Genomic DNA, 144,179 nt, shown 5'->3' with positions numbered 1-144,179 from the left:
TCAGTCTGACCACAGGCAATTGTGGGGACCCACCTGTTGTCTAGGTTGGAGGAAATAAGCGAAATTAATCCAAGTCTTCCTTTTCCAAGAGTGGAATTTATTACCCTGGACTTTTCCTTGAGCCATTCTTGGGTGAAGAGATGAGCCCGTGAATGAGGAGGAGGGAGAAGGAAGGAGCATTCAGAGAGAGGGGTGAATGTCAGCTAGCGATTCCCCCGCCTGACCTGTCCACCATGTCTATTTCTCTCATCCGTCTTCAGCAAGGTCTTCTTCCTTCTGAGCTTTGTCTGCAGATCTGAGAGAAAAAAAGGCCATTTAAGAACTTAAAATATAAGCTCACTTGGGGTGGAGAAGGCCCGGTTCTCCTCTGATTTAAAAACGAAAATAATGATGAGTGGGCTCGCTCGCTCTCTCTCTCTCTCTCTGTCTCTCTCCAGTTGGTGAGAATTGGTTTCTAGATTCCATCCAGACATACAGAATAGGTTGGATGGATTCTACGTTTTTACTGGAGTAGAGCAAGGTGCCTATGGAATCCCTGCTTTGGTTCTTTCTTTCTTTCTTTTTTTTTTTTTTAAATTATAGGAATAAAGCAGCAAGTTACAGCAATAAATGGGTGCTGTCCTAGAGAATTACTAGGATGGGCAAATGGATCTTGGATCTCTTGCCTAGGAGCAGTGTATGCCTTTATTTTATTTTAGAAAAAGATGACACAATTTCAGGTTTCTGTAGAAGGAGGGTAGAATTAAGGTCTGGATTTTTTCTGGATTCCCTCAAAGGAGATGGCTGAGTTTGGTTTTTAGATAGTGTGTTTCAGATGTACCTGTTTTCATCTATGGTGGTGGTTGGAGAAGCCCTGTGTATCTTCTGAATTTCTGTTGAGGAGCTAGGGTTGACTTCGGAGCCTCAAAGCCAAATATGTCTTTTGCTCCTCGAAATGTGGTTTGTGAGTCTGTCAGTATTACACTGTCAGTCACTAAGTATTTATTGATCAGTTGCTCAGCTTTGGGGCCAGATAAGACAGGATCCCTGACAAATGCTGTCTGGTTGGGGAATGAAGGCACATCTTTGATATATTAGGAAACTTTTTATTTCAAATCACAGAAAACCCAATCCTAACTGACTAAAATTAAAAAGATAAATTGTTGGTTCAAATAAATGAAAACATCCAGGGGTGGGATGTATATCAGGTAGTTACTGATGAATAGTAAATCACCTCAACAGGGTAGTTTAAAACAACTGTTCATTTAGATCAAAATCTGCAAGTTTGCAATTGAAACTGGGCTCAGCCGATGGTTCTTATGGTCTCAACTGGGCTCCCTCATTCATCCACAGTCAGTTGTGGATCAGCGAGGCAGCTCTGCTGCTGGTGTTAGCTGGCTGTTGGCGGGGCTGCCTAGGTTCTCCTCCACATTGTCTCTCATCCTCTAGGAGGCTGGCCCAGGCTTTCCTGCATGGGGGTGGGATTCTGAGAGACAGTGAAAGTACACACCATCACTTCCACTGCATTGCCTTGACCAAAGCAAGATACAAGACCAGTTCATGTTCAAGGGGTAGAAAATAGATTCCATCTCTTAATGTTCTCAATGGGAGAATCTGCAAAGTCACATTACAAAGGGTTTGGACACAGGAAAAGTGTGAAAACTTGTCTACATTTTTTCCCAAGTGATGTCTTTAAGGCTGGCTTTAGGCAAGGCTGTATTTGGGGCTTGAGCAATGTCATCCTTCTACTCTGTTGACTTCAGCCTCAGACTCCTCATGTTGCCACAATGGCTGCAGCAGTCCAGCTCCCACATTCAAGTCTAGTGGGAAAGGAGAGCCCATCTGATCAGTTTCCCAGAAAGCCTCATTGGCTCTAACTGGCTCATTTGCTTATAATTAAACCAATCTCTGTGGCCAGGGGGATGTAGTACATTAATGGGTCTGAGCATGTCACATGTTCCACCCTTGCGCTGGGAAAGGGGCACCACTGAAATGATAAAGCTTTACGTATGACAGCAAAGGAACCTCTCTAGTGAATATGGGTAGCTCTTGCCGGAAGTGGTAATGGATACCGCTGGCGATAGTCATAGTGGTGAATGACACCAGACACCCATAACATACTCATAAGAGAACTCGACACATTTGTTGCAACTTCATTTGCTGGTTATGTAGGATAAAACAATAGGTTAGGGGAAGAGCTATGAATTCAGATTTGAATCCAGATCTTTAGATACCAGATCCTGCATTGTGGCCTGAATTATTTTTCTCAACACAAAGCATAATTCTACATGATATGAGGAATATATGGTCCTGCCTGGAGGGGCTTTTACTTTGTAATAGAAATATCACCCTGATTGATGGCAGCTCTGGCTTTTTGCGATCATCTTCTGTGTGTTGTGGGATCAATACACTTTCAAATACTTGCCCATTCACCAAAGCATTATCTCCCCAAACTTCTTTGTCCCTGCTTATATTTGTCAACTTTACAATCCTTTTATTACCAGCAAAAGCTTTGGGAAGCTACAAATAAAAGCAGGGATTATAAAAGGATTCTTATTAAAGCATGCTTTCTTTGAGGCACAGAGTACAATGCCCTCCGTTCTCCCCTTGTGAAAAGCTGTGTTTTCTTGTTTAATTAGAATAGACCTCCATTCCATTAGAAGAGGACAAGTAGGGCAGCGGGATTGAGACTGCAGGCCTCATGGAAAAAAAGGTTTATTTATTTCAGAGCGTATTGCAACTTTGTGAAATATTCTATCATGTTTGGGAATGGATGAAAACGTGAACTACCATGTCCCTGCCACATAGTGATTGGTTATAGTTTCCTCTTTGTTGTTGTTTTCATTGTTGTTGTTGTTGTTGTTACTTTGCAATTAAAGCCTGTGTTGGAGAAATGCAAAGCCAAGTGCATCAATTAGGGTCCTAGCAAGAAACAGATGGCACACTCAATTTGGATAATTCGCGGGGAGCTTAGTAAAGGGACTTTTTGCAAAGATGTGAGCATGATTAAAGGAAATCACAAAAGAGAGTGTTATACCCCAGAGTTAGCAACCGTGGGGAACTGTCTCACTTAGAGCTGGGATTGGCAAACTGTGGTCCATTGGCCCAATCTGGCCCGATACCCATTTATGAAAATAAAGTTTTATTGAAACACAGACAAGCCGATTTGTTCACACACCATCTATGACTGCCTTCACATTTCAAAGGCAGATTGAATAGTGGCTGGTAAGGATGATGGCAATCAATTAGCCCAAAGAAACTGTATTAAAACTAGGATCCAAGGAAGAAAGTTGCTGGCTCATTTATCCAAAAACTTATTTTACCATCCAGAAGTAGGAAATTCATCCCAGGTCTGAGTTATAAATAGACAGGGTGAACCCTGTCCTTCTCCATAACACATATCACAATTATTATTAAGGGATGACTCTATGAGTATTTATTTAAAGCGTGTTTCCCCACCATCAGCTCTACAGTTCCTTGGTCTATCCCTAGCACCCAGCCCGATGCTTGGCACATATTAGTTGTTCAAGAAATATCTACTGAATAAGCTAATTTAATAGGGAATATTTGAAAGTTTTTGCTCTTAAAATATAGGACAGTATGTCTGTGGGATGCAGGAGAAATGGGCAAATGACAAACAGGAAAAATAGATGCGTGGAAATCCTTTCATCAGAAGCAATTGGGACAAAAAGGTAGGGTTGAAATTAGGAATGGTTAAAAATGATACATACATTTTTTTTTTTTTGGAAACAGGATCTCACTCTGTTGCCTGGGCTACAGTCCAGTGACGTCATCATATCTCACAGCAACCTCAAACTCCTGGGCTCAAGTGATCCTCCTGCCTCAGCTTCCCCAGTAGCTGGGCCTGCAGGTGCACACCACCACATCTAGTTAATTTAATTTTATTTTTTTTTAGAGACGGGGTCTTGATGTGCTACTCAGGCTAGTCTTGAACTCCTAGCCTCAAGTGATCCTCCTATCTCAGCCTCCCACAAAACATATACATCATTTTATGTAAGATTTAACGCTTTTTAAAAAAAATATGGTTTCATTACACTGCTAAGACTTCTAGATTACCTTTCTTGTGTATGTGATAGTCACAATGCATTATTTACAAGTTTCAATTTCTTTAAAATAGACTGTGAAAGCTTAGGAAACTAAGAATATTCTGAGGGCAGTTTCCATTATAGATCTTCACAATTTTTCTCAATTTTTTACATATTTGCCAACGCTCTTTTTAGTGATTTCCCTTTGTCAAATTTTTCCAAAGCATTCTCTCTAGTTTTCACAGAAACATCTCTGTTTCCTTTCTCACTCACATTACATTAATTTACATAATTATAATAACCAACACAGTGGAAATAACCAGGCTTGAGATTGGATCTAAGGGACTCTTAGTAAACAGCATTCACCTGATCAGAGAGCAGGATCCAGGAAGCTGGAAAGCAGCCTACCTGCCTAGAGCCTTCAGCCTACTGGGAGCATCAGAAATGTGTTTTATAAGAAAAAGGGGCAGCTTTGGTTAATTTGGTGAATTAGTCGAATGGAGGTTATTTATGAGAGATTCTTCTGTATGCAAAATATCATTCAATACTTTTGAGGTCATATTACAAAAGCCAATCCCTTAATCACTGACTTTTGCCTTTCTATCCTGCAAACAACCCGAAACAATCATAACAAAGGCAAACTAAAACTGGACAGTAGAGCTCCTTGCAGTTGACTTCAGTGAGGGTCATCATTTTTGACTTTGGTGGTTACCCAACAAAAATCCAATGCAGTCACCTGCTGGTGACTGCATGTATCTGTTTTCCCTTGTCCTGATTTTTTACACAATAATTTGGATTCCTCCCAAGTCGTGGGGAAAGGGAAGCATATGTATAAAGCCAGGTGCATCAATTTGGGGCTTGAGTTGGACTGAAGGGCAGGGAAATGGGGCTCCAGTTCTTTCTCGGAGGAAGTGTTCTGTGTGTCAAGAAATGATTAGTCACCAGGAGATTTGTGCTCCAAACTAGCCCTGCCACTTAAAACCTTTGGGACCTGCGGCAGGACACTTATACTTCTATGCCTTTATTAAGTTAACTGTAAAGTAAGTGATAATTTACAAATATGCAACAAATAATAGCCATTTCCTACCTCCCTCATAGGAATGCTGTGAGTCTCAAGTGAAAAAAGAATGCAGTGTACAAGTGTGAAATATTTCCCTTTCCTCCTTCTTCCAGATTAGCCTCTGCACGAGTCAGGATAGGCTCAGGTATGCTGCAGTAACAAGCAACCTCAACCTTCAGTGGCTCAAAATAGCACAAAGGTTTATTTTTTTCTCGTTCATATCATGTCTGTCAGTAGGTTGGCAGGAGGTCTCTGCTCAGCACACACACTCATTTTGGGATACAGGATGATGGCGCTGCCACCCTCTGGAATATTGCGAATTGCCGTGGCAGAGAGAAGAGAGAAAGCTCTATATAGTGTCGATAAACAATGAAATAATTGACCTGAAAATGAAACATGAAACTTCTGCTGGCAATTCATTGGCCAAAGCTATTCACATGGCCTCTGTCTACTTCTAAGGAGGGCAGAAAGTATAATTCTCCACATGCCTTGAACAATAAGAACTGGAGATGTTTGGTGAATAGCACTAATGACAACCACACCACCCTTTTACCTCATCATGTTTTCCTTCTTTTTTCCTTTCTTTTTGTAGAGGAAATATAGTAAAGTGAAGGGTAATCTTTGAAGCCAAGCAAAGTCTCATTTCTGTTAGTTACCAGCTGCGTGAGTGACTCTGGGCATGTCACTTAAACCCATTGTCAGTCACCTTACCTAAAAAAGGGTTTTACTGTGAAGATTAAATGAAGCAATACATGGAATATCTCTAATAACATCGTAGAAACTTAACAAACGTCTGTTTCCTTCCTCAGTTCATCAGTTTCTCCTCTCTCCTTTCCCTCCATTTTTCAAATTCTCCTGGAAGGAAAGGCTAAAGGTTTTTGGGTCAAGTGTGGAATGCAGAAGACAAACCATTTCTACTTTTAACTATATCCTCTACCTCCAGCCTTGTCCTCAGACGATATGCAAATAGAGCCAGAGGGAACCCTGGTCACCTGAGATCATTTCACAGTCACCTCAAGGTGTTGCAAGTTGCAAGGATATGCCTAGCCAAGCAGTTGCTATGAGAGTGCTGGGAAAGCATCTACCTAGGAGACTGGTCTGTCGTATCCAATAGTTCCAGCGCTTCTCAAACTCCAGGGTGCACAAGAATCACCGGGGGATCTTGTAAAATGCAGATTCTGATTCTGTTGGTCTAGGCTGGGACCCAAGATCCTAACAAGCTTCCAGTAGATGCCAACGCTGTTGGTCCCCAGATCACACTGTGAGTAGCAAGGATCTAGGGGACAGAAATGAGAATTTAGGGGCTATAAACGTAAATTAGAAACCTGAATCTGCTACTTGTGCAAAGCAAGGTGTGGACAAAACACTTCTCTACTTGAAAACCCCGTTTCTTCATCTGTAAAGCAGGCAAGCACGCAGTGGTGTTGTGAGGCTTAAATGAGATCATACATGTGGAAAGCTTTGTCAACTGGAAAGCACTGTGAAGTGTTAGCTATTCTTAGCATCTCTTCAGGCTTTAAAGCACTGGGCTCTTTCTAAACCAGAAGTGACTGTGTCCTGTCCCTGCTTTGCACTGCCTTGCACACCAGATGTTGGAGGACGCCCCTCCCCCACATGCTGTGGCCAGCACATCTCACTTCCAGAGAGAGTTACCTTGTGCAACTGACCAGTGTCAGGGACATGTAGGAGAGGAATGCTCAGTCTAGGCATATACATGCACATGAGGGCAGGGAGCACGACGGAAAGGTGGGGGGGTGGCCCCGAGGCTAAGGAAATTTGGTATAAATGGTGGCCGCGAAGGCATCTTAACCAAATAGAACCTGTTAAACCAGGCCACGAGCAATGAGACCCTACTTTTTCTTATGGGATGCGGTGATAAAGAAATTACATAGTTATTTGAGAGGAACATAAATAAAGATTAATAGGTTAATGAGTTATTTTCCTTTCATTACTACACTATTGTACTTTATTATAATTGCTTTGCACTCATTTAATTAAATTTGAACTGGGGCCAACACAAGATAATTTGTTTTCCCTGTACTGAACAATGAGTATGCAGATTGGATGTACTGAAGCAGTAATCAGCCCTCTGTTTGCAACACTTTTCTACTCTGAGTAGACATTATAATTGATAATTTGATTGTTGCAGCACTCTGTGCAATATATTTTAAAGCAACATTAACATAATGGAAATTATGTTGTGAGTTTAATCTCGGCCTTTCACTGAGAGGCTATCTGGCTCCTCAGTGTAGACCAGCCATGGTCTGACAATAGCAGGTCTTTCCTTCCTTCCTTCCTTCCTTCCTTCCTTCCTTCCTTCCTTCCTTCCTTCCTTCCTTCCTTCCTTCCTTCTTTCTTTCTTTCTCTATCTCTCTCTCTATCTCTCTCTTTCTTTTCTCTCTTTCTCTTTCTTTCTCTGTCTCTCTCTGCCTCTCTCCCTCCCTCCTTTCTTCTTTCTTCCCCTTTTCTTTCCCTTCCTTTCTGTTCCTTCTTCCCTCACTTGCACCCTTTCTTCTCTTTTCCCCATTCCTCCTTCCCTTCCTTTCTTCCCTCCATCCATTCATAACTACATTCCCTTTCTTATCTGTTCTCTAGCACCACTAAAGAAAGAAAAGGGTTGAAAGAGGAAGTGTCCACAGTAACCACTCCCAGCTGCGTTTCCTAATTTTGAGACCTGGTCCCATCTGGGATGTTGGGAAAATGCAAACAAAAAGCTTTCCTGCAAACAATCAAATGAAACGTGATCCAAGGTGGTCAGCATGGCAGTTGGCACCACACCTTGTGCTGCTGGTAAACCCAATGGATCGATTCACAAGGTGGTCACGTGCCCGTTGAGGGCATTTCTGCAAATTTTAGCAGATGAGGAAAAAGTCACTGGTGTTTCCTTTGTGTAAAGTCAATTCTTCCTTGGAGCTACAAAGACTTTTGTGAAAAGATGTGGCCTTTATTCTTATGAATACATTCTGGGAACTAATTGTCTTTGGCCCAAATGTTTCCTGCCCCACAATGGAAACCAGCAGTGACATTCTGTTTAATAATCCCTGGCCAGAGATCTTGGGCACAGGTGAGGAAAGTTTGTGCCCAGGTGACTTCTGTTGAATTTTCATAACTCTGTAAATATTTGTTTCTGTGTTTGTTTTGGGAAGAAAAACACCTGTGAGTGGTTGGAAATGACTGTTTGTTTTGGAAGAGCTGAAGGGGGGGGGGGTTCTGACTGTTCTTTGTTCTCCAGTAGACTGTCCAAGCTCTGAATTTGTTGCGAAAATCCAATTTCTTTGAAGAAAAGCCTATTCTTTAATCTCTTTCCTCTTTCTAAGGCCTGGGCACCCGAACTCCAGTCAAACTATCTGTCAGTGTAGAGGAAAAATGCACAACAAAAAGCATATTTTTTGCAGGAGGCAATATTTTGGAGAAGGCAAATTTGTCTCTGTAGCGTATTAGTTGTGTTCAGTGAACACTTGGATGTCACAGCTTGGCTCTGAGTGTCCTTTTTTCTTTTCTCTTTTTACATTTTTATTTTTCATAGAAAATTAGGCTAGAACTTATTCACACACCAGTTACCCAGTTCAGAAGCAGCACGTCTAAGTTTTACTTTTTAGTTCACTGTTTTCTTATTTATTTAGAAGACAGGGTGTTTTAGTCTTTCTGATGAGGTTGACTTCCCTCAACTGTGTCTACTGTTCTAATTATTATTATTTTGTACAAAAACAGGGTCCAGAGAGTTAAGCATTTTTACATTTTACTCTCTGGCAAAAAAAAAGAAAGAAAACTTCAATTTGTCTAGATGTAGTGTGCTTCTTCTTGTTCACAGATGCTGTGTTTAAATTAAGAAGCCCACAGCTGGGATGTGGTCACAGCCTGGAGACACAACTCCAGCTTCTTGCATCAGCCCATCCATGGCTCCGGGCCTCCGGGGACAGTGCTAAGGAAGCCTGCTTCAAACAAGGACCTGAGGGTGGATGAGAGGAGCACAGGTATCAGGCATTTAGACTTACAGTGGTTTCCCAATGGGGGAAACCAAGGCGGAGAAAGGGCCTCTCTCCCTGTGATCCCAACCACGGATTCCTGGCGCTTGCAGCCTGACCAGGCATCATAGCACTTTGGGACACCATAGCACCATAGCCCAGCTTGGCACTTCAGTTTCTGTCATAATTTGCTTCCCCCCCAAAGCAGATCCTAAGACAAGGATTTAAGTACAAGTAACTTATTTGAAGAAATACCAGGAAAAGCATGAAGGATTGGGACAAGGCAGGAAGACAGTCAGTAAATGGTGCATTATCAAGGCAGCAACGGGGCAACTGGGGCTCTAGTCATGCTGGAGAACTCCAGGAGCCAGCGTAGAACACACCCCCAGAATTAGCTCACGTTGCACAAGGGAGCTGGGGTATTTAAATCATTGGTTGAGGGCTGCTCCTGGTGGGGCATCAATTCTCTGGGATTTCTGCCCTGCTGAACACGTGGGCAGAACAGGCTCTGGACGCCAGGGAGGGCTCTCAGGTGAGATGCAGAGACACCAGCAATTGCAAGATGGGTCTCTACAACGCACATGAGCTAGGACGCTGAGACAATATGGGTGGGCATTGGCAGCCTCTACTACGGCTTCCCTGTGAAAAATCTCACGTGCATCTGTTCAATCTCTTTTCCTAGACTGCAAGCTCCGTAAGGGCAGGGCTGAGCTCAAGTACCAGTCTGTGTTCCCTGGTGCCCAACCGGATAATGATATTTATCACCAATCAGCATTCATCCTGTCCTAGACGTTGTGCTAAGCGCATTGTAGGAGTTATCTCTGTCAACCTTCACAACAGCCCTGTGAGATCGGCACTATGACAACTTCCATTTTACAGAGGAGGAAAGAAGCACAGAGAGTTATATAACTTGCTGATGTGGAAGAGATATTCCAACCCAGGCAGCCTGGAGCCCACCTGGGGGGCACTGTGCTAGACCATCTCTCACAGCTTCTGGTTAGACTGTGAGTCTGGAAGCTCTCGAGACCACCACCACCTCTGCTAGAGCTGCCCTTTGTCGAATACTTCTCATGTGCCTCGCCTTGGGTTAAGCGCTTTACACTCATTATTTTCTTTTAATTTTCTCATTGAGGCTGAAATGTATACATTGTTATCTCCATTTTAGAGCTAAAGACAGCGGGGTTCAGAGAGATTAGCCCACACAGCTTGTGAGTGGCTCTGTCCAAACCTGGACTCCTCCCTGACACCAGACGCCAAAGCCATGACTTCAAGATGCTGCGTTTTCTACCTGGGCCTTTGCAGCAGGGAGCAGGTGGTGCTGAAGGAAGTTGAGAAAGCTGCGTCTCCTGACTCACCCCAGAGACAGCAGGTGGGTCAAGGGTCAGTCTCGAAACGTGAGTCATTAAGGACATTAGGACTCCCCCTCAACATCCTATCACAAACCTGGCGCTATCAAATAAGGTGGTTGCTGTTTTTCTTTCTTTTTTTTTTTTAATAACCTTTGATAATATCCAAAGGGCTTTACAATCTACTTCCCCTTCATCTGGCGTAGTGGCCGGAATACCAGAATGGAGCCAGCCCTGCCAGGCTTTCAGAGGCCACGCCTCCAACTCTCTTTTGAAAACCCTTTGCTCCGCACCTCTGTTCCATGAATAGGGCAACAGCCAAACCCAGGGTGCACTGTCATTATTGGGGGGGCTTGAGTAGGCAGGAGGAAGGGGTACCCACCTATGTTCCTCTGGCAGGCATGCTAGGCACTCAGTAGGTAGTACCAGTTGGGGATTTTGCTTTCTCTTTCCTTCACTACTTCCTTCTCCCCCTTTTTTTTTTTTCTCTTCTTCCATTTCCTTTCTAGAAAAGGAAGCCTGGTGTGGTAGAACAAGCACTGCCCAGGAAATCAGGAGACCTCGTTGTAGTTAGCAAAGAATAATGCATGCTGTATTCAGTCTAGATGGTCCCAGCTCTGCGCTCACGTTGCTGACTAGCCAAGCAGCCTTCTGCTCTCTGGGCTTCCTCTCCCAATCTGTAACACAGGGCAGATGCACTAGAGTATGGTTTTCAGCCCTCTCAAAAAGACAATAGAACTTGTTCTATGCAGTGTTTACAATTATTTTTGAGCCTGTATTTTTTAAATGGTAAATTTTATATTGAAAAAAAATCAAGATCACTGGCATTCCTTGAAAAGACTCATACTCCTTCATGGCACCTGTGTATAGGTGCTGAGCTCTGGCTTCTTCTTCCATGTGAGGCATGCGTTCCCCAGCTGGTGCCCACACTTGTTTTGTCTTACACTCACCTTGCTTTGGGGTATGTAAGAGGCTGGGGAAAGTTATAACCCCTAAGAGACCTTAGAAGCTCCTGAAAATGCATGTGGATAGGCAATTTACATGTCTGTGTGTTTACTGTGTGAGCAAAATGGAAAATATCACAACAGAAAAGGACAGCAATAACCTGGGATTGACCTTGGATGATGGCAGAAAGGATGTGTCCTGTGCGTGCAATGTCAAAGTGCTATCTTAATTGGGATCTCACAGGACCCTCCAACCTGGAGAGGCACAGCTACCAAGTTCTGCTTTCCTCACTGCAGGATGAGGAACCTGCAGTGCAGAGAGGTGAAGTGACTTGCCCAAAGTCACAAAGCTGCTGGTTGACTAAGCCCAACTTCAAACTCAGATTTGTTCATGTCTGGCCAGGTGCTTTCTCTCCTCTCCACCTAGATTTAAAGATTACTTTATGTTTCCCCATCACCTTATCCATTTGGCTCCTCTGACAACTTGGTCAGGTGTGTAGGGAAGCTGCCCCTAAACACAGTTCAACACATGAGGAAACTGAAGCAGTGAAGTCACAGATTTAAAAGTGGGGCAATATTGAGGAAAGATATCACAGATGACACAAACAAATGCAAAAATGTACCATTCTCATGGATTGGTAGAATCAACATTGTTAAAATGTCTACACTGCCCAAAATGATTTACAGAGTCAATGCAATCCCCATTAAAATACCAGTGTCATTATTTCACAGATCTAAACAAAATAATTCTATGATTTGTTTGGAACCAGAAAAGAGCCTGAATAGCCAAAGCAATCCTAAGCAAAAAGAACAAAGCTGGAGGCATCACATTACCAGATTCAAACTATACTACAAGGCTATAATAACCAAAACAGCATGCTATTGGCACAAAAATAGAGACATAGACCAATGGAACAGAACAGAGAACCCAGATATAAAACCATCCACATAACAGCCAACTGATCTTTGACAAAGCAGACAATAATATACACTGGGGAAAAGAAGCCCCGTTCAATAAATGGTGCTGGAAAAATTGGATAGCCACATACAGAAGAATGAAACAGAATCCATATCTCTCACTGCTCACAAAAAGTAATCCAAGATGGATAAAGGACTTAAATGTAAGGCATGAAACCATAAGAATTCTAGAAGAAAATGTTGGAAAAACTCTTCTAGACATTGGCCTAGGCAAACAATTTATGAAGACCCCAATGGTAATCACAGCAACAACAAAAATAAATAAATGGGACTTGATTAAATTAAAAGGCTTCTGCACAGCTAAGGAAATAATCAACAGAGCAAACAGACAACCTACAGAATGGGAGAAAATATTCACAAGTCATACCTCCAATAAAGGGCTAATAACCAGAATCTATTCAAGCAAATCAGCAAGGAAAAAACAAACAAACCCATTAAAAAGTGGGCAAAAGACACGAACACAAAATTTTCAAAAGAAGAAAGACAAATGGTCAATAAACATATGAAAAAATACTCAACATCACTAATTACTAGGGAAATGCAAATTAAAACCACAATGAAATATCACCATACCCCAGTTAAAATGGCTTTTATCAAAAAGTCCAAAAACAATAGATGCTGGTGTGGATGCAGAGAAAAAGGAGCACTTATACAATCTTGGTGGGAATGCAAATTAGTACAACCTCTATGAAAAACAATATGGAGATTCCTCAAAGAGCTAAAAGTAGACCTATCATCTGATCCAGAAATCCCACTACTGGGTATTTACCCAAAGAAAAAGCAGTTATTTTATCAAAAAGACACCTGCACTTGTATGTTTATCACAGCGCAAATTTACAATTGCAAAGATGTGGCATCAACCCAAGTGCCCACCAATTCATGAGTGAATTAACAAAATGTGGCATATATATACTATGGAATACTACTCAGCCATGAACAAGGATAAATTAAGACCTTTTGCAACAACTTCGATGGAACTGGAGACCACTATCCTAAGTGAAGTATCTAAAGAATGGAAAAACAAACACCACATGTACTCATTATTAAACTGGAACTAACCAATGAACACACATGTGCACAGAGAGAAGTAAAACTCAGTGGACATCAAGGCGGGGGTGGGGATGGGGCGGCGAAAAGGGGAGGGGCAAAAACCTACCTAACAGCTACAATGAACACTATCTGGGTGATGGACACACTTGTAACGCTGACTCAGGCATAACAAGATTGATACATGTAACCAAAGACATCTGTACCCCCATAATATTTTGAAATTAAAAAAAATGGAACAAGTAGTTTTCTCTGTGGCATAATTTGAGAGATAATTGGAGGGATGTGCCTCATTCTCTCTTTCTCAAGACTGGATGGGGTGGGACTCTAACACACTCCCTTACCTCCTTTTATTAAGGAAGAAAGAGGGAGAAGAAAAGGAGGATCAAAGAGAACATCCATCTTGTTCACTTTGCAAATTTGAAAACATCAGTCCTGGATTCTTTTCTTTTTTTATTATGAAAACAAAACAAAAAAAGATCTAACCATATTTTAGCCTTGCAACATGCAATGTGGATTTCTCAGTTATTCTTACCAAAATACATAAAAGGCAGAGTGGAATGATGAATTCTCCTTCCCAAGTTAGGATACTGAAGTCAACAGGGGAACTAACAAGACCAATTTCACTCAGTGGCTTAGGAATTGTGCTGAGAGTGAACCCTAGATCGCTTGAGATGTCAGTGCAAGCCAAGCTAAATCTCTCAGAAGAAGTGTTGCTTTGGTTTTGGGGGCACCTACCATGTGCCAGGTATCTGCTGAATGCTTTCTACACAAAATCTCATACGTCGATGAAATATTTCTAGGATGGCATATCGTAGTCTCCATTTTACCACTGAGGAAGCTGAGGTGTGACAAAGATGCCCAGAATCCTTCTCCAGCTCATCCCACAAGCCTGGGTTTGACTTCAGAGTCCACAGCCCACATTCCCTCTACCACACTGATTGATTCTACAACAGAAAAAAAAAAAAAAGTCTATAATCCCTTCCAGCCAATAATCCTATGAGTCAGGGTGTTTCCTTAATCCATTTATTTTCAGTGGATCCCTGCCCCCGCCCTCCCTGCTCCTGGGTGCTTGGGGGTTTCCTACAATTCCTCTGGGATTGTCTGAAGGTCAGGTAATATAATATATTACATATTTAGACCATTTTGCCATCCAAGAATCTTCAACAGTACAAAAGAAAAGACAAAAGCCTACGTCTTAGTCAATTGCATACTGGAATCAGTTCTCTGTTCTCCATGAGCTTACGGCTGTCACTTTTAATGTCTCTTTGGAAGGGTGTGAAGCTGGTTTAAACTAAGTAACGAACATTCAGGAAGTGAAAAGCCCATACCACACCCTTGATGTGGAGTACTAAGGAGAGAGTAAACATTAACCAGAAGGCAAATAAGGAAACATCAGAGAGGTCGTGCATGGAACAAAAAGCAAGTCAAGCTGGATAACAGTAGCTAAGCTGATGGACTTGGAAATCAGCCAATGCCTGGGTTCAAATCCCTTCTCTGCTACTTATTAGCGGCATGGTATTAGGCAAATTATTTAATCTTTCTTGACCTTAATTTTCTCTGTAAGTCTGGGATCATAATATATTCCCCCGAGTCTTGTTGTATAGATTAAATGATATTAATATGATGTATAGAACATGTTTAGGAGAACTACTGGCATTACTATGGGCTTAATCAATGATAGCTCTTATGATTAAACTACAATTGACCTATTTGGGGGGCTCTTCTCTTAAATTTCTTTGCTATGCTCACGTTTCAAGAGAAGGTCAGATAAGGGCTTTGATTATATTATTATTTTTAAACTTCTAGAATATGTTCTGTGGCTACTATAGATTCAGGCTAAATCACCTACAATGTGACTCTGTCAGCCTTAATAATAAGAATGGTTCCTTTATGGCAAGTTGGTGAAACAATGCAATCGCTGAAGTGACATGTACACTGGACTCTACTCATGGAGGAAAGAAGGTAGGTAGGAAACCAACAGGTTTTCAGAAATATATGCAAAATGGGCTTTAGGGAATGCCAACCTTTGATAACACAAATCCCCCTGTCCTGGGTAGGGGCATCCCAGTCAACCAATGTCCCACAGAAATGGAAACCGAGAGAAGTTGAAAAACAACAGCCACGAGTCTTAGGGAAAATAAGCTCCTGGTTCCTAAGAGGCAGGATGAAAGCTGACACCAGTCCTTCCTGAAAAGAGAAAATGAGGGTATCTGATAGACAGCGCTCGGTATCTGTGATGAATGCTGTGATTCTGGCCAGGTACAAAAGTCTACTGTGCCATGTGGGATACCTTATTATGAAAAGGATATTGTGCCATTAGCAAGGACCAGCACAATGCAGCCAAAGTGATGGGGGGGGGGGCACAAAGATCTGTGGCTATTTGAAAAGGGAAGTGAAAGCAGACTGGTATTCTCCAGGGAAAGGGGAGATGCCGAGGGGGATTCACTGGTGACATAGCATTCTGAAGCAAAAATGGAAGATAAAAGTGAGAAAGGTTACTTGAGTTCATCGGTCCTTCTTTCTCCCTGCCCACCTCTGCTTCCCCAATCAAGGCAGGGCAGTCCAAAAGAATTATATGTTAACAAGGATTTATAAGGTATGGGCATTGGTTAAAAGACTAAAAATTTACCTGCGGACCAAATAGAGGAAAGAGAGAAAGAGAATGATACATTATGTAATTTAAAAAAGGAGTGCCTACAGGAACCATTCTGATGATTTTGGAACAGCATCAAATAATTGCAGAAAAAGGAAAAGGAAACCAAGAAATACCCAGCAATTGATACGCTCCAGAGCTGGCTTTAGAGTCAAACATGCTGGTTCGACCCTCACCCATTATCTATGCGACTTTGTCAAGTCCCTTAACTACTCGAGCCTCAGGAGCAATGCAAGCCCCCACCTCATCACCTGTCGGTGAAGATTAAAAAAGATAATGTATATGAAATGTCTAGAATTGGGCCTGCCATGGAAGGGACACCCGCAAGTGGTAACAATTACTATCAATATTGGTCCACATATCCCTGAGAGAGGGTTCATATTTTACATGTGGGGAAACCAAGGCACCAAGGCTCAGAGAGGTTAAGGAATTTGCCCAAGGTCACACAATCAGTAAATGTTGAAACTGGTATTTGATCCCTGGCTTGTCTGACACGTTCACTCCCCACCTTGCCTCAGGAGAGGTGATAAAAGGAAAGAGAAAATCCTACGTACTACCTGTGCTTAATTTATACTTCCTTCGTAGATATACATTTTTCTAGGAACCTAAATCATCAGCATATGTTTAGACGATTTCTTACCCATGAGGGCTCTGCAGTAAAAACCTGACGTATTTGGAGATGCTGGGGAAGTGAACATCCTCAAAGGACAGAACCAGTGGGGCGTGAAAACTGTATGCGTTATAATGGGGTAAAAACAGCTCAAGCAATGGCTTGGAGAGGGAGGCTTCAGCAATTCAGAAGTGACTGTAGAGCACCTCTGAAGACTCTGTGTGCATGGACGGGTCTCTGCCTCAGCGAGCTTGCTGTCCCGTAGGGGTGTCTATTAATACTTACATACGTTGCTTTTCTTATTCACCATGCAAGGGATGTTGTGGCTGTTCCCTCGTTTTTCTTGCTTAAAGTCCAGAGCTTGCATTTTGTTCAGAACAATCTGGCTCTAACAATGGCTCACGCCTGGAACCCATTCTTCTTTGCCACTAAAAGGTCACGAATGGGCATGTGGCCCAGTTCTAGCCAATGACATGTGAGGAAATGTCTACAGGAAGAGAGATGTGTGAGAATAACATTGCTCCCATGCCTGCTTTGTTCCTGCTTCATATGCCGGCATGAGGATGTGCTGCTTGGAGCCATGCAACCATATTGCAACCACGAGGAAAGTCATTGCTGGTACAATGAAAATGGTAGATCAGGAAGAAAGAGCCTAGGTTCTGACATCATTGAACTGCCATGGCAACTCTGGAACCACTTACTTCCATGCACCTTGCTATGTGAGTTATTGCTTTATTGTTTAAACCACTATTACTTGGAGCTTCTGTGACCAGACCAATAACATGAGACTGTCTTGAGATGGGACCTGGGCATATATGTTTTAAGAATTCTCAAGTCATCCTAATAGGATTAGGGTTGAGGACCACTTTTCTATACCATGAAAATCCTAAATACTATGGGAAATCCTAAGACTATTCAGAAGAAGAGGAGAGACTTCTTTTGGGATGGTGTGTCAGTGAAAACATCTTGGAGAAGGTAGCATTTGGTTTGTGCAGAGTGGGATGGGGTCTGGGCCTTAGAGGATAAGGAGAATAGTATATGAGGAAGTGAAGCCCTGAAAAGCAGAGGTTGTATGTGGCGAAGGGCAAGTAGCTCAATTTGGCACACAGGGTGGGAATGGTCAGAGGTGAGGCTGGAAAGATGTTTTGGGGCTGAACTGGGTGTTGGGTGATGCTAAGGACTTGTGCCCGACACTGAGCTAGTGGCTGTAGGCAATGCCAGAGAAGTTTGAGACCCAGCCTGTACCATGGAAATGCTCCCAAAGCAACTGGGAAGACAATAAATACAGAAACTCTCAGGGACACAAAGAAGCCATATATAATTAGGCTCCTCAAGGGATGGCACAGAGAGAAAAAGCCTCTGGATGTCAGAGTCAGGAGAGAAAAGTGTGGGCTAGAGCAGGATTGTGGAATTGTGGGATGTTAGAGCAGGAAAGATACTGACCAGCTCAGTGTCTAACTTCCCAAATGATACTGGAATTCCATCTCAGATGCTCTTGGGAGAGGAGCCACTGGACTCTGTCTAACCCCTTCTGGGACAAGGATTTCACTAGTTTGCATTCATTCTTGGACAGTTCCAATGATCAATCAGTTTTTTTATTACATTATATCAAAATCTATATTTCTATAACTTTAGATCACTGACCCTAGTTTTGCCCTATTAGTCTGGAGTGGAGTAAATTGAATTATTGGTTCCACTACTCCGTAATAGAAATACATGCAATTCCTTCCCCATACTCTGTAATAGGAATACATTCAGTTCCCTTCCTATGGCCTGATAGTGGGTGAAGTCGACTTCCTTGCCCCTTAGCTTTGGGACAGCTTGATTTGGGTAATGGGTGTTGGCAGGTGTGATACCAGCGTAGGGTTTTAATGTGTGCACCTCTGGTGCTTCTTCCACCGCCATAAGGAAAGTATTCCCCGGAATGTTTACTGATTCCTAAAGGAAAAGAAACACATAGAGCAGACCTGAACCCCAATCATGGCCTGGAGCCAGCCCAGCCAAGCCCACAGCAGATCAGACAAACTCCAGCTCACCTGCAGATGCACAAGAGATAAATAGATGTTGTTACAAGCCAATGCAATACGCATGTGACAATAGCTGACTCAAACACAGAGCAAAAATAATAGGTTTACTCCCTTATACACCTGAATGCTCGTCAAATAGATGGAGGTCACTATTATTCCTGTAAAATATTATCATTTTGTTCTCATTTATCCTTGGTACTGATAACCAGTCCTTGTGTGACATGCATTCTAAATCCCTCTTGTATATAATTGTTTACTCTTTCGCCCAAAACTGAGCACACAGTACTCCAGATGTAGTATGCCCCTCACAGAATCTATTAGGATCATCACTGCCCTTCAACTGAGAATAAGACTTTTATTACTGCAAGCTAAAATTGCTTTGAAAAAATAAGCTCTTTCATTGTTGGATCCTATTGTGCTTTGGGTTAATTAAAACACCCAGATCTTTTCCAACTCAGTTACTGTCAGTCCAGCTCCCCCTAACCCTGTACTGACACAATTGACTTTTTGGATGTTAAATACAGATTCTATTACTCTTAAATTGTATATGGTTGGTTCTGACCTAGCAACCTTGCCTGTCAATACAGTTTGAACTCTGATTCTGACATCAAACATACCAACTATTCCTTCCCTATGTATGACATCCCCAAATTTGGTGAGTATTCCTGCTATGTCTTCTTCCAAATCATGGAAGAAAGAATACTGAACCCAACAGGGGTAAAGGTAAGCATTTTGTGGCGTGTCTGTAGAGACCCGAGTACAACTGGTTGAACTCAGCCAACTGTACAGTCATTCGTTGTGTGTTTTGGCTTGTTGTCTACAAGAATATTGTCCATGACATGGACAGAAGCCTTGCTTAGATCAGCATTTATCGGTAAAGTATCTTTATAGAAAAAGATAATTAGTTGGTACAATATGATCTACTCCTGGAGATCTTGGGTCTTAGTAATTGACTCTTTTCTATCTGCTTGTCAATATTGTTTAAGTCTCTACCATATAATTGTCAGGAAGCAATATTGAAATAATATCTCTAGTTTTACAGAATCTACCTTTAAAAATACGTATGGAACTTTTCATTGATGAACTGCAAGGTACTCTAAGATGGTGTGAGTTATCAGGGCACTGCACTTGGACTTGACGCGGTCTCGGGGGTGGTCTCCTGGGCCAGTTTCCGTTTATGCACCACCAGAGACCATCCTGGGCTCGCGCTCCATTGGGGGGCCCTGGCCTGGGCGTGTGCTCCTCCCGCTGTTATGAATCCGGTCACTACAGCTCCTGCTGGTGCTGCAGGTGGAAGGGCTCGCTGCGGCAGCACCCAGGCTCTCCTCACTCCTGCATTATGTGCTACCCACCTCCTGCCCTGGAACTTTCCTGTTGCCACTAAGGTACAAAACACCATGATGCGTACCCACCAGGCACCTTCATGGGTACAACACAGAAATGCAGAGGAGCCGAAGTCCTTGGAAGTCCTTCCTCCTCCCAGAGGCGTGATGTGGAGATGGAGTAGTTTCTTGTGGTCTCCAGGAAGACATCTAGTAAGACTAAGAAATCAACTCTTCAGAAAATAATGCATTTCCCTGTACCGCTCTCCCTCCCTCCCTGCCTCTAAGCACATATGGCAGTGCCCTGCCCGCATCTGTCTGGTCAGCACTCACTTCCTCTACACACCAGCGACTTCCTGCCACCACACTGTCCCTGGTATCTCAGTCTGCATGTGGGGCAGACTGGAAATGTAGAAGAATTGGTTTCCCTGGGAGCAGAGGATACATTTCTCAGATTCCTTCCACCGTGGGTGGAAAAACTCTGAAGCATGTTCTACACTGTCTCCCAGTGGTCTGTCCCAGTGGGACCGACCCCAGCTGCCCACAAGGGTAACTCACTGACACTCCCTTTATTGACTTCCTTCCTTCTGTCCGCTTTTCCCACCTCCGTTCTCGTGCTTCCCACTTCCCAAATAAATTTATTAAAATCCTTGACTTTGGATCTGCTTCTTAGAGAACCCAACCTCAGGCACCAGGAAACCAGAGACCTTTTCCAACATAAGAAGCCCTTCCCTGCCACCATCTCCCCTTCTGGTGGGGTGGTCGACAAGGGTCTACATTAACCAGATGGGTTTTTAATCTTTCCTATATTCTTGTATTTTACCCTGAGTAAAGTTTAGTTAAAAACCTAAATCATCAAGTCCAATATAATAGTGTGTTACCATAGTGTCGTAGCTAGTTGTCTGCAGCATTATGTTAGCAGAACTCATTTTGGTTTTTGTTTTGGTTTTGTTAAAATGTTATTTCTATGATTTGAATAAGTAATACATGCAAACAAGGTAAAAAAGATGTACAAAAGGATATATAGTGAGTCTCTCGCCTCTTATTTAAGGCTGCTAGTCTGTTAGTAATTTCTTTGGTATCTTTCCAGAAATATTTAATGCACTTACAGTTACACATACATACACACGCACACATGCACACACGCTTATCTTCCCTTTTTTATTAAATGATAGAATCCCGTACTATACCCTACGGACTCTTCTGAATGTTGCTTTCTCATGTGACAGTCAATCTTGGTGATTTTTTTCATGTCAGTAAATATAGATTTGCCTTCTTCTTCTAATAGCTGTGCAGTTCTGTGTTGTATGAATCGATTTCGTACCGATGGTTATTTAGGTAATCTCACTTCTTCAACAATCTAAATGCTAACGTAATCTAAAACCTTAAAACAACTGTTCTATTTACTTGCAATCTGCAGCCTGAACTGGGCTCTGCTGGGCAGTTCTACTGGTCTTGCTGGTGGTTACTATTGTGGATGAGTGCAGTTGGCAGGTTGATTCGGGGGCGAGGCCCAGCTGGGACACTGGGGGGCTGGGTCTTGCTCTCTCTCGTCCCAGGGTCTCTTTCTCTGTGAGTTCTCCCTGGGCTCTGTGTGGCCTCTCCAGCAGGGTAGCTGAACTTCCTACACAGTAGCTCAGGGCTCTGGAAGCCGCTGAGCCTTCCTTGTGCTCAGTCCAGAAATTCATCCTCACCTCTGCCGCGTTCCATGGGTTGAGTCCGGTCATAGTCCCAGAGGAGATTCAATGGGAAGGAACTTTGCAAGGGTGTGGACATAGGACAATGAGATTCATTTTGGGGGGAGGGCGGTCGTCAATCTAAGAGACTAGTCACAGGATCAGGGCTCCCAACAGAAGTACATTTCCTTTTATTAGATTTATTTGTGGCATTTTGTTTGAAAAGATAATTACACTTTCTAATAATGATGAAAATCACTAATTTACATTATGGAGTTATAAGAGGATTTAGAGAGATCATCTAATCCTTCTCCGTCATGAGGGATCTGAAAATTTGAAAGGTTAATGGTCAAAAGAATTATAACAGTCCCCTAACTTACAGTCCTGGGGTCAGCACGCATCTTGAATTTTTGTTCTCCTTCTTACTCTGTCCTGATTTCCACTGATTTCCCATCTGAGAGCTTCAACCCATTCAGTTGCTGGCTAAACAAACATTTATTGAGCACCTGCTATGTTCCAGGCACTGTTCCAGAAGGTCATTATTCCAGGGATTTAGTGATTCTAGCCTCACATACAATAGCAGTGTGCTGGAGCCAGCTCGCGCCATCTCACGAGATCTGATTATGATTATTCATCTCTTTCCAACTCCAACTTCAGTGACAGCATATTGGGGGTTTGAAATTGGTCATGGTGAGAGTATTTACATCACAATAATCAGCAAACACTACAAATCTGGACTTCTTTTTCCTCCCCAAGGAGTGGGTTGTTAAACATTTACCATCACACCCTGGACTTCATCTTATATCCCATTCTCGTTCGGGCTGAGATGGGTTCCTGTACACAGTTCATCCTGACCTGTAGGTCTCTGACTTTCCATTTATTTATTCATTCCTTCAGTAAATATTTATTGATCAGCTCCCATGTTGTTTATGCCGTGTCTAAAGTCGGGTGGCCTCTACTCTGTTCCAGCTAATTATTTTCAGGCAGGCGTGGGGGCTACACTGGCTAGAGCTTATTTTTTTAAGAGAAGCTAGTAATTCAGATTTTTATGTAGAATTGCCCAGTTTTCAAATATGAACAACAAATTCAAAGCATTTTAAACTACTGCCTGGGCCAAAATAAACACATCTTTAAGTTCCATTTGGCATGGAGGCCACCAGTTTGTGACTTCTGTTCTACCCTAAGAGAAGCGTATGCCACCAAGGCCCTAGCCCCTCCACTCCTCCATTCCCACCAGTCTTGCTGCAGTTGAACCACCAGAAATCCAGGCACACACATGGTACTCCACCCTCCACCCTCCTACCCACCTCTATCAGGGTACATTTTAGATGTGTGTTTAAAACAACGTCCTCTGGTTGAGGGCCTTGTAGAACTCCCCAGTAATGCCCACTTCTCAGTCCCGCATTCCTCTCTCTCCTATACTCTCTCCACTAAGCTGAGCAGGATGTCATTTAGTTTCCCCAATGTCTCAAACTGCCTTCTGCCACAGGGCCTTTGTACATGCTGTTCTCTCTTCCTGGAACATGGAACTTTCCCCTTATTTTTTTATTTATTTTTTTTTGAGACAGAGTCTCACTTTGTTGCCCAGGCTAGAGTGAGTGCCGTGGAGTCAGCCTAGCTCACAGCAACCTCAAACTCCTGGGCTTAAGCGATCCTCCTGCCTCAGCCTCCCAGGTAGCTGGGACTACAGGCATGCGCCACCATGCCCGGCTAATTTTTTTTTCTATATATATTTTTAGTTGTCCAGATAATCTATTTCTATTTTTAGTAGAGATGGGGTCTCACTCAGGCTGGTCTCGAATTCCTGACCTCGAGCGATCCACCCACCTCGGCCTCCCAGAGGGCTAGGATTACAGGCGTGAGCCACCGCGCCTGGCCAGAACTTTCCCCTTATTAATATAACGTGGAGGTTATTTTCTCAGAGAGTCTCCATTCTTCTACACCAGATCAATCCATCTAATTTGGGCTCTGCTATTACTGTGTTTTGCTTTTTGGTGGCATTGTGATGGCCATGAACATGTCCTTCTTGGATCTCTTACTGAGGAGTTTGTCGTGGACGGACAGCCCTGGCTGTACTCTGAGTCCAACATCACATCACTGCTGAGGCCACACTTCCCAGGGGCTGCCCCAGCCCATGGCTGAGCACAGCAGGAATAGTGAGGCAGGGCCATCCTGGAGAAAGTCAGACTCTTCTGATGGGGAACTTTGGCCTTGGCAGAATTTGCTGAGAACGACACCATGATCTAAGACTACCCACCTGTCCTTCCTTCCCTCTTGCCTTCACAGAACTGCCTCCCCATCTGACGGCTCTCCTGGCCTTCTCCAGCCCCCCACCCCACCATCTCACTCACAGGCATTTTCCCAGCAAATCTCTTGCATGTTTGGTCTCTCTTGACAGGCTTGTTGGAAGATCCAAACCAACACAAGTATCTATTATGGTGGTAAATTTATATTTATATGTGTGATTATTTTTTTTTTAACTGACTAATTTCTATTCCTTGCTCTAATTTCTCAGTGCAAACCTTTCAAAAATTTTTTTCATAAAAAATCTCATAAAACATTTAGTTTTACATACATATCCACAGTCATATATGTGCAATTATTTGATGATTGATAATCTCCCAAACTAGACTATGAGAGCAAAGACCAGATTAGGAATACATTTGTTTTTGGCTTACATTAAATCCCAGGACCTCCCCCAGGGCCCGGCACACAGTGAGTACTCCTGAACGCTTGCTCTCTTAACAGTGAATGAAACAATTACAAATACGGGGCATTATAAAAAGTGGAAGGCAGGGTCAAATGCAATGTGTGTTTGTCCTAACTATAGCCTTTAGAGTTATTTTTCAACTTGGGAAACCGAAATTGGGGAGTGTCCCCTGCAGAATAAGCTCAATAAACATAAGATAAATTCGGTCAGTCCAAGTAGTCCTGTAGTAACTTAGGGACTTAGAATTGGATCACATTTCGGCATACTGATAGGAGGAAACTCTGGTTTCTCCTTCCCTAAGCCGTAATAGTTTGGTCATGGAAAACACTCTAAGAAGTCAATCCAAATACTGCCCAAGAATGGTGACTTCAGAAGCTGTAGGCAACGAAAGCAGTTGACAAAGGAGTTTTGAGACCTGATTTGCTTTAAATCTACAGCGGCTTTGCTCCAGATCTTGGGCAAGTCACTTTGCCTCTTCTGGGTTTGATATTCCCATCCGTACCCTGAGAGGGGTGGCCTGGGGACTCTGAGGCACTTCTGGCTTGGACATCCCCGAAATGGAGAGAGAGGTCAGGGGATGAGTGACCTGTTTCTTGTCCCGTGCTATAAGCCCACTGCCTACCTCGGCACCTGCATTGAGGGGGCACTCGATGAATCTTGCTTGAATGAATGAATGAAACCTGAATGCAGGGTCCCTCCTCTTTCGCCTGGGTACACACTGTTTCGGGGCCCCAACCTGTGCTAGCAGGAAAGGCAGGAAGCAGCTGTTTACCTTTGGGTGATCTGCCTGTGCAAACAGCCATTTACCCAGGTGTCAAGAGGAGCAACTGAGAGAGAACACACATTTATTCCCTTCCTCACGGTAATGATCCAGAAATCCCAGCTTGTCTCTCTGCATTTTTCCGGGCACTGCCAGAGCCGGAGCCTGATCTTTTTCTAACCCAGCCTGGGACTGACCATGAACCCCACTCTCACTCTCCCACTCCGACCCTAAGTCACCCCTCTCTAGTCATCCTTCAGGACAAGAATCAGTATCTGAAGTTACCTTATTACTGAATGTTTTTGCCTGCTCGTTACCTGTATTCTTCCCCTAGAATATAAACGCCTTGAGGCTAAATTGTCTTGTTCGAGACACTCTCCCTGCACCTGGAGGGAGCGTGTCTGGTACTTGGTGGGGCCACTCAATAAATGGACATTGACTAATGGACAAGTGAGTTCTGCTCCAGACCTGGTATAGTGCAGTTGCCAACCTGAAGGGGTGCCTGAAATTCCCACCGCGAAAGTCACCTCTTTGGGTTAAGTCAGAATTCTTCACTCAACCATGGCATACCACTTTTAGTTTTCGTTATAGCTCCTACTCTTACTCACTTAATATAGTTCCTTAATTCATCTCTCCTCTTTCACTTAAATAAATTTATTTAAGATGCAAATTGCATGTCATGACTATAAATGGAAAGCAATGTCGCTTTCCATAAATAGAAAGTAACCGTGAAAATAAATACAATGATCACAAACTTCAGGGCCAAGGGGACAGAGGATGGAACTTTATTTCAATGTACGTTTTCCTATGTAATACTAGGCATTTTATTTTATGTATTTACATACATTATTTTGATGCCGGGTCCATACTTCACCAGACTTCCAAAGGAGCTCACAGCATTGTCCTTAAGAATCCTGGAGGAGCGATACCGAGAAACTATCTGCCAATGGTGCAAGCTTGAGGCCTGTTCTTTCTTTGTTAAAAATGAAAATCAAATAGTGTTAGGGTAGCGTAAAAGACATGTTAGCACCAAGCTGAGACAATCTCTATGACATAATAGGAAGGACTGAAAGGGAATAGAAAAGAGAATGACTTTCTCCATGTAATTTAGGGTCTGTGGACTCCATTAAATCATTTCGGGTACCTTGGGTTAAGGTAGAGTCTTCAGAAATCCCAATTATATTGCCCATACACTATTTAGGGATACATTGCAAATATACTAGTACCACTATTTTAAATTAATTTATCAGCTTATATCACTAAATATTTGTTGAGAGACTATTATGTACAAAGCTTGTATGTTAAGCCCACGTACTAAGTATTCCTTGAATAATGCAAGTGGAGAAGGCTATGTAATCATGGTTGTTTTATAGTAACTCCAATATCTGGGTACCCTTTAGGTATGCTCCACCATCTATTTCTTCCATCATGTGTTCTTGTCTCCTGAAATGACTGGTTGTTTGAAATTAGATGCCAGATATGTATCACAAATTAAGATAATTTGAGATTCTGGGTAATTTTATCTTCTAACAAATATTTGCTTTTATTCTTAGTAAACCGTTAAGGTAAAGGCAGATCACCTAATCCAATGAGGGATTCAGTTTATTCAAAGCTGGACTTCATTCCTTGTGAAGGTCGGTCTACTTCTGGTTCACCTTACTTCTAGGGTACAGCCCTTTGTGAATGTCAGCTAAAAACCTGGGATGCTTACCATGGACCCTTTTCCTTATTGGGTTCTGAATTCTCACTTTCCCCCTCAGTGTGGTAAGACTGCCAGGAGGAATGCTCAGCTTCTCTGCTGTGGGCCACAGCTTATAAATCAGATACAGGCCTTGAAGGGGAAGGGGGACTGAATGTCAAGCTCACCTCTTAGCACATGCCTTTTCTCAAGGAGCTCAGTCCCTCAAGTCCTTGCTGTCTTGGTAGCTTTCTGATGCCTTCAAACCAAATCAATCAAATATTTTGTCTGGCTTTTCTAATTGTCCTTGAGTGATGGATTATCTGCAACAAACAAGTCTATCATTACAACCTGTGGGTCATATTGTTACATGGGAAAAGCAAGTTACAAAAGAATATGCATAGCATGATCCTAGATTCATTAAAATAAAAATATTGATAATTTGTTAGAATATGCACAGGAACATAATCTGCAAGAGTCACCTAACCATGTACATTGGTTACCCATTATGCAATATTACATTTTCCACACTGCATATTTTTTTGTAATGTTTAGACTTCAGTTTTCAATAAGGATACATTTTATACGTAAGAGGAAAATAATAAGGTTATTTCCAAGAAATTAAAGAAATAAAAATGGCACAATAAAATAGTTGGAAAGTAAGATTTTCTTTGGTAGTTTCCTAATTTGGGAAAGCCAAGCTTATAGACGATCCAGCTATATAGGATTAGACTCATGCTGTTTATTACAGTAGCTTCCCCTTGCTAAGCTACAGTAGGAAGGGGCCTCTTGGTTCAGGGATTTTCCAGGTTGGTGAATTACCTGTAAGGATTCAAAATTACTTATTGGATCTTTTAATCTATTTGATCTGCAAATAAAAGAGAAACTAAAATTATACACATCTCTCAACTCTAGGAAAACATTTACTTAGCCAAACTAACTTTAGCATGCAACTAATTAAAAAGGACTTTCTTCTTGAAAAGAGAGACACATATCCATAGAGTGCTATAATTTATATAAAGGGCTCAATTTGAAAACTCCATTCCATCATTTCCCAAGTGAATACTGAAGTCCAAATTTGGGAGTTAATACTTACCTGAACTGATTTTCATATTATTGATTCCACCCTTTAGAATGGTTTCTAGCCATTTAAGATGATTTTGAGTCTGAATTTTGTCTCCAACTATCTTAACTAATGCTTTGGTCATTTTGTCGACTAAGAGTTCAGTAGGTATGTCTTCTATGTCCTGTTCTAAGATATTTATGAAAATATTGGGAAAATTTTAAAAAATATAAATCAAGTGCAGAATAAAGGGAGACTTTACTAAAGACTTCTCTCCAGGTTGTCAGTAATCAATGAACACCTTTGTGCATGATTAGTCAGTCCACTTCAAATCCACTGCGGTATAATCTTATCCACATTTCCCTATTCCACTAGAGCCACCACATATGTTATTCACATTCAAATCTTCTTGGTGAACTAACTTAGCCATAGACCATAAGAGCCAGTTGTTGTGGACCTCCTGCCCCATCCCCTGGCCATAGTGGATAGGCCCAAGGGTGAACACATGAACGCAAAGTGGGCCAATCAGATTCTCTATCTCTGGAATTTGTCAAAGAGGCACAGAGCATGAGTCTGTTAGCTGTTGAGAGCAACAGTCATGGGACTGAGGGGCTGAGGCCACCATTGTGGGGCACTCATGTGGGCCTTTTACAAGCAGAAGAATGGGGACTGGTTTATGGGGACTGATTTGTAAGAAGAAAGGAAAAAAACCAAAGCATATGTGCTTCGAGAAATATTAATAGAAATTTGAGAGATCTGACGTTATAACCTACACTTTGATTCTGTGAGGTTTTCCTGTAGTTTTAAAATAAACTCCCCCTTTGGCCTGAGCAAGTGTTTTGGGCTGAACCGTGTCCCCTCGAAATCCCTATGTTGAAGGCCTAAACCCCACTATCTCAGAATGTGACTGTATCTGGAGATAGGGCCTTTAAAGAGGTGATTAAGTTAAAATGAGGCTCTTAGGGTGGGCCCTAATCCAATCCAACTGGTGTCTTCGTAAGAGGAGAAAATTAGGACGCACAGAGGGACGCCGGAGACACCTGTGCACAGAGGGACGACCATGTGAAGACGCAGCAGGACAGCAGCTTCTGCAAGCCAGGAAGAGAGGCCAAAGGGGAAACCAGACCTGCCAACACCCTAATCTGGGTCTTCCAGCCTCCAGAGCTGTGAGAAAATGAATTGCCAGTCCGTGGTATTTTGCTGTGGCTGCCCTAGCAGACTAATACAGCAAGTTCAAGTGGGTTTCACTGCTGTCGCTCACACGTGGTAGAAAACTTGGAATCAACTGGATCAAAATATAAGAATATATATTATTTCACATAGCTAGAAATCAGGACAAGAAGAGCTCCGGGTTGGTTAATCAGTGACTCATGACATCGTGGAGGATCTACGTTCTCATGCTTCTGCTGTACCATTCTCATCTTAGCACGTCAGCTTTGACCACAGGCTAGATCCCTTTACGTCGGCAAGCCGGCTGCAACATTTCAGGACATGACATTGCCCTGAATAATGTAATATAAGAAACTACTATATTTTCTTTAGTGCTTCTTTTTAAAAGCAAGAGAATCCTTCTTAGAAGCCCTCCTGAACTCGTTTGCATTCGTCTTGTTGACCAGAAATGCATCATAGCCAACAACTACACTAATCACTGGCAATGAAAATAAGGCCATCATGGAAATCCACCCTGGGTGTGTAGGGTTTCAAGGGCAAGGGCAGGATCTAAATAAAATGGAGGTAGGGTTAGGAACAAAGAAGGGGGAATGAATTTGGAGTAGGTAACCAACAGTGTCTCCCAGTTCCTTTCACCAGTGCTCTCTAGACAGCAATTTCATGTACAAGATTATCATGGGAGATTTTGGCAAATGTATTACTGAAATAGTGACACCTTTAATACCCCTCTTCTGATATATCAGTTTAGTTAATACACATCGACAAAAGCACACACAAAATAAGTTTGGATTTTCATATTTTCATAACCCTGCATAATTTAAACTTTTTGTATGCTTTCTGTCATTCACTGCAATAACAATTTTACAGAATGAGAAACTGAGCCTCAGAGACTTGAAATGATTTGCACAAGAACATACAATGTTTGCTCCTAGTGAAAAAATGACTAGGGGGCATATGGCAGTAAGTGGTGATAGATTAGAGTAGATTAGAGAGATAAAGTGGTAAAATCAGAGGAATCTAGGTAAGATTATAAGGACCTTGAATATCAGAGGAAGGAGTTTAAAATCGATTAAATATATAGTAACATCTTAAACTGAAGAGTGATCTAAGGGAGTATCCCCAGAAGATTCATCAACAAGTGGTTTCTAAAAACAGTTCGTAAGTGGTTTAACAAAATAGCATACAGAGGCCAGACTCAATTTAAGAATCGCTCATTTTCCTTCAACCAAAATTTATTGAGCCTATAATAAATAGGTGGGAGGTCCTGTGTTGAGCAGTAGGGATAAGGTAGCGAGCAAGACAGATATGGCCACTTTCCTTATATCAAGCAAAGGCAGAAGGAGCTGTATTAATCAGGATAGGCTGGGCTATCCTGCTATAACAAATAAACACTGATATCTTGTAGCTCGAGATCACTGAGACATACTTTTGTCCATGTGAATTCTGAGACATGAATGGTTATCTTCCATCTTGTGCCTGTGCCTTCTAACCTCGACCTACCACAGTAGGTTGAGAGAGATATGGAGGATGCATGTCAATTCTTACTTGTCTCAGCCTGGAAGTGACACGTGTCACTTCTGCTTACAGTCCACTGGCCCAAACTGGTCACATGGCCCCTCATCTAACAGCAAGGAAGGTCGGGGAATACATGGCAGGGAGCACATGAATATTCGGTAAGTGGTAACTGTCTCTGCCATAAGGGTTTATAATAAATATCTGAGATAAAGATCTGCTTCTTCTTTATTCACTTACAAAGTTATATGTGTAAGGAGTGGTTATATAAACATCGCTTTAATGACAACTTCTGCTTGAGGAGAAAAAGCTTTCAGACTGTGTGTATAAGGAGAAGATAAAGAATAACAAGTCAATACTAAAGAAAGGTGACATTTTACTTTCTTTGCCCTACAGTGATGCAGTAGAAAGAAAAGACCTCAATTTGCATCACAGTTCTCCTACGTGCTACTCTTGTGTCCTTAAGCAAGTCATTCAACCTCTGCGAGCCTGCTTCTTCAACTTAAAAAAAAAAAGAATAATACTTATCTACACCAGAGAGATGTCATGAGGATTAAAAGTTAAATATATATATGCACATGTCTATGTGGCACCACAACTGGCACACAGTATAAGCTAATTAAATGTTAAACGAGTCTGCTGTCTATGGGTCAAAACAAACTGGAGATCAGAACTCCCAGGCGTGTTTCTTATGCCACCTTTCATGCAGGTGCTTGCATCAAATCTAACTCAGCTCCCCGGCTTTCAAAACTCCATTTCACTTCTTATCCTGTCTCCTCCCCCTACAACTAACTTCCCCACATCGTATCTCCCCAAGCTCTTCCCTTCAACACTCACTCACTGCTCCTGCTAGACAATTTTACTTGCTGTCGGAAAATTTTGATAGGTCTCTGAAAAACTCTTCCCATGTCACTGATTGCGTTAAATATTGGGGGCCCCTCGCTACCAGGCCAGTCCCTCCAGTCCCCCATCAGCATCAGGCTTGGCCATCTGGTTTTCTTTGACCGGTCAAAAGTGAATGGAAATGATGTGAGCAGAAGCTTTGAGAGCCATGGCACGTTTCCACCATCTCTCTTTTTGCTCTGCACAAGACCAACATGCTCTAAATAGAACCTTCCCTTTCAACTTTAGTCCTGAAATGAAGATGTGCAAAAGAGCAGCGGCTTATTGGTGGAGGACAGGAATGAGGCTGAGAAATAGTCTTCTGCACTGGTAACCCACTAAAATATTAGAGGTTACTTGTTACTGAAGCATAATCTATCCAAGAGATGGCTGAGACAACCCCAAATCCCTACTGCACATGCACCCTCTTCTCTTTAAGTAACTGTGTTCAAAACCTCCCTTCCCTAGCACATTTTTTCAACCCTCTTGCCTTCCCCAAATGGTATCTACTTTCAAATGCCTTCTCTCTGAAGCTTCCTCTGATTATCCTGATCGTAAATGATCTCCCTTCGCTAAGCAACACCCCATCACATTATCTGTAGAGATATCTGTAAATAAATGTTTGTTGACTACATTAGCAAAAGAATGCTTCTCCTATGGCACTGATTATAATATTTCATTATTATAATACTTCCCCTATGCCTTATAATATTTAGTGTGGACAGGAATCATGCTTTTTCCATCTCTGGAAACTTAGTACCATACACTTAGGCACATTAAACATTTGCTGAAAAATAAATGATATAACTTTTGGCTCTGGGTAAGATAGAGTAGTTACACTCTACCCTTTCTCTCTTTCTCTCTCTCTCTCTCTCTGGCACTGAGTGCAGCCATATAACTGGTACTTAAAGCACACAGTGGGAATTCAGGTGGTGATGGCTCCAGATTAAGAGAGCTCAGTCTTTCAGTAAAACAATAGCTGACATGTAGCTTTGGACTGCAGAATGGGTTTCTTTAGACCAATGAAATGCAAGAACTTCCTTAAGCTCCTTCTTCTGGGTCTGAGAATTGGCCAGTTCCATAAACGTTAACCAGAAAGGTGGCTCTTCAATGGCTACAATTTTATTGTTGTTATTGTTGCTGTAGGTATGTGAGATCCCAACCAGGGCTTCTAGTGATCTCTCCAGATTTATGACTGCAGTGTCCCTGATAAAGGACGGGGAGAAGCATGTGGTGAAATACCCCTTTGGGATCAGAAATAAAAGGGAAGGTGAGGAGGGATGGTCTATAATGCCCAGGGTGGTGTTTGTATGACAATCTGCATGCCTTAAGAAATTCTTACTTTATTTTACAGTGAAGAAGATATTTTGAGGAAGAGTAGAGAGTCCTCCTTCATAAAAAGTTATTTCCTCTTGAGGAAAAATAAGACAGTTAAAGATATGGTAGCACTGGGCAGACGGGCCAATAAACAAGGAACTTGGATGAAAAGTACCAAATGTGGATTTTAACTGAAGGTCTAGAAGAATCCAGGACACTCATGACATTTGTTGTGGGTGAATGACGGAGGGGACCCACAGGGGAGAAAGAGGCAATAGGTAGTAGCAGAGGCCAGTCTTAGAATCAGTCATTCAAGTTATGGGCGCGTCATTTGTAACAGCCATTCTGCCTCAAGATGTTCCAACCACGCACTAGTTCTGGAGTCTTTGGAACTCCACCGTGATCTTCATTTCCTGCCTGGCCGGGGCTTCTGCAGTGTGTTAAGCAATAGAAGGGAAAACAGTGGTGCTATTTCATTGCACAATTCTAGGGGGCACCACGCACACTACGTTTACGTAACAGAAGGAAGTTGTGTCCTCCTTTCTCACCAGTAGCCTTGATGGGGAGGAAACACCATGTTTTCCCTGAACTCCTTACAAAGATCACCTTTCTGATTGATTTCTATTATATATTTAACCATTCTTCAATTCTCAGAGCACTAGTTCAAAATTTTAAAATATTTCCCTTTTCTTCCACATGTTGTTGAAGGACAGACGGAGCAGAGAAAGCTAAATGCTTTTACCTGCTCCTCTTAAAAAAAGAAAATCTCTTGTGCCAACTAGCCTCACATTTTTAACCATGCCGTTAAAAAAGTGCAAATCCTCTAATCTAACTTGTAAAACATTTAATATTTTGGACATGCAGCTTTAATGACCATCCAGAAGTCACAGCGGCTGGATAATGGAAGCTGCTGGACTATTGTGCATTGGCCACAAAGCCATGAGGTGGGTCTTTCTCTGGGGTCAGGAGGTCAAGCTCCACAGCATTAATTTTGCTGAGTTTCTTTGTTATAAATAACAAACAAGGTCATTTATTTTCATTTTCTTGTTTCTAATTGCATGCATCTTCTCCCGAGGATGAACTCCATAAACAGGTGGCTGGAATGCTGGGGAGAAAACTTGAAACTCTTCCAGAAAAAGAGGGCATGTCCCACTCTGGTGAAACAGTTTGATGAGTTAGAGATTTAGTCACTGCAGGATATGCACCTGCACTATTACTTGAAAAGCAAACACTCATCTGTTTGGCACGCACAGATCTATGTAAATGAGGGGAGATTATTTTGCTGCTAGTCCTTGGCTGTTCTGTGATCAAATGCAATTGTTTCCCATTTCTTAAGAAACAGAATCTTTATTAGACTCAGTTCTTTTCTCAGTTATTTTTACAATTTTATTGTTCTATGGTTATTAAAAATAACATGCCATATAAATTAAGCCTAGAAACACGGATGTTTATCAAAGAAAGGATGTCATGAGAGATATTTATGTGCAATGGTATACGGATCTGTCATGGAAGGGTTTAATTAATATCTGCCTAGTGATTTTTTTTCTCCTTACTGCCCCTATAGCTGTCCCTCGGTGAAGAATAAAATATGGACTGACCCCAACCCATTTGTTAAAAAAGTACTGGGTCTTCAGCTTTCATTGTTCAGCCAGTGGGCTTTGTGGGCAACACGGTGGGGCCCTCCTGCTGTAAACTGCCTGGGCTTCCTGATTTTCACTCCTGTATAAACCCCCTCCCCCATCACTACCTTTGTCTCTTTGGGGAAAAAAAAAATCTTTTTTCACTTGAGCAAAATAAAAACTACCCAGTATTTGTTTCTGGAGTGTAATTATAAACTTCATTGTACATTCTTCCTGGCTTTGATGCTTATCTTGAAGAGTTCAGTGAAAATAAATTGTTTTTATGAAAGCAGAGAAACCATTTGATAAACACACTGTCTCTGAAAATTGTTCCTGCAAAAGAGGTCATTCTTTCACTTTAAAAGAAATAGAATATATTTCAGAAAACAGGCAGGACAACAGTTTAAGATTTCTGTGAATACAAGACTTTTTTTTTTTTTTAAGGCAGGGTGTAAATACACTGAAAATTGCACACCTCCTGATTGCGTTGAGTGTATTGGTTTCTAAAATAGCTTTATTGAAGAGTTACTTAGGTCACAAGCAAATACTTGCTGCATTTTGTATTTCTGGGAATGAATTCTCAGCTTAGTACTTTTTTGCTACTAGGGTTTTGGGGGTTACCGTTCCATAATTACTATATATATCTGTCAGAAGCTATGGGTGTATCTACTCTTAGTAAAAGTAATAGTCAACTGGGAAAATGGTTAGTTTTGAAGAGCTCTTCTTGTGTCTGGTAGTACAGAGACCAATATGACCAAAATTGGTTGTAGTAATATGAGAAGCAACCTAATGTACATAACTGAATATATATTTATTATCATGGAGGAAAAATTTGCTTATTTTTCTCCCCATTTGGCCATGTTTCTGTATTTTTTGACCAAAGTAAAAATATCAAAATAGCTCACATTTTCAGACCAGAAATTGTTTGGATTTATTGAAAACTGAAACTAACAATGACTACACTTGGGGATTTTTTTCACACTGTAATTCCTGTATGGAACTCTCTCCTGGTGATTGGTTTTAGATCATGCACTGGAGACTGGTAATGAGGGCCCCACGGTCACAATTTTTCCTCTATATCATGTGTAGGGTCATTTTTGTGAGAACCTTGGTAGGTTTTGTATGGGAAGTGTTGATTCTCTGGAATTCTTTTAAATTTCATGAAGATGGTTAAATACATATTAAGAATCCAGGCTGGAGAGGAATGCTATGCCTTATGACATGAAGCCAAATTCAGATATGTTTTACCAATATAATACATTAGTTGTTACTATGGGAATAGATGAGAAGAAACCTGAGTAGCTCTGGCCTTGTTAATTTCCATTTGGAGCTACTGTTAATTCGTCTACATTACAAATTGCAAACAAGGATCACAATATTTGGATAGGAGTTTTCATCACCTAAACCCAAGAGAATTAAACTGTATATATTGTTTAACAGTATCATCATCTCATCTGGGCAAGCGGAACATAGAGGGGTTAAATTACTTTTACAGATTCCTAAAAGTAGGGGTTACAGTAAGATTTTTGGTTATAAAACTCAGCAGGTTTAATGCCGTCCTCAGGGAGACTTTCTTGCATAATTTGGATCCAGATAAAGTAGAGAAAGTTTTCAGAGTTCCATCAAGATATAGTTTTTCCACAATGTAAAGTTTGTGTACTTCCCCCCCCGTTGTTTAGAGATTCTTGGATGACAACAGCTATTCAATTAGAAACATCAAGGTAATAAGACAGTTTTGACCCAAATCACCTAAAAACTTTAAAGCAGTTTTCTTATTCTCAGATGTTGTATTTTGGCAGCACAACTGATTCCTGTGCTTCCCTTCGAAATTGATAACAGTTAGCTCTGTTCCACATAAATTCAAAGCATATTTAAGATATGTTCTTGGAAAAGTTTCTTCAAATTCAAGGCTAATGTAGTATAAAGAAAACCTTTGTCTACGGCATTTCAGAAACAAGACTGCAGACAGACTGAAAAAGGTGACAGCCCTAAGATAACAAATAGCATGACAGTTAAAATTGCGTTCACTTTTCAAAAGCATCATTCTAAAGTTTTAAATGGATGGGCTTCAAATCCACTGAAACTCTTAAAATTAGATGGTATTTGAAATGCAATGGAGAGTTTAATCAGATCCATTGTATTAATAAATGAAACAACACACAATCCTAGTTTTAATGTATACAAAGGGCCTAAAACAGCAGTGTAAAAGGCTCGCCCCTTCCCCCCTTCCCCCAAGGTAGATTGTTCTCCACATCAGAGGTCCTGGATACACTCTTCTGCAATCCTACCTTAATCAGGTTCTCTGCAAATAATATCCCACTATTCAAACATTGTCTTCTTCCCCTTCCCCCTCCCTCTCTTCTTTCCTTTCTTCCTTCCCATTTTCCTTCTAAACTTCCTTTCTTAAATGAATATTTATTTATTGCAAACAAACTATGTACCAGGCATGGTCCAAGGTCCTTGGGACACAGCAGTGATCTGGCAGTGTGCACTGCACCCTCCTTTGAGCTGCCTTCTACAAATGCCATGGAGGCATGGAGTCTGGCGTCCTCACTGTATGTGAATTTGTTTTTCAGATTGCTTCTCTCAAAAGCAGCAGTGGCTGTGGCATAACAGGATAGCCAGGTGACTGAATGGTTCGGGCAGGGCATGTGTACATTTGTGCATGAGAGTGCACTGTGTGTGTGTGTGTGTGTGTGTGTGAAGAGTCCAATTCATAGTCCTCTTTGGGGACTTCCATGTGTCATGGTAGGATCCCCTTTCTCATTCAGTGTCTAAAATAGTGTCTGGCACATAGTAGGTATTCAAAAAATAACTGCTGGATGCATGGAGACAGGGCAAAATCAAGTCTGCAGCCTTCCCAAATGACCTGTTTCTGTCCCAGCGATTTTCTCATTCTAAATGTCCCAACATACCCATCTTCAGTCTCAGCATCAGGTTTCTTCTAACTCCTCTCCCCCCGCATTAAAATCTAAACTCATAACGTTTCCTTAGCTTACATCCTAAAACAAAATAATAAAATGCAGACTGATGAATATGGTTCCCCACTCAAAGGCATTTGCATCCTAACAGGGAAGGGAACTTTAAAGGGAAAGACTTTTCCAAAACAACCGCTAAGAGGTGGTGTGGAATGTGACTGGGCATTCCTAACTCTTGAGAGCCTGGGGGCGCGGGTGGGGGGGTAGGGTAAGGTCCTTACTTGAGTTTCGGGCTCCGCAGCCCAGGGCTTGATGGAACGCATCGGCCCACGTGCAATCCCACCCTCGCAGCTAGCGGTGTCTCCACTGGGAAGCGTATTTGTATTCCTGATCCTCGAGGTCTGATTACAACTTCAGGTTTAGTCTCTAACTTTGATTATACTTTTCTTCATCCTCTGTAATCAAGCTCAGATTGCTCCAGATGCACGACGGAACGAGCAGAAGGTGAGGAGTGTGAGCGTGCAACGAAAAACTCGGCTTCCCAGCCGTTTGGCTCCTTGTAAGAGCTATCTGGAAAGAAAAAAAAATTCTCTTTTGGTACCCCAGATCAGCAGGCTGCTCCTCTCCCGAGGCCAGATCCTGCACCATAAGCCATTGTTAAATACTAATAGTGAAACTTAAAAGATGTTCTCTTGCGAGACAACAGGTGGCCACTGCAACCTCTAGCTCTGATTGGTGGAAAGGCCACAGGCGCCCAGTGGCCCCGAGAAAGGGCCTCCACTTCTGCGTTTCAAGAACTTACTCAATGGGGTGTTGTCCTGATAATATCTCAGCTCACTGCCAATTTGTGCAACCCGCTGGGCCATTAGGGAGCGCCGCTGGGTTGTCAATGTTAAATGGAGACGGGGGAGAGGAGACCAAAGCTTTTTCGGGAGGGGGGATCGGAGTCAATCCAGGGACAATGTGAGCAGTTGTTCCTTTCCTGAAAACACACCGCTCTCTCGTGCAGGCTCCTGACACGAGTTTTTGCTAGGGGAAGCGCAAATACACAAACTCTCACCTAATTGAAGTTTTTTTTTTTTTTTTTTCCTGCTTGCTTCCAGAAAGATAATAATGAGGGAAGGTAGACACACAGGTGTCACAAGCCTGAGTGTCTACTTTGGGGAACAGAAGAAATGAGAAGAAACTCATGTAATGCTTCTCTGAAAAAGTTCAGGCCCCGGGCCAGCCACGTGTGTCCAGGGGACGATGCTGTTAGCGAGTGTCCTGTGAAATATTTCAAAATTTCTGCCTGCCTGTTGAAGTAGCTCGCAGATCACTAACCGGGGGACGAGGCAGGTCTCACCGCCTCTCCATAACGTTTCCATCCAGGATAAAGCCCCTTCCCTTCGCCAAGGCTGAAGGCCAAACTCTCAAATTAACTCAGGGCAATAAAGCCGATGCGAAAAAAAATAAATAAAAAATGGAGCTCAAAGAAAGAGAAAGAAATAAAGAGGGGGTGGGCGAGTGCAGAGTGAGGAAGTTAATCACCCAGAACCTTTTAGGAAAATAGGGACATTTTCTCTGCGACAGCAGCGAATGATCCGCCTAGATCCAGTTACTCAAACGCCTTTCGAATGTAAACAAGAGCAAAGAAAATAGGAAGAGGACCGACACGAGGCTTAACCTGGGAAGCTTCGAGTCCGCCTACCTGGGAAAGGTCAGGCCCCAACACCCCTTCTGGAAAATACCACAGGTGTACAGGGGGCCCCGGCTCCCGGCTACGGGGAAACGCTGGAGCAGGTTAGCTGCTGGGTGAGGTGTGTCCGCGCAGGGACCATTCGAGGGGCAAGGCGGGGAGGGGAGCGGGGCCCGGGGCCAGGCACCCACGCGGGAGGAGCGGGGACGGGGAGAGGGAGGGACGGGACAGGGGCGCGGAGGGACCGCGCGGCGCGGGGATGCCCGGCCGAGGGAGGCGGCGGTCGGGAAGGAGGCGGGTGGGACCCCCGGGGCACAGGGCCGCTCCGGCGGAGGAAAAGAGGGGAGCGAGGAGCTCTCCGAGGCGGCGGGGACAAAGAGGACCGGAGAGGGAAGGGGGGGCGCGGTGGGCAGCAGAGGGGCCCGGAGAGGGGCCGGCGAGGCCCGGGCGAGGCGCGGCGTGAGCCCGAGGGCCCGCGCGGGGCAGGGGCCGGGCCGGGGCGGGGCCGGCGCGCCCGGGGGCGGTCCGGGCCGAGGAGCGCACCGGCGGGGCGGGCGGCGCGCCAGCTGCCCGCGGTGGGAGGGGCGGAGCGGCGGCGGCGCGGGGAGGGGACCCGCGGCGGAGGCAGGAGGGGGAGAAGGCGGGGAGGGGCCGGGCCCCTTGTCTCCGCGGCTCCTCTCCTCAGTCCGCCCGGGGAGGAGGAGGAGGAGCGGGGCCAGCCGCCGCCGCCGCCGCCGTCCCAGCCTCGCCCAGCGCACCTGAGCTCGCCGCGCCGCCCCGGGCCCCCGCGCCGCGCCCCGCGCCCCCGCCGCCCGGCCCGCGCGCAGCGCTGCCTCGGTGCCCCGGCGGGGCGCGTCCCCCGGGCCGCCTCCCGCTCTCCCGCGGCTCGCGTGGCCGCGCCTTTGTGTGCGGCGGCCGCGGCTCCCGGGCTCTTGGGCTCCGGTCGCGGCGCCCCTCCAGCCGCGAGTCCCGCGCGCGTGCCGCCCCCGGGCGCCCCCAGCTGGGCGCCCCCGACGGTGGATCTAGCGGCTTCGAAGAGGCGGGCCCCGGCCCCGGCGAACCCCAGCCCCGGCCCCCGGCCCCGGGCCCGGCTCCGGCATGGATGTGAGGTTCTACCCCGCGGCGGCCGGGGACCCCGCCGGCCTGGACTTCGCGCAGTGCCTGGGCTACTACGGCTACAGCAAGGTGACCGGGCCGGGCCGGGCCGGGGCCGGGGGGCGGCGGGCACGGGCCACCTTCCCATCCCGGGCGCGCCCCGCGCTACTGCTCACCGCCCGCTGCACTTTTCTTTCGCCTCTTTCCTCCCTATCCACTCCTTTCCCTTTGCGCCTCCGCCTCTGTCCAACTCTGCCGGTCTGCTCTTTCTGCTCCCATCCCACTCCCCTTTTTGTCCCTCTACCGGCGCTCTCCTCTGTCCCTCCGCCTCTACCCCCACCTCCCCGCCAGACTCTCCTTTGCTGCCCCAAAGAAGCGGAGAGCAGTCCGAGGACTGAAAGAAGGGGCTCGCGTGATTCTTTGTTGCTGTTATTAGTAAACACAATCGCAGCCCCCCTAACTGGGGGGGAAGTAGGGGTCCCTGATCTCTTGGTCCGATGATCTCGCCCCCTCCCCCCAAGTCCATTATCTCCTCCACCCACTCGAGGGCTGTCCTCGAGGCCACTTGGGGAAGGAAAGGCACAAACTTTTGAGCATGCCTTGGACGGGGGCGGGGGGGACCCGCGAAGTGTTGGGACCCCCGCAGGTGGCCCTTGCTGCCCTCTCTCTAGGGCGCTTTGGAGCACGGAACCGAGGTGCCCGACCCTCCTGGGTTAGTGCAAGTAGCTTCTCATCTATCATTTTTTTTTTTTTTTGCGGGGGGGGTAAGTTTTGCATTTCGGGGAGATCGGGGTTGGAGACCTCCACACCACACCCTGGGGTCACCCAACCTTCCCCTCCTCCCCCTGTGCCAACTTCGAGGCTGAGCGTTTCAGGTGGCCGAAGGTGGATCTCAGAAGGGCAGCCGGCGGTGCTGCAGCCGGTGCCGGGGCACGCGGACTCCGGTTCCCTGTCCTTCCCGGAGCCCCCAGGGCCGAATCGGGCGAAAACGTCACCCGGAGGGCGATATGCAGAGAAAGCCCCGCTTTGGATGGCCTCTGCCTTTTGAATGTGGTTTTCTTTCCCCTTCCCCCTGCTCCTCCCTCCTCCCCCACCCTTCTCTTTCAATTCGTAGTTTGTTTATGATTGCTTGGATAACAGGAGGAAATAAGGAGCCTGCTGAAAGAAAGGTGCTATATAAAACTAATGAATACATAACAGGAAGAGGAGGAATTGTATCTATAGTGGGGAACAGTTTGCTGCGCCCCGTGGCTGCTGGAGGCTCGTGTTCCTTTCTATTTGTTTATACTCCGCTCCCAACTCCAGTGCTGAAGTTTGTAAAAGACCATTAGGGTCTCTCCTCCTTCTGTGCCATCATCACCCAGCTTCGCGTCTGGCACAGAGGGGCCTCCTAGCAAGTATAGAAGGAAGGGACTTTATTCAGCGTGTTTTAACCTTTTGGTAGTGGGGAGCGTTCATGCTCTCAGAATTCCAAGAGTGATACCTTAAGCATTTAAAGAGAAGCAAGGAAAGGCCGATCGCTGTAGCCAGAGTTAAGGAACAGTTTGTGTGCTGTGATTCTGGATTCACTCAGGTTATTAAATGCTTTAAAAAGTCCCCCACGTATGCTCAGTCAGGGACTTAGGCAGCCTAATTATGTAGTGTTTCTGAGAAGCCACCTAATTGTTCCAGTGGGGTATTATTTATCTCCTTACAACTTAGCCCATGTATGCAAGCCTTGTGTAGACTGGGCATGCTCTTATTTTTGGAAGCTATTACCTTGCCTAATGTAGCTACTTCTTTCTCTGATTTAAGATCAGCAACACTCGAATGACACCAAAATAGAACCCTATTGTAGGAATTCAGTCACTGCAATGCGTGGCAAATCTCTGTTCACTGAGATCCCAAGGGTACTTCAAGGGACCAGAGGAAATTGTGGGTGTTTTGTGTATGTCTCTTTATTTTCTGAGAAAGGCTATTTTGAGTCAATGTAAACTCAGAACACTTATTTTCAGGGAGGGTATATAAGGCTTGAAAGGAGATATTATTTATTGAGATGCTTGTTCAACTGCAGGAGTGTGAATGCAACTTGGTTTGCTGTCCTATTTTCTTGATGCAACTATTTGCCTGATATAACTTGCTTTCTTAGTAATTTATCGATCTGATCATCATAAGTGCTGTGTGTACCCAACTTATGAAAGTTAGATACAGTGCTTCATATTGGTAGGAATCAAATTGTACTTATTCTAAGGGATGTTTGCATTTATTTCCCTGCAGGTGAAAATATAACAGTCTTTAAACTGAGCCACAGTGCTGTTTTCCTACTCTTATTAATTCTGGAGTGAAAAGCCCAATTTTATTTCCTGTAGTTTTTATTTATAAAGAGAATGTAGTAGAAGAGGAAGAATTAATTTTATGGGTATAAAACAGCAAGTGCTAATTAAAGGTTTATAGCATTTTGTTTCACAGCTAACTTGTGTGTCTGAGGTGGTGCTGTTCAGTATAGGTTTATACTGAAAATGTAAAAACTAGCATACAAAGACATGCCTTTATTTTATTTGAAGGTACCTAAATTATTAATCTCTTACGACATAACTTTTGATGATAATATATTATCTTTCTGGATGGGAAATGATGGATTTCAAAGAAAGTATGTTTCTGCCCTTTCTTGTTTTAATGACCATCTGGGAAACTTTAGAAGAAACACAAGAACTCTTGGCTCCAGGCTTAAGAAGTGAAAAGTTAGCGCTTATCTTTAAATTTATTTACAAACCGTGAATAATAGGGTTTCATTCATTTCTCTCTTTAACAAATGACCAGAGTCCTTTGTATAAATTATATGCATGTGTATTATCTTTACATTCCGTGAGTATATGGATCCTTTTCAAATGTCAGCGCTCATGAAAGTGTACTGTGTCTATGGAGAATGGATGAAAGACTTTTGAGGGTTCAAAAGTCATTGCAAGTAGGAGAATAACTTCAAATAAAATATAGCCAGGATCATTAAAATCAGTTAATAATTCATGAACCAGCCACTGATGTATGAACTTAAAGTTATCTCTATTTTCTAAGGGCTAATTTCCATTTTAATTTCAAGTGGAAAATCTGTTTGAACGTTTCTTTTTCTGATGTGGCTAACAAATTAAACTAAAACCTCTATATTAAAAAAATAAAAAGTCCTTATGTTACTCAAGTGAATTGGTGACTCCTTTGACAATATTTCTGGAATTTTTCTTTTCCTGGGTTCAATTTGTCTTTTCACTAGTAAGAAAGTAATATGCAGAATATCAATTAGCATATATATGTTAAGTATTTCTAATCCAAAATCTAAAATGCTCCACAATCCAAAACTTATTGAGCGCTGATGTGACCCTCAAAGGAAATGCTCATTGGAGCATTTTGGATTTGGGATTCTTGGAGTAGGGATGCTGAGCCGGTAAGTATAATGCAAATATTCCAAAGTCCAAAAAACCCGAAATCTGCAACACTTCTGGTCCCAAGCATTTCAGATAAGGGTTACTCAATCTGTAGTTGTCAGAAGTCTGCCACCCCAAAATGAGATACTGTATTTAAAGTGGGCATAAGTGAGATAAAATCATACAATGAGTTAATAATGAACTTGGATTAAACTCTAGTTACTAGCTTTTTCTGCATATTTTTAGGGATTTTCTTTTCCTTTCAAAATATGGCAATTGACTTCTTATCCTTACTAGACTAGTCCTATGTTGTTTTTATTCTATCAGTCCCAAACTTGGCTTTCTAATTATTATGTGTGTTACTTATTGATCACTCTGCTTAATTAAGACATTCCATGTTAGTGCTTTGACTCAGCCTCATTGGGTCTCTCTCTTGGCTAGCTTGAAGGTTGAGAGAAACTGAAAGGTAATTTGTCATTTGTCTGTCTTCTAAGGGACCGTGGTTCAAACTGAGAACACATTAAGAGGGTAATTTGATTAAAACTCTTCTTGGGTTGATACTTTGCACTAGCATGAAAACTAATTTCTGGGGTATGGCATGTGGGAGTGTTGAATTTTGAGAGCTAATTGAGAGATTTCCATAACCTTTTTTGATAGGTCTTCAAGCAAGATACTGAGTGAGGTTGAACTGTGAAAAAGCAATAAGGTTTTTCTAAGAACTGGGATCATAAACTCAAATGTGTATAGGGTCAGCTAGTTAACCTATGTGAAAATAGGGTTTGTGGCCAAGTAGAGAACATACCCCATTTAAAGGGGTAGCCTTGTTCAACATTAGTAGGTTATTGGCATGTTGACATTTGGGCTCAATTATTTCCACATTTTGCAGTTATTTTATCAAGAGAATGACAATCTGGACTTTTAGGTAAAATATAAATTCTTAGTGTTGGCAACAGATTAACAAATAATTAAAATTGTTATGTGGGACCCTCAAAACATGCTTGTGTGCTGCTGCTTCCTAATTTTTGTCTTAGACAAATTCATATGTAGGTGAGGATTCAAAAATAATTTTTTAATAAGTCACTTATGGTTTATTTTAAACCATGTGGACAATTCTACTTCCATATCCAACTGTGTGGACAGTTAAACAGAGTAGAGCAGAAGTAGGTAGCAATATTTGTGACAGCCATAAAGAAGACTGGACTTAGGGCAGGATGGTTGGTTTCGGGTTGGTACTTGGGGCCTTCTTAGAGCCTTGGCAGGCCCTGAGCACTATTGATCTGGGCTCCCCTTTGCATCCTAGCAAACATTAAAATGCATCCACATCCTGCATTTAAGATAATATGGTATGGTACCATATCCGAGTTGATGTGGATCCGTTGACTTATGTTTACGTTTTGTAGACATTTAGTTTAGCATGTGTTAGTTATAATCTTGTAGTTTTTCGATATTGTGTGGCCAGTTCATTTTTTCTTCTCACATTTTAAACATTTTTGTAGGCCCTTGAGAAGCTTGCAGTTCTAGGTGTCTGGTCTATGGATGAAACAGTCCTGCTGCCACTGACTAGAGGTCTACAAACTCCCCATTTGGCCACTCCAGACAATAGAATGTGGATGAAGATCTTGTGTTCAGTAGAGACTAGCATCGAGCTAGCCAAAGAAAATTAATTTTAGTCATTTTAGATGAGTCAACTAATGGACGTGGTCTCAATGTTCAGGTATATGTCAATCGGCCAAGAACTGTCTACTTCAGGTCACCAACTCAGCTGGGTACTGACTCCACTTGAGGACTTGTTTTGCTTAATTAGCATAGCATTTAATAAAAACCCCAATTGGTTGTCTGTATCTAAAAATCTTTGCATATAAATCTGGATTTGAGCTTTTCTTTAGAAGTAATCTTCAGTTTGGTGACACTGAATCTGTGTCCTTGTGTGGCAGCATCTGCCAGGTGCCCTTTCAGATGGGCGTGTGCCCCCCAGTGCATCATGGTGTCCCCATCCCCTGTTCTCTTCCTTGCCCTTCCTGCTGCTCTCAGATGCTGAGAGGCTTCAATTTTGAAAACTTTGGTTAAGAAGAGATGAAGTTAAAGGAGCAAGAAATGATGCTCAAACCCAGTGATATGAGGTTACTGTCACTGGAGAAATTATAGACCAAGTGCACCTCGTGATATGTAGAGTAGTAGTTGAGGTGGAAAAAAGTAATTTGTGATCATTTTGTTGAGCAGTGTTTTTCAAACTTTAACATGACAAGAATCACCTGAAGAGCTTGTTATAACATAGGCTTTTGGACTTTAGCCCTAGAGATTCTGATTATAGGTCTGGGGTGGGGCTCCCAGATGTGAGGTTGTGGATCTGCAGACCACACACAGACAGAGAAGCCTGGTGCACAGGGCCTTCTTTGGCAAGGTAAAGATTCTGCTCTTTCTGAGTTTATCCGTTAGAGTGCTTTGGGCTGCAGGTACAATAGAAAACTCGACAAACAGTGGCATAAACCATGAAGACAGTTGCTTACTTACAAAGATGTGTTTAAGTAGGCAGTCTCAAGTTATTTTAGATGGTTCAGTCATATCTGCAAGGACACTTCTTTGATGTTCTTTTTATTCTGCCATCCTTGGAGTTTTAGCAGTCTCCTCATGGTCTCAAGTTGGCTGCTGTAGCCCTGGGCATCACATCCTCATATGATATCAGGCAAAAAAGGAAACAAGGTAGTGGTGTTGGTGGGAGTGGTAGCAAAAGAGCACTTTCTTCTCTTGTACATCTCTTATCCAGAAGGAAACGCTCTTCCCCTAGACTCTTGCTTTCATCTTATTAATCAGAAATGGGTTGTGTGCCTACCATAGACCATTCATTGGTAAAGAGGAAGGAGATTACTGTGATTGGCATAGACCCATCCCATGTCATCTCCTGGGGGTGGGCATTGCCACATAAGCATAATTAGTGTTATGCTTTGTTAGCGAGGAAGACGGCTATTGGAAAGACAACCAAGAGTGTCCGCTACTGAGTGCGTTTAAGAATTTTGAGTGGGCCAGTTGTCTGGTTGGAATTGTACTTTGTGAAGATGGATCTGACCTTTTGACTAGTTAGTACAGGGCCCAGCTGGAGGTGGGGAGACCAGGTAGGATGCCATCACCCCATCGAGGTAAGGTAGGAGAAGGATTTGAACCAAGGAGATGTGAATTTGGATGCAAAAGAGAGGAAGGCACTCAACAGAGCATCTCAACTTGGGAAGGGAAGTAGAGGAGGCAGAAATGACTCAGGGTGTTTGAATTTGGAGCTTGGACGGGATGAATGGTGAGAACTTGAGTGGAAGCAAGAGAGGTCAGAGGAGAAGCTGGTTTTGAAGGAAAGATAAAGCTGATTTAGGATATTTTGGTGGAATATTCCCACAGAGACATGGGCTGGGACTCAAGAGGTAGTTCAGGGCTGATAAAGCCAGGTTGAAATCTTCCTGTTGGCAGTGCAGAGATGGAAATGGATTTGAGTCCTTCAAGAGTGAGGAGGCAGGAGATGCAGGGCACATCCTTGGTCCTGAGGGTTGGTAGGTGTTGCTAATTCAATTTCCCAGTTAGTGAGGCAGTAATTGAGGAAGTCCTGTGGAACTCAGAGAATTTGGAAATCCTACTGCACCATTAAAAAAATGAAATAAAAAAGAGTATATGTTTATGTATGTGTTTGCATGATACATCCTTTCTATCTTGATAGTTGTTTGGAAAGAGACATTCTTAAATGGTTGTTATTAAGTGGGAATTATGCAAAATTTGCAATAACATAATTTAAAACTGTATCGGCCATTTGTGAATGAAAAATGTGTTTTTTTTTCTTTTTGTAAGAGGTCCAATTTCAAATTGCATTTTGTGAGATGTTAATGATGTCATAAGTATCTCAGAGAATCTGTTTTGAGTGTGGTTAATAAGGAAGGACAGGATTTTTGCTAAGTATGCTTATAAATTCAAATATATTTTTAAAGTGGATTTAGTGCTCAAAAAGAAAACCCTGTTTAAAATATAAGGAGTAGAGGCTTTTATTCAAGGTCCGCATGAGCTTCTGACAGGTTTTATCTTCTCCCTTTGAGGTAGATCATTTTATTTTCTTTGTTTCCTAGGTTTGTATCCTTAATCTCTTCCTCAGGGAGGCCATGTTCTCTTAAATATGTTCCATAAAACACATCAGCCACTGGAAAATGGCCCTTCTTCTATGATTAACATTCTAGCTTTAATACTAATTTAATTTTGCTTTGTTTATAAAAGAATAATCTAAATGTCTTGATAATCCATAAGTTAAACAAATTGGCCAATATCAAGATACATTTAGATTTTACACTAAATACATATTTGAATGATACAGATTCATTCTTTCTTTTGGAGAAGCTAGATTTTAAGCTGGGCTTTTCTGTTCCAAATGTGGCAAGTTTCATGTAGCCTTATTTATATTGACTAAATTGTTTATGCAGAAGAATTATCTTAAAGATGATGATGAGTGAATTTTTAAATTTAATTTACTTTAAATTGATGTAGTATAAGTAACTGTACCATATCGTGAGATATTTTTCCAGCAGTTTCTACAGCTAATTTGTTAAGAGCAAGGGATTTACAGTAGAATAATAAAAATTCTACAGTTTCTTTTAAAAATCTCCTAGGTATAGGAAGTAGAAGTTTAAAACGCTGACCTGACTAGAAAACTTATATGAAATATGTATGATTGGTTAGAAGTTGATCTTCTTGAAAAAAAGGATGAATAAAATCTAGAAATATTGGATAGTTAAAAATCATACTCAGATCCGTTTTGCTGCTCCTTGGTGTCGACTTCTTTAATGAGAAATTCAACCTTTATTATTTGGCTTATTTAAAAAATTCTAATAAAAACATTTAATGGGGAAGTGGTTAAAACTATATTAGTAAAAATGCTTTTGGCTGCAAGTAAGAAAAAGATGTCAGTCAAACTGAGTTAAATAGAAAAGGGATTGTATAATAAGTTTTGTTTCAGGCATGGCTGGATCCAGAGTCTCAAGGGATGTTGTTAAGGCCTCCTTACATTAGGTCTGCTTTCATCTGTTTGGCTTCTTTATCAGCCAGGCTATGCTCAGTCATGGGAAGATGTCCAACAGCAACTCCAGGTCATATCTTCATAGCTCAGCTTCCCCAAGAGGGAGAGATGCTTTTTTGCTTGTTTCAGCGGCTTCTCTGGATCAAGTCTCAGTGGGTAGACTTGGGGCCTGTGCCCAGGCCCAGAGTCACGTAGCCATCTCAGGAGTGGAAGCTGGATACTGCCATCCCCCTGGAAGCCACATGGGCTAAGAATAGGGAGTGGTGGTTCCTCTGACGAAAAGCAAATTGGTGATGTCACCATAAGGAATGGGGGTGGTAGGCGTGGCATAGGAAAAATGTGCATTTAAACTGCTAACTGAAGTAAAGCTTGATGATTTTGAAGATTTCTAAGGATTTCCATTATGCATGTTATTATTATTCTTTGTAGAAACCAGAGTTAGCCTGTGCTTATTTAATACAGATATTATAATTATTGTTTGTATTAGGAATGCGTGTCTTGTCCGAGGCTAAGATTACATGTGGTCTGCCTTCAAAGAAACCTGTAGATTGGCTGGGGAGCAGGTATGTATAACTGTGTTCATGAGATATATGTGTGTGTATCAATATGCGTATATAGACTGAAAACAGTGATGGTGTAGGAAAAAGTGTTCCGCAGGTAGATCGGATGAGGAAGGTGGTCAGGGAGGGATGGTATGATGAGGAAAAAGAGCTCACAGGCGCTCTCAGGCTCAGAATGGACAAGTAGGAAAAAATGGGATTTTAGAGAGAAGAGAGAGTGAGAGGGAATTCCAGGCAGGGTTTGCTCTGTGAGCATAGCTCTGGAGTGAAGGTCCCATTCGAGGCCTGCGTAGGATGGTCCCATGGGGCAATCTATGGAGATGAGTTTTACCTTCCTGTGATGGGAGATGTGGTTGGTTGAGAACACATTGTGGAGGTACTAGAATGTCTGGTGAAAGATCTGAGGTTTTATTTAGTAGGTACCATTAAAGTTTATGTGTGTACCCATGTGTGTGTTGGTACATTTGCATGTATATGTGTATATGTGTTTACATACGTGTGTGTGCGTGTGTAGGTAGAGGATGATATTTGAAGAGGGCACTAATGAGAAGATATTTTCAAGACAGTGTCTGAGAAGGTTTGAGGGAGAGATTAGAGAGGCATGAGAGAGAGCGAGCCCCTGAAGGACGGGTGATGGGGTGGGCAGTGGGGTTGGATGGAGACTGTGGATAAAGGGGAGATGGCCTTTCAACAAAGGCTTGGTAACTGTGTTCTTTGAAATGATAGGGAAGAAAGAGAATGGCTGAAGATTTCCATATATAGTGTATATATATTTATTTTAGTAGACAAGATGGTAGGGAAGGAAGGGAAGGGAAAAGAGAGAGAGAGAGAGATGAGGATATGAATGGGTGTGGGAATTGACTGACAAGCCCAAGATCTGTCCCTGCCTATTTTTCCTACTTCATTTCTTCCCCCTACTCCCCTCCACCCTGATGTCGTGTGTCACCAGCCTTCATCCCATCTGTTTGCACTTGCTGTTCCCTCTGTCTGGAACCCTCTCCCCAAAGATCTTCGCTTGGCTGGCCTCTTCTTAGCATTCAAGTCTGAGCCCAAGTGTCACCTTCAAGCATGGCCTGACCATTTAAAAATATCTTAATATCTAAAATATCCTTTGTCCCATCCCTCCAGTTACTATCTCCCTACTCTCATAATTTTATTCATAGCATGTATCCCCATTTGAAATTTTTACTTATTCATTTATTCTTACGTTCCTTGTTTATCTCTTTCCACTGGAATGTAAACTCCCTGAGGGTAGGGGAGTGTCTGCTTTGATGGGCACTGTAGATCTAGACAAGGGCTTGGCACATAAAATAAAAAAAGGAGTGAACTGGAAATGAATAAAAATACTGTTGAGCAGAAGATCTGGTGGTCGTTTAATCTGTGGATAAACTCTGGACACTCCTAGGAACTGGGAGCGAAGTGGCAAAAAGTCACTCGTGTTTTCAGGGAACTGGCGTGCAGGTGTAATGATCTCTGTTAGTTGTTTTTAAGTTTCAATTTCATTTGGAATTTTCTTTATTAGTATTTCAAGCATTGGTGGCAGGAAAGGAACAGTGGATGTGAAAATGATGGGTGGTGGATCTTGCCAGGAATGGAAGAAGTACAGGGGCTGAGAGAAGCAAGTGTAGGAGATACTGAAGTGATTGATCTGAATCCAAGAATTGAGGCTGGAGAACAAAGGGGGTTAGGACGGTCAAGGAAGGGGAGGCCACGATGCCAGCAAAGAGGAGTGTCTTGGTTTGGGTTCAACTTTCATGTAAGAAAAAAAAAAAAAATAACTTGACTAGCGATGGCTTAAATGAAATAGATGTTCATTTGCTTTTCTCTAACCAAGTCTAGAGGGATGTAGTCCGGGCCTGGTCTGGGGGGCTTCCTAGAGAGCTGGGAGCTGCGCTGCCTCTAGCTTTCCGAGGACAACTCATGGTTCAAGGTTGAGCTCTAGTCAATATCCATGGACCAACCAGCAAGAAGGAGGAAGGTGGTCAAGGGTAAATGCAGGTTTCCAGAAGCTGCCACATGTCACTTTGCTTATAACTCACTGGCTAGACTGAGTCACACGGCCACACCTGTGACTGCAGGTGCCCAGGACATGCAGTCTGTATTGTGGCTGGCCCTGTGCCCAGCTGAACAGTCAGCTACTGTACAAGGAGCGAGTGGATAGTCAGGGACAAGTGGTTCAGCAGGTGTGTGTGAGTGAGTGACAGGTGAGGTCCAAGAAACCCTTCTTGGGTATCTCCAAGTCGGAGATTTTGCCTGCAGACTATAGTGTTCTCTGTTTTCTAAACTTCTTGGAGGATCCTCTTTTGGTGAGAGAGATACACTGTGATAAGATTCATAACTTTTCCATCCTTTTCTTTAGTTTTGGGGTTTTATTTTGGGCATGCTTAAAATACCCAGTGATTCATGTTCTTCTTTGCAGGAACTGCAAGTCATTATGTCCTAATTTTAATTGATTACCTATATTTTAGATCCAAATTTCTCTTCTTTGAAAATTTTTCTTGGGTTTTTGTGATGCTGTTTCTCAAGTCCTAGCAACCGTTGGTAACAAAGTTTTGAGCACTAGTTAATCTTCGGTTAGCATTTTTTAAACTAGATTTTTTAAAAAAATCGATGCTTATCCATTTTGATGAAAGCCATTTTACCTCTGACTTCTCGCCTCATTTCCACCGGCCCTTGTCGTTAACCTTTGACTCTTTATGCAGCCTTGACCAGGAGGACGTGCCAGCTGTTCTCACCACTGTTCAGCCTCCTCAGTCCCCTCTCCTTCACTATGTGTTTTGTGTCAGCTTCAGAGTCTCATTTCTCAACCTTGGGATAACCGAAAACTGGGCCCATTTTTTCTAAAAATTTATGTCATCTGACCATACCTGGACCCTTGCTACACCGTCCTTCGTGCATCTGTGCATTCTCTCGGGTACTGTCTGCAATGCACAGCCCAAATCCTCCCCGCTGCTCTCCAGGCCCAGTCAAACCAGCCCACCCTCATTCTTAGATGGGAACTCTGATCTTCCAATTTATGAGGAATTTGATACTATCTGCCAGTGACCTCTCATTTGTCATCTTCACTCATCTAGAGCCCAGTTCTCTCTTTGTTCCAGGCCAGGGGAGAGCTGCTTCTAATCCTTGGGATAAGTCCTTCCAAGTGTTGTATATTTCTTCCTACCTGTTGAACATTCTTGGCTCTGCAGACACCTCCCATCTTTCCTGTATCCTTCCTTTCTACCTTCAGATGTGCCCGGATGTCGTCTGGCCCCCACTACAGATTTTCCAGTCTTTGTTGAGGGCCACCTCTCCAGTCTCCTACCTCGACTTCCGCTGTCTCCTCATTGCATCCACATTATAATATGCTTCATGTTTTTGTTTATTTATTTTTTTCCTCTTAAATAAATTAATGTGAAATTAAGATGACCACAAATGGAAAATCTGATGCTTTCTACACATAGAAGAAAATCCTAAAAATAAACACAAGGGGAGTAAACAGTGTTATTGAAATCTCACTGGAGACCTTGCTTGCCTAAGGCTCTGCTCTGTGTTTGTTGAAAAGGGAGATTTGCAAGCGTTAGGGAGGTGTTGAAGGCATGTTAGCACCAACCTGAGACTTGGTCTTTGATTTTATCTGGGGGTTTGAAAGGGAATTCAAAACAGAATGACTTTCTCAAGATGTAATTAAATGCTCTTCAGTTCTTTGTCTCTGTCCCTCCTAGAGCAGTGCTTCTCAAACTTGAATGTTCTCCCAGGTCATCTGGGGATGTGGATAAAATGCAGATAGTAGGTCTGGGGTGGGCCTGATCCTGGGCATTGCTGAGTTCCCAGGCCACGCTGAGGCTGGGACTGTCATTGTAGAGTCCTAGAGAAAGGACCATCTGCAGTTTCACTTTTGCCTGATCTTGTTGACGTCCTCTTTAACATCTCTGAATGTTCAGACAAGTAGTCTTTACTTAGGGTCCTATGTCTTTCCCACCAGGCCCTCTTTACCAGCCTGTAGACCACCTCTGTTCCTCCTTGCCCTACTGACACTGTCTTCTCACTCCTCCAGTGAGCTCTGCCTTGCCGGTCAGACTTCATTCATTCATGCAAAAATATGGAGTGCCTACTTCAGGGAAAAAAACTGCGCTAAGTCCTAGGGTTATACTTTTCTGATAACCCCTTGAGATGCCCTCCTCTTCCCTCTCCTCTGTGTCCCTGCCCCCATGCCCCCATTCCCCGATGCTGTTATCTGAATGCTGCTCATTGCTTTGCCCCGTCCTCTTGTCTTCTGCTCAGCCTTCTCTTCCCAGGGCCTGGGAATATCCTCCTAAAGCTCGGCCTCTTACTCTCTTGTCTCTGTAGTTTTTTCACTCTTTGTGCAGATCCTGTTTGTGCCTTTAGGTGTTCCCTCTTTAGCTGCATTTGCATCAGTTATCTATGGCTGTGTAATAAACCACGTCTAAACGTTGTGACTTAAAAAACAAAAACCATCTATTTTGCTTGAGATTCTGCAGGTTCAGACAGGGCTCAGAAGCGCAGTGATTCTCCTCTTGTTTTCCTTACGTGTTTGCAGTCAGCTGCGGGTTGGTTCGGAGGCTTTGCTTCTGGAGTTGGCTAGAGGTCAGCTGGGCCCCCCATTTCCCTGGCATGTGGTCTGTCACCTCCAGCATACGAATCCAGGTTTGTTCTCGTGGTGGCAGCATTCTGGGAGAGTGTGGAAGTACACAAGAGCCCCGGAGTCCAGGCCCAGAAATGTCACACTGTTCCTTCTTCCACATTCTGCTGGCCGGAGCAAGTCACCAGGCCAGCCCAGATTCAAGGGAAGAGGAAGTCGATTTTATTTTTTGGTGGGAGGAGCAGCCAAATTACATTAAAAAGGGCGTGGATACTAGGAGGTTTGAAGAATTCTGGCCATTTTTGCAATCTACCCCAAGACCTGAAATCTTCATCTCTCGCTTGGTCTACATTTCTCAGCTCCCACATAGTGGCTCTTTTTAGGTCATCCCTGCTTCCCTGTCTGGCATCAGTTCAAATCTAGCATGAGCCATGCGATGGCCTGCCCCAAACTCCCCTTTGAGTTTTCCTTACTTCTCAGTGCCATGATCATTTCCAGATGCAAAACTTCAAAATTAATTTTGATTACTTAGCCTCTTTCATCTTCTTAGTGCAGTGCGTCTTCATGTCTTCTTCATTTTTCCTTCTAATAATTGTGTTCTTTTCTTTCTTTCTGTTGTTGGTGTCCTGCTCCAGGCCTCTCCTGTAGCCGTGTGTTCCCCACTGCCTGTCTGTGCTCTTAATTCTTGTCACCGTCAATTGAATCTAGGCTCAATTGAATCTGGGTATCAGTCTAAGCTATCATTCTCCTTCTGAAAACACTCGCAGTGCTCGTCCTTGTTTATAGCAATACCTTATTAGACTTGCCACCCTCATTTCTGCTGTATCTACCTCCCACTGGTATTGGTATGCATAACTATTAAAATTGTAAAAAGTTTATTTAGGTACTACTTGAGTTAATCCCGTATGTATAATAGATACTGGGAACACTGGCCTACGGGGTAAATTGCTGTGTCCTCAACTTTACATAAGACCCTCTATCTCTAGTATCAAACTGACCACATTAAGAAAAACAAAATTTTTTGGAAAACAGCTGATGAATTTTCTTAAGTGTTTGAGTTCTGCTCAGGGGCATTGTTGACAGTCATGGCGGTGGTTATAGATCAGCATCACACACTAGGATTGCTGCCATTATGTTTTTGCACCTTGATTAGATATATTACTTTTTTTTTTTAAAGTAGCTGTTTTCCATGTGACTCAAAGCCCAGCTGTTTATAATAGATAACTTTTTGGTGGCACATCAGCATTAGTTTGTCTGCATTCATAATTTTTCAAATATCCTTTCTAATCCTGGCTTTGGTTTGATAGGTTTCTAATTGCCAATGGGGTAAAATATATTATATGTTCCCCTTTTTCATGGCTTGTCTCAATGCTAGATTTCTAGAAGACACTATAGTTATGACTATACAGCTTTGGTCATCTGAGCTTCTGTTCTTAGTTTAGACTCGTTGAAAACGGTGGAGCTTCCAGCAGGTGCAAAGATGGTGGGTTGCAGTGAGCACATCCCTTCTTTCTGGTCTCTCACTTGCATGCTTATTAGGCTGAATTTGTGAAAGTTCAAGGGGGAAACCAAGTAAAGGAAAACCAAGTCAAGTTAAAGGCTAATGGAGGAAGAAGAGTGATGGCAGAAGATAAGAAGAATACAATGGATGAGAGTGATCTAGAGGATTCTTACATAACGGAGAAAGCCAACAACAGCATCCAGTTGTAGAGAGGAAAAAGAGGAAGTGTATGTTTAAAAAAGTGACGCCACTTCAACCCTAAGTTAACACCTACATCTGATGACAGACAACACCTCATTGCTTGATAACAGCTACTAACTAAAATTTCCCGTTGGAACACAACCCATGCATTAGAATTCAACTTCCTGGGACATTTTTTTCTGATGATAAGTTTTGCCATCACATGTAATTGTTTGGACAGGATTTTTGTCCCTCAGTTTCTTATCAGAAACTATGGTCTTGAAGTCTCTGCTGCCTAGTCCGTATTTAAAAAAAAAAATCTGTTGTAAGAAATAACGTATTTCTGGAGAATGGCCTGCAGAAGATGCAGGCATCTGTTCCTCAGACCCCCTGATCTGGGGGGAGGCTTCTGCCAGCCTCGTGAGAGCCGACTGCTCCTGAGGACACACTGTCGTGCACCCCACCCCACAGTCGCCGTCCCCGGCCCTCCCTCTGCTGAACTGCACGCTGATTAGTGCCTCACGTTGCATTAAGGGGAATTATGAGCAATGGTTTCATGGACACCCTTTTTTGTTTTGTTTTGTTGGAGTGTAGCCCATTACATCTCATGGTGTCCATTTTTACGATGATTTACCAGAGAATTTTCTTAGGTTCCTGTATCAGGAAGAGCTGAAAAAAAATCCACTTACTTTTATCTTAAGAGTATCATTCATCTTGTCATTCTTGTTCTTTCTTTGCACTGGCTGCCAAGAAGCCTAGAGTCAAACGTGAAACCCAGTTAGTAGCTGTCCAAGACTGTAGGATGTGCGTTCCTGGGTGCTGGTCATCTACGGAACATAGACTACAGACAGGAGAAAAATCTCACTTCAGAATATCTTATATTTTAGCAGAACTGTTTGGGGGACTTTACACCTTGGGCACTGACAGATAGAACCTCTGTTCTTTGTTTAATGTATGACTTGAGCAGAGTTTCTTAACCTTGGCATTTTTAATGTTTTAGACCAAATATTTCTTTGTTTTGGGGGACTTTACTGTGCATTGTAGGATAAGCAGCATCTCTGGCCTTTACCCAATAGATTCCAGTAGCACCTCCAGTATTATTGTTTTCTTAATTTTACTTTTTCTTTGCCTTTATTCTTATAATTATTACTCCTCTTTTAAAAAGTAAATATACTTTTAAAAGTCACCCCAATTCTTTTGTGGAGAAAAGCATGTTATAAATGAATACTTAAAGTACTTTTATAAGTACAATGATTATGTTTGTGTAGTGTCCAGGATACTATTCATATCTTTTTAAAAGGGAAATTTCCACATTAAGAAAAAGTTAAGTCTACTGTGTCAATATTGTAAAACGAAAAAACAAACTCTTAGCCCTTCCCATGTTGGTCTTTTTGTAAAGACGAATACAAAATTCTCAATTTATAGCACTTGCTAGAGTTTGCTTCTTATAGGATATTTCCCCCCAAATTATAGAATCTGTTGAAATGATGGAAGTAGGAAAATTGGTGTGCTGTCTAAGCCTTTAAATTAATGTTTGTGCTCTCTGATCACTCAATAAGTATTAGTTCCTGAAAGTTGACCTCATGACATAATCAGCATCATTCTTAATTTTGCCTGAAGACTGTGCTAAGATTAACCTGGCACGGGGGGTCCACCGGACCAGCTGTCAGGTGTTGGCTGGTCCCTACATACATCCCATGGTCCCTGCGTTGGCTTCCTGTTGGTTGGAAAGAGGTTCCGCCCTCACCCAGGGCATTTGTCCTTTGAGAAAGTGCAGCCGTCTTGGCTGGTGCCTGGTGCCGCATGAGCCCTGCTCGAACTGAGAAAATCAGTTGACCTCTTGTAAGACCAGCCACCCTCTTAGATTGCTTTCAAGTGACTCATGGCAATACAAATGTACTTTACCATTGTCTCGGGGTCACTGTTTTGTTTAATCAGCTTCCTGAAAATTGGAAAATTTGACTTTGGTGACTTTGGAAAGCAGCCTAACTCACTCCTTCTTAGGTTGTTGTTGGTTCTGCTTATCTGAGGTTAGACTTGAGAAGTCTAATGGGTTTCAGTGACTCCAAACATGAAGCTGTTGGCAGGCTGGCAGGGTGTGAGAGGAGGCTGGGGAACCGGGTTCCACCATTTATTGGCTCTGTGATCTCCAGTGCATTTTTGGGCCTCTTAGCGTCATCATTTCTAAGACGGAGATTTTACTCTGCTGGGCGCTGAATAGACACCAAGTCCTGCCTGTAGCACTCACTTCCTAGCGGGTTACAAACCCACCTACGCCATAGGGTTATTGTGTGTACTAAATAAGCTTATCTTCTAGAGGATAATAATAGTATTTACAACATAGCATTGTTGTAAATATTAAGCATAACTCTCTATATACGAAGCACTTTATTAAAGGTAAATATTATTGTTATAAGATGTTATATATTATCCCTAAGATCAGGTCAGTTTTTTAACATATGGAGAAATTACTGAACATAGACTATGGGAGAAAAATCATACTTCAGAATATCTTGATATTTTATCAGAACTGTTTGGGGGCCTTTACACCTTGGGCACTGATAGATGGACCCTCTGTTCTTTGTTTAACATATAACTTGAGCAGAGTTTCTTAACCTCGGCACTTTTAATGTTTTAGACCAGATATTTCTTTGTTTTGGGGGACTTTGCTCTGCACTGTAGGATGTTTAGCAGCATCTCTGGCCTCTACCCAATAGATGCCAGTAGCACCTCCAGTTATGACAACTAAATATTGTCATTAGATGCTGCCTAATGTCCCCTGGTTGAGAACTACTGAGCTAGAGGAATATTTTGGAAAACTTTCTCATTTTGTCATTTAGAAAGTGCTAGCTGGGATGTTATTCCTTTGTTACAAAGGGCATTCATCTAAATATAGGGCAGTTATTTCTCCAGGGCCTGAGGGAGCTAAAAGGAGCCTCCATCTCTGTGTGTTCCCCAGAATAGCTAAGAAGGCCAGTGCTCATTCTGAGGATGGTTACCAGGGAAGGGGGCTGCTGGGCCAGGTAAACTAATCTGCACCTGTCTTGGCATCTGCCAAATGTTTTCTTTTTCCTTCTCCTTCTTTTTGTTTGGGAATCTCTCTGGGTTAGTAAAAATATCTTTTGAGTTTGCAAAGCTGTGTGATACAGTGTATTGAGAAGAGAAAGTCTGTGTTCATCAACTGGGGAATTGGCTCAATTAAGACCCACCTATGTCTCTGGGTGCTGGAACTAAGTCACAAAGCTATTTAGGAGGAGTTGCTAAAATGACACCAGTGACTGGTTCTGTGCAATGATTGTATAAAAATAATAAATAGGATCTAGATGTCAAGGACTTTGATTTCTTATCCTATTTTTTTCTAATATTGTGGGGACACACTCAAGTTAATTATTTCGTGTGTTTGGTTGTTTCCATTATATCTACTGTTTTTTTAGTGAGTCATGTCAACCTCAAGCTCAGAAGCCTTTTCTTCATTTATGCCTCACGTGTTTGTGGAGTAGCTACTGTATGTAGCATGGAGGGCATGGCCAGTTAAGGCGTGGTTTCGTCCTTTCTGAACGGTGATTTCCGGGGAGCAGCGACCAGGTTCGATTTGTCTGCTGCTGTATCTTCAGTACCCAGTACTGTGCCTGGTTGTGGGAAAATCTCAGTACGTAACTTCTTGCAAGATTTTATGCTAATATTTAGTGTTCTTTGCTTAAAGATTTCATAAGCTGATTACACATTTTTGGAACAATTGACAGGATGTCTTAAGCAAGCCTGTAGCAATGTGTTTGAAAGAACAAATTCCAAGAAAATGTACTGTGGTGGTCCAGAGCTTCCCAAGCAGTAAATCACAGAGCCTACCTGGTAGCTCCTTCCCAAAGCAGTTGTCACTGTGACTCTCTTCTCTCTACTATGCCTGGAATTCCCAAAGGAAAGGGGTGTGCTGAAGACAACAATGTCCCCTCTCTGGCTCTGATCAGGGTTTTATTGTCAGGAAATCCCCCTTTTCAGGGACTTCATTGTCTGCATCCTCTAACCAGCCCACCCCCTCCCCCATCCCTGCCAGCCATCGGTTCTTTTTTTTTTTTTTTTTCCCAAGGCTTTATGGAAATGAAAAGTTGCTCTTCTTCACAAAAAAGATTGGGGGAGATAAAGTGATTAACACTTATTTTGTTCAGGAATTCATCCGAGCTACCATCCTTGAACACTCATTTGGCTTGTTGGAAGGGTAATCTCTTTCAGAAACATTGGACAGAATTGACCAATTCATTATGTATGTAAGTCTGCTTAAGAATGTTTAATTCAGTGTGCTCTCATCTCCTGGCTTCGTAATCTCCTGCCTTGGCTATTCTGTTCTCTTTGAGTTTCTGCAACTCATTTCTCCCTGATTATTGAAGCTTTCCCTGGACATTCCAGGCATGGTCGAATCCTGATGAATAGATTTATGAGGGGAAAAAAATACCATCCTCTTTGAGTTGGTTGTTGATGACCGGATTGTTTTGGAGTAATTAAACTTGGGAAACTACAAATTTAGGCAGAAAAGTATGAGACTACTTAAGCCAATGGGAACGTTAGAGAATGTCTTAAAGGCAGTGGGAAATTCTTATAAAAAGTAGTTACTTTGGGCAATGTGAGCAGTTCCTGAACAGCCAATTGTGGAAGATCTAGATTAAAACAAACAAATCCTTTAGTTATTTATGAGCATACCAATATTTGTACTGTTTAAAAGCAGGAACAAATAATTTAATTGTGGGCATCTTTCAATGGGATATATCGTACATTTTTTCCAATTCTTCTTCCTTTTGGGTTCACTAGGAAGGTTTCCATTAAAAGTATTACTGCTGTTACCCATAATAGGGAAGGGAGGGAGTGTGCAAAACATAAAAATGTTGGAAGGGTGTGTGTGTGTATATACACTTGCATGTGGGCACAGGCATCCCACAGGACTCAAAGGGACTCCCCAGTGGTGAAGAGGAGAAGCTGTGAGAAGAGCCCCACCTTCGAGTTGTTATTGCCTTTGCAGTCCCTGCCCCCACTGTCTGTGACTGCAGAGATGCAATGGGATGAATTCCTAACTGCTTGACAGTACCTGTTGATTTGAAATTAGTGGTTGCCCTCTGGGTGTAGATGCTAAAGTTACTGATGGCAGGATGCTTGCCTCTTAGCAAGTATCCAAGTGCCTGAAGTCGAATGTTATGATTTTATTTTGTATGTGCTATCTTGCCTTAGTAATTTAGGTAGGCACTCTAGACTCCACACAAGTTTTCTTTCCATTCCTTTCCAGTAGGAGAGCTTTGGGAAGAAGGATAAAGAAAAAGAAAAAAAAAAAAAGAAGAAGAAGAAGAAAAAAAGCCCCCACAAACTTAATTGAATGGGTCTTTACTTGAAGATGCATGGAGAGCCCTCTGCCCATAAAGTATCATCAGCCTTTGCATTCATCAGAAAGAGTCTTGAGTCGCTTTCCTTACTGTACCTGGTGGGGTGAGATATGATCAGCACACACAAACTTGGAATCGTCAGGTCTTGCACATTGAGTTTTTCTTTAAAACCAACAAAACAAAGCTCTCTCTTTTTTTTCCCCTCAAATGTCTTGCCTTTTAGATTTTTGAAACCAGAATAGAACAAAGTAAGATTTTTCTTTTATAATTATCACTCTAGCTCAAGAGACTTTCTGGGGAATTTTACCATGACAGAAGAACACAGGGTGGGTGTGCCAGGGAGGGAGAAAGCATCATTTTGCTCAAAAAGGTGGAGTCCTGAAAAGGCAGAAAATGGGGATTCTCAGAGAAGAGCCCCAGAGCGGAGGGTCAAGGCCAGATTTTGAAAGATCTTTGCCTGGCGTGCTGCAGAGTTGAGGCTTTATCTTCCAGGCACTTTTAAACTCAGTGTGCTTCAAAGATCATGCTGGGATTTCTGTTTTGTAAGGAGGCTGGGAAGGACTGGGGAAGGACTGGGGAGATGGAGAGAGGGAGGAGTGGCCCTGTCCCCGTAACAAGAGTGAGTCCCTTTCAGCCCTCAGTGGGACGGGGAGGGCACGGAAGAGTTCATTTCCTTCATGTCTTGTTCAGTGGATGCCGAAATCTTCTCAATTCTCATTAAGAGACTTTGTAATTGTGTACACGTACCAGTGGTGATTGGAAATCATTTGCATTTACTGCTCCATACATGTAAATCATAGTAATTTTAGGAAGAAAGAATTGCAAACATCTAAAAAATTCATTTGAATTCATTTCTCAAATTCCATTTTTAATATATCTTTTTCTTTCAGGCAATCTAATGTCTTATCAGAATTATTTTTTAAAACTGAAATAGACCACTTTTAGGCCCTATTGGATTCAGCGAGTTATTAAATTTCACATCTTCCCGGGTTTATTTTCTTCTGATGCCATAGTTCAAGATAATGTTTTTTTAATACTACATGCAGAATTCCAGAGATTCATAATAGCTTATGACATCTTAATGTCCACAGTGACATTCCGCTGGTCATATCCAACTGTGATAAACAGCTCTATACTCTATAAAAGACGACAGTCACTAAGTAAATGCAGGAAGATGCAAACAGTCCCTCAATCTCATGAATAATGTTACAGATCCTGAATGTTAATTTTGAAGAAAACACATTCTTAAATTTAAAGTTTATGTCTTCAATTCACAGTTCTTTTATTCTTCCAGGAAAAAAAAAATATCAAGCAGCTATACTTTAAATGAATTTAATGAACTGCAAAGACTGACATTTTCACTATAAAAGTCACACTTCATTTAATGAGTAGTTAAATATTGATGCTATATTAAAATACAGGCAGAATAAAAATGGCACAATGGATTTCAAAATAGGAATTCAGGGTTCTTTTATGTTGAAAATTTCATGAACTGAAAAAAAAAAGTCTTGTTCATCAGAACATCTTCATAAACACAAATATTCCAGTGAAATAGAATATTAGCCTGCAGTATCTAAGCCTCAGTAGGTAGGTAAACCAAGGTAAGTCTTCCTTTTCACTCTTTGCTTCTGTGTCCATCTTTGTTGCCAAAGGATCGAGCGATGTTGAATGTGGCCCCCTTTCTGTGGGAGGGGTGGGGGTGCTGAAATGATAGAAGGAGGGGAATCTAGTTTCTCTGAATTGACTTCCTTGAATAAGAAGAAAAAACAACCAGGTGTTGATGACTATTCTAGAACAGTAAGTGAGCTAAGCCCTAATCCTCTGCTCTGAGTGCTCCTGTTTCATGCAGAATCAAGGTCCAGTCGTAACTCGGTGGTGGCATCACCCCCTTGACCTTGTCTGGGCCTGGCACACTCCCACCTGAAGCCTTTGGGTTACTTCTCTCTGGCCTGAACACTGTTCTTCAGATATTTGCGTGGCTCGCTTCCTCAGCTTCTTCAGGTCTTCCCTTGCGTGTCCTTTTCTCCTGGAGGCCTTTGGTGGCTCCTCTGTCCAAAATGGGACCCTCTTCCCTCTCGCTGGCACCCTCCATCCCCCCTCCTCCCTGCCTCACTGTCCTCCAAGCACTCACCATCATCAGACATACTCTCCTTTAATTTATTTTGTTATCCTTTCCCCCAGGGTAGAACGTAACCTCACAAAGGCAGAGAGTCTCCTCTCTTTTGTTCATTGCTTTTTATCCAGTGCCCAGGGAGGCATTTGAGAAGTATTTGCACAACCCACGCATAAAGGGAGGGGTTTGGAGGCAAAAGTGGGATTTGCAAGGAGAGTATCCCCCATGGTGTTTGGAAACGGGGACCAGATAGTCAGGGAAGAAACCTGCATTGTAGATTTGGGAGCTGTGTGCACAGGTGGGGTGACCAACTCGTTTCAGGTTGCCTGGAGTTGTCCCAGGGTTAGCATGAAAGACTCGTGTCCTGGGAACGCTTCAGTCTCCCAGGCTGGGGTGGCTGGTCACCCTGTGCTCAGAGAGTGTACACAAAGGCGTTGGGGCTTGTAGGAGGACAGGGCTCACAAACCCATGTGTCATAGGTACCAGGAAGATGATACGTGGCTGCAGCTGACCTGCCTGTGTGCATGAGACGGGGCGCCATGGTAAGCAGGAGGATATAGGCACCCCCAAAGGAGGTGGTTGCAACTCTACCCTGGCCAAGAGCAGCTCTGGGGAATTGTGGGTCAGTGTTGTCTGAGCTCCTGGTTTTTCGAAGGGGGGCCTGAAATTTTCATTTCTGTGATATTTTTACACTTTTAAATAATTGGAAACTGTCTAAGGATTGTGCGTGGCCTGGGTGCTGCCATTTGGTTTTCTCTACTGCAGTAAACCCAGGCTTCCAATTTGTTAGGAGACCAGGCCTATGATCCTAAAGTTTGAGTGCTAAGTGAAGAATGTAGTGATTAACTGCCTTTGTGGTTTGGAGAACAGAAATTATTATTAGCTGGAAGTAAAGGTTTTATGTCGCTTACACAGAACACTGTTAATATTTGTGGAGTATTTCCAGGAAGTGTTCTAAGTACTTTATATGTATTAATAAATTTAATCCTCAACAACTCTGTAAGGTAAGTACTGTTAATGTCCCAGTTAACAGATGAGGACATGGAGGTATGGCTGAGAGTTAATGACTTGTGCAGAGTTGCAGCTGAGAAGTGATTGATTTGGGATTCAGACCCGGCAGGCCGATTCCAGAGACTGTGCGCCTTACCCCTGTGCCTCACAACTTCTACTGAGCGGCAGAATCACCTTGGAGGGCTTCTTAAAACCCAGATCCCTGAGCCCAACACCCAGAGTTTCTGATTCAGTAGGTCTGGGGTGGGGCCTAAGAATTTGCATTTCTGAGAATGTCCCAGGTGCTCCTCCTGCTGCTGTCCTAGGATCACAGTGTGAGTATCACTTCTAGGGCTTCTGAAGGGACCAGGTACCATCAGAGAGAATATGCTTGGAGAGTATTCCAGAGAATATACCTGGAGCTGTATATACACAGTTGGTCTCTGCAGTCAGTCTCTGCAAATCTGGTGATAACAGTATCATTGACATAGGCAGCCATACACAAAAGCAAAACATATTTAACGGTCTTAAAATAAGTGGGTTTTATATAAAATGAAGCTCTTCCTAGACCCCACTTTCTTATCCCACTTGAGTTTGTGTTTTTTTTTTTTTTTCGGCTGAGTACTGTGACCTCTGTGTGTTTCTAAGCAGCTAGTAGAGAAGGCAGGGCTGGCCTGGGACATGAGCAAACACTAGGATGAGCTGAGCTGCTTGGTGTGGATAGAAGCAGCCAAGCAGGTGGTGCTCGGCTTCTACCATTGGTAGGATGTGGTTGGATTTTTAGCTGTAAGGATATGTTTTTAAGCCATATTGAATATGAAAGCATTTCCATTCCATGTTTCTTTGTTTCTTTTATTAAATTAGGGAGAAAAAAAAATCTCAGTTTGGCACAAATATGTCTTTTAACACCTCATATTAATACTTGCTAATCTCCCTTTTTAACAGAGAGGTTGAGAGAAATGACGGGATGAGAGAGAAAAAAGGGGAGAGAGAACATGCAGGACTCAGTTACAAACCTTTCTGTAGCTATTAGTTTGCAAGAATTAAATAGATTATTTTGCATTTATTGTATTTCTTTTGGTGGTTATGTGCTATTTATGGTTAGGAATGCTGGTTTTTTCACTTATGGCATAAAATTTCCTTTTGTTAATAAGAAGGCACATTTTTTAAGGCAAATGCATGAATCAAATCTAAATAAAGGTTCACAATACTGTACCTTATCCATAATTCCAACATGCAAAATGCTTTGGAAAACAAATTTAGAAAAAGTTTATGGCAACACATTTATGGCAAAACCTGACTTGAACTCATGCGAGACTGTTTTTGTCCTGTATTTATCTTCCTTTGTGTGAATATGGAGATATTTTGCTGCAAAAATGTCCACACGGTTGATTATGAGGTGCTGCCTCAGACCACTGGAGGTATTATGCAGTAATAGAATCTACACCATATTACTTTTCTAAGTCTCAAAACCTCTCAACTGTAAAACATATCTGGCCCCCAAATTTTGGACAAGGAAGAGTGTGGACCTGTTTTAAATGACAAAATACATGAAGGTGGTATACAAATAACTGAAATTTGGCAGATACTGATTTGGGAGGAAGAGCTGTAATTTGAGGTGAGTCTACTAACATGCACAGGACAAATATAACATCTAGTAGGGTTCCTCAGCTTTTGCTTGCTACAAACAGCTGGCGGGGGTGGCAACTGCACTTGGTAAGACGGAAAGCATTGCATTTTGCATAAAATAAGGTTCTGGTCCTGCTGCCAAGCTTAGTCTCTTAAAGTTTATCAGAAAAATTATACTATTTTATTGGAAAACTGAAGACATTTCAACCAAGAGCTTGATTTTAAAGATAATTAGGGATACTATTTCAGGAATTTTTAAATGCGCTAATTAATGGATTTGCTTTTTATGTTTTGATTTTATTAATGTATATCAATATTTCATAGAATTGGGCACATCTGACATGCAGTGTCTGCATCCAAATTCCAGTTTCCTTTGGCCAGTGGGGCATGATTGTATTTGTAGGTCATTCAACTACTTCTTTGTTGGAAAAGGTGATGTCTGGTTTTTAAGCCTATCTTCTCAGTACGACAAATGTTGCTGATTGCCCAACCGTCACACCCTTTCCTTCTTTGGGCAGCTAGGATTCACTTCTTTCACCCAGCCCCTTGCAGCAGAGGACAGGAGAGACAGAAGGAGGTGGAGAAGAGTCGGATGCTCATAGAAGTTGTAGTGAAGGGCGATTAGGACCAGCCTAGCTGAGGGAGCCAGGCACCTTGGTGAGAGCCTTCGTTACCTGATAACCACCTATCTGAAAGTAAGACCTAATCTTCTAGTAGGGTTGGCTAATGGATCTTGGTAGGCCAAGTGATAGGGTTTTTTATCAGTTTGTTTGATGAATGAACTAGCCCCCACATTTCTAGTTTAAATAAGATGAAAGCGACTAGGAACAACGACGTGTAGATTTGGATTTAACATGCATGAGTTAATGTAGGTTTCCCGGGCTTTAAACAATTTTCGACCTCCAAAATATTTGTAGATAACGGAAGACAGGTTAGCCCATCCATCTGTCTCCGGCATTTAGTGCTAGAAAAGGTTGGTTTTACATGCCGTACGTGATACTGTTTCCCTTTGATCTTCTTGGCAATAGTTGTCCCATAAGTCATCCCCACTATGAAGAAGGATTTCCCGATACCTGACCTTTTGCCCTCTGTGCCTTCTTCCAGCATCTAAATCCAGGCTCATTAGTCATTGTCCTTTGTGTTTACACTCAAGTATAAATTTTGGTTGAAAAAAATGGAAGTGATTTGCCCGGCCACAGAATATTCACGAACATTGAAATATGATTCAAATGAGAAACATATCCTGCTAGAGAAGAAAATGTTTGGGAAAGCAGTTAGTTCATTGATCATCATGCTTGTAATCTGTGAAAAATATATCAAGCAAAGTAGTTGTTCTTTTTATTTGTATTATTCAAATGAACATTAAGCCCTTAGTTCCAAATTGCTCTGAGACACTCTTCATCTGTGTTCCATATAGTATTGCATTTTCATCAAAGTAATGTAGATATTTAAGAAATATGTTGCTGACAATTCTTGTAAATATTAGAATTCTGTATGAGAATATTGATATTAAAGCTGTATTAGGACTGATACCATTAGCAGCAATATAGAGATGTTTTATTAAATACTAATTTCATATGTTATTTAACAAGTAGCTGGCTTTGAACACATTAATCTCTCTTTTTAATTCAAGGTTGATGGTCTGGGTCTTACATATTGTATCCCTGAATAGGCCATTCAATAACTATGCAAAATATCTATTTCTCCCATGGGTATTTGTGCTTTGATATATTCTGATCCTTATTAAATTTAAACAGGATCAAATTTATACAGCTCTGGCAGAGATTTATTAAAATACACTGAATGGACAGCTTGTGGGAGCGCAGTGTACTGTAATAACATATGCCTTTTACCAGAGAATAGTAATTATTGAGAATCAAATAAATCTGTAGGAGGTTAAGTATATATGGAAAAGATATCAATTGCAAGTTCTTCAAAACTAGCCTGAAATATTATTTGAAGATGTGTTACTGTGAAAAATAATGAATCTCATCCTTTGAGACTCTAAATATTTAGCAATATTTGAAAATGCAGGTTTTTAGGGATGTTTTAAATTCCAAAAAGGGGGGTGGTTCAACATTATCAGAAGTGTTACATGTATTTAGTATACTCCATCTGTAGAGGCACCTGTTTTTTACTTTGCCCTACTTTTTATTAAGTAAAATTGAAAGCACATGCATTATCCTGTTTACAAAAAATCATTTTTTTTTGGAAGCAGAAATCCGTATCTCTTTTGGTTGGGGTTTTGGGAGGGGGAGATCACAGATGGACTAAATTGAAATATTTTTGATTCTCTTAAACTAGTTAATATTTTAAAATACTATTTTGTTCTTTTTTTTAACCTTTTTTAAATTTCAAAATATTAAGGGGGTTCAAATGTTTTTGTTGGATGGGTAGTTTTTATAATGCTTAAGTCAGGGCTATTAGTGTGCCCATCACTGAATAGTGTTCATTGAACCTGACAGGTAGGTTTTACCCCTCCCCTCTGCCCCCCTCCCCCCTTCTTGATTTCCAATGACCTTTACATCTTTCTTGTTTAGTTCTTGATTTAGTGTTTTCCTGCATACTTTCAGAGTGGTCTTGGTGTGTTTGATCACACCAGATATTCTCAATTTATCGTTCTTGGGAAGGCGCTGCAAAGGACAGTTAGCATTTTTAATACTAAACTTGCAGATAAGGTGCATGTGGTCTGTCTGTTCTTTCAGACTCTCAGTGCTTTAATATTTTGTCCTTCATAAGTTATTTAATTATGTTACAATCATCATTATTAGTGCTTTTCTCTTCTCCTATTTATAGACATCCTTGGGGGTGGGCCAGAGTACCACCAAGGAGAAGAGAGCTGTCATTGTGACAAGAGAACGCTGTTTTGCCCCAGCAAACCATCCTGGCTTGTCAATACATTGTCCTCCTTTGAGGATTTGGTTCTCTTTGTCTGCCTGGTCCTTTCTAGTATGGAGGCAGAGGCTCAGGTGGAGGCCGGCCACCTTTCTCTCCTGGTCCAGATCATATGAACATCAAGTGAGACCAGGCTGGAGGGTCTGGGAACCAAGGGAAGCTTTGAGTGGTGGTATGTAGAGGAAGTGAGTTAAGGTACTTCCAGAAATTCCTCCAATTCTACCCTAAACTAGATTGAGCATTGGTAAGGGGAGAGCTATGGCAGGGGGTGGGAAATCTGTTTTCCTCTGAGTGTTATGGTATCTAACCTAATTTGTGTACTCACTATTCCTTAACATGTGTGTCTGTGTGTGTGTAGTTTTATAGGAGAATCACTGTTTATGCACACTTTGCAGTATTTTGTTGGCACATGGTTAATATTGGGGTATTCATGGTGTTCTAGTAGGTACTCTATAGGAATTGTTCTTAGGTGTCATGTTACGTCAGATTCTTGATTTTTTGGGGGGTGTCAAGATATACTGAGATAATTTATATACAATAAAATTTGCTAATATTAAGTGTGCAATTTGATAAGTTGTGAGAAATATATACAGTTGTGATCAACGACCACATGATAAATATAGAACATTTCCATCCCACACATAGTTTCCTTGTGCCCCTCTGTGGTTAAGCCCTGACTCCTAACCACTGACCCGCTCTCTGTCTGCATGCTGTGTGTGGTTTGCATTTTTGTTTATATAGGCTCAGTTAAACCAATAAGTATATAAGTGCTTAGGGTTAGCATATACATATATTTTTAATCTTTTACTACATTTCGGTGATGTCAAGTCATGAACAGAGAGAGGAATTGTCAGAAATTTGGAGTTTGAGTAAAAAATTTATATCAATTACAGTGAAAAAGATTTTCAAATGCCTCCAATTATTTGTTCCTTAGAAAGTAAGTATACTTGGCTCTATTTCCAGCTTTTCTCCTTCATTGCTGCTGATGAATGAGACAGATTTTTCTAAATGCATAGAAGTGATGAATCCAGTTCGCTTTCTCTTGCAATTAAAAGTTTTCATTTATATTTTTATTTTAGGAAAACATTGTAACTTGTCTTCTGTAGTGACAGTTAGATTTACAGGGCAATATAGACCTAGTTCCTGAACTTTTAAATTGATAAAAATTTTTAAGAATTTTTTTTTCTAGTTCTGTGAAAACTTACTTAGATGAAAAAAAAATTTTAAATGAGGTGGTTTTAAAATCTAAATGCCTTAAGGTTAATCTTTGGCTGATTTTCTTAGGTATTGTGTCCATTCCCATGTTGGGTATCTGTGTGAAATTTGAAAGTTATTTTACATTTGAGATCATCTGCAATACCAGATGAACTCAAATGCCCTTTCATTTCTGAAATATATGACTGATTCTTTGAGGGTACTTTTCTTTTTATTATTAAGCATATGTGTGTGTATTTGATTTATGTACCTGCGTATGTACATGCACATATTACAGATTCACACACACACACACACGCACACACACACACAAATTTCAAGTGGAAAAAAAAGAGAAAAACCCAAAGTGATTGTGCTATTTGTATTTTAGAGTTATTGATTCAGAAGATTGATTATGAAAACAATTAAAACGATAATTTATAAATATTTTAGATGTTGATTAATTAGTGCAAACAGTGAAGAAAATAGAAAGCTAATATATTTTGCTATAGGTATCTTTAAAAAGAAAAAAGAAGCCAAGCAAACAAAAGGGAAAAAAATCAGCTTATGCTGTTTTCCTGTTTTACCTGCTTCAAATTTAGAGAGTAACACGATCACTAGCTTCATAAATGCAAAGCGCTTAAATTGTTTGCAGTAACAAGGGCATGTTCTAGTGTTGTCAGAACTTTTGTTTGCACCTGGTGTTACACTTGATCACTGAATAATTGAGTGATAATGACTGTTATTTTTAAACTAACGTATAACATCAGTGGTGGATGAGAAACAGAAAACGCCCAACTTCCCCAAGCAGGTACAGAAAATATTTCTAAGTCTCAAGCGTGATAGAATTGTTGATAGTACATGCAATCAGCTATGTAAGCTCAGGACATAAGACAAGGAGTGATTTCTTCTGCAGCTAAAAAAAAAATATCCAACGTTTTTATTTCATAAAGATGGAAGATTCAAAGAAAAACTAGAATTTGGATACCATGAACCAAGGATAGGAAACTGTCATATCTGGCCAAACATGATTATTCAGGACCAAGGACAAGGGCACAGGCAGGCCTCTAGTCACTTAAATTTTTTTTTAAACATTAATAGCTATACTTTTAAGTTATTTATTTACTTCATTTATTCATTCAGAAATGACCTATTGAGTATCAACTAAGTAATGTGACAAAACAAGACAGACCGGAGGAGCTCTGCTTTCATGGAATTTGTATTCTCTTGGGTCCTTTTATAGTTAGCTGTTGTTTGCTCTTTTTCTTCTGGAGCTTGGTTCTTCCTTCAGGGCAATTCCTATCTCCTACATGAATCCTTCTTCTTAGATTCTCGACCTACTGGTCTTCTTCCAATATACTTACCCTCCCACAGTCTTCACAAGCCTTCTGTCTATTTCTGGCTCTATTGAACTTGCTAGAACTGTTCTTATCTCAGCTTTTACAGCCATATTGAGAAAACAATACTTATTTTCCCCATTTCTTAAATGGTTTCTCCAATGATGAATGGAGAACTATATAAATAGTTGAGTGGTTAAGTACCAGTTGGGATCTTGCTCAGAATGAGCATGTGGAGATAAATTTGTAAGCATTGGCTCCTGAGCTATGGTTGAAGTGATCCCCAAAACACATGGGAAGAAGTACAGTATTTAATTTAAAAGGTATATATTTAGGCCCCAATAATTTGGAATCTGTTAAATTTGTGTATTTGGCAGGCAGTCCACTTTAGGTGGAAAAACATGAATTTGGAGCCTAATAACCCTAGATTTGACTCCACAATTGCCATTCATTAGCTTTGTGCCTTTGTTTACATTATTAATATTTAATATCTTTCAACCATGATTTCCTCAGATAAGGAGATGGTAGTACCTACCTCAAGTCCATTGTAAGGTTTAATGCATGGAAAGCATCTAGAAAAATATATGTAAATTCCCTGCCCTCCTTTTTTTGCAATGGTAAATGATTCTTAATGAAACAAACTTAGAATAGGATAATTTTTTTCTGTACACATATTTATAGTTTAGGTTTAACTTTTCCAAGCCAAGCTTTTTGGGAAATGGAGACATATACTTTCAATATACTCCAAACATCTTGATCATTTGATTACTGTTGAGAAATGCATGTGAATAGATTAAAATAGGCCTCTCATTATTGTTATTTAAACTTCTTACTGAAGCATGGCACTTATAATATGCACAAATCATAAGTCTACAGCTATAAGAATTTTCACAATCATTAAGTATTTTCAATGAACCAAATAAGTTAGGTAGTGAACTTCCCCTTATTTTAAAGGTTCTACATTTTAGATTTTTCAATTTTAGATTGGCCTTTAGAATGCTAAGTCACTCTGCCTTTATTTTACTCAGGGTTTTAGCTTTAGAGCTCAAGTAGAAGCAACATAGAAAAATCATGTCACTTTTATTTTGGAAAAGCTTGTTGGTACTCTGTGAGGAACTTTGCATATATTATCCCATTTTAACTATTAGAGACTTCAGGTGTCTGTGTATTTTCAATTTTCTTGTCATCTAGTTTCCTGTAATTTCGACTTAGGCCTTCACCTTTACAACAATTCTAGTTGCATGAATATTTGGGAAGTAGGGGCCTAGGCCTAGGGATTTCTGTACATTGAATATACAAAGAGGAAATGGTTATCATTTTTATGATGAATATACCATACTTCTCCCGTTATCATAACCCAGAATGTTTCTAGAGCACAGAGGTAACGTCGTTCTTTGGAAGATGAGAGGGCACGAGCAACAGTGAAGACCAGGTGCCTTACCTACAGCTTATGTCCGTAAGGTTGTGCTTTATTCAGCCTTGTGTATTGGTGCCTCAACCTCTTTTTCTTAAGTCCCTAAAAGAATCAGTTGCCGTTTGTTTGCATTATAGCCAGTCTCTCCTTGTGTTCCCCTGCTGTGGTACACAATGTGATGTTATGTACTTAGGTATATTTTGGCAGTGGAAAAAAATAAGATTTGATCAACTTTTGGATGTGAAGAATGGTATTATTTGTTCTTTTTGCTTACCTTGCTCACACCATACTCTTTAGCTCATTCTTTCCTTTCTAAGCTCACATCTTAACACTCCCTGGTGTTCACTTTGCTTAAGCCATTTTAGCTTCTTTTTTCTTCTTTCTTCCTCTTTTCTTCTTTCTTCTTCTTCTCATGCGAGATACATTGCTAACTCAGGACTTTTCCACTTGTTCTTTCTTCTGCAAAGAATGCTTTCCCAGCTCTTTGTAAAGCCAGCTCCTTAGCAGTTATATCTCAGTGCAAAATGTCACCTCTTCTAAGAAGCCTTCCATGTTTTCCAAAGTCTCCTACTCACCAAGTCATTTTAAGTCACATAATCTTAATTTATTTTCTTCATCTAAAATTCTTATTGACTGCCATCTACCTTTGTCTCTCCCCACTCATCAAGGGCGTGGGCGTTGGCCTCTTGTTGCTGTTTGGATTTTAAGCTCATAGAACGTGCCTGTCACGGGATATGAAAAATGGCATTTGTTGCATGCATGGATGTATTGAACAGTAACTATGCTCTTGGTAAATAGAAAACAGAGGCTTATGTTGGTTGGAATATCTCTGGAGTAAAGTTCTGCGTAATAGAGCATTTGCAGTTTGGAACCATTTTGAGTGAGTTGAACACTCAATCCATTAGCTTCTTCCCTTAGAAACCTCTCGGCACTTTGGCAACTAATTCTGGGGTAAATTTTTACTCCTTTGATTCAGCTGGAACAAAATCAATACAAGCCAATATTCTGTGTCTTTTCCAGACTGTGCCCTCACTTCTGGGACGTGATAAGAAAAGTATCTTCCTCTTTTCACAGTCAAGCCATCTTAAAGATGAATCTGTAAATATAGTCAAACAAATACACACCACAGGGACTGTTCCTCACATTGACCCTGGGAGATAGATATAACAGGGATTATCATGTTTAAAATTGGGAATAGGGAACGTGGTACTTGAACATGGAATATCTGATTCCAAGTTCTCTTCTCCACTGTGTTCTGCTGCCTCCCTCGGGAGTTCTGGATTTATCCAGTTAGGCATTAGCTATATGGCTTTGTTTTAGGTATTCTTTGAAATTATAACTATTTGGGTTAGAGTTTAGAGTTCCCCATGTTCATTCTTTCCTACGAACACACATGAGGAAAAATACAGATCCTGTACTTCATTAAGAAGCACACACTTAACAGGGGAAACGATATCCAGATCTGTGAATCTTTCGCCACCTATTACGAAGTATTTCAGAATACCTTCTTATACTCACTCTTCTTTTGTGTTAAAAATGCTTTTTTATTAATAATATGCTTTACTATTTCCATTTTAGTATCCTAGACTCACAGCTTTTATAGGATACACTTGTTCTAATTAGTTATCATTCGTATTCTCATGGTGGTGCTCAGATGGTCACAGTATGACTTGTGGGAGTCCCTTTAAACTTCCTCCTTGGTCCTCTCAGCATTAGCCCCAGGCATTCCTGAAAGCACTTTTGTTTTCTGAGAAGCACTAGAAGTTGCAGTGGATCTTGATTTTCTCGTGTCTCAACACATGGATTCAGCAGTTCTCCAAGGAGCTCTGATTCCTTTCAATAGAGAATTGGACTAGGGTCTAAAATGTAGGTGCTAGGAGTCCTATCAAGCTGTTCCGTTAAATGTTTCTGGAAGGGAGAAATGACTCCCCAGTTAGGCCATTTTAGGGAGAGAGCCAGAAAAAGCAAAAAAAATTTTTAAGGTCATCAGTTCAAATAGCCATTTCCAATTTAAATCTAGCACTACTAAAATTCATTTTTATTTTGTTCTAATATAAATTTTTAATATATATTTCTGCTCAACATACTGTAGATTTTTAAGGCCATGATCCTAAGTATTACTTTTATTCCTTTTTATTCCTTTCTCTTCTTTAATCTTTGTGTCTCATCCATCACTTTATTGTGATCACTGTATTGCCACAAATATCTTGAGATTACCCATGCTTGCCATAAGAGAAAAGGGAAAAACAAATAAAACACCTTGCCTTTTATCTTGTAAGTGGCATCAGGTTTTTTTTTTTTTTTTTTTTTTTTTTTAACCAAGGCTTGCATCTTTGTTCTTTCCCTTGGAAATGCAACACATATTTTTTGAGGTGCAAGGGGAGGGGACAGGATTACAGGAACTGGAGAGATATAGCTGATTTTAGACTTGAAAATTCCTTTCTTATCATGAGCAGCAGCAAATAGCTGGTTTCTGGAAGGGTAGGACTGGAAGCCCTTTTAGAATCATCTCCCAAATGCCATGACTCGTTATTATACATTATTGTACCAACTTGAGGGGCACTGTTGTGGATCTTAGACTTTGGACTTGATAATTCAAATGTAAAGGTCAATTACATTAGTAGAATGGCTAATATCAGTCATTATGTTTAATATATAATAAGTTGGTATGCTGAGAGTCTGTTTTTTAACCAATACCTAGCTATTAACGTGTTTGTATGTATTTAAACATTATGTGTGTGTGTGCACATGTACGTGCATACATAGACACATTAGGCCACATTGCATCATCTGGAGGAATTGTGAGTGGGTGTGTGTGATTGGCAAGTGTGAAATTGAATTTAATATGAGATTCTCTGTCTTAGGTAAAATATTTGAAAGAGCGTTGATAGTGAAAAGCTGTCTAGCTTTGTAAAAAAAAATCGCTTATGTGTTTTGGGAGCAAGAGGTCTGAATGTTAAAATTTCACTTAAATGGCAAAATGCTTTTAGAACTACACTGAAGAATTTGGTTTTAGTGGGAAAACTTTAATTTGCCTATAACATGAAGTACAAGTTATTAATTGCACCAAAGATAACACGCTAATTAAAAGGTTCGTGTATAGTTGTCAGAGGTTAACAGTGCACACTGACAGACTTGGAATAGAAACTAATTATATTATGTTCTCTAAAAGGAGTATTTTTACCCACGAATGTAAGATACCTTATTATAGTACTGTTTTTTTTAGCTTGGAAAAAAAAATCTTTTAGATGTTCTTTGTAATGAAGCCGCAATGATAAGCATTCAAACCAGTGATGAAGCTATATAAATAGCTTTACTTGCAACATTAGCTTCCAGTGTAGTTATATAGAGATAATTCCAAAGAAGTATTTATTCATATTTGTAGCTTAGAAGAAAGATACACAAAGTAGAACCTTCCTGAACTTTATTATCCTGGGTTGAAGGAACATAACCAGGATTTCTGGAAATAATCTAACATTTGTTTTTGAAATACTTTATAAAAAACAATCATCTTTTGATTGTCCATATGCTAGGGATTTGGGCTTGTGCACTCTTTCATTGCATTTTATACCTCTGTATTGTTTTATATGTATAAATGTGTTTATCCTTCAACAATATATTATTTAGTTTTACATATTACTGATCTCTTTGTAAGTGAATTATTTTATACATATTCTTTTCTGACTTGCTTTTTTCCCCTTTAATATTATTTTTGTAATATTCATCTAAGTTGATGTGTGCCTGTGTTTTCACTGCTGTATAGTATTCCATGACGTGAATATACTACTTCTGGATATTTGCTTTGTTACCAGCATTTTGCTATTGTGAACAGTGTTTCTGCAAACATCCTTGTGTACACGGCTACACACGTGCAGGAATCTCACGTCTTTACTTAGAAGTGGAACTCATGGGTTTTCGGGTGTATGCTTGACTAGATGATAATGTTTTCCTTGGTGGTTGTCCTAATTTACACTCCCACCCAGAATACATCTGTTATACATTTCCTCCGTATCAACCTTCGTAATAATGTCTCTAGATATTTGGATGATTAATTAACTTCCTAATTAAATCAAGGGGAACATTTTCTTATGTAATGGAAACTTACAGGAGTCTTGCTATGGTAGCATATTTCTTTGTGCATAGTGTTTAGTCGAAAGTGCTCAATATTTTTGATCAAATATTAAACATATTCAGTAACAAGCTTCAAGCTCATTCATAATATTGTTGTAGTTATGCAAATGTCACAGCTTTATTGTGATACAGTTCAGCCATCTGATTTACCTTCATTTCTTTCTGGGAATTCTGCTGTCTACCGTGATTTGAAGCTATTATTTACTTTCAAATAATGTAATCTAGAAATGCCGTGGTAAAATGTAAGTAAGATTATAGATGCACTATAAAAATCATCTAATGTATTTCATTTCTCAGTGTATGACTTCTGGACTACCTGGTATCTTGGATTATTCATGCTATTACTTTGCTCCACTAATATGCAAGTAATTGAGTTTGTATCATTTTCCTTAAAAAAAGTTTTTGGAAGTAATATTGCTTATTTGTGGCTTATTTTGCTTACTAAACTACGTGAAGCAATTGAGCATATATGTTGAAATGAAGACCTAAGTGACTCTTTCAAGGTTTGCCTTTCTAAACTTCAGCACAGAAGCACCCGGATGACAAAAAAGACAGAGAACTGATACTTTTTGAAGTCACTTGGCCGGCAGCGATTCTTTAAAGCTTCTAGTTTTATTTTTGATGTGAAGATTTTGATGACTTCTCTCACATAGTATTTCCTTGTTTGCTGTGATACAGGCGTGATGGCACCCGCCCTTCCCCCCATTCTTTGAATAAATCGATAATCTGGGAAATGATCAAATTCATTTTGTGACTCTGGCAACTTTTAAAATATAGATCCTAGGTGCACATGTGCCCTAGTTGGAAAAGAGAAGGGCCACACATTTTAACATTAAACATGAACTCTGTAGGTCTTATCACTTTGAGAGTCGATGACAGCTTTGTTGGCAGCTTTGTACCGTTTGAGCAGAATTCAGATCTCTGTGGGTGACTAATCAGGGTTTCCAGCTTACTTAAATCCATTAGCCTCCATGATAACCTCTTTTGAGAATTTGACACAAACAATACTACATTATAAATGCTAGCGCTTCTCAGATGAAGTGGATTTAGAAGGACATTCTAAGGAGAGTCAGAGTTCTAAGGAGGAGAATGTTAATATGTGATTTAATTGTTTGTTTTCATCTTTAAAGTAATTATAGGTGGTATCTCATTGTTGGAGGCCTCCTCAGTAATTCCCCATCCCCTGCCACCCACCCAGCATGAGAGTCCTCTTACCTGCATCCTCTAAAGAGTCCTGATTACTTTGTGAATCTGACCAGAAAATGCCTGTGGTGCTGAACAGCTCACGGTAGGAGGCTGGCTGCCATGGCGCTGTGGCTATATCACTGTCCAGAAACTCCCCTTTGTGAAAAGAAGGACCAAAACTCCACAAGGCCCTCGCGTTCCGCACACCAGTCGCTTCGTAACATCTCCAATATGTCTCTTACAGTCCAGTCTGACACACTACTTGGTGGACTGGGTTGAGATGAAGGTGTTGGTTGACCATGTGTTTTGACTTCTCTTCCATGAGAGACTGTTTGCCATCTTGGTTTGTCCTCATTCTTCACCTTGGACTTAGTTCCACCAGTTGGAGGAAGATGTTCCTTTTTATGTGTCTTTTGTCAGTTAGACCTTGGGACATGAGTGTAAGGGAGCGTGAGCATTTTGCTTTGTTTCAGGCACCAGCCTAGTGAAACGAAAGAAACTAAGAGGCTCCTTGTACATTGTTCGTAGTGTGAGAAGAGTTTTACTTGTACTGCTCTCCAGACTCTTGGATCTATCTAAAATAGCTTAGAGTTTTTAATTGAGCCCCTTCTCCCACAGTGATTGTAATTTTGACCAGGAGTATCAATTCAGGGCTCAGTTAATAAAATTCATCAAGTTTTCATATAGGTTTAGATAAAAATCGGGACTTTCCTGGAGATTCTTAATTCTTACTGTGATATAAAGTGATTAGTTAGTTGAGTGTGGTTTTGACTATTTTGTAGTATCTGGAACTTGGGGCATATCCATGAGGCCATGCTCTGGAAGCCAAAGCAGTTAGTGATTTCTGTGGCAAATCCAGTCATCAGCTTCCTGAAAACCCAATCTAGTTATATTGTCTAGCATAATCTGTAATTATTCCTATGCTTCCAAATTGTCAATCAATTTGTTTAATGCTTAGTTCGGAGACTGGCATTTAGAGTTTATTATAGCTAAAGAAACAAGCAAACAAGTAATCCCTCTGCAGAAATGGATTAACCAGATGATTATTTTTATTGGAATGAGAGGTTAATAAAATCAGAACTATTGGTGGCACACATTAATCACTCAGTGATTCGAGTCGATTGCTCTGGTTCTTAACTGCATTGATGACTAACAAGAGCGTAGTGAAACAGGAAGGTCTAGGGGTATCCTAGCTGGGCCTGTTCATTCCCACGCAGTTCTCTCCTTCCTTGGTCTTCCGATCCTGCTTCTTTGAAAGAGCTGCTGCTTTGAATACATCTCCAGGGACTGGGGTCCATGGGACCTCCTCCATGTCCACTCTCCACTTCCCTAGACCGAGTCCCTTGCCTTGCTTTTCTGTCTGTCACTGATCCTTTCCTTGTCCATCTCACAGGTCTCTAAGAGCCTCCTTTACCCCATCAGTGAAACAAGCCACATTTCTTCCATTCTTCAAATCTCATCTCTGCTTTGAAATGTTGTCATGTAGGCAGGAGAGAGCATAGACATGACGTGCTCTCTAACGAACGTGTATCTGTGCGGCCTTGTGTGCAGGCAGACATTTCTCATGGCTCCTCATTTTAGAGTGTGAGCTTCTTAAGGGAACATATTAGGCTTGTTTCATCCTCTCACGCCAACAAAAACTGTTGCACAACCAGGAACGGTTGGCATATGCTGCCCTCATGTTCAATTTTGCTAAAAGAAACTACTTAATCCCTGGATTATCATGACCTATTATTTATTAAATATCTCATCTCATGCTGTACTGAATATGAAAGTGATGGTTCTGTTGGAGAACAAATTCCAGAATATGACTATTTGGTTTTAAAAACAAGAATGAAGCAGACTTTGGAGTGATATATTTATTTAATGTATTTATTTAAATTATCTGACATGTTGTACTTACTTAAATTATGTGACTGCACATCATATTGGAGCAGAGGAAAAACATAAATTATATAACACATTTGTTCTTGGAGTATTGTTTTATAGTATTGAAACTAGTGAATTTACAATGTGTGTATTGTTACCATAAACATGTCCTTTGGTTCAAATAATGTTTTAAACTAACAGCTCTTTTTTAAAAAAATGTTATTTCTTATTTTTTGGGAGTTGGAGAAAAGCAAATTATATAGAATTTTCTTTAGAAAACCCCTCAATACGGTTTAAATATTAACTATTACTTTCTGTTGCCTTTCTCTTTTGTAAAACATTAGAAAATTCAGGTTGTACTTTACTTTGGAAACTAAGGTAAAATGTTGCCCTCTCCCTCTCTCCTTTCGTTCTTTCATTTGCTCAATGTGAGTACCTATTTATGCTGGCATTGTGCTAGGTGTTTTTTATAAAATCATTAATAATAAGCTAGAAGAAAGTTGATAGCCATCTTTGTGGTGTGGGGGTGTAGGGTTATACATAACTATGCTAAGTGCTGTGGGCATATTCCCTTGTCTGGTCCTCACATCGAGTGACCCTATGAGGTCAGGACTGTCATCATCTTGATTTTACAAGCGAGGAAACTGACACCAAGAAATGGTAGGTCACTTGCCCAGAGTCACACAGCTGTCCTGGAACCAGGCCTTGACTTCACAGTCAAAAGGCTCTTTCTTCATTTTCCATTTTAATACTTTCCAAATTTCTTTAGTGAACAACATAATTTTTATGGTGGAAAGACCCTAAGAAGCATCATCTTTTTTAAAAAAATAGATACAAATAATAATTTAAACCAAGGGTCAGCAAATTACGGTTGCCTGTTTCTGTGAATAAAGTTTTATCGGAACACAGTCATACTCATTTGTTTATGCATTGTCTGTCTTCTTTGTGGCTTTCATGCTATGTCAGGTACAGTGAAGTAGTTGCCACAGAGACAACTGCGGCCCCTTAGTGTAAAATATTTACTATCTGGTCTTTTCAGGAAAAGTTTTCTGGCCCCTCATTTAAAGTAATATGCATCGTTATTGTTATTGTTAGGATTAGGATTATACCAGTAGACCAATATTATACTTAATATAAGAAGCAATATTATTTGACAGTGTTTCAAAATTTCTAGAAACTGAGTTACCAAGGTTCATTCTTCTTTAGGTTATCACAGAATGCTAAGGTTGGTCTCTCAGAAAAAAATTTGTAATATTGAAAAAATACTTCCTGTTCTCTTAGTTTTGGTAAATGTTGTATTTGGGAGAACTTTCTGGAATTCTGCATTTTGATGACAAGGTAATTTATTTGGTTGAACTTCAATACTAAAGATTTTCTTAAGAACCATAACTGCTTTTTATTAAACATGGCAACGTGGATCAATGGTCATTTTCCTTCTTTGTTACTGAAATATTTTCTCAATCTGTGCTTTTTGTTGAGAATAGGCTTTTGCATTTTGACTGAAAATTATTTCCTTTTTTTGAAGACCTGTTCTTGTAGGTTTGACCTGCACAATACTTATTGTTGCCCATCTTACTGGAAACTGGTTTTCTGGCTAACACATAAAGGTAGACATCTTAGGAATGGAAGCTAAACTTGCAGTATGGAAGAGTGTGGCTTTTTCCATCCATGTTAGATTTTTCTCCTATTTTTCTACTTTGAAATCTTGTTCCTGAATGTTTTTGTGTTCCTGGTGCTTCACATAGCCTGACAAATAGTAGGTACTCAGGAAATGCTGAACTGTTTGTCTTATTGTAGGCTCAGAAGAATTTTTAGGGAAAAAAAAATGGAGTTGCAGTACGTCAGACAGCCATGTATTGCTAAGCTACCTTGGAAGATGCAGCCACTTTCTTCCTTATTGCCATGACTCAAGTTTTACTTGGTGTAGGTATTTAAATTAGAGGAAACTGATTCCCTTCTTCCCTTTTCTGTTGCTTGCTTCCCTCAGGTAATTGCATAATGGTCCATATTTTCTACTGCAGGAAGGAAGGCAGAGGGAACCTTGGTTGTTGGCCTAGTTGTCTCTTATAGATCATTCTAGACAGGGAAGGTTGTTAAAAGGGATCTGTTTAAATTAGTGGCTTAGGGCAGTATAGTCCACATAGCTCAGAGAGTGAGCATTAATTAGGGTTGGAGAAGAAAATATTAGTAATTCTATGCTTTCTATCTTTTTTTTATTATAATTTTTGGTATGTTTTGAAGTATGTATAATATATCAGGATGGTGGTAATTGTGTATATAGTTTATAAACAAATTAGCCTGCCTATGTTGGAGGTGGATGCCCATATTTTTAGAGACACTACACTGGCTTAAAGCTGCGGTCCCCAACACCTGGGTTGTGGGCCAATGTCAGTCCGTAGCCTGTTAGGGACTGGGCTGCAGAGCTCTGCTGTGTCCCCCTGGCCCCACCCCATCAGTGGAAAAATTGTCTTCCATGAAACTTAGGAACCCAGGGCCACACAGCAGGAGGTGAGTGGTGGGCCAGTGAGTGAAGCTTCATCTGTATCTGCAGCTGTTCCCTGTCACTCGCATCACTGCCTGAACTCTGCCTCCCGCACCCCTTAGGTCCGCGGAAAAATTGTCTTCCATGAAACCCGTCCCGGGTGCCCAAAAGGTTGGGAACTGTTGGTTACAATGTAGACGTTGGGGGGCACGTGTCTACATCACCATGTGGCCTTGGCCAAGGTCTTCAGTTTGTTCCTCCGTAGAATGGGCATAGTGATTATATCTGATTCATAGGTGGTGAGGAATTAATGAGTTAACATATGGAAAGTGCCTTGAACTGTGCCTGGCACATGGTAAATGATATGCAAATGTTTATTATTATTTATATGAAGGTCTTTAGTAGAAGTGTGTAATGAAAAATAATTGGAGGCTACTTATTTAGAATTTAAGATTTCAGAATCAAACAGTTCTTGAGTCCAGGCTTTCTTGTTCGTGACTGTGGACAAGTCGCTTAACCTCTCGAGCTTTGCTTCCTTAGCTGTAAATGGGGATGGTAATAATAATTGCATATTTCATTGACTAAGGCACACATTTTTTCACATTTTAGCATGTCTGTAGTTGGATTATATCTTACAATGAATTGTGTCTTAGATTTTATGAAATATGATAGTTTCTCCCTCATGAGGTTGTGAAGGGTGAACGAGATGACTAATGGGGAAGGATCAGCATACTGCCCAGCATACAGAAGGTGCTCAATAAATACTGTCATTATTAAGATATAATGGCGGATGCACTATTCAGAAAGGGAAATGAGAAAATAAAATGCAATGACAATAGTGGGAGGGTTTTGGAGATCAGCCCTTGATACCTAGTGGATTATGGATTTCCACCTTTACAGCTCTTGGAGATGCTCCTGTGGTGCCCAGCTTGAGAAATGTGGCAGCATTTTAATCTCCAGAAATCTCTGTGAAACATCACCATTGGATATTATTAGTCCATAGGATTGAATGCTGATGAGGTGGTACCCATACTCTTCAATTTGCAGGGTGTTTATTGATTAGAAATCTATGCAAGGAGGGGCTGGGCGTGGTCAGTCACACCTGTAACTCTAGCACTGTGGGAGGCCAAGGTGGGAGGATCACTTGAGCTCAGGAGTTTCGTGAGACTGAGGCCACAACACTCTAGCCTGGGTGACAGAGTGAGAGTCTGTCTCAAAAAAAAAAAAAAAAGAAGAAGAAGAAGAAGAAAAAAAAAGTCTGTGCAAGGAGTTAAGGCCGATGCCGAGGAGGTGATGTGTATGGAATGTACCTGTTTTATTTATGTGTTCCTTGGTTTTTGTTTGAGCCCTAGTTGCTGCCTCATCCAATAACTGAAATGTTTAAACACAATGTACAGATGTAGGTAAAATTTGATGTGATGTGACTTCCTTGGCTGACTAAACATTAGTAAGTTTTTAAAATCTCTTAAATACAGCATCATCTCTTTTATTTGAGAAGAAAACCACGGTAAGCATTCCCATTTCCAGTACTAGAATGCCCTGTCTCTGCAGAGATGGAAAACTTCTGGCCAACATAAATGGATCTCTTGTCACATTGAGTCAGAAGCAGAAATTCGTAGTTGTCACTTTGCAGCCAGTGGCTCTTGTGTGCAGGCCAAAGATTGATGCTGGTCATGGTTTTGTGCTTATCTCAGATGGTGCACTTTCAGAACCTGCTGGAGAACTGACTTAGAGCTTTTGAGAAGGGCCCTGCATCGTTTCCTTGTATCGAGGATGGCAGGAGAGTTGTTCAGCAGCTTCTCTGCTCACCCTTTACCTGTCCAGGCAGGTACGTATTTGAAGCCATAGGGAGGACATATTTTCAGCTTAGTAGAACCATGGAATCCAGGGGTGCACTATTCTACCAGCTGAGAGTGTCATGAGATGGGTCTTAGATCCTTCCAGACCACTAAGGAGGGCATTGGTTTAGAAATAATCACAACGAGCTTTAGCATCCTTGATATTTGGGGTGAGGGACAGGGATAAAGAGGTCCTTTGACCAAAATTCTCAGTCAATTTCACTTATCATTTTGTTTTTTGTGGATTTTTAGAATCACTCTGTTTCTAAAAATCTGATTCTAGAAGTGATAGCTGCTTCATACTTTCCCTAGCACCATCTCATTTATGTTGCTTTTTTTTTTTAAATCAGAAAACCTTGCATTAATATTGTACTTGAACACAGCTTTAGTTAACATTATGAGTATCTAGAACACTTGCTATGAAGAAAAACAAAAGGAATACGTCTCACGTAATTTGCAAGGACTAGGTTTTGCACGTTGTTTCGAAGGAAATGCCGCCTGGCTTCATTTGAGCAGCTGTCTGCATCACTACGACTCTGGTGTGGAGTACCTAATTCCCTTCTGTTGCTTACCGGCTTTCTAATTTTTCCCCTGTGATCATAGTTATAAAACCTAATTTCCAGGGGGTCTTGTGAATCATATTAGTAGCTTTGTGTTATAATAGCAATTTTATATTGCATTGGTATTCATTTTCACTATTACGGAATAATCAAATCAGCACCTCTCTTATTATGCCGTTGAAATAGGAAATAATGGGACTGTAATGTAAAACTGCTAATGTGATGAAACTCGCTCATTGTGTTAGGGTAAGAATGTCCTCCTTTCTTGTTCCAGCTCACTTGAAACTGTGATTGAGGGAGGAAATGGAAAGCATTTCTACATCTGTGATAAGGCCCCGTGTACATCCTTCATTTGAATACGTAATTGTCTTTTGATGGCTCAGGGGTGCTTGTTCGCGCCCTCGGAGGCCTTCCCTGCCACCGTGGCGACGCCCCCGCGAGCAGGATGCTGCGTGGACCAGTTTATCCTGTGGTTTCCCTTTCCATCATCGGTGACGGCGGATGCCTCTTTGTTTCCAGAGGACTTTTTCACACCCCCTTTCATGCTCATGGAGGCCTTCTTGTGGCCTTTTTTTTTTAAAACATGAAGAGCACATTTAGGCTACGTTGTTAGAAAGTACCCCCCCCCCCAGGTTCTGATGTGACAGGGATGTTGGGAGGCAGGGCAAGTGACTGCCTAATGAAGATGAATGAAGAAAATTGCCGGTACCAGGATCACGCGGGGGCTACCGGCCCAGGTTGTTGGAAGTGTGATGGAATCTCATCGCTTCATTTATCAGTGTCATATTTGGGCTAAAAGTGAGCAGTATTGTTCTCATTTCTCCCAGATGGATAGGTCAACTTTAATATTTATTGCTCTTGTAGAACATTTGTTTGATGTATTTCCATTAGCTAGGCAATAATAGAAAAGCGGTGGAGAGAAACATAAAACAGTTCCCTTCCTATTCAGCTGAAATACAGTGTACACTAATGTATAACTACGGCCTGAAGTGCCATTGATTTTTTCCCCCCCTTTTGGTTGATGGCGTGATTGTGTATATTAAAGATACTTGTGAAAATAATGGGGAGGCAGCGTGAATATAATATATATTGAGAGCAGCTGGCGGGGTATAAATTGTGTTGTCTTTTGATTTTCATGATTTGGTCATATAATTGGTGAACTTTTCTTGGCCGTATATTAAATCCTTAGCCCAATATCATATTTTAGAATGGGGAATAATGTGCAATAGATCGCATCATCCTCTGGGTTCTACGGCAAATCTCAATAAAGCTAGAATTTTCTTCACATTACAGAGCAAATTGTTTTCAGTTGCTGAATAATGTTGATTTTTTCTTTATATCTTTGTGGGAGAAAAATACCTTGTTATAAAAAAATATTCTCCCATATGTTTTGAATATATTAAAGATAAGACCCTAAACATTCGAAAAGATTGGCTCTGCAAGGACATCTAGTTCCCAATTTATTAGTTGCTGTTCACATTTCGCAGTAATCTGAACGTTGGGATATTATTTTATACTGTGGAACAAACCTTAGTTCTTCGTGAGGTAGGTGTTGTCTTAAGTGCAAAGCAAACATCCTAGCCATATGTTTCTATAATTTAAATTAATTTGGTACAGTCATACTGTTAATCTTTAGTGACTTGTTGATTGGCATTTTGCAGACATATTTCTGGAAGGCTCCCAATACCATTTTCTGCAGCCTTTCTGGCAGTAGCAAAGAGCAACATTTCCACAAATTGGAATCTTGTACAGCACTGGGAAGCAAGCCAAGATTTAAATTAGACAATAACCTCTGCTCTGTATATAGCTCCTATTCTTCAGCTGTAGGCAGAATGATTTGTTTAATACAGTCAGCCCTGTAGCATATAATAGACTGATATATGAGTCACTCCTTGGCAATGTGTGTTTCTTAAATTTATATAGATTGAACAACTGGTTGGTAATGTACTTAGTTACAGTTGTACAAACAATAACTATTAGCAGGGCTGAAACAGGCCTGGAAAGGCTACCCTGGGCTGGTGTTTGTGAGGATCCTGAAGTATTGCCGATTTTTGGAATAATTCCTCTTTTGAGGCTAAGGGAGACTCTATTTCATAAACATGAGTGTGCTTTTTTAGCAAAGTAGCAATAAAAGTTTTATGTTATGGTTCTCTGTTTCTCATTTTCTATTTGTTTAAAATTGAATTGGGGACCTAATTTGCTTCAAAAATCAAACTTAACATCAGTCTACATTTGGGGCAAGATAATTTGATTGCAGGGTTTTTGTATGTGTGTGTTGTTTTCTAAAAAAAACCATTTGCTACTTCTTTTAAAAGAGCATTGGTATAAATACGTATTTTCCAATTTTTTTTCAGGTTAGACTGTCACTGGCATTAACTGTTCATAGGTTGAAAGAGATCTTTCTGAGCAACAAAGATCTTTTCTTAAGGGAAAAGCTTGTGCTCCAAGTTCAGTTCATGTTTATTTAAAAGATTAAAATCATTAGACCAGATCTCACTTTTTTGTCCAAAAGAAAATTGATTTTGCTTCCCATAAAAGTGGGATCTGAAAGAGGATATTCAGGAATACGCAAATAGAGGCAATGTAGAAATCTGTTTGTGCAGCTGAACAAAGCAATTCTGTTTTTACCACTGCACATTTACTTAGCCCTGGTGTGAAAATTTCTGAACAGAATTGTCACCTGTCTTTAGAAAGTACTTCTTTTGTAAGGCAAAGGGGATCATTTTGATCTGAAATGTTTTAATGCTTTTTTTTTTTTCTAAACTTCTGCCAACTGGAGCATTTATAAAATAACGCACCCTGTAAATATTGAACAATACAAAGACATCTTTCATAACAGTTTATAGTATGTTTCGTGTGCTCAGTGGAAGCCAAGCAGTAGTTAGTGGCAAATGATATGCCAATCAAAAATTATTACTGCAAGTATAACCTGGTATAATGCAGTATCTTATCTGGAAGTGTCAACTTGATATAAGCCAACTCTTTGTCTTTTAAAGTTAAGCTCTTGTTTGCCCTCAGTTAATTCTGTCTCCCAAAGGCTCATTTGAATTGCATAAAGGATAATCTGCTTGACAGTTTTATACATTTAAGCAATCTTGATTATATGGTATTTTACATGTTTTTTAAGCTCCCAGTTACTATTTTATTTGGCTTTTAAGTCTTTAGTTAGAAAAGAAAGAGAGAAACTGATAGGTAGAATTTGATACTCTTTTTTGTGAGCGACATTTAGTGAAAGTGGATGTAGCACCTCTTTTCATTCCCCGTGGTGCAGGATGGTAATAGTTCATCATTGCTGCGGACGGGTGGAGGTTTTTTTCACAATGGCTCATACCAAAATTCTAGTGAGGATAAATGAAGGAAAATGTACTATTTGAGTATCACTCTACTGAAGTAGAGGTTTATAGACAATCTTTTGCCCTGCCCCTCATGACTTAAATTGGACAATTTCTAGATGAATTTTGGGGGAAATTCCAGGATCAAGTGCCTATTGCAAAAATTTGGAGATTCTGTGTGTGTTAGTCGTGCTCTGGAAAGGCACGGGTGTGTTAATACGCACTGGGGTGGTAGTTAAGAATATACCATCTGGTATCACACAGGCTAGCTTCAGACTCTAGGTGCACCACGTGTGCATGTGCTGTGTGGTTTTTGAATAAGACAATAAACTTCTCTGAGACTCTGCACCTGTGACCAGAGGAGAAAACAATGCTTCCCACACAGGGTTATGATCAAGGTGTCATGTACTAAAACACCAATAAATGTTACTATTGTTATGGTCTGTGTTTTTCAGCTTTAGGACTAGTGCGATCTGGAGAAGCTGGCCCAGGGTGGTGGCTTCAGCGCTTACTTTGCTTTCAGTAGCACATGATCTGATACTCATTAGTGGAAAGTCACGTGGCTGTCCTTATGTCCTCTGAAGAAATGAATTTTGAAGAGAGAATAAAGCATTAGGGAATTGCATTTGGAGGAGATAGGAAGCTCTTCTTCCTTTGCAAAAGGACTTTCTGAGCTCCCACTCCTTTGAATATTATATTCTGATGTCGTAAAGGTAAAAGGGGTTTCCTCACATCTCTTCATCAACGGATGGACAGAAATCCCACAAGCATCACTGTTAGCCTGTTTATAGCTGAGGAAACGGAAACGGGAGCTTAGAAAATTTCAGGATCTTGTAAAAAGCTTATATAACCCCAGCTAATGGATGGGATTTGGACCCGTGTCCCTGGGACGGCAAACCCCTGCCCTTTTCACCCACAGGTGGGCAATATCCCTATTTTAGGAGGATAACTTCTCCATGGAGGATGTCCCCTACCTGTGTGGTGTGGAGGACAGTCTTGTAAACAAGCTCATTAAACCCTGCTGGCCATTTCATAAAAACTCTGATACCTACTGATGTACGACATAAGAAGGGAAGCAAACTGCAAAAACGTCTCTCCTCCAGCATCATCAGGTTGGTGAAATAACTTTGCATCTGGTGTAAGAGTTCTGAATAAATATTTATCGATGTACTGATTGAGTGATGTAACCAAATGCAAGCTAATGTAATATAAACAATATGGAAGTGTTGAGAGGATGGTTTTGAGTGAAAGTTTTTCTTAAAGGGATGGCTTTGATTAGAGATTTGAAGGACAAGGAGGACACAGAATGATCTCAGAAAGATAGAGCTATTGAGATGGCCTCGAGGGATATGGAAAGGAGAAATGAGTAAATAGGAGAAGGTGGCTTAGTTACAATAGCCTAACAGCTGTAACAGAGAGACCCAAAATGTATAATGAGGGAAACACAGTAGAGGTGTATTTCTTGTTCGCTTGTTCAGTTCAAGGTTGTTCTGGTTGGTGGTGGAGGAAGGACTTAGGCCCGTGGAGGTTCTGTCATCTTGTTTTAGGTGCCAGCATCCAGCTGGGGTGGAAGGAGACATAGAAGGTGAGGAAACCACACCTGTTCAACTGCTCTGGCCCCGAAGTGAGCCCCATCCTTTCTGCTCACGTTGCACTAGTGAGAGCTGATTGCCTGCCCCAGCTCCCCAACCAAAATGCAAGGGAGTGGGAACAGACAGTAATTCCATACTATGGAAACAGGAGCATGACTTTTAGAAAACAATTAGCCGTAGCTGCCACAAATGACAAGCAGATTTGTTTGTCAGTATTAGAGGATTCTTTGGGGAGCTGGAAGAAGAGATGATAAAATTATTCTTAACACTTGCAGGTGAAAGGGCTATGGGGGAGTTTTGGATTATCAGTCAGAAAGTATCTGTTCTCCTAAGATATGAAATTCAAGCCTTTCAATATTGGTGAAGATAAATGTTTAAAGAGCACGTGCCCTCGGGGAGCATTATAAACAGTGGAAAGCATTTGAAGTACTGACATTGAAAATAAGGAGTGTGGCGGCGACTGAAGTGCCGTCTGGGTAATTATGTGCTCACACGGGTAGGAGTTGGGGAAATAATCACCACCTTTCTTCCAAATAAAGGGGACACTTTATAGGAAAGGTGGGATTTCAAGAGGTGGTGGCAAAGGCTGTTTGGATGACAAGGCACGTTCTCTAAACAAGGCACAGTTTTTAAGAAGATGCTGAGATGGATTGGAATAAAAAGGAGAAGATGTTGAGGACATTTTCTTGTGAGCAAAAGAGGGCTTAGAGAGAACAAACGAGAGTATTTAGGCTTGTCACATATTTAGAACCGATTGTCTCTATTCTTGCCAGTAAGTAATTCTCTTCAGATGATATTTGGTATAAAATGTGCTTTACTGCTTTTCATCACCCTGTAGTTTATTTGTACATTTATTCTTTAACCTCTCCTGGGAACTCACCACTACCACTTTTATTTTATGGTCCAATTTATGCATATGCTGAACCTGAGTACAAATTGTAGCTCTCACATTTCCGAAGAGCTGGTCTCGGAGAGGAAGAGGGTCGATGTGTCTGTGGCTGTGTAGGTGTGAGTGTGTGAGTGCGCGTCTGTGTTATGGAGATGTGTGTCTAAGGTTAAATATTTCTGAGTATTGCGTTACGTCTCTTTCTCGCTTGCATGTTGTTCTGCACATGTCATTTGAAACACTACTATTGAGATCCTGTTCCCTCTGCCCCAGTTTTAAGTCGCTGGTTCCAGACGCCTGTTTCCTTTGCAGGACTGGAGTCCTCTGCAGGCATGAATATTGGCTGAGCACGGGGAGGCTCGGTGCTGTCCACTTGTTCCGTGTTCAGTGAAAGTACAAAGTGCATGTTTGTTTCACTTGTAAGTATAAAGGGGAAAAAAACCCACCTGTTTTGCCTTCAGAAAAATTCTTTTGATCTGACCGTTCTCAGAACGAAAGCTGGAGTGAACTATTTTTTTTTTTTTTTTGTGGCCGGATTGTCTGATCTTCCTGGTGCCTCTCATGAAAACAAAATTGGGAGTTGAAAGAGCCCACTGCCGAGGTAGAAAAGGAGGATGCTTTTCATCATCCCGCAAATCAGAAGCAAAGATATGGTCTTTTTTTTTTTTTTTTTTCTTGTCCTATCCGATAACACCTGGTCACATTTGGAGCCCTAACTCAGTTGGGAAGGGAAAGAGTGACTTAATTTTATTTGGCCATCTGTCTTAGGTCCCAGATACAGTTTATGAAAATTTAGTTTCTCATGAACATTCTATATGAAAGGAAAAATTAAGAAATATAATTTTTGGTAGTTTTAAAAGGGGCTAGCAACATAGCACTGTTGAAAAGTTTCCCAAATATTGACAAGGTAATTTTGATACTGAAACTCCTTGTGCAGACCCATTTTGCGAAATAGGTTTCATTTATAAAGCCACGAAGAACCGAGGGACTAATGTTTCAAAGTCAGCCTTTGTTGTTTCAAGGGGGCCTTGCAGAGCTGTTCAGACTGGAGTCCTTCAAAAGCTAAATGCTTCCTCCTGCTCCTGGCAATGTGGCGTGTAGCCCCAAGCATGGCTTAGTGTGTGGCCATGGGTACCTTCTTTCATGAGAGGCAAAAAACCATCAAAAAACCATCAGAAAAATTACAATGAAATATTGAAACATACTGATGAACACTGGGCTTCTCATCTTTGATGTGAAACCCCAACCAAAGTGCTTATGCTTCACTTTCCTCTCTCAGGATGGAGCTCGCACTGAATGTTGAACGTGAATGACCACAGGGTCATTTATTCATTTATACAGGAGATATTTATTTAGCACCTACAGTGTTCCACATAGCACGTCTGCCACTGAGAACAAAAGAGTGAGCAAAAAGGGTCGCAATTCCTTTGGGACATTTACAGTCAATGGGCAGGCGAGCAAATCAGTCAGATAATTACCCACATACATGTAAAATAGCAACTCTGAAGATCAAACAATATCATACATCCTGGCGCATACTTGGCACTCAGTACATGTGAATGCTTGTTATAAATATTACACAGTAAGTCCTTTTCTGGTGATATGCAAATGAAAAAACCATGGTTTTTTCTTATTTGACATGCATTTGAGGGGGGCTCTGTGTGTCTTTAGCTGTGCAATTATAGGACATGTCTCTGGGGGGAGTGGCTTACAGCCTAGTTAGGGAGAAAGATAAAGAAACCAATCACATTGGATTGTGAAAAGGGCTTGGCATCATGGCAGCAGGGCCTGGGAGCGGAAGGAGAGCTCGCCATGGACTCTAAGAAACAGCCTCTCAGGGCACTTCTACAAGAGGGACTGGAAGAACCAAGGAGTGGAGGTTCACGGGACTGGAGGCGTGAGGGTGACAACGTGCAAGAGCTGCAGGAGGAACAGCGGGAATGAAGCCACGTAGTGAGGTGGTGTCTGTCGGTTTGTGAATGGCCTTTTTCCTCAATGAGGAGAGGAGTTTGTAATTAGTTGGCTGTGGGGAACTGTTGAAAGAGTATAAGCCTGCCAGTGACATGCATGATCAGAGCTCCATATTGGAATACTTAAATACTCAAATCCCCTGCTGAGAACTGGTTAAACAAATTATGCTGTAGCCCTGCCTTAGCATACGGCATCGCTGTTAGAAATCACATCTTACAAGGTCCTGGTGAGGAAAATGGTTGCAGAATATCTTTCAGTTTAAAAAGCATGCTAAATATACATTTTGATCTCAATTTTGTTTTAAAGATTATATACATTGCAGAGAGAGAAGATGGGGAAGTATTATCCCACGATACTAGTGGTCATCTTGGGGGTAGAGTGAGAAATGCTTTTTATGTTGGTCCTCCCACATTTGCAGTATTTTCCATTTTTTTTTTTTAACAACGTAATAACAGTGTTATTTAGAAGATAAATTGAAAACAAGGTAACTTCAGATTCACGATGGCGGTGGATTAGAAGGGGAGAAACTAGAGTCCAGAAGATAGGTTAGGATGGGCAGCGCCCTTGGAAATGAAGTGATAATGAAGATGATTGTGTGGCTGGTGCAGCTGAATGACTCCGTGTGGAGGATGACAGGATCAAAAGTGATTGTTTTAGAAGGAAATTTAACAGAGTGAGGGCTTCCGTGGGGGGAGCATGTCTGAGGTTGGTAAAGATAAGCTCTGCATTGGATTTGTTGAATATTAAGCTGTTAGTGAGACATCCATAGTGATATTCAGGAAGAGCTGGAAATCCGTAACTCACTATGATGAAAGATACTTAGACTGGGGAGTGTTGGTGGTGGTTGACACCTTGGGATGTTGTGAATTACCAGAGCCTGTGTTAAGAAGAAGCCGAGAAACTTTCAGGGGAATAAGAACACTGGGCTTAAGAGTGACTGTTTCCAAATGAAAATCCTCTTTCAAAAAAGGAGTGGTTGAAAGTGTCGGAGAAGGAAAAGTGATCATTTGAGACCAAGATACTACGGGGGACATGTCCACAGGATTTCATAATTGGGAGTCTACAGTAGACTTAATGGTGACAGCTCAGTAAATAGAGAAAGGTGGATTGTAGGGAGGTTAAGCAGAAAGATCAAAATGTGGAGCCAGAAACAGTTAGTGGGTTTGGGGGGAGGAGGTAAGAGAGTCACTGGAGAGGGGCTCAGCGTGTTTGCTCCCCTCCACCTGAAGGATGAGTGGGATTTGAACATGCCGATGGGTCGAGGAGGGAGCAGTGTGGTGGGAGAAGTTGAAGAATCACAGGAGAAGCCAAAGAGTCGGTAAGGTGATAAAGCCAAATCTAGAAGGGGGTTGGGTAGAACTCATAGCACAGGTGGCAGAATGTATTTTCCTGAACAAAGAAGGAAAGGGATGATTTAAGATGCTGGTTTGGGGTGACTGTTGAAGAACTCCATGCCTGATGGCCTCCGTCTTCTCAGTGAGGGACAAGGTTCTTCAGTGGAGGAGTGGGTGAAGGTTCAGCTGTGCTGCTGTGGGGAGACGGGACAGGCAGTTATGAGGGGTTGCTGTGTGCCTGGAGGTGCTCTGCTGAGGTCAGAAACCTAATAAAAAGCTCAGGCCGATTGGGAGAGATGTGCTTATGGTGTTTGTGGCACAAAGGCTTACTAATCGTGTGTGTGTGTGTGTGTGTGTGTGTGTGTGTGTGTGTGTGTGTGTCCCGTAATGAGAGCTCAGCACACATTTGTAGATTTGCAGACCTTTCTTTGGTCTTCTTCCTAGAACCCAAGTAGTTGGATGTCAAGATTTGAATCCTTTCTCCTGCTTATGCTTTACTTTTGTGACCTTTGTTTTTCTTTCTTTCTTTTTTCTGAGACAGTCTCACTTTGTTGCCCGGGCTAGAGTGCCATGGCGTCAGCCTTGCTCACAGCAACCTCAAACTCCTGGGCTCAAGTGATCCTTCTGCCTCAGCCTCCCGAGTAGCTGGGACTACAGGCATGTGCCACCATGCCTGGCTAATTTTTTCTATATATTTTTAGTTGTCCAGCTAATTTCTTTCTATTTTTAGTAGAGACGGGGTCTCGCTCTTGCTCAGGCTGGTCTTGAACTCCTGAGCTCAAACCATCCACCCTCCTCGGCCTCCCAGAGTGCTAGGATTACAGGCGTGAGCCACCACTCCCAGCCTGTGACCTTTGTTTTTCTTCTCTACAGTTAGTATTTCCTCTTCCACTAAAAGAAAAAAAAGTTTATGCAAGAATGAAAAATTAAATCCACATACTTATTATCCCTCCTATGGATAAAGCATCATGTGTAGTTAGTCCTGCAGAAGAATCGTGGGGGACTAGAGAATCCTTGCCCTTAAGAAGTTTCCAGAGTGCTGGGGGATGGAGGTGGGGGGACAGAGCAGAGGAGGAATTAATTATTAACCAGCACCGACTGTGTCATCACAGAGGTGCGGAGGAAGAGCTTTGAAGAGTCCGAAGAAGGGGACAGCAAATCTGGTGGCCTGAGCTGAGAAAAGTTCCTGCCATAGAAGAGGTGGTTTGCACTGGACCTTCACGAATGCCTGGAATTTCAACCGCAGGCCACCAGCTGGGGGCAGGGGTGTTTTGGAATGGAGGTGGGAAGTATTTCAGCTGGAGGAGGTGGCCTGAAGTTGGGAACATGTGAAATGTCTTCAAGAAATAAAATATATACCCGGATACAACTACAGATATACCCATATGCAGAAATTACAGTTAGTTACTCATATTCAGGTGTGGGCACTTGGAGATTTACCTTTGGCTTACTTAACAGAACTGACAGGACCTCGGATGCAAGGGGAAAAGATTCAATGTGCGTGGATTTCATTCTTTCCACATATCAGAATCAGGGAAAAATTTGCTTTTCCCTATTAGTCATTACGCATTTGATTCCAAAAATTGGAGACTTGTAGGTATTCACATTTCTTCACAGATAAAATTGCTAGTTTAAAAAGTGACCTGACCTCAACATTTATCAAAACCAAATTGCTTTGAGGAGTGGTTTCAAATTTTGGTAGACATTTCCTCAAATTTGCAGGTAATATTTCATTCATTAATTTTAACTGCAAACTCTAGGCTGATTCCGTTGTTTTTAAGACATTATTGAGAAGATATGGGACAGTTTCAGGCTGACAAATTTGTTGTCCCAGAGACAGAAACAATCCTTTAATCCTGGTGTTTTTCGTTTTTTTTTGTTTGTTTGTTTGTTTTTTTTTTTTAGTTGATGTCATTTTCTTATGAACACATTGGATAATTTCTCCCATCCAGGTACTAACCAGGCCCAACCCTGCTTCCGAGATCAGATGAGATCGGGCGCTTGTAGGGTGGTAGGGCCGTTGGCAATTGGATAATTTCTCATACTTAAAGTATGTGGGTGTATAAAACTGGGGGCAGGGGATGTGTTTCTTGCTCAATTCATGTGTGTTAAATTTTCAACTATACCTATTTTAGAATGAGTAGGTCTCGAGGTGAAAGTGTCTGCATTACCTCCTGTTGTGTGACGTTTCCTAGTAGCACAAGGGTATGGGGGAAGCTTATTTTTTTCTGTTTTGCCACCATTCATGATGAAGAGGATGTCTTTTTCTTTTGCACTTTTTTTGTCACCTATGCCTCAGCTGCTCTGGTGGCCCCTGATGGGGAGCCACATGGGATCAAGGGGTCGGCTTGGCGCTGCGCAGATCAGCACCAGAAACCAGCAGTTTCTGGAACGTACAACTGTCGTCATAGCGCATTGGCAAACAAGGCCTTCTCACTAATGCCAAAAGATGCATCTTCAGCTTTATTATAAGAAAATCATTTTTATCTGTTTGTTCTAAGGAATTTCCATTTACAGACGTTTTGGGGTAATTTATATGCTAAGGGCATAATGCTTATTATTCCCCCCTCATAACAAATCAAGATCACGTGGTGGCCACTCACCATATTTTCCTTGATGTCTGTAGCTCTTCCTTAGCCACCACAAGCTCTCTTGCTCTCAGCCACTTTTCTCTTCTCCCACTGAAGCTGGAGTTGAGTATTTGAGTTTCTCTGGGATATGGTTCTGTGCAGGTGCACATCTGTCTGTCTATCTGTCTTCCCAGCCCCTTGAGGGCAGCTGGGGCTATCCTTCCCTTGTATTTCTGCTCTGTGCTTTGGATGTATGGCAAAGTGGCTTTGGTGTCATCAAACCCAACAGATATATTTTAGCCTCATCGTACTTCAAGCTTTTGCGGCATTTGACATTAGTGGTCACTGTCTCCCTACTGAAATCTTCTCTTGACGTTGGGGACACCACCATTTCTGGGCTCCCCTCCTATGCCTCTTGCCTCTCTCTCATGGGCCCCCTTGCTGGACCCGCATCCTGGTCATTCAGGGTGGGGGTTCCTCAAGGTTCTCCTCTGGGCCTCTTCTCACCCACTCTGGGATTTCTCCCTTCCCAGTCTCACTTATTTATGTGCATGAATTCATTGAATACCTGCACCCATGGGTTTCAAAAAAAAAAAAAAGTCTCTCAATCCAGCCATTCCTGTAAACTGCAGATGTCTCTTGACACCTCAAGCCCATCATGTTTAAAATGCACCCATGATTCAGCCCAAAGACTGATTTCTGTTCAGCTTCCCTGTGGTGATGAAGGGCATTGCCACATAGCCAGTGATGCCAGCCCCAACCCGCAGCATCTTCCTTGGCAGCCCCTTCCCCCTCACCCCCTCAGCTCATCATCGTCAACTATAGGAAAACAATCTTAAGAAAGCCCCTGGGAGCCACTTCTCAACTTCCCCATCTTTGCTCTTTTCCCACCATTGTCACCAGAGTTCATGCTACCATCGTCTTTCACAGACTTCACAGGTAAGGCTTAACGTTCTCTCCTTCATTCATTCATTTATAGCTATAATTATTTCATTACGATCTTATTTCCCTGCACTGGGCTAGATGCTTCATGCAGGCAGGGACCATTTTCTCTTCTTTTGGGTCATGTTATATTCTCACTACTTGAGCAAATTTCCTGGCACATGGATGTTAATCAGAATATATTTGTTGTAAGAATGAGTAAATGAATGAACATTCAAATTTGATTATTGTTATTCTCAGGATTTACGTTTATTGACATGCTTTATGCTGATAGAGATTAAGGTAATCCTTCTTGAAGGGTTCTGTTGTAAATATATATTTTTCTGATTGCAGAACTGGTTGGTGCTAATGTTAGAAAGCATAGAAAAACAAAAGAAGAAAACAAATCTATCACACTGGATATAGGTTTCCCTTTGTCATTCTAACAGAATTGTTTAAAATGAAATCGACAGATTTGAGACATGCAACCTTTCTAGAATGTTTATCTTTGATGCAAGAAAACTCTTGGAAAGACCTTATTTTGTTAAAGAAATTTCTCTACAGGATCGGAGCCCATAAGGTTTGATGAACTTTAGGCGCCATTTAAAATATATTACATTTTGTTTAGTGTCAAAAACATGTTTTCTGCTTCAGTAACTACTGCTACTTTATAAAACTCCATATTACTATCTGGATTTTCCATCATTCAGATTTCTCAAGGCCAGCCAGAGGAGCCCTTGGTTAGTATTTTTCACAAAGCAACACTGTGTATAGTTCCAGTTGACCACATAAAGCATTAACTGCAGGTTCTCCACTAGGAATTAAGTCTCCTCTCTTTGCTTTTCGTGTATTGAACACTGTCCTGTCTGTAGAGGAAGCAACTTTACCTTTTACCCAACAAGGGGATGGGTAGGCATGGAAGCATTTCATTTTAGCTCTTGCTTTCCAAAGGTATGTGAGGGGAGTATCATTGTCCACTGCTGGAATGAGGTGAGCACCTGGTGTTTTCTCAGCTCTTGCAAGAGTCAAGAACTTTGCCTTTAGTATATCATATTTCCTGTTATCTCTGGAGGGCTTATTTTCCCATGGAAAATTCTGATCTTTTATGTTGAGAGCTATCCTTTTATATGCACCCCTTTTTTTTTTCGGTTGTGTGTTAGGATATTCAACTTCCCCTCTTTGTAATCTTACTAAAGTCATTAAAACATGAAAATGAAACAGTGTGGGCACTATGCAATGCTTTTGGAGGCGTGGTTTTTCCATGAGGGTGTAGTTTTGGTGTGGTGTGTTTAGCACAGTAGAGAAGGGAGCAGCTTGTGGCCAGTGCCAGATGGACATCCCTCACGGAATCTGTCACTTACCCCAGGGGCCCTATTATACGGGCTTTATTTTCAATATTAATCTTGATATGAAGGCAGCTGCAGTTCTTAAAAAAAAAATCATACCTCTAACTTATTTTTATTGTGGCCAAAGAAATTTATAGATCGGCTTTATAGATGGATCCTACTTTTTCCCTCAGTTATTAACCAGCACTGTGGAATGTGTAGTAATTTTTCCTATGTGCTGTATATATTCTTCCACCAGTAGCAATGAGAAAAATAATTCTTTTTTGTTGGAATAAATGGAGTCAGTATGTATGGTAATATGTGTACTTTGTGTAAGAGTCACTGTAAATTAGGGGCTAACATTTTACTTTAAAGCTAGGTAGTTTGCCTTTTTTTAAATTTTCCTTTTTTTTTTTTAAGTTTCTAAGCAAGCATCCCCTCCCCAAATATGTTGCATTTTGACTGTGGCATGTCAAGAGGGTAAATAAATTGTTAGATAGTATTCGTAGCGTCTTCAGTTTAAAATGCAGCCTGGCTGATATCCCTTTGTGATTGCTTGAAAATCTCCACATCTGTTACACCTCCCTTTTGGTCACTTGCATTTACAACTTGGTATAATTTGCCTAAGTACAGTTGAGTCACTCTTCTGGAATAGAATTTGGTTTTTGCTGAAGTGAGTAAAATTTAATATATGATTTAAGAAGAGCTGCTTACAAATTGCTGTATAATCACATCTTTTTAAATTTATGTAAGGAAATGTTAAGGTAATCTTGAATGTATTAGTATACGAAATGACTGTTTGGGATCCCAAGAACAAATGCCTCCCTTATTTTTAGGAATCCTTAAATTCATGGCTATTTTATATAAAATGCTAAAATAAATTTGAGCCGTGCACCATATTAACATTGACATCTTGACTGAATTCAACTATTTGTCTTCCAGATGAAAGCCAGTGGTCCCTGCTTTGAAGGGATTTTATTTTATTGTTATGTTTAAGAAACCATTAGCTACATACTCAAACTAATTAAAGTACAGATTTAGGAAAAAAAAACCCTCCTTTTAAAATAAATATAAGATATAAAATCTGAATACAGATTTTAGAATAATTGATTGGGAGGAATGTGATTTCCTTCCCTCCTGCCCTTTGACCTTTCCAGAAGTGGGATTTAGGGCCTCCCGTGGGCCTTTTCCTAGTAAAAGATTTTAGATAAACATAACTGATAAAATACAGGGAAGTAATGAAAGCTATATGATCATCCATCTGGTAAAAAGTTGTCCCTACAGAATTCAGGCAATCATAAAATCACAGAAAAATGTATGTAATCAAGATATTCTTGCAGTGTGAGCAAAAGCTCTCTGCCACTGTGCCGTAAAACACTAGCCCTGACATGTTTCTGTAGCCAGGCTGGGACCAGTGGTTTCATAGATTCTTATAATTTCTTGTCAGGTATCTGAGACTTGCTCTTAAACAATGATAGATGTGAATTAATAGACCTCATATGTAATCTCATTTGGCTTAAATGATTATATATTATAATGCTTGTGAACTTCTTATCATCGATGATTTCTGAGTAAAGTAGGCTTTAGTTATTTGGCTTATCAAATATGACTAAGACTAGAAAATAAATACATTGAGTCACTTATAATCCTTAAGGAAGAATTTATAGGTTTATTGATCTTTTTTAAAATGTTAACCTCAAAAGAACGTGTGAAACCATTTCTCTCTCTTGACTTATTCTCTGCAGGAAAAAAGAAAGCAACTGGGTATTTATATAAGTGGAATGCTTCCTAACTGACAACCAATGGGTTGATATATATTTGAAACACACTTAATATAATCCTTAATTGTAGTCAATAATCTTATAAGTAGATACAGCCAAAGGCAGCATAATGCCCACTCGAGGAAAGAGTATGGATTGTGTTTGGATAGTGTAGAAGCAATGATCCTGTAATATTTATTTTTAAATACTTTGAATATCTCTTATTTATGCTTACTGTGTGGATTGATCTATGTCAGGGTTTCCCAGTCTTGGACAGGATGGTTCTTTGTTGTGGGAGGCTGCCCTGTGCATTGCAGATGTTTAACAACATCCCTGGCCTTTACCCTCTGGATGCCAGAAGTCATGACAATAAAAACTCTTCTCCAGACGTTATCAAATGTCCCCTAGGGGAAAAAAAATTGCCCCCGGTAGGGAATCACTGCTCTACATACCTGTATATTTATGACTGTATCTGTAGCTTTCTCTGCATCTACTATTAGCATATTAGTTTTTGGCACTAATGTGTTGTGGTTTAAGAGCATTAAATTTTATACTTTAGAAGATCAAAGAATGGAAGATAATATAGGAAGTCACTGGTGTGTTGATGGAATTCATACTAACCCATGGATTGATTAAAATTAGAGAACATGTGTTTTTACCGTTGGTTAGTAAGAGTTTGAACTAAAGAAATTTTGTAATTAGTTAAAAGGTTTTCATTTAAAAATGCTGAGGAACATTTTACTTAATTTGTTGTTCCTTTTTTACCTTTGAAATTTCATATGGTTGTGCAAGAACTAATGCCCAGGAGACTTACTAAGGGTGTTCAGTGTAAATATGTCATGTCATTAGAGACCTGAAAGTTTGTTTTCAGCAGAAAGTCTCTAAGGTCCTTAGTCATTTGATTGCAGCAAGAACTACAAAGTCTGGCAATACAAGGAAAATAACTCAGATTTTATCTTATATGACTTTTTATTTCTATTGTGTTTGACAGTACTTTGGCAAGCCATAATAGCAATGGTTCACCTGAATTTGATGTGGACTGAGCCATGTGCACAGAGAAATAAATGACTTAGTAGCACGTGTCTTTAACCACACCGAAGCTGCCACGCACCCCTGTGGTTGATCCTGAGGCTGTTGCATTCTGGGTTGAGCACTGACGGTGTGCTGGGCCCGGGTGCTGCAGTGTCCACTGAGGCACAGCCCCTGCCCCCAAGGAATCTAGGAGGAGACAGACACTGAAATAGATCATTTTAGCACAGTGTAGAGTGATGCACAGGTTGCCTTGGAGCTTGGAGAAGGAGAATCCAGTCTGGCCAGAGGCGGGGAAGGTGGTGCCAGGGAAGGCTTATCCAAGGAGTTGTTTCTTGAGCATCCTTGAAGGGGATACCTACCATGTGCATCAGTGGAACTACTTATTACGAACTAATTCACACTAAAGTGTCTATGGCAGGTGAGAGCTAAGTCAATATTCCTCCTGGTGATATTAGGATTTATCATGAGTCATGGCCCTTTCTAAACCCAAGGGATATACTGCTAGTAATGGAAATTTGCATGTTAATGTCATATCTTTTGGGCCATAGAAAGCTCTTTCTATTTCTTCTAGCGATATCAAAGAAGTAGTCACTTTTTCTATCTGGACTAATGACCACTCTCAGCTGTCATTTCAGTGATTCTTACAAAAACCAAAACAGAAAAAGCATATCTCATTTGTAAGTTGCTGTCATTTTATAAGAGATGCCCACAAGTTTGCTAAATACAGTAGAAGACACACAGAATAGACATTACTGTTACTTTCTGGAAGTTATACTCTGAATCTTTATCTTCTGGTATTGTGGGCTGATCTTCCTTCTCCTTTGCATTCAGTCTTTCTACCACCAAGTCTCCTTTTATCCACAAGCACCTTCAAGCTAAGCTTCCCCAAACCACGGTCTGTTCTTGCAGGTTCCTGTATCAGCCTTCCTCTGTCTTCTCTGCCTAGAATGTCTGCGTCCCCATTTCTTCATTTGCCAGCCCCACTTTCATGACATTAGGCCTTTGCCCAAATAGTTTTCTCTACCAGAGAGGGCTTTTGTTTTACAGGCAAGCTCCTACACATCCTTCAAGGCCCCACTCAAATGGCTCCTCTCATTTCAAACCTTCTGCTGACTTTTTAGGGGGAGTACTTTGCATATATCCTTCATATAGCACCTGCCATGTGGATTCCTATCTTTTTTTTTTTTTTTTCCATTAGAGCTCTTCTTGGGTGGAAACTGGGTCTTATTCACATTTTTAACCCAATATCTACTATTATGTCTTTTACATAGTAAGTACTTAATAAATAACTAAATGAAATGTTTCAATGACCCATTTATTTTTCCTTCTTCCCAGGCTTCTCATCCCCAACTTTATGACATTTATCAAACGCCTCTTCTGTGGGAGACCCTTTGCTTGGCGGGGGGAGGGTTGTATTGTCCTACTTCTCCTTACCCAACCCGGTCCCATAAAGTCCTATCCTTTCTTCCTTGGAAATGAGGAAGCAGAAGTTCACAGAGGTAACAGGAAGCAACTTACGTGATGCTATTTGGCTTGTGAGTGGCAGAGCTGGGATTTGGACTTGGATCTCTCCGGGCCCACTGATTTACTTATGCATTCAGCAGACACATACTGAGCACCTACCGCGGGTCCGACATTGTCCCGAGGCCAGAGAAAACAGCATTTAACTAGACAAATGGACTGTCCCTTCTAGTGTGGAGATAGACAGTAAACAGACAAATAAGCGTAGTAAATCAGTCAGTGATAAGTGACTTTATATCTGATGGGATATAAAGGAGGGGGATGGGAAGAGACTGAGGAGCACATGTCCTTTGGGCTAAGCTGGGCTGGGAGGACTCCCTGAGGAGCAGATACTGGGCAGAAACCTACATAAAGCAGGGAGGGAGGAGAGCGTGGTCCAGGCGAGCAGAACAGCGGGTGCGATGAATGGCCCAGAGAAGGGACCGAGGAACAGCCCGCGCAGTGTGCCTGGTGCTTAGTGGGCAGGGGCAGCCCTCTCAGGAGGGAATTTGGAGAGAAGGCAGCAGCCAGGTCACATGGGGCCTTGGGGCTCGTGGCAAGGCGTTTGGATTTCACTGTAAGTATCTTTGGGAAGCCACTGAAGTTCTTTAAGTAGTGAAACTCTCTCGCACTGTCATTTAAACCACAGCAGTTTGTAAAACAGATGTGCTTGGTCTGTTTTGGTTTCTGCGAGACTCATTGAAATGTCACCTGGGCCACCAGTACAGATAGAAAAAGTGGCTTTACGTGCACGAAGCCCATTTAATCCTCAAAGCCTCCATGATGAGGCAAATACTGTTCTTATCCCTGTTGTACAAACTGGAAAATGAAGCACATGGAGGCTGGATAACTTGTGCACGGTGACACAGCTAGCAGGTAGCTCAGCTGGGATTTAAACTTGTCTTTAAGACAAGTGAGGCAGCTTCCTGCCATCCCACGGCTAGTTTGGTGGTGGGACTGGAATTCACAGCCAGTTAGTCTGACTCCTGGTGAGGGGCACTTGTATTTCGTTCTTGCCACTATTGCCCCTGCCCAGTGAAGACACTTGCAAACTCCTGCCAGCCTGGACGTGTTCTTCACCGGCCTCTTTGCCCTAGTCTGTGTCAGTACTGCTCTTTGCATCTCAAATTATTGATGTGCTCAAGTGTGGGTTTTACTTCTCTCTCTCTACCCCCTCCCTCTAACAAACTCCTTCCTGGACCTTCTTATTTGAATACGTTTTGGAATATTCAGGTTGGCCTTCAAGGCCCACCAGAGCCTGGCTACCCAGCATCTGTCCCAGCTGACTTCCCTCTTCTGTAGCCAGATTGCTTGTGCACAGTTAGGTCCGCAGTTTCACTCACTCACTCCCTTCTCTTTGCCTGAGACTCCCTCTCCTCTGCCCACTTTTTTGGTGCAAGGCCTGTTCCTTTGAGAAGCCATTCCTTTTTGACTCCTTCTCCTCCTAAACTTGCAGGCTATTTGCCACTGACTTGGCCGTTAGGTTGATAACGTTTTTTTTGGTCTCATTACCCCAACTGAGTTGTCGTCCCTTAAAATGAAGAATCATGATCTTCTGTTTCTCTACATCTACAGATATATTCTCCAAATATATCCTATGAATTGGCATCTAATAGGGACTCTGTTAAGTGTTGCTAAGGTTTTTGGGAGGAAAATGGAGGGACAAACCAGAATTCACACAAAAGGTGTGGACACATAACAGCATATGTGTCACCATTGGCTTTTTTTGTTGGTGTCTGTTTAAGGAGAAATGGAGGTCTTTTCCTGTTCCCTGAATACGGTGATGACTGGTTATTTGGCCAATCCCAAAGATGGCTCCATTTTTGCTAAAAAATACAAACAAAGAAAAACAAAAAAAAACCTTGATTCTGAAACCTTAGTATCTTCTCCTCTACTTGTATTTGTTTTTATGATATTAAACAAGTACAGTTGGGTTTGAGAGGGTGTTTTTTTTTTCTTGCCACTTTTAACTAGTCCAGATGGTTATGCGATTCACAGACTCAAATGTGTCCGGATCATGAAAATCCAAAGGCCTCCGTGTTTGAGTCGAGTCCATATGTTTAGGTATTGTTGTCACTTGTGTGGGTCCACAGAACTTGCTGAAAAATCCAACAGTGGAACTTGCCTTCCCTACTTGATCCAGCTTCAGATATGTTCCTGTCCTTTCTCCTGGTGACAAGGGTAGGAGAGGGGGTGGATGGTCACCTCACAAATGTTTGCATCTTCTTGTAAGTGAGGAAGGTGAGAAGAGGTTGTAAATACTTGAGCTAAGCCTTTATCGCTATAAACAAAACAGCTTGTGCTACATCAGCATTTCCATAAGATGTGTAGAAAAAGTTCATTTTAAAAAAGAAATGTCCACCACACGAGTCTAACATGAGCTAGGCTATTAGTTCTCAAATTTTAGTGTGTTTTAAAGTTTCTTAGAAGCTGGTTAAAAATAGACATTAGGGTCCCACTGCCCAGAGATTCTGATATAGTAAATCCAGGGTGGGGGTCAGGTAATTTGCATCTTTAACAGGCATCTGGCTATTCTGTGGTTCCTGGCACAACACTCTGGGAAACCCTGACCAAGACTGTAAAGTAGTATATTAAAAAGAGGCTATTTTAAATGAGAAAAAAAATCAGCTGTCAAATTTAACACTTGAATCTTTCCCCTGTGACATTAGACTGCTGGGTCCCTTCTCCCAGGGTTTTTGCCTGCAGGCTGGAATCTGCAGTTTGTATTCAGCCACCTAAGGCGCCCAACCCGAACCACCCCACCCGCCCAGCCAGGCCTCTGTATCTCTTCTATAAAAACATTAGTGCGTTTTCTCAAATAAAGTATTTTTCTAGCTAGGTATCTCTAAGGGTTTAAAAATTTACTTTTATTACAATATGAAGTCTTCCTGTTACCACTGTTTTCCCATAGATGTGCTTTGGGGAGGGACCGATGGTGGTGGCCGCTGGGCTTCTTGTTTACACTTGAATTTCATGTGCGTGTAACTCTGTCCTGATGCATGTTTGGGCTCAGAAACCGATACCCCAAAACATAGCACGTTATACCAGTTGAATGGAAACAAAAGCTTCAGGGGCTCTTTGAGGCACACCCTCCCCCACCACCGTCTCTCCCAAAACGCAGGATAAGGTTGTTCTCCAAAGTTCCCTTGCCTGCCTGGAGCCCGGCCCTCCCAAAGACAAAAACAATCACCTCCAGTCCCTTCTCTGAGTTTTCATCAACTGAACCCAAACCACAGAAAGGAAGGCTAAAAGTCTGCCCACAACCTGGACAGGCTTTTGTCGCAAACCCTTGTCAGCTCTGCAGGCCCAGCAGACTTTGTGCCAGGCCAACTCTCCCCAGTAATCACTGATTGTCCCTCCACGGAATTCCTCCTCTCCCCTCTCCCGTAGCCTGTTCCACCGTGACCGCAGGATGGTACCTAAGCTTCTGCTCCCCATGGGGGGTGGGGCAGGGCAGGGCACCAGTCTTCATTCTGAAGCCTCCAATGTCATGTAAAACTCTGACCTAGTAAGTTTGTGTGCCTTTTCTCCAGCTAATGTGTCTTTTGTCAGTTGATTTTTCAGCATACCTTCAGAGGGCCAGGGGGGAGTTTTTCCCTTCACTGCTACCTGGGCCTGGAGAACAGTTCTGAATACCATCATTTCACATTCAGGAATTTATCTGCACTTTCATCCAACAGAGCTTTACTGACCACCTACTATTTACCAGTAGTAAATAGTAGGAACTGGGAGATTGGTGTAAAAGACAGACAAGACATTCTTACCATCTAGTGCGGGCAGAAAGGCAGTAATTACATTATGTGACATGGAAGTGTTCATGGAAAACAGAGAGTAGGGAAGAGGGACAGAGGTGCTGGAAGTGGAGGAGGGGGTGGCAGAGAAATTTGGTAGGGTAGTTAGAGACAAGGTGACATCTGAGGCAAGACTGAAGGAGTGGAGTGAGCAAACCCTGGGGTCATTTGAAGGGACAACAGTCCAAGCAGAAGAAACAGCCAGTGCAAAGGCCCTGAGGTGGGAATGTGTCTGGGGTGTTGAAGGAAAGGCACAGAAGCCAACAGGCTCGAGTAGCATGAGCAAGGGGGAGGATGTTGGCTAAGAAGTCAAAGAAGAACCTGGGGCCATCGTAAGGACTTGGGCATCTTCCCTGCTTGGATGGGAAGCCATTGGGAGGTTTGGAGCAGAGAAGTGACATGGTTGGTCTGACATAGATTGTTAAAGGGCTGCTTTGGCTCTGCATTGAGAATAGACCACTGGGGAGTACGGTAGAGCCAGAGGGACTGGCTGGGGAGCAGCTGCAGAGGTCTGGGAGGGCTTGGATGGCTTGGGCCTGGGGGGGTCCAGAGGAGGGGGGCCGACTGGTCTTTCTTGGGTATAATTGAAAGGAGAAGCCAACAGACCCTCCTGACAATTTGATAGGGGGAAGGGAGAGAGAAGAAGCAGATTCAAGAATATTTTTTGCCTTAGTCACTGGAAGCGAGTGAGATGGGAAAGACCATGGCTGGAGCAGGCTTGGGGGAGAAGACGGGGAGTTCCGTTTTGAACATTCGTTTGCGATGCCTATTGACATCCACGTGGAAGTGCTGTAGACAGCTGGAGGTGTGGCTCTGGTGCCCAGGAAACCATCATCTAGGAGCTGCTAGCATGTGGAAAGGCGTGCATGTAATTCCATGTATGTGTCTATAATTCTATGTATAATTGTATATATTAATACATAATTAGAATTGTGTGTGTATATATGTATATATATAAAATTATATATATTCCTGTAAATACATCTCATAGTCCATTGTTTGCAGTTTGTTGTTTCCAGACTATTGTTGAGCCCCTACCCTTTGGTATAGACCGTCTTTATTCATGAAGCCATTCGCTGTTTCCTAATGGGGTGCTTCAGACCCCCCCAGGTTCATCATCAATGTTTTATCATTTGTCTTGTTGGGCTTGTTTTCACTCCTGTGGGCGCTGAAAGTGGCTGAAACTCGGTGATCTCTCCAAAGTTCTTTCCCAGGGAGTCATTACCGGAGCCTTCCAGAGTGAGTGGACTCTCCGGTGCCCCCCGCTCCCCGTGGCCACGCCGGGCACACCCGGTCCTAATGGCACAGTGCAGTTGCACGAGCAGCCTGACAGATGTCCGTAGCGAGGCATCAAATTGGATGGTGTCTGCTAGCAAATCTAATGGGGAAAAAAAGAAAAGAGAATTCGAAGGATTATCTTTTTTTTTTTTAGGATTAAATTTGTGCCATTTAGCTGTTTGAGACCCTGTCGTTAATGCTGCTTTATGGGAAGCCTATACAGTTCTTCACATGGGTGTCAAAATAATTTCAGGGAAAATGCTGTTGTGTGGACTCATCCAGCGGAAGTATTCGTCCTGTGATTACAGACGGGTTTTTGTCCCGGCTGCTCCACTTTCTCCCAGACCCTTTGCCGGACTAGCCAGACTTAACAATCCGCATTAATTTACTTTGGCACTTCACATGGTCAGACAGGCCACGAACACGACGGTCTTTAATACATTTCCAAAAAAATCCCGCCGTGCTCCTTTTTAATTGATGCCCTTCATAAATTGTGTTTGCCCAAGCTATAATTACTCCTCAAGCAGCAAAAAGCAAATCTACCTCCAAGTACAATGAAGATGTTCTTTTATGAAATTATTAAGATACAGAAGTTCGACACGCAGAGTAATTTTAGTTCTACTTTAAAGTGATATCTTCGGGGACTGTATCTTTGGGGATCACATCTCTTAGAACCTATCAGAGAGTGCAAAAGGACCTGTCACCACCAGTGCACTTCGTAACTGCCAAAGGCCCTGGCCTTGCGGTGACCGTTTCCCCGTGTATGTGCTCTTTAAAACAGTTGGAATTGGTTGATTTCTTGCATAATGTCTGTATGTGCTTTCGAAGTAATTAACCGTTTCACCTGATATTCGTTCAATTTATTTGGAATCTTTTGTTTTGACTGTTGAAATTGCATAGAAAACCCCTTATATGGTTGAACAGGGAATCTTTGAAGGAACATCAGTGGAGGGTTACAATCTAGAAAGTTTGGAAATAGGCCAAATTAAGGTGACTTTGAATAATTTAGAAATGCTTACTTAGTTAATTCATAAAATGCATAAATTTTACCATGGTGTAAAATTAGGATATTAGATTTTATAAGAAAGATTCAGGGGAAAATAGAACAATATTGTCAATAAAAGGCTTAGAATAAAGTTTCCCAAAGTGTGTTCCCATGGGTATTGTAGCAGAAACAAAAGTGATCCACAGCTTTTTTTTTGGGGGGGGGCAGGGGGAGCTGTTTAAATGTCTCCCACTTAAAGAAAACTGTAAGCTTCATCTAAGTAGGACCCTTGTCATCTTTTCACCATTTTGTCTCTAGTGCCTTGCACATAGTAGGCACATAAATATTTGCTAAATGATGAACTGCGGGACTTCTCAGAGCCTTTAACTTCATAGCAGGCATTGTGACTCATCAAAGAGAAGGCAGCCTTGCTCAGACTGACTGGACTGTGGAACCATTTCTTGAAGAGCATTTTTACTAGATTCAGGTACCTTGAAATGCCCTCTGGGAAATTCTAGCTTTGAGTAAAATAGATAACAAAGTTGAATTGATCACTGAGTGAAATATTCAAGTTTTTGTGGATATTGGAATGTAAGCGATACAGGTTGTGAGGTAAGGAGAATGCCAGACTTTCATCTTTGAATCTGTGATTTTGGGCAAGCGGCTTAACTCCCTAGAAACCTCAGTCTGTTGATCTATAAAATAGGGATAAAAATTATGTTTATCTTACTGGTTGCTGGGAAAATATGTTTAGTCCCACTTTGGAAAATGAAATGAAATAATGTATGTAGAAGGCTTCAGTAGTCTAAACACTCATTATTGTCACAAAAAAGTAAGTGATAAGTTACTCCAGTTAGGATGAGTGATTAGGGGCACTGAAGTTTAAGGTGATCAACCTTTCTCCCTCCCTCCCTTCAGCAAATACTAGAGAGATAATATGCCAGGCATCGTCATTAGTTCTGGGGGAGACAGTGAACTCAGCTAAGGACCCTTCCCCATGGACCTAGAGGGTTTTTCTAATATAATGTGTTTACTGATGTCACTGTCTCTTAGAGCATAGAGTAAATTTAATTGTATACAATTCACTTAAAGTTAATTGTTCTGAGGTCATTATATTAGAGATCTGCCCCAAAGGAGCACTTTTTCTCTCAGAATCGGATCTGTTCTCACACCAAACAAGTAAAGCAGGACTCATAGGTCACACTGTAAAATACAATAATAAAATGAAGCTTCCCTTACTGGATAAGGTAATCAAATGCAAAGCAACATCCCTGTCATTCTGATCAGTTTAAGTGTCACGGTGGGGTGGCCTGACTTAGCAAATAAGAATATATAGCAGCCAATTAAATTTGAATCTCAGGTAAATAAAGAATATCTTCTTAGGCATAAGTATGTCCCAAATAGTGCATGGGGAATACTTATACTAAAAAAAAAAAAAGTTGCTATTCATTTGAAAGTCAAATTAATCTTGGTGTCCTGTATTTTACCTGACTACCCTAACCCCCGGAACCAGAGTTCCAGGCACCTGTGCAGGAGAAAGACCGTTGCCTGCAGCAAGTTAATAATGTAAAGCCACCTTTGTAGAGGGATATTTTACCCCCAACAGAACAGAAACCTTCACTTCTGTTTGAAATGATTTGTAACTGTTCCCGCCTGATCAGCAAGTGTTTCCAAATTAAAAGCCATTAATTAAGGCCTTATATAGATACAAAAGATATGCAAGGAGGGTTTTGTAATTCCAGCTTCGTACTTCAGGTGAGAGCCTTTCAAATTTCGTGGCCCACTGGAGCCACCTGCTTGACTAAACGCCGCGCGGCCCTTGCGTGCTCGTCAGCGCCGCGGTGCCAGCGTTGTTACTGATTTTTCTCATTTCTCCAGGGCAAATACTAATTAATGGATACAATTCACAGCTGATTAGCTGTAGTTTCTTCAGTAATTACATTCGCATACTAACTGTTCAGAAGAGGATTTCTAACCCAGTTCTTATTTCACTCTAAGCTTAATTTGTTTTTTGAATTGTTTAGGCCCTTAGTTTAATAGCCATTTTATTTTTCTTTGTTGTTTTAGGTGCTATTAGATAATAAGTGAGTTTAATCTAAAAAAAAAATACTCTCTGATAATGAGCTGTTTGCTTTAAATGGATTTCTAATTCCCCGACAAAACCTACATTTAAATAACGTTACAGTTGTGATACAGGCTGTTAGGCGGTTCAAGGGGCCAGGGTTGGTGCATGGAATTCACATTGCCCGCCCAGGTTCTTGTAAATATCCAGAAGGAACATTTGATTGGAGGCCTGAGATTTTGATTCTAGCATCATTAATTTATCAAAAATTTCATGACAGAAACCTACTCTTTTTCTTGCATATATTTAACATTGTAGAAAAGGGGAAAATGTGGGTGTTTGTGTGTGTGTTTATGTGTGCACCCATGCCCATGTTTTTGATATCACATGTCTTCAGAGAAACCAGATAAAGGTCCTTCTTAAGTGCTAACAAATACATCATTCAGAAATCCTTATAAAGATACTCAAATGAATCTGAGTGTTCAATGAGAACTTTCGTGGTGGCTCATTGTGTCTATTTAGGTGTGTTTCCCAGGGAGGGATTGTGCTTCTGTAGACCCTCCCAGCACTCTGGAACCATTAGAGTCTTGCGTATAAATCCTGCTTAGTTCTTGGATCCCTGACATGATAAAGTGGAGCACGTCAATCCCACTTCTGTGGGTTGAGTCCTACAGGTTCAGAGTCAGGGGTTGAGAGCCCCCCGGAAATAAGTGTTTTGTTGGTTTATTGAGAGCAGGGTTATGTGAGTCTTCCATATCTGCGTATCTATATATAAATTCTATTTATTCCCTATACTTATCTGTGTATCTGTGTACCTACGTATTTCTCTATCTCTATCTACCCAGCCATCCTTCTCCTTGCGGAAAATGTACCTTTCACTTTAAATGATTACCAGCTTTATTTATGTTAGAACGTAGATATATACATTTTACCCTTTGGAGACCAAACCTATGTTTTATTTGATGCATTAAGGGAAGGAAATAATACATTTTGGAAAAAGGACATTCTTTTTTACCATTTAAAAATCATGAAAATAATACAACTCTAGATAATTATGCTCACCGAGCCTTTCCATATTGCCAGACTAATAACAGAATGTTTAAAGCAACAAAATGTGCCTATTTAGATCATCTGAACCTGAAAATACATTTCTGCCCAAATCCAGGTTATACATTTTGATAACACGTCCCTAGAAGTAAAGAGCTTAAGTCTGAAATGCTGATACAGTCTTATTTGTGATGATATGAATGGGCTATTGTGTTAGGGAATGAAATAAAAATTGCTGTGTTCATAGGATCCTGCTTATTTTTTAAACCTCTTTGCACTCAATGTTACATTGAGAGATTAAATATCACTGTTTTCAGCAGCTCTGATGGATATAGATATCACTTTTAGCTCTGTTTGGAGATTTTAAAAATATTCTTTAGTCTTATTATTTATTTATATTCATGCCACACCCCATTCACTAGAAAATAGAATTTGAGTCCTGGGAATTGAATTTCATTCCCTTTAATTCACATTTTAACCTCCCCACACTTGTGACATCTGTTCTTGAAAAGTAAGCTATAAAATCCCAACATGCTTTAAAATGTGTCAAGGTGATTTTCTTGGAAACTCTTTTCCTTCTAACCTCTGACAAATGCCAGCTCAATAAACAACACGCACTAGTGACCAGTGGGCCTAATGTTCCTCTCCCTTCACGATTAGTCTCAATGAGAAACAAAACTATTTTCTAGAATTATTGAGTTAGCTTAAGTCTGTGCTTTATTTTCTGCAGAAACTAGCTGACACTCTAGCATGGTGCTTTGAAACCTTTGTCCTATTTTGCATTTGGTCTCAGTAAACCCCTTCCTTTATCTTGTAACACCAGTGTTCTTTCCAAATCACAGCCAGAATGCTTTACGATGCCTCATATTAACATAAAACAATCTGTTTTCTTTCAGTTTGGAAATAATAATAACTACATGAATATGGCTGAGGCGAACAACGCTTTCTTTGCTGCCAGTGAGGTAGGTGTCTTTTTAATGTGTCTGTTCATGTTTTGTGTGTTATTTAGATAATTTAATAGTCTGCAAGGGAAAAGCAAAGTATTGAATTTATCTCTCTCTCATGTGGCACAAGGTAACAAGTTTGGAGGAGAAATGAGGAAAGCCTATTGGAAAAGAAAATAACCTGACAAGTCTTTATCACGTGTCCATGGGCTGTTACTAATGTTAGTAATGTCACACAAATCTCTTGATGAAAAAAATATTTATGTAAACAAAATAAATACATAAGAAAGTATGTTAAAACACACAGACAGACTATATTGGTATCTAAGCAGATAAGTGGTCATTTTGCAAACCAGTCTAGAAGTGACATTTAATAGACAATATTTTAACTTCATGTATCTTTAGGGATAATTTCATTAAGTTGCCATGGTTTGGGAAAGTATGTGACAGAACAGTGTTGTAGTTTCTTGGGGTTTGGGTGGGGTGATGTCAAATGACTGTTTTATTTGTCGTTAGATCCTCCCAGCCTAGTACAGTGCCTGGCAATGGGAGGTACTGAATAAACATGGATTGAATGAATGCATGAGTGGGCATGCTCCAAGACTTGGCTGCAGCTGTGAAAACTGGGTGATGGAATCTAAATGCAGCACCATGTCGGCTCTGGGTTTGCCTTCAGTTTGTGGGTGCAAGTGGAACAAACATCGTCTTCTTGTTGCTGTTTTTACTGCATTTCCTGGTATTGACTTAGGACTGTCATCTGGTCTCCTTGGTCTGCCATCCAGAAAAACGTTGATCTTATTAGATCAAGATGGTGGTTTCCTCAAAATGGTAGACTGTGTGAGACTTAAGATTTTAAAACAAGATCAAATAGAAGTGAAATTGGTCCAAATGGAACATTTTCTCTTGCGGTTCATGTAATAAAAAGTCTTCATTTTCCGAATTCATTCAAATATAGGAAACTGAACTAGCTTGACCCCAGAGAATAAAAATAATAATGGCTTCGTAAATGATCTTGGTAAAGGGAAGCAAGTGATATGAAAGAAATTAACTTTGAGAAATTATTAGAATAAATGGGGAATCAAGAATTAAGGGTATTCCTAGATTAATCATTTTTATAGTGACCATCATCTGTCTAACCAAGAAGACAGCTTAGATAAGGGAATATTGTTTGGCACTGGCTGCTGTGTTGTTTGTGATAATGAACACAAACCCCATCTGTAAGGACAACATGATGTTTCATTCTGTACGATTTTTTTTCCCTACATTTGAATCAAACATTGATGAAAGCTCTACTGCCAGCAGCTGTTCAGAGACAATTTAATTCCAGCTGTGATAATTCACCGTGTCAGACATTGGCTGTTATATGTTGATACAACAGTTCTCCAGATTTGCATTTTTATCAAAAGGAACAAATGTTTTGAACATTTCAGTACAGATGGTATTTAACCATGTACATACTACTTTAACATGTTCAAGGTAAACACTGAGAAGACAATATCTGTAAAAAATAATCACATAAACTCTAAATGATGAATCTGATATTGGTTGTATGGCATAGTTACAAAAGTCAGTGTTTTTTGTTGTTGTTGTTGTTGATGCCATATGTGGTTATTTTTATAATCTCAGAAATCCAGTGTTTGAGATTCCTCTTTTCTCTAAGGAATGCTTAACTTTAATATATTACCTCTCTTTAAAGTAGTTTAAGATTTTAGCATTTTCTTGGTTATATATTATAATGTTATTATATTGTTTTATTAGGTTAGGATATAGTAATATACTAAATTCTAATGTAAAATTAATTTGTCCTTAAAAAATCATACCATAGGGACTTATTATGTGTAAGACATTTCTCTGTATTCCTTACAAAAATAAAAATGAAACCCTTCCTCACTGTGAGTGCCTAACATAAGACATGCTTTATGTTGGAGTTTAAGAGGTAATCTTATATCATGATTTCTCTGTACATCTTTTCTTGAACAAAAAATAAAGCCCACGTAAACGTTAATGCTGCATTATAGCATGTGCCTAATTTCCCAATCACTGCATTAAAAGTAAATTTATTTGTTTTTTTAACATTTTAATGAGTACAAACTAATTCAGGAAGACTTAAGGTTTGCATGTTGTAAAGTCTAAATTGTGCCTGAAACCAATTCCCTTCACATAGATATTGTCCTGTAGATAACACTACAGGGACTAGGATACTCTGCGTTTGAGATTCACACATTTGCTTTATGTTTTCTGTCTGTGTCATGATTACCCTGACCATTTTTAAAGTACTTTAAATATTTATTGAAATAATATTTCAAGTGTTAATTACAGTGGTAATGAAAACAGCCAAATGCCACATATCAAGAATGAGTGTTTATCCGTATTGTTAATGTGATATGTTAGATTTCATTAAGCAGTAATGGGGTAGCAAATGAGTCACAAATTACAGTTGCATCTGTTACTAGACCACATTAGCGCCAAAATAACGGCAAATGCAGCCACGGGGTTACGTTCATTAGCCAACCACATTTGTGGCCAATTCATCCCTTTGTGTTTGAGAACTCAGGGTACCACAGTTAGAAATTGACATCTTTTGGGGTCATTATTAGAATGCATATGTCAGAAAATCCAATATTTTATTCTCGCTTTCAAATGTATTATTGTACTACAATGTTTCATGTATATTGAATCTGCTAAGAACTTCAAGATATTCAATTGTCCCGCCATGGACTGCCGTAGCTTGTGACCTCTTTTTTCCTGGTGAGATACAAATAACGTTTGACAGGTTCTATATGTACGAAGTGTTTTTTGTTGCTTTTTTTTTTTTCTCTCGAGTTTGTTTCTCTTTCCTCTTAAGTGGTTGTTACATTATATCATGATTGATAGTTTGAAGAATGATGATTTTCAGCTCTTAATTAGTTCTCTTAACTGATAATAGCACTCAAATTATCTTGCATCAGTTCATTCTTTCAAATACTATTAATAATAAATGAATTCTAACTTTGACCCTCTGAGCTAGGAATAAAAAGGATCTGAGTGGTCCCCCAACCCTTCACCCCACAGAAAAAATATCCTAGACCTTGACATCCTCTCTGCCCCCACCAAAAAAATCCAAGTTCTCTTTTAAGAAAGATGGTTAGTGTGGTTGACCAAGGCAGCTCTGATTTACATCACAAGGCCCTATTTGGAAACATTGCCATTGAGAATCTCAGTAACTGTGGAGAAAAACAATGCATTAAGATTTACTTAGTTCTTGAAATATAACAGTTGTCTAAGTAAATAAGCAGTATCAATGTAGTTAGTATATCTCTATCAATATAGCTCTGTGCTCTCTAGGTAGTCTTTAAAATGTGAAGAGTGGTAGAAAATGTCCTGATAAATACATATTAAAATGTTAATATAAAAGAAAATAATCCCCATTATAGTTTAAATAAAAGTACTGGCACCTTTTAATATGAGCTGTGATAATCCTTATATAAAGTGTTGTATTACAAACAGTAACAATTTCCAAAGAAGCATTCATTGTACTTGGGAATATACCAATATGGAAATTAAAAAAGCAAACCACAAATTTAATATTACTTGTTTTATATGTTGTGGCAGAAAGTAACTGTGTATAATGTTCACTTCTGGATTAGTGTGTGTGTGTGTGTGTGTGTGTGTGTGTGTGTGTGTGTGCATGCGCACCACAAAATTGTCAGCATTTTATGAAGCATGCGGATGGTGTCAGCGGTTTGAGCTGTTTCACTAACATATCAATAAAGTAGCAATTTGTTATGTGCTCCAACTAACAACAAAGACAGATGTTGCTAATTAAGTGCGCATTAAAAAACTGTTAATACTGATACTCCATTAAAACCATATGATAATGAGACTTAAATCTTTAATCAGAATGATCAGCAAAACTACATATGGAAATCTGTGTTTAAGATGTTTTCATTTGAGAAATAAATATTTGGCCTAGAGATGTAGTGTTTTCATGCAGTCTTTCTTTTTCCCTCTGAGGAGGAATAAGATATAGGAACAGAATATGAAGATTTCTGTATTTTGTTTCCTTTTAGCAGACATTCCATACGCCAAGCCTCGGGGACGAGGAGTTTGAAATCCCACCAATCACGCCTCCTCCAGAGTCAGACCCCGCCCTGGGCATGCCGGATGTACTGCTTCCCTTTCAAGCCCTCAGCGATCCATTGCCTTCCCAGGGAAGTGAATTCACACCCCAGTTTCCCCCTCAAAGCCTGGATCTCCCTTCCATTACAATCTCAAGAAATCTTGTGGAACAAGATGGCGTGCTTCATAGCAGTGGGTTGCATATGGTAGGCACTACATTTATTGCTTGAAAGTATTTTTCATTATTTATACTAATCTGATGGTACAGATCTGAGAGTCCATGTTCTGAAGTCTGTTCTTGCCTGTCTACTGGTGGACATGTGGTTTGTTATTCCTAGTGCCCTTTAAATGCAGGTACTGGATCAATACCTGGTATTGAATAAGAGGGTATCAGGTTGATTGGCAGTCACCTAAAAGAGGATGACCCAACAAGATCCTGCTGATTTGAAATGATTTTTAAGAAGTCTGATTCATTGGTTTGGAAATAGCCAATCTTCCCTTGTCTTTGGTTTAACACAGAGGTGTGCTTGAGTTGAAAGTTTGCCCGGGCGAGATTTTAGAAACGAAAGCCCTTATCAAGTGCCTAGTTCTTTTGAATCTGTTGGATTATAACATAATGTTTATGATACATGATTTGCTCCTACCCCAAATGAAATATCAAACTGTAATACAGAGAAGGGTCATAGAGGACTTTTTCTTTCCTAGTCTTTAATTATTTGTATTGATACATAATTGAGTATAGAGTTTTGAACCTGTAGATACAGAGAAAGAGAAAAAAATAATTGCTTATAACCAGCAGAGGAAAATATAGAACAGGTTATTGTGTGAAATACACCTAATTGTGTTATTTATTATCATAAACATTGAATAAGGCACTCCAGAGAGCCAAGATTACTAATGCAATAATTTTGGTTCTATTTTTTCTTAGTGTGCAATTATAGTCAGCAATCACCAGAGTAAATCTGCTTAAGTATTTTAAACTCTTCTGCTGGGATTGGTTTTTTTCCGTCATAGCATATAATGCGTTTGTGTCTATCTAGGTGAGGTACTAAGCAGACATTTTAAAACAAGATTAATAGTTTATAGTGCTTTTTTTTTAAACCCTGATAAAATGAAACAGATGTGTTGGTATAACAACAACAAAAAAATCCTATTGCTTGTTTACATATTTCTCTACACATTAGGACCATGCCAGTGATGTTTATTGGTTTCATTGTTAATTCCCCAGATAACAACATATGATTGCAAAATATGTAGTGGATTAGTGGTGCAAAGAATCAGTGTGCTCTCTGAAATATAAGATTACTTTCCCAAATAGGATTGCGGCGACATAATTTTCCTTGCTTGTGATCTTTTGTGTTTGAGCTGAACATCAGGGTTTTTATTTTTACTTTTTTGTCAGAAGAGAATGCAGTGAACAGTCAGGAAATGGTTATTAAGTATTCATAAACATTACTCAACTTCACAAGTAATTGTTTCCTGTGGACTTTCTTACATTTTTGTCCCTTTGACACTGGAATGGAGGGCTCTATCCCTCTGTTCCTCTAGAGCCAGGCTTGCTTGCAATGTTGTGCCTGGAAAATAATAAAAATAAAAAGAATGTATTTAGTCACCAAGGGAGTTTGCCAGCGTTCACCGTTTTTCATAGGTGCTCAGCGAGGCTCATTTAAGCTGCAGAAATAGTTAAAAGACCATATAATGTATGCTAAAATGTGTACTTTATTAAATTGGTAAATATTTATTAATAATATAAGAATCTGCCTTTAAATTAAACATCTGATGAATTACCTTGCCTTAAAGCTATAAAACTGTTATTGCTGCTATAAAAAAGTGTAAAGGAGGCATTTTGACTATGAAATTTCATTTCATGGTCAATTGAATTTACTATATTGGAAAGAACTAAAGATGGAATCATAAAATAATTATGATATTCACATACACTTAAAGAACAATGCTTTCACAGACTGGCGTTGGGAGAGAGGACTCAATTTTTAATGCTGCTTTTGTAATGTATGGCTAATCACTAAAGCAGTTGAATTATTTCATTGATTTTTAAAAGTATAGGTACTTTAGCTAAGTGCAGACTGTTGTCATGGTATTTACATGGACTTCATCACATTTATTGGTGCCTTCTTGAAGTTTTGCTGAACCTGAGTGATATTTATTTTGGCTTGAAACAAACTAATCTTGTTGAAAATTCTAGTAGAATTTCACCTTGAAGAAATGTCATGGGATTTTAAATCACAAATGTTGGAAAAAATAAAATGTACTAGGACAGAATTATGATGAATACAATGTGTCGTTGGCTTTGTTCTATGTACTACCTGACATGTTCACCTATAAACTTGAATTCAGAATCGCCAGAGGCATGGTTAAAAATAGGTTATGTCAAGGTTCTTCTATATCTCCCTCTGGGTATGGAATTGGCTAGCTACATCATAATACTCCACAGAAGCCTCCTCGGAGATTTCCCTTAGGAAGGTCACCAGAAAAATAATAAATAATACTTTATACATCATGCATTCAGCTTCCCGGTGTGCGTTGGATATTTCATACCTTATGCAAGTAAGAAGTTTTATTATCCAAATGAATATGGCTGCCTGTTAAGAATTGCTATGGTGAATTAGGACTGTCCTATAAGAAGAAAAGCCAGCTTGTTTATGTTGTATTGAGCCAGCTTTTCTTCAGAGCGTCATCGGTTTTCCTTTAGAAAGAATGACAGTTTGTCACATTACTGATTAGCTGCATTATTGTTGGCAACAAGCACAACATGTTTATCTTCCTTAAATTTATGCCCATTATATTTAAAAACAGAAAGCGGGAACAAAAAAGGGAGGATTAAAAAGAGTCCAATGATTAGCATTCACATTTCAAAATATGCAAATAATGCCCTAGTATTCAAAAGCGAATTGCTGAAAAATTGAATGTCGATGCATTTGTGACTTCAAAGAACAACCTTGATTCACTTGTCGTGAATACGTGTGTTTTCAAACAAGTATTTCTGCTTGTCAAAATGTGGTTGGCAAGTCAAAATCAACAGTATATTTCGGTTAAAAATTTGTTACCTCTAAGCACTATTGTCAGTTCAGATGATCATCTGGAAATTGTTTTAATCTACAAAAGATTGCAATTCTAAAAATCTACAATGTGTGCGCTCCAAAGCATTTTTTTTTAACACCTCTCTATAATCTGCCCAGCCCGCTGAGTAGCATTGACATCAGTAGTACATCAATTTCAGAAAGTGGATTATTTTTACTAGACAGCTATTGTGACATATTGGGTCAGTCATAAATGAAAGATATTCATGCAAGCATGCAATACTTGTAATGAAGTCTCACTCTGACCTTCTGTATGATTGATTCTGTAATTTAGTTTTCTCAGGCAGTGCCTGAAATGAAATGAAATCATGTTGAACAAGTTTTGAATACCCACAGTGCACCAGGAGAAGAAAAATCTGCAGCCCTAGAGGCTTGAGAGAGAGCAGATGAACGATTTATCTCTATGCTATTATAGCCTTTGCCAGCATTCAACATTTCTTTTTTTTTTTTCTTATTTGGCTTAAGTACTTAATTCTGCAGGTAGCTGTAAATGGGAAAATAAAATGCTGTTCAGATTTAAAATGACAGGACAGGAGTATGTGCAGGGGACTGATAAAATATCTTGAATAGAACTGACCTTTCATGTAGCTGAAAGTTACTGGGGGATTCATCCTCATAATTACCATATAGATTATTTTTATTTCTTTCCTGCAATGAAACATTTCAGAGAGCAGTAGTGCTGATTGAATGAAAATTGAACTTGTTAACATTCTTTTCAGCTTAGCCTGTTGTACATAACAGAAGGTTAGCTTTGATGAATTTCAAAATTCTCTTTGATATCTAAGAAACAGACAGTAAAATAATTGTCTCAAGTCTGATATTTTGTATGCCCCCCAAAAGAAAATTTATAAAACACACTGATCATTCATATACTTTTTCTTCATACGTTATATTTCTGTGTTTAGAAGACTGACATTTTCTGTTTGATATTGCCTGGGATTTAATTGTCACAGCACATATTTATAGAAAATGCTACACTGGTGCTCTAGCAATGTCCAATGTAGCATTAGAAAATTGAAAAAGATGGAAGTAAGGGGGGTATGTTTGAGTATGGTAGTATCTGTACCTGTTAAGGAAAGAGAAAAAGTACTATAGGAGATACTCATGCAGAGAAGAAAATTATGAGCTTTTAAAATATTCATAAGACTCTTAAGTCATAATCCACACAGATATCATTTCTGATCAGAAAAATGGGAATTTATCAAAATAACGCATCTAAAATTACACAGTTTATTTTACAAGTTTTTATACCATTGTTTGGCATGGCTCTAATTTGGAAGTTGAATTATATTTGTTTTTAAAAAAATGATTTTTGTGCCATTTTTATACTTAAAAAAACTTACATTAAGAGAAATAGCAGTCTTTCAATTAATACGTTGTTTTTAGCAATGTTGCTTAATGTGTTACAGATAAAACAGTTATTTCATGGGTCATTAATGTGTTTAATGCGTGGAACATTCTATTAAAACAAGCCCTTATTATTGTTATGAACGTGTTCATTGCCATTGTCAACAGAGGCTGCAGAGCTAAATTCCACAGGCTGGTGACCATTCAGCCATTGGGGAAACCAAAAATTTCTCATATAAATTGAATGATTACTTCAGTAATGTTTATTTTTGGTGAAGTTACAGTCAAAAAGTATTTTTATTGTAAGTTAACGATAGAAAAAGCACAATTTACATAAGTAAAAAATATACTTTGAATGGAATAGGACCTATCTATATGAGGTCTGAATTATAAAATTGAAACCATATTAACCTTTAGCAAATATTTACTGAACACCTACTAAGGGCTATATATTGTTTTTCATAATAGAGCCTGATTATACTATTTGTGTCTCTTCCATGCAGAAATACAGAAATTTAGAGTCGGAATGCTGCTTCAGAGATGTTAGTGTCAAAAGTCAACTTTAATTTAGCTGCTACTGTAGCAATTGTCTGCCAAACAATGCCCAGGCCACAGACACTTTTATGAGCTGCCTTTCTTTGTAGAGCATATAGCCTTGTGCAGAGTTTAAAATAAATATTCTTTTCTCTTGGCCTGTAAATACTACTGACCCTGAACAGATAGGTGTTGGCTTTAGGGCTGAGTTAACTTTAGGGTCAGCTATTAAAGTAAGACTGTGTTCCAAACTTCCACTCAACCCAATTAGCTCTTGTGCAGTGTGATACATGGACTACCTGTTTGATTTATAACATTTAAGGGAAAGCTGGCTATGGTTTATTTCCCTGTATCTTCTTTTTAGCATGTATCATCCACAGGTGACTATTGGCCACTACTTAGCAGTGATTCAGAGACAGTAAAGACACATCACGTGGATTCCCAAATAAAACTGGCATGATGGCTCAAATATTTTTTAGAGGGGTGAGAATTACTCTGTATACCTTTACCCACGTGTTCCTTTTTTCACGGCACTTGTCTTCCTTTGCAATGGTCTCCTTTGCTTGTTTACCACCTGTCCCCTCCCTACCAGAATAGAAGCTCTCAGAGGGCAAGAGCCGCACCTGTTGCATTAGGTCTCACCCCTGGGCCTGGAACAGTGACTGGGCTGGCATATACTAGCCTCTCAGTTAATATTTCATTTGTTCAATAGATGAATGAATGAAAGGACAATGAAAGAATATTTATTTCTTATTAACAGCATAACTTGACTGCTAAATTTAGAAGGAGGGGAGGGGCCTTAAAGTATCAACTGTTGTAAAAGTGGAATTTTTCTTTTAAAATTTTAATTTAGGACTGAATACAATAATCATGGAGCTGACTCTTGGATAAAACAAAAGCAGTTACAGGGTCCATGAGTAAAATACTGTTAAGTGTTTGGTAATAAACTCTTGAAAATTTTGTTTCGCTAAGAAACTATTAATTAACTTTAGGGAAGACTTTGTCACAAAACTTTTATGTGTAGGTATGTTTGACTATAACCCTGAGAGTAGTTATTAAATAAAAATTATCTATTTCAGTGTAGTTACTTTGATGTATGTAAGGATGGTATGTAGGTCTGTAATTATTGGTGTGCATTTGGCATAACTGTCTTTGTTTCAGGGTCTATTGGGGTTAGAAATGTAGTAGCTATGCATAACTATTTGTTAATTTGGAAATAAAATTTTAGCATTTTAGTATGTAACTCAATAATTGAACATAAAATTACGGGCCTGCATTTCATATTTGTAGTTACTCTGATACTTATTGATACAATGTAATTTTCATTAGGGATAATTGTTTAATCACTTCATTTCTCAAGAAATATTGATTAAAAAAACTGATACATTGAAAATATATTTAGTCATACTCTCTAATATATTTGGGTTATTTGCTTCTTAATTGGTTATTATCCTCTATTATGAAAACCTAATATTGAATCATTACAGAGAATATTTATTTGCAAGTCTAGATAAAAGGTGCATTAAACACATTTGCATATTAGATTTAAAAAAATCTTTTATGATGAAATCAACCTAGGTGGAAGTAAGCACATTATAATGAGTAAAAATAGAATGAGGATGTGTAATATTGAAAATAAAAAGTTAGGGCCGGGCATGGTCTCTCATGCCTGTAATCCTACCACTTTGGGAGGCCAAGAATCGTTTGAGGGCAGGAATTCCAGACCAGCCTGGGCAACATGGCAAGACCCCATCTCTTCTCCCCAAAAATAAAAATAAAATAAAAAGTCAATTTGAAAGCTTTTATCTTACATTTGCAAAAGAAACCAAAAAAAGCAAGACTAGAGTGTCGGTAACAATGTACTACTAACCGTGTAGCACACGGTGAACACTGCACTGCCCCAGGCCTGAAAGAGTGAGCGAAGAAGATTTAAATATGTGCAGGAGGTAGCATTTTCTTGGCTAAGGAAATAAGGGCAAACTTTGTCTATTCTGTCCCCAGACCCTCCCAAGACATATCTTCATATGAAGTGTGAACATGGTACTATGACAATGATTTAAACAGCAAGGAAGTTTTTTACCTTCTTAAGTCAAGAAGAAAGTTTGAGTTTGGGGCTAATGAATCTTTCACTCCTCTCCTCTGTCCCTGTTAAGTAAGAGAAGCAGACTCTGGCCCAGAGCCTGGGGCTGGCTCCAGTATTTACAGTGACTCATGGTGTCGCTTTCTCTTCTTGGTATTTATCTGCCATTCCATTGGTCATGAGTGATTGTAGCTTTTCAGGTATGTTAATGATCTAAAGTTTCCTTTTTAATATAAAATTATCCAGATTTTTAAGTTCACGCAAATGATTAATGTTCAGTAATAGACTGGGTTTCAGGCAATTTAAGAAAATGAGCGACTGCCACCAGAAATATCCATTCCTGTCTGCGAGAGCCCGCCCGTTCGGAATGACTTTCGTGACTGCAACAGTTAATCCTTGGGTACTCTCCAAACCGTAGGTAGAGGGTTAGGCTGTACATTTACATTCAAAGAAAATAGAAATGTCCACGGTTGATGTAGATGGGTGGCCCATGAGGTATGGTCAGTTAATGTTTACTGGAATGAATAGCCCCACTAGACAGACACCACACTTTAGACTTTCAGTGGCGGCCTGCTACGCCACGAATATAATCCAGACCTCCTAAAACAGACAATGAAACTTGTCTCCTATGGCCATGACTTGCCTTTCCGGCCTCATGGCCAGCCCTGCTTTCCTGGGCTCTCATTTTCTTATCCATGGTGTGTTTGCTCATGGCTTGGCACATGTTCATCTCTCCTTAGATGCTCTGCCCTCTTATGTGGCTTGGTTAGCTTCTACTTCCCTTTATACCCCAGCTTTGTGGGTCACCTCCTCAGGGAAGCCTCTCATGATTTCCCCACCTTGCACGATCTGGCCCATTCCCGTCTCCTCACTCCCCTTGCATTTCCCTCTTCCCTTTGCCCACCCTGCTCCCAGCTTTCCTGGCCTCCTTTCCATGCCAAGCTCTCCCCCACTCAGACTTTGCACATGCTGTTCCCTTCTGCCTGGAACATGCTTTCCCCTCCTTCTCTTCCTTCAATGTTGGCTCGAACGTCGTCTTCTCTGAGAGGCCCTTCCTCCTGCCCCAGTCACATGTGGTCATCCTCCCCCTAGTAACTTTCTTCGTTATAATGTATTTATTTTCTTCATGATGTGGTTTATGCCATGCTTCCTATTTTTGTGGACAGAACATGAGCCTTGGACATTCACCAGTACCCCCGAAAAAGATGATTTTCATGCTGTTTTTCTAATACAGCAGTTTCAAATGAGGGAGATTTTGACATTTGCCAATGTCTGGGGACATTTTGGTTGTCACAACCTGGTGGGGGAGGGGCAGCTACTGGCACCTAGTGGGTAGAGGCTGGAGATGCTGCTAAATAGTCTCAAATGCACAGGATGCCCCTCCCCCAACAAAGAATTATCCAGCTCCAAATGTTAGTACTGCTGAAGTTGAGAAACTCTTGTCTAATATCGTCAATTAGAGGACAGGGTGAGACAAGGCAAATGATGAGTTTTTCCCAAATGCTGAACAATTTGGGAAATATGATCCAAGTGAACACTACATATAAAGTATAATTGTGAAAGGAGTTAAAAAAGCTACCAGCATTCAACTCTTATTGCTGGATATGATAGTGGCAATCTCTTATAACCAACTACTTGCTTTGCATTTAAGTGCTCATTGGTAAATCTTTCAAGACTTAATTTTAATAAATGAGCGATAATATTTATAAACACACATTAAATTTCTTTGAGCTATGTTCATGGTGATGCATTTACTTATTGCATCATTACTACTGGGAAAAATTGTGAAGTATTTTGGAGATGTGTATCTAAATTATTCTGGCCTTACTTTATTATAGTAAATTTGTTAGTCCATTCTAAGTTTTGTTTAGAGTGATGTTTAAAAGAATCACATGGTAGGTAATTTTCTAGTCTTCAAAGATATGAGCATTGGCTAATCTGGCCTGAACCATTAGTAGGTGCTCAATTAGTACTTGTAAACTGGGCTGACATCTTTCCCTTTCTAAGTGGGAATCCTAAGATCAAATGAAACATCTTTTAAAGGTTACCTTCTTATTGAAAATGATTGGAGCTGTTCCCCAAGGCAGTTGTTCCTAATTGGTGGCCCTTAAAGGAGCTTGAATTTCTAAAGAGACACTTTAACCATTAATCTTCTTATACTATAATACTCACTCATAGGAAGTTATTATCAAATTACTGTGGAACATGGTAAATGCTTGCATATTTTGATGCATCGATTATGTGAGTCAAAGGTTACTTTAAGATATTGTAAAGATCCTTGGTGTTTTGGTCTGTGGGAGATAAGAAAGATGGGGCCAGCATCTTTTTGGATCTACAGATGGCATGGATGACTTATGTTTTGGCAAGGCCTTGGCCCACCACCAATATTCTTCAGAAATGGTTTTCATATTGTCCCCAATGCAGAAGAAACTTATTTTTATAGTGAAATGTTATGAAGAGTTCTCAAGTTATAAAACAAATGGAAATGGAGTTGATTTCATTAAAGGGAGATGATGGTGGTGAAGACCCAGAGCCTGCTGCATCTTTGTCTCTGCCAGCACACACCCCCAGCACCGAGGCAGCACAGGTTTTCCATGGAGCAATCACTAGCTAGCTTGGCAGCCTCGAGAATCATTCTCATCTGTGTAAGGATGGGCATAGTAATAGTATCCAATTCAGAAAGCAATTTAGGGGATTAAATTAGAAAATGCACATTAAGTTTAGCACAAATTCTGGCATATAGTAAACACATAGTGAAGGTTCTTTTTTATTAATAGTACAATGGACTTTGGCTGTCCATCAACAGATGCTCTCAAGCAACTGGGTCCATAATAAAGGTATAAATTGCAGGTGGAATTTAGGAAGAGCTGATGAAGCCAAGAAGGCGTATTTCTTGGCCTTCTACTTGACTCTGAGAGCCATCCGAAATGCTGTAGTTGGGAGGTGAGTCAGTCAAGCATCTATGTGTGCTGATTTTCACAGGCATTGGAGCAAAGAGCAAAGTAACTTCTCTGTTAATGAGAAAACTGTACAAATCAGATTATTACATTTCATGGCCATGCCCATTAACTAATTTGTTATTATACAGTTACCCTGAAAGTTGCTTGTAGGTATTTTATTTATTTTTATTTATTTATTTTTTTTGAGACAGAGTGTCGCTTTGTTGCCCTGGCTAGAGTGAGTGCCGTGGCGTCAGCCTAGCTCACAGCAACCTCAAACTCCTGGGCTCAAGTGATCCTTCTGCCTCGGCCTCCCAAGTAGCTGGGACTACAGGCATGCACCACCATTCCCGGCTAATTTTTTCTATATATATTTTAGTTGGCCAGATAATTTCTTTCTATTTTTAGTAGAGACGGGGTCTCGCTCTTGCTCAGGCTGGTCTCGAACTCCTGACCTCGAGCGATCCACCTGCCTCGGCCTCTCAGAGTGCTAGGATTACAGGCATGAGCCACCGCTCCGGGCCTGCTTGTAGGTATTTTAAAACATCTAGATTTACATAAGATCGAAAAGACTTTTAAAAAGCATTATGGAAGACATGTATGGAGAGGAAAATTAAGAATAAGATGGGATAGCTTCATTGCCAGTAGTTGGGAGGTAGAAGTGATGTGAGCCTTGGTTGAACTTAAAGAGATGGTGGAATAGTGGACAGACTAATTTTCTAAGAGAAATGGGTGAATGTGGTAGAATGCCAATTAAAAAATTAGGACAAACTGATACATAAAATTCACTTTTGTCACACAACTCTGCAGAAGGACCCTGCCAGTACAATGTAATATTTTAGGAACAACAGAAGAGAATCTTAACCAGTGAGACGAGGAAGTGTAACACTTTTCTCTAGGATTCCGCAGTAATTTAATAATTCAGAATTTTTTAAGAAATGAGACATTTATATACTTAATATTAAACTCTAGCAATTAGCTACAGACTGTTTTAACTACTTGTGTTATCTTCTTTTTTTGTTTTTCCTGACTAAAGTGTTTTAGTTTTTGTTTATTTTGGTTTATATTTTTTCAGTTTGTCAAAACAGCATACACAGGGAAATGGAAAAAGTTAAGACTCTCCCCTCCTCACCCTGTAGTGCTACACCTTATAATGTAACCATTATTAACACTTTGGATACACTTTTTTTTTATTTAAAACAAAGGAACCAGTACTCTATAATTATTTTGTGATTTTGTTTGTCACTTACTGCATATTGGATGTTACTCTAGGTCAGTGGTTCTCGACTGAGAGTAATTTTGGCAAAGTCTGGAGACATTTTTCATTGTCATGACTAATAGAAAGAGAATGGTTACTATCAGCATCTAGTGGGTAGAGAGTGGGGTTGCTGCTAAGCACCTGCAATGCCCAGGACAAGCCCCACCCCCCCCCAGAAATTATCTGGTGCAAAATGTCTATAGAGCTGAGATTGAGAAACCCTGTTCTAGGTCAATGCACATAAATGTAATTCATTATTTTTAAAAGCTTCGTAACACTTTGCAGTATGGGTAGACCATAATTTATTCCACTGGTTTTCTTTGATAATAGCTTCTTATTTAGTGGCCTTTATATATTTAATATTAAGAACCCAAATGCTCCAGTTTAGTTATTTACAATTCATTCTGCGTCTTTAAAGAGCAAACATAAGCCTTATCAGAAGGACTCTAAAGAGGGACAGTTAAGAATTCATAGGCTTGTGTATAAAATTAGATTCTGGGTCACTGTGAGTCAAGAGAATTTGGTTTCAGTAAAATCACAGACTCACTCGAAATGACATGTCTTAAAGTAAGTCATTTGAAAAGCGTATCTTCATTTTTTGATTCTTTGGAATTAAAAAAAGGAAGAAAGAAGCAGTACTAACAACTCCAAAGCTCTCTTGTGTGACTACCAAAACCAGAGAGGGCTCCTTTGAAGTAACTGTGATAACTTTCAGAGAAAGCTATTTCTGATGATGTCTACCTTCTCTTTATAGACATAATTTCTAAAAGTCCGTTAGTACCTTAAATCATGGTGGACTGAACAAAAGAAAACAAAGTAGGTTTAAATGAAAAAAGTGATATCCAATCTAAAAGACTTTGAATGACTTCCAGATGCCATTGACAATGTAATTCGGAATCGGCACGACCCTCTGGTTAACCGCAGGGGATTTGACAGAAAGGGTGCCCTACAGCAAACAGATGTTTGCTCTGTGAAACCAAAGCTCTGTGTTTCTCTGGCCCATCCTCTCTGCGTGTCCTGTGCATTCCTGGAAGGATAAAAGAAAGAACTGATTTTCCTTCTTTCATGGAGCTGGATAAAGGGTAATGGAACCAGAGCTTTGTGTGAGAGAAGGATGCAAACCAGTGGGTGAGCTGAAGGGTCGGGTCTCTGCTTCCACCTTTTCCCTGCCAGTGGTTTTCTCAATAACAAGCAAGAGTTGGACGTGTATCTTTCCTTTTGCTATTAGTGCTTGCTTGCTTGCTTCCTTCCTTCCTTCCTTCCTTCCTTCTTCCTTTCATCCTGTCATTATGACAGTTCTATAGTGAAATGTTATGGACTGTATATTTGGGCTTTGTATTTCTGACCATTCAGGTTTTTGGCATGAATCCTTATGTTTAATAAATTTAATAGAGACCATCATCCTGCGCTAGGTCAAACCTATCAGAATTGCAACAGGTCAAGCCTAACTAAGGAGCTATTAACAACATGAATTTATTTACAGTTGGGGAAATTGAAACCCTCTCCCCCTCATTTCTGCCTTTTTAGGATCAGGGCCACACACAAGTGTCACAGTACCGGCAGGACCCCTCCCTGATCATGAGGTCTATTGTTCACATGACCGATGCCGCTCGCTCTGGGATCATGCCGCCTGCCCAGCTCACCACCATCAACCAGTCTCAGCTCAGTGCCCAGCTGGGGTTGAACTTGGGAGGTGCCAGTATGCCTCACACCTCGCCTTCACCTCCAGCAAGCAAATCGGCCACTCCCTCGCCTTCCAGCTCCATCAACGAAGAGGATGCTGATGAAGCCAACAGGGTAAGTCAGAACTGCCTTAGTATGTGACCCACCGGAGAATATGGGCTCACCCCATGCTCATGTCTTTGAATTGCATTCATGGTGTTACCTTCTTTTTCTTCATGGATTTGGAGTAGCATTTAAATTCATGATGGTTTAGCTTTGCGCAGTGGCAGTATCATAGCCAATGAGGTTTATCTGAGGTGCAATTATTGCTAATTGAAAACTTTTCCCAATACTGCGCCATGACGACTTGAAATATAGTTGGCATTGGCAATTTTTGACAGTCTCTGCGGAGACTGAATTTTTAAAGAAAAAAAAAAAAAGAAAAAGAATTCATGATGGTTTAATTTTTTTTCTTCCTCTCTTTTACTTACTTATTTTCTGTAGAAAGTGTATTGAACTGGAAATTGGGAGATCTGGCTTCCCCTACTGGTCCTAAGGCATGGGACAAGTCATTTAACTCATGTAATTCCTAATTTTTCTAATCTACAAAAGGAGGGCTTGCACTCACTTTCTAGAAATTTCCAGACAGTCCAGATTTTCCAGAAATTCTAAACTGTTTTGGTTCTAAGTTAATGTCCACATGAGCAAGCGTCATCCAGTGTTTTGGCCGACCTGCTGCCATGTTCCACAGCTTTGCACCTTCAATCGTATTTTTTTATGGAGCAACTTCTCATTGTTTTGTCATGGAAAAATATATAATTTGAAAATATACATAGTTTGAAATAAAAGCCGAGTTCCAGGTGTGACTTTTCTGAACACTTAGAATAAATAATGGAAAAGAACCCTATAATAGCTACACAATTACTCATCACGCATTCATTAACTGTGTGTTGTACACCTACTCTGTGCTTGGCGTTTGACTTGGTTCCTATGGTATAAAGATTTATGAGAGAATTGTTACTCCTGGGACTCCCCACTGGGGATGAATAGCGATGTTTGGAACTAGCTTCAGATGTGATTAGTGATATAACTGAGGTCTCTGGTGTGCTGAGATCATAATCGATGCTGCTTGGGAGGGTGATTTCAGCAAGACTTTATTGAGAAGGGGATATTTGAATTAGGTCTGAGAGGGATAGCTAAGAGTTCGTGAGGCAGAAGAGAGAGGCCGGCATTTTGGTAGGAGAAACAGTGAGGAGAAATGTCAGTTTTTGGGTATCGTGAAGTTTGATATGGGGGAGGACATAAATAGAAGTTGAAGAAAGAAATGGCTTAAATGTGGTGGCCCTTCTCCTGTTGGTAGTTGAGAGCTGATCAATTATTTGCACAGAGCATTGGCATAAGTAATTTATGCTTTAGAAAGATAACTTTGGCTGTATATAGAATGCCTTACAAAGAGAGGGACCAAAGAAAAGAAAGTTAATTAGAAGACCCTTCTATTATGTTTCCTTTCATCAGAGGAAGGGATGGGCAGGAGGTACCAGATTAGTGAGACATTTAGGAGGGCGAATCACAAAGATCTGGTGATCCACTGGGATTTGAAGAAGTAAGAGATAAATTGGGTTTTAGTTTGAGAGCCAGATGGATACCAATAAATGAAAGGATCAAACCTGAAAGAGAGAAGTGGCTTTTTGTCCCCCCACAGGGAAGATGAGAGTTTGGCATGTTATTGGTTGAATTTGTGGTCTGGAAGGCAGTTCAGTGAGCCTAGAAATGAGTTCATTGGTGCTGGAACTGCAGATTGGGGGACCATCAGCACGTGTAGACGTGTAGACATGGAAGTGATCGGTATTTCTTAGAGAGTGTAAGGAGCAAGTCAAGGACAGAACTCTGAGCATCAGTTATTTTTAAGTAGCAAATGGACAAAGAGGAGCAAGAGAAGATTGAGGGTGACGAGAAGAAGAGGAGGGAGGTTGGAGTAATGTTGCCGAAGTCAAAGGGATTTCAGGGCGGAGGTTTGGTCCGTAGCACCCACTGGGCACAGAGACAGTAAATGCGCTAACACGTTCTCTCCCACTCGTAGGACTTCAGTGCAGAAAAGTGAGAAATACGGTTAAGGAAACTTGAAGGACGTGATTAAGACGGGGCTGGGTTTCAGCTGGCCAGGACAACTCCATGGGGTCCTTTCCCCCCATGCACGTGCCCACTTCTCTTCCTTTTTGCCTCTGTACCAAACCGAAATTGTCACCTCTAAAGAGAACCTTTTGCATGACTCCCAGCTTGCTCCATGTTGAGCAAGGGTCTCGGTGTTGTATAAAGACAATGAATCCTGTTTGTTATTCTTTTAAGCACCTTCGCTGAGAAAGGAAGATTAAAATGATCGTTGATTGTGTCGCTTTTGGGTAAAGCTATTTCTCCAGCTTTCTGTCCCAACCCTTTTAAGTCAATGGCACGAAAGTTTCTTTAGGAGAAGTAATTCTGAGCTTTTATTTAAACTGTGGGACTTTTCCTTTCTGGTTTATTCTTAAAGAGTAATGATGATTAGGGCAAGTCATGGTTACCCAAGAAAGGCGTCAATGGTTGTCGACATTTGAATATTGTTTTACAGAAGATTGAGATGAGAAGTTGAACTGCTCATTTCCAGAAAAAGCTGCTGTGGAAATTATTTCCGTCTTGCCCTTGATCAGGGTACTGTTGGCACTAACAGTGTCAAATTTTCTTGCAGGAAAAGAATATAGTTGTGTGACTCAATTAGAAAAGAGTGTGTGTGTGTGTGTATATAGACACACATATATATTTTTTCTTGTAGCTGAAGTAATGTTTCTCATTGAAGGAAAACTTGGCTCCAACTGAAACTCCAACTGAAAGGCATCTGACTCTTTTGCAAGTTCAGATTCATTAAGTAGAATTAAACAAGTCTCACTTATTCTGAAAATTTCGAAAAAAGACCATGGGCTCTAGAGAGTTATTGAATTAATTGTGTGAGTTATTAATATGAAAGATGGCATTTTGGAGGCGAGGTGAGATATGACTTTTAACACCGTCTGAAGCATATAAACTACTCATATAAAGTGTGGATGTCGTTATCATTCAAACAGTGCAAACAATAGGCCTACCTAAAAGTAGGCCAGTGGTTTCTTAACACTTTAGGGTTCAGAGCTCTCAAAGAAAAGTTATTTAACCAGTTTTCTCCCTGATAATTTTAGTAATTGGATTAAGTTCCAAATGACTCTCCTTCGGAAAGTAATAATACTCTAGGAAAATTTAAATTAGGATTCAAGACCATTAAAAGCCAATCTGTTAGTAACTGGAATCTATCTCTGTTGATCTTGCCCAAGGCTGGCTTTTAAAACAGATTTTGTTAAACACTCCAGGATTCCTGGGTGAAGTTAACTACAAAGTCATCTTCGTTATAGTCCTACTGTAATCTAGGGGAGGAAAACAAGGCCGATAAATCATTTCCCCTGCTTCTCTGATAAGTATATTAAATGATCAGTGAAATTAGATGATGGTCGCAGGTAAATATGGAACTTAGCAGTGTGTGAATTGGGGAGCTGTTCCCATGCCATTTTCATGGTTGGTTCTGATCTCACAGAATTCACCTTGTGGATACGTGTGAGTGTTCATGGCAGTATTCTTGTGGGCAGGGTTACTTACCATATATAATAAATACCTTCTTTTTAGTCTCCTGAGTGATTTGAAGTATCAGGTCTTACCCTGTTTTTACAGGTTTTTAATTTTATGGAGAGTATCAGTTTCCTTTCTATCTCTAAAGTAGTTTTGACATTTTTATATTTCTTGTTATCCTATTCTTTAGAAAGTTATTATTTCAAAAAATAAAGATGACCTTTTCCTTATTGTACAAGTATAGAGGTTGTAGCTAATTTCCATTTGAGCTTCCAGAGACCCATTAGCAAAGTAACATTCTGATAAAATAAAAAAAAAGTCAGTCTCAAAAAATCAATTCAGACAGATCACACATATGGCAGGTGACTAGGCAAGGGACCTCATGTAAAATATTTGAATATGATCAACATCCTGAATATTATTTAGGTTTAACTTCTAATACCTCTGAAAATGTGAAATATTTTGTTTATGTGTACACGTGTAGCACAGCATATAAATAGCATCTCCTGGTACAGAGTGTTCTGGTTTTCATTAGTCATAATTGCTATTTAGAGCATATGTTATGAATGTATTGAAGATACTTCTGGGTCTCATTAATCAATGTTCTAAATGCTAATCTCTGCTGTCCAGTTAACTCTGAGCACGTTTACCCCTCCCCCGCTTTTGGTGGTGATTCATCTGTTGATGATGCTTAACAAAACCTTAAAAGAACAATTACGGATCTGAGTCAGTCTTGCTGCTTTCTCCGCGAGTACATTCCAGGCGGTGAATTTTTCTCCCTGCTTTGCAGGCCATCGGAGAGAAAAGAGCTGCTCCAGATTCTGGCAAGAAGCCCAAGACTCCAAAGAAAAAGAAAAAGAAAGATCCGAATGAGCCACAGAAGCCAGTGTCGGCGTATGCCCTGTTTTTCAGAGACACACAGGCTGCAATTAAAGGTCAAAACCCCAATGCAACCTTTGGAGAGGTCTCAAAAATCGTAGCGTCCATGTGGGACAGCCTTGGAGAAGAACAAAAGCAGGTGAGGCAGAGATGCGTCGTGGCCTTCTGTTCCAGAGTTAGTAGAGTATTCCTATACTTTTTCCAGGTACACGCCTTCACTTAGTGCGATCACTTCCCATGGAAGCCCTTGGAAGCCATGGAATTAAAAAACACGAATGCGTAAATCTAAACAAGTGTCCGGTTGTATTGATTTCTCTGTCAGCTTAAGGGCGCCTGTGCAGAACCCATTCAGAGGAGGGCTGGAAGAAATCCAGGCAGTATCCTGCAAGCATAAACTTTTGATGATAATCTTTTCATTTTAAATAATGTGGAATTTTTCCCCTTTGTTCAAAAAGGGCACTACAAAGGGATTAGGTCCATCCTGCTTGCCTTTCCATTGATCATCTTTCTGAACCCTCGTGCTGTCCTGGTGGGTTTCCAAACTTTGAAGCTGCCTCTGTGTGTCTCATTATTGTCACTAGGCATTTGAAATTTTATTCCAAGTTCATTTTAAAGCTAGGCAGTCTGAGAGGTATTCAGAGATTAGCCATGCTGGTGGGAGATACTTCCTTAGGGGCTTAGTCTCCTCTCCTTCCCCGTGCGACTCCTCCGCACAAATGAAGAGAAGAATGTGTCCCTTGGGGGTCGGCCCTCCCTTTGCTCCTTGCATGAAACTCCAATTACCATTAATAGGAGTTAACTTTCACAGAGAACAGAAGAAGAGATAGACCCCTATTAGTGATAAAATAGAACAATTATTTACCCTTGGTTTTTATTTACAAATCATGAACTCATTTCATGAACTCATTCTCCTGTAACTGTAGAATTTTTCAGTTTGTTTGCAGGGAGTTTATTGTTAAATATAGCAGACTGATTTTTCTGTCCCAGAAATGTAATTCTAAGGGACTGGCAAACTGCTGCACCTAACTTTTAAACTCCAGAGAGAAAGATCATTGCACGTTGGTCCAACACCCAGCCATCAGGGCAGCTAAGCAAAGGAAACCTAAATTTAATATATTGGGATTTAGTTATGTAGCTCAGTGGTCTCACAGATGGAAATCTCCCATGTTTTATGATTTCTGACCTTTTTTTTTCCTTTTCTTCCAAAAGGAAACCAAGGTCGAAAGGCCTCCATGTCTTCTCTTTTGTCCTCACACGCTCTACCTGTTGTTGTTTTCATCCTCTGATTTGGTAAATATGTGTGAGGGAAAGAAGACATTGATGGAGAAACTCATTACTGTCTATAACGTAAGCCGTTTGTAGCAAAGCTTATGCTTCCTGTTACCTTATTTATTGTCTGAGCACTAGGCTTGCAGCGGTTACTCTCAAGGAATCTCTGTTACAACCGGAAATCTTTTTCTCCTTTGCAACAGTAGATATTAAAGCTGTGCCCCAGTTAGGGTATTGGGGTTGGGTTTGGTTTAGTTTTAATATCTCTAAAACTAAAGATGTGTGTGTGTGTGTGTGTGTTAACATTTAAAAATCAAAGCCAAGGAGACCAACTAATTTTTATGTGAGTTATGTTTATGTGACCTAATTTGTGCAGCAGTTATGTTATAGCTGAGGATTTATACACTAAAGGTGGTGCTAACTTTGCTCTTTTAATAGGTATATAAAAGGAAAACAGAAGCTGCCAAAAAAGAATACCTGAAGGCCCTGGCCGCCTACAGGGCCAGCCTCGTTTCCAAGGTAAACCTGCGCAGGAGCGGCCGGTCTGCAATAGTCACCATGCGGCACACAGCCCTCAAATGTTGAAACCGTAAACGCAGCTCCCCTAAGACTTGATAAGAAAGCGTTTTGAACAACTCGTAAACTTACTGGTTTCCATTAGAGGTTACCCGAATGATGACATGAAAAATACGAGTTAATTTAAGTGGCTAAATCTAAATTGTTTCCAAAAGATTCACTGATCTCTATATATGTGTATGTAGCTCTATAGATAAATTTTAAATAGCCTCTTCTGCTTTTTGTCAGGGATAGGATCTGTGTTAATGTCATCTATTTAAACTGGGAGATTCGTTTGTCAGGCATTTTTGGACATCGTATCATAAATTTTCCAGTGGTTACATTATTATAATAGGGGATGTTGTGTTTTCAACCAGACTATTCCATATCATATAAATAAATAAACCTCATGATTATTTAAAATAAAATTATGCTCCAAGTACTAAAAGAAAAAGTATATGTATTATACATAGAGTATACCAGAGGCCCTGATAAAGTGCACCAATATCCCAAACAAATGTCACTCTGGATTATAATTGCCTTGATCCAAAAAGAGTACGAACTGCTACATTATCTTTTTTTAACATTTAATTAACAATATCTATTGACGTCTGGGGGAGGATAATTTGATCTAATATATTTTTGCTCTTGATAAATTTCTTCTGACAAAGAGAGATACCGTTTCATTGTCACTGTTGTCTCAAGTACAACACAGAGCCTCAAAGCCATTTAGAAAGGGTTCATTCCCTTTTTTCTCTTCTTCACCTGAGTTGTTTCTTCTTTCTGTTATCTTTATTAAGATCTACCATTGGCAGCTGCTCAGAATCAGATCAACAGAGGTCCTTCTGTCTTTGTTGACAGCTCTTAGGACACTTCCCACTTCATTAGAAAGAAAAAACCTTTATCAGGTCAACAGCAAAACCTTTTTCTGAGACTCTGGAGGACACACATTGGAAGATATACTGATTCTGTACTCAGATTTGCACCTTGCAGAGAACAACTGATTGTGTGGGCGACAGATGTTAAGAATCGAAGTATGGTTGGTAGTTAATTAGATGGAGTGATGTGAATAGAGTAACAGTGTGCATGTACTTCTTCAGTGGATCATTTATTCATTCATTTATCCAGAAGCAGGTAGAGGTGGTCTTTGTGAATTAGAGCATGAATAATTGAGCATACATGGATTTAAGCCAAGAACCAGTATCTCAAAAGGCATTCAGAAAATATTAATCATTAATCATCAAGTCTGTGACTGACTTAGAAGGGATAACATAAACGTTGTACATTGGATACTAGAGTCAGGATTCAGAAATATTTCCAAATGGAATTCAACGACACTAAAAACCCAATAGCACAGTATTTAAGAAGAATAAAATACATTTTTTTTCATTTTTGTTTTTTAATTCAGTAGATGCAGTTTGAAAGGATTCTAAATTTATATTCAGAGACCTGGGAGGTAACTATTAATAAAATAGTCCTTGAGATACAAGTTTAGAATAATTTCAACTTGAACCAAAAGTGCAAAATGGCTGCTAATATAGGGATCTCAGAGGAAGCAGCATCTAACTGTATAGGGTGATGATTAGACCACATCTGAAGAACTGGTTCTGTTTTGGACCCTACAGTTTAGAGGCAGATGGCAGCCAACTGAAGGCCTGCAGAATGCTGCCTCCATAATGTTGAGGACCGAAAATCAAATCCTATTAGGACAATATTATGATCTTAGTCCACCAATATAAGGGCCATCGTATAAGAGAAGCTGAGTTGATCTCTCTGACCTAGTAGAAGAACTTATCCAACGGGTGAGGTTGTAGGAAGCAAGATTTTAGTCCCAATGTCAGAAATAACAATACAGTTTCATCATACGCACATTTAACTCATGCCTCTACATGCAGAGCCTTGGACCTCCTCCCTTAAGAGGTGACTCTACTGTCACTTTTAATCTTCCCAACAACCAAAGCAGTTAATAGAAGCTTACTATTAAATGATAAGGGCATGAGGAGGCAGGCCGGGAGGAAGTCTTTACAGTCATTTCCCCGTCACCATTTACTATTAAGGTGACACCTGAGAGGCACAACAGTGCCAACTTCCCAGGTGTCTAAATGTAGACTTTCTTGGTGGTTTCTTAAGACGAGCTTGGTGATTTGAGTATATGAGAATTATGTACATGTCTGTATGTACAAAATGGTGTGTGTTCTACTTTATGGGTCATTTAATTGTTTTTGAAGATAATTTTGAGTTATTTACAGGCTCTTCTCTCCCTAAAGACTTTAGAAAGTGACCCTCCAGTAAACATGCAGCCCCACTGAGCTTTTGCAATGCAGAGAGCTGTCTACTGACGGTGACACTTTACAGTGGTTACATGTGTTCAAACGGAAGCCATCAGAGATGGCTTTTCCTATGTTGAGTGACTCTCCACATGAGTCATTTCTCAGGTTCCTTCCAATAGTAGGGCTTTAGAAATCTGGGTCATAAAAACTTAGATATAAACATTTCAAATCAATAAAGATGGTGGGTGGCTGCTTCATGCCTCCAAGATGCCCTCATCCCGCCCCCCCCAAAAAAACCCTAATCTGGGAGAAAATAAGAGGAAAAAATAGTCTTTAAAATGAGTTATTCTAATCACTGTTGCATTAGCAAAAGAATTTATTTTTGTGGAGGTAATGATGTGTTTTTAGCACAAAATGTAATAGGGAGTTTCTCTTCCGTGTTTAACCCTAGATCTGTTTATCATAAAATAGGTTATTCAGTCACACGAGTGTTAAACATTCTCCCCTTACCTGTGGCTCCTTTGATAAATTCTGGAAATCTTCAAAATAGTTGGCAAACTAAAACATTTCTAAAGTTGTTAAGTACTTCAGTTTAGTATCTCTGAGGAACCCAATGATATTTTTCGTGTCGAGTGAGCACTTTTATAAATGATCATGCAGCAGGGTTTTGAAGTGTTCTACTGGCAGTAGGTTTTTTGGTAATAGTAGTTGTTAATTAATAAAAGTAGCTAACCTTTACTAAATGCTTCCTTGTGGGCCAGGCACTGTTGTAAATGCTTAACACATGAGTTAATTTAATTCTCAAATCTTCTGCACGAGGTACATACTGTGTAACCCCATGTTATAGATAAGGAAACTGAGGACCGGATGGGTGAATTAACTCGCCCAAAGTCACAGAGTTGTTAGGTCATAGAACTGGATTTGAACTAGAACAGTGTGTACTCTCTTGTCTTTCAACATGTGATGCTCAGTGGTGAGGTCAGTACAGACTTAAATGTGGAAGAATTGTTGCTCTTAAATATGTGTATCAGTTCTCTTTTGCCAGAGTAGTGCTGTGTAACAACCATCCCCAATGCTCAGTGATTTAAAAAGATAAGCATTTATCTCAGGGAGCGCCAGTTAGCTCAGATCTAGGCCAGACTCTGCAGGGTCAGCTAGTCCTGCTCTTCTGTCTGGGGTCAGCCTGCAGGTTGGAGGGGACTGGACTCACTCACACACATCACAGGTGATTGGCTGGCAGTGAGCTATGTCCTGGGTGAGGTAAGTGGGCCACACGTCTGTCATCATGCACATGGCGGTGGCAGGTTCCGAGAGAGAGTAGAAGGGGTGCAGGGTCTCTTGAGACCTCAGCTTGGAACTGGGACAGTGTCACTGTCATCACATTCCCTTGGCCAAAGCAAAGGGACAGGACTAGTCCAGACTCAAGGGGGTAGGGAATTTGACTCCACCTCTGGGAGGAGCTAAAAAGTCACATGACAAAGGGCATGGATGCAGGGCAACATGAATAGTGGTGGCCATTCAAAAAAATCCATGTGTAACACCTAAAAATACTTACATATTTCAAATACTTGTGTATTATCATAACATTCTGGAATTTTCTCCCCCCAAATGCAGGCTGCCGCTGAGTCAGCAGAAGCCCAGACCATTCGTTCTGTTCAGCAGACCCTGGCGTCCACCAATCTCACCTCCTCCCTCCTTCTCAACACTCCACTGTCTCAACACGGAACAGTGTCAGCCTCACCTCAGACTCTCCAGCAATCGCTCCCTAGGTCGATCGCTCCCAAACCCTTGACCATGAGACTCCCCATGAACCAGATTGTCACATCTGTCACCATCGCAGCCAACATGCCCTCGAACATTGGGGCTCCGCTGATAAGCTCCATGGGAACGACCATGGTTGGCTCGGCATCCTCCACCCAAGTGAGCCCTTCGGTGCAAACCCAGCAGCATCAGATGCAGTTGCAGCAGCAGCAGCAGCAGCAGCAACAGCAGATGCAGCAGATGCAGCAGCAGCAACTGCAGCAGCACCAAATGCATCAGCAAATCCAACAGCAGATGCAGCAGCAGCATTTTCAGCACCATATGCAGCAGCACCTGCAGCAGCAGCAGCAGCAGCAGCACCTCCAGCAGCAAATCAACCAACAGCAGCTGCAGCAGCAGCTGCAGCAGCATCTCCAGCTACAGCAGCTGCAGCACATGCAGCACCAGTCTCAGCCTTCTCCTCGGCAGCACTCCCCGGTCACCTCTCAGATAACGTCCCCCATCCCGGCCATCGGGAGCCCCCAGCCAGCCTCCCAGCAGCACCAGTCGCAAATACAGTCTCAGACACAGACTCAAGTATTGTCGCAGGTCAGTATTTTCTGAAGACGCACATGGCAGATGGATTTCCTTACACCGAGGCGAGTGGCAGAGGAGGGTCAAGAATATACAGCCGAAACTTGTACGTTGGTGTTGGTTATGCAGAAATGTGTAACAGATCAAACGGTCCTCTCAAGTGTCTATTAGATAGGCAATAAGAACCACAGTGTAGCTGGGCAACATCTTTTAGCTGACTATAAATCACTTTGTTTTTAAACAAGAAAACCTGTGCTCTTTTATGTGATGCCTTTTTTATTTATTCAGGCTATACCTACAATATGTGAATCAAACTGTTTAATGAATCCTGGGACATACTGATGACTATAAACTGGCCTCTCTGAGTCATAGAAAATGGCCTTATTTCTCCAGAAGTGAGTAAACCGCACTTCCAGGCTATTTGAACTTCCGAAGCCCTAAAAAGAAAAAGCACAGTTGTAACTACCTGAAATATGAAGATCCAGTTTCATACAAACATTTGTATGATGTGAATAATTGATGGCATTTTTTTGTCATGAAAAAAAAAAATAATGTAAATCACAGACTTTTGCCAAAGCTCTTATTTTTTTTCCTAAATCTCTCCAGAAAAAAAAAAAAGATGCAAGTGATTAGACCCAATTATTGACTCATTTCCACTTTTTATTCATGACTTCTCCAAATCAAATCACAGTATATGTTGTAACAATATCTATGACCACTGTTAGCCCATTATATTCATTCCAATTAGAAGAAAAGAAATGTGAATATTATATTCCGTGTTTTGAGTGACAAGTTTCGAAAAATAAACACTGTATTTTTAAAAGGGAAATGCACTTAAATGAAAACAGTTATTACAAAAGTTAAGATTTAAAAAGAAAAAGCAAGAGTTTTTATTATGATGTAATACCAGTAGAATATTTAAAAGGCACATCACATCTGAATAATCAATGTAAATATTTTCTTTCAAAGTTGTAAGTTTTCATATCATGTGTTGTAAAGTTTTCCTAAATGAGGCTTTAACGTAAACACTGGTGACATAAACCATTCATTGCTACATTGCTTATTGTGTTTTTATGCTGTTTTATACTTTTTTATGAGTTATGATAGCAGCAATTAAGTTGTTTGTATTTTGCTTAACTAAAACAAAAATGCTTTTATCTTGCTATAGAATAAACACATTTCAGTAAAAACTGTGGACTGTATTTTGATGCAACAACAAGGAAACTGTTCACTTTTCAAATAAAATGTTATGTCAGATTTCACTTTTGGTTCCTTGAATACGTATCGGATGGGGAAGTACGCCACATACCAAATTTTATCTGAGCCCAAGCGTCATCTTCCATTTTCAGTTAGAAATATGATATTCATGGCTGAGAATGTGGATTGCACAGCCCAAAACCAGGGCCCATAAAAAAAAAAAAAAAAAACCCATTGGAAATATTATTGGAATTGTGTTTTTGTTAAGATGCAAGTGTAAGGTAAGTATAGAGAAAAAAACCAATCGTTTTCTATTTGGGGCTAGAACTAGCTGGGCATTGTGTGTTATTGCTATTAAAATGGATGGTGAATGCTAATTCTTAAGCTGAAATAATGATTTTAGTGCCCATTTCTTCCCCCCTTCTCTTGCTCTGTGGTGGCTCCTCTTTGAGAGCAATGCGACCACTGTCCCCAGTTGTCTTGCATGATTAATTACAGCATCTGTCCTGTCAGAAGCTATAATGAAGAGGTCTTGATAAAAATTGCAAATTACCACTGGCAACAGTCTTAAACTGCTTATGATAAAATGAAAATTAAAAACAGCAAGTGTCAACCCTGACCGGAATCCTAATCTGGAAAGAATGAGATTGTACGTGGTGCTGTCCACAGCTACCGTGAGCAAGACATTCAAAAATAATGGAATATGGATTCCTCAAAGTTGTTGTTATATTTCAGAGAATATTTACTGTATGTTGTGGCTTATGAATAATGAATCCAGCTTTCAATATTTCATAATCCTCTCGTACTCTGTATTATGTACAAATATTGAACAGCAAGAGATTCTAATTATAAATTTATAGATTTCTTGCTGTAGAAAAATTTATGTCTAAATTGAAGCTTTTCATAGGATGTATTAGTTGACAGGTATCAGTGTTCAAACAGTCTTAGGATGATGCCTAATCATATCTACAAGGGGGCGACTATTCTACAAAGAAATGATCCGTGTGCATCAGACTCATCAGAAGCAGAACTGATGGTAAAAAATTTTCTGTGAATCGAAACTAACATTACATAACAATAAGAACCATTTTATATTCTGTTGTGAAACCTTTAGACAAATGTCTTCAAAATTAATTGGTAAACTACATGTGACAGTAATTGTGTATTAGTTCTGTAATTGTCATTTTGAAAACCCATGAAGTATTGCTTGGGAAAAAAAAATGTCACTAGTGATAAGACTTAATTGCAAGTGAAGTCTGTTTTCAACTGTTTGCAGTTAGAAGCAGGTGTTGTAACATCTATTAAATGATTTTATAAATCTTAGGTTTTATCACATTTGATTAAACGCTGCTAAGCCGCTGATGGTCAATTTCAGGGGGCGAAAAAAAGTTTAATTACTGCAGTTTAAAAACGTAATCACCAGGCAAAACTATATATTTAAAATGTCCAAAAGCTTGAATCATGAAAAGAATTCCCCAACCTTGTTACCAAATTATTTTTCTCAGGATTCACGAAAGCATATTATGAATCAACTTATATTCAAGTTGTACCTGTGACTTGGTTTCTATTCCTGAGACTTAAGTAAGTGCACGGTACACTTTTTCTGTTACAGGGCAGAAATAAATCCGGTAATGAGAAACAGACACTGGAACTGTGCTATCTGATTAGTGTCACGCCTAAATGGCCTAAATGCCTTCCCTCTTAAGTGGTCTGCAGACATTAAGAAATCTCTCCCCACCAATCCCCACCTCCATCAACACACACACCTTGACTCTCCCCCTGCCGTGTGGACATTATTTTATTACTCTGGCTAAACATGTCCTTTTTTTGGCATTAACCTGTGCTGCCATATGACGAAAGAACATAAGCAGTTTTCATTTTTAGCTGACACGGGGTCATTAGTTCCCGACTCAAAGAACAAAAGCTTAAATGCCTTTGTGCAGCATAATTTCTGCAATATATTACCACCTGACGGAGGTCTGGAGGCTTTCTAGACAGATGGATTAATATCTCAAGTTTAAGTAGGAGTCCTCCACTGTGTCCATTCAGCGGGCTTTAGACATCTGAATGGTTTCTCCCCATTTCTCACTTCATGGAGCATTTTTCAGCAATGGACTTCAATCTAACCTTTCCTTCCCCCCTCCCCAACCCCCTTTGTTTGGCTTTTGTTTTGCAACAGCTGTTATTATCGTTTTTTGGTCAGCTGTGATTGCTGGAGGCAAAATAGGACCAGATGGTGTTTTGCTATGCATGAATGAAGAGTTAGAGGAGTTGGGATTGAATAGGCCAAGTTTGAATGGTGTCTATGCACCACCTGCCTGCCTTAGCTGTGGCGTACACACCACAGTAGCATGATCCGTCTCAGACCTACTAGAGTCGGATGGGAAAGTG

General features: G+C 40.6%; 1 protein-coding gene, 1 long non-coding RNA gene and 1 other non-coding gene across 4 annotated transcripts; 2 read left to right on the top strand and 1 right to left on the bottom strand.

Moving 5' to 3' along the window:
* Window positions 1-27,039: 27,039 nt before the first annotated feature.
* Window positions 27,040-39,155, bottom strand: LOC123625064. The gene is made up of 3 exons (XR_006730351.1): window positions 38,976-39,155; window positions 37,567-37,855; window positions 27,040-27,127 (listed from the first exon to the last, which is right to left on the bottom strand). It is a non-coding gene; the product is annotated as an uncharacterized LOC123625064 (long non-coding RNA).
* Window positions 39,156-39,625: 470 nt separating this feature from the next.
* TOX3 (TOX high mobility group box family member 3) lies at window positions 39,626-141,853 on the top strand. Of its 2 annotated transcripts, XM_045533276.1 has the most exons (7): window positions 39,626-40,148; window positions 112,597-112,662; window positions 116,694-116,948; window positions 129,526-129,795; window positions 134,075-134,302; window positions 135,871-135,951; window positions 139,872-141,853. In XM_045533276.1, exons 1-7 carry the CDS (start codon window positions 40,062-40,064, stop codon window positions 140,619-140,621), a joined length of 1,737 nt encoding a protein of 578 aa, XP_045389232.1. In that variant the 5' UTR covers window positions 39,626-40,061; the 3' UTR covers window positions 140,622-141,853. The 2 variants fall into 2 exon arrangements, with proteins under 2 accessions (XP_045389232.1, XP_045389233.1); XM_045533277.1 differs by lacking the exon at window positions 39,626-40,148 and having other exon boundaries at window positions 112,601-112,662; window positions 116,697-116,948.
* Window positions 129,933-130,073, top strand: LOC123625559. Its single transcript, XR_006730565.1, has one exon. It is a non-coding gene; the product is annotated as a U4 spliceosomal RNA (small nuclear RNA).
* Window positions 141,854-144,179: the final 2,326 nt, after the last annotated feature.

The sequence above is a fragment of the Lemur catta genome, chromosome 20, assembly GCF_020740605.2.
Source record: "Lemur catta isolate mLemCat1 chromosome 20, mLemCat1.pri, whole genome shotgun sequence".
Classification (NCBI taxonomy): Eukaryota; Metazoa; Chordata; class Mammalia; order Primates; family Lemuridae; genus Lemur; species Lemur catta.
Note: the sequence above shows the minus strand (reverse complement) of the source record. Positions and strands in the feature narration are given on the sequence as shown.

Bases quoted from the DNA above. Each gene is read 5' to 3' on its own strand.
- TOX3 (XM_045533276.1), top strand. From the start codon at position 40,062: ATGGATGTGAGGTTCTACCCCGCGGCGGCCGGGGACCCCGCCGGCCTG. The intron at 112,663-116,693 runs GTAGGTGTCTTT...GTTTCCTTTTAG, and splicing joins CTTTCTTTGCTGCCAGTGAG to CAGACATTCCATACGCCAAG. The intron at 134,303-135,870 runs GTGAGGCAGAGA...CTCTTTTAATAG, and splicing joins TTGGAGAAGAACAAAAGCAG to GTATATAAAAGGAAAACAGA.